This window comes from Pleurodeles waltl, chromosome 2_1 (assembly GCF_031143425.1).
Source record: "Pleurodeles waltl isolate 20211129_DDA chromosome 2_1, aPleWal1.hap1.20221129, whole genome shotgun sequence".
In the NCBI taxonomy this organism is placed as follows: domain Eukaryota; kingdom Metazoa; phylum Chordata; class Amphibia; order Caudata; family Salamandridae; genus Pleurodeles; species Pleurodeles waltl.
The window spans coordinates 446,945,232-447,089,410 of NC_090438.1; positions in this window are offsets into that span (position 1 = coordinate 446,945,232).

Consider the following 144,179-nt stretch of genomic DNA (forward strand, 5'->3'; position numbering starts at 1 on the left):
GTAAGGCAAAATTACGTTAATGCAGGAAAAATTACTCTAATCCAGTTTACAACATGTAAAGACTTCACAAAACGGATATGCACCATTTTTACCTGCAATAGCGTCAAAAACAGATGCCAACAGCGATAACAGTGCAAAGGAGAGCCAAAATGGAACCAGGAAGCCAGGAGAGACACCAGGGAGACCCCATTCAACCAGGAACCGGCCAGGAGGACACAGGCAAGACCCAGGGGAGGGAAAAGAAAAAGAGGAAGTGTTGTTTCAGCGGAGAGGAACACGAAATACTGGTGAGAGAGGTGAAGGAGCATCAACATCAACTCTTTGTCACCTCTAAACTGCCAATTGGAAGGAGAGCGGCAATCTGGCAGCAGATTGTGGATAAGGTCAACAGTGTTGCAGAGGTCAGGAGAACTGTAACTGAGTGAAAGAAACACTGGCATGACTGCAAGCGAAGGGCAAAGGAAAAAATGGTACAGAACAGGAAAGCAGCACTGCAAACTGGAGGTGGGAGTCCAGCACCACAAGACGACTCGACGAGATGGAGGAGATGGTTGCAGCTGTCATCGGAAATTGTCACAGGAATCACTGGGCAGTACAGCACAGACTACCAGGAAACACCACAAATGCAGGGTAAGTTGCATGGGGGAAATGCATGCTAAAATGTCAAGTGTAAGAAGGGGGTGGCACATATAACTCACATAATGCATGTCAATGGAGTGCTGAGGCACACAATGTACATTTATTTGTTCCATGCCGACGTAAGCTACACATGTACCTGCGCCTTGGTAGTGCCATGCACCATGACACATACACAAACTGGACATATTTTGAACACCAGACCTAAATACCTACATGTAAATATGCTGCACATGGGATGGATGGCTTGTAATTACTGTGCCACTGGTTGTGACATCACAGTATCCCTTGCATGTAGTCACATCAACACCACCAACATGACCAAGACCTCAGAGACCAGGTAGGTAGTCAGTCAACACCATTCCATAGTGGTGTACCTTGCAGTAACACCTTGCAACTGCCTTGCCTCATTGCCCAAATGCATGTGTGCTGCATCTCACAGCACACAAGTCATTCCAACTGTCCCGACAGTACTCAGGCATGTGCCGGTAGCACCACCACACCACACATAGACAACACATCTACATGAGGCAGCCATCCCTACATCATGCAGTCAGGGTGTCCCCTTGGTGTATGGAACAATGAACTGAACAGGTGCTGGGGAATAGCAGGCTGGACCTGTATCATTGGTAACATGCTACTACCCAGGCAAACTAAACTGAAGTAGTGTTGAATCACACATCTTGATGCTGAACTGCAATGTGCAACTACAGAAAATATGTACCACAGATAGCAAACAATAGGTCACAACAGTCACAGGCTGATCCCACAACTACTCTGACACAACCATGTCAGACCCATGGGAATGGGGAAATAAACACACACATACAACACATGGGGTATGACTGTGAACATAATGGCGGATAATTCCACATTGATGGGTGGGGGATGGTGCATTGGCAAGTCTGGTGTTGGTAAGACTGCCAGTGCAGTGTACCCTTTGTGCTTGGCTGTATGAGTCATACGTTGGGATGGCGGTTGGAAATCTGTCTGCTCATGGTAGCTCTATGGGGCACTTAGCAAACATTGTTGATGGATCAAATAGAGTCATTGCCAGTTTTGGGCTGCATTGGGTGTAACATGACATGCTGCAGTCAGCCCTGCAAACCAGGGAGTGGAAAGGGCAAAGGCCAGGGTATGGGACCTTCCGTAGTGCCCATGCCAAGTGCATGGACTGTGCAGGGGCATTCAGGGCCACACCACACCACATCACCAACAACCATTTCATGGGGGTTACACTGCCATGCAAAGGCTGGTGGAAATGTGGAAACAGACCTAAAGTGTAGTGTTGAAAGTAACACTGGTCTGGTGTCACAGGACAGATGCAATAGCCAGTCTGTAAGCTGCTGGAAACCTACCATGTCTAGGCCATTGGCCCATGGGGCATTCTACATTGACAACAGTTGCCACTACCACCTGTGCTGCTGGGGGCGGTCAAATACACAATGGCAGTCAGGTGCCCATTGGACTGATGCACTTGAAATGAGGGACCAGTATGACTACCTGCAGAATCACCTCTCACTTTCTTCAGGCCCTGACCTAAGTTTAACTCCTGTTAAACAGCTATGTTCATATACTAATTTACCATCAGGCACTGTCACATACAGAATGATGTTCGCAGCAGAAATGTCATACCCATACTGCCCATCCCTGGGTTCATCCCTGTGCTTGTGTCAAATGAGCTGCACTGTCACCATGCTGCATTCATGTATCATAGTGCAAGGAGGGCTGCATTGAGGGGGAGGACATAGGTGTTCAGTAAGGCAAACACACCTACACAGATAGGAGATTAAACTGAAAGCACACAAACAACAACATGAGGAGCCATTAATGGCAACAAGAACAAAGGGGGTCATTATGAACATGGTGGTCCTTTTTTACTAACAAAGGAAGACTGTCACAGGCGGCCCTCCGCCACCACCAGGCTACCGCTGACAGGCAGCCTGACGATGGCGGATTTCTCTATCCGACAGGGAAGCGCTGCTTCTGCATAAAGAATCTGTATTCCTCCAGCCTTTCCCTGGTGGTTTCCCCACCTGGGAAAGGCTGGCGGAAGTGGTGCTCCGGGGTTCCTCTGGGGGCCCCTGTACTGCCCATGCACTTGGCATGGGCAGTCCAGGGGACCCCGTGCACAGCCCCATCGTGCATGTCACTGCCCAGTTTATGGGCAGTGATATGCGCGACGGGTACTGCTGCACCCGCCGCACTACGGCATTGACAATGTCTCCATGTGGACGGCATTGAAAATGGCAATGTCCAGGCCCAGCATTCTGCTGGGCCGGCTAGCGGAAACACTGTTCCCACCTGCCGGCCCAGCAGAATGTTGGTAATACAGCCGGCATGGTCGGCAACGGGCAGGTGGTCTGTGTTCAGACCACCAGTATGAACACAGTAGGGATTTCCGTTGTGTTCATTGTGTGCCCCATGGTGTCCTGGCAATGCCATCCCTGGGGTGGTGCAAGGTCTCAGCACAGCATGGGTGTATGTGAAACATGTAAGACTGTGACAGGTGAAAATTGCCATGTGTGGTGCTATGGCATGAGCACAGCAATACCCATTGCAAGGCCTCACCATGCAAATAGATGCAAAGGGAGGGTAGAACATGAAGAGATGGTGTCAAGCCACAAAAAGGATAGATAACACACTTAGAAGATATGATGCAGCCAATTGTGCCAAATGGGCTTCCCTTCATGTGACATGCAGGTGGGGCATAGGGCTGTGGAAGGCAGCTATGATGTACAGGAACAATCCTTTCGAACTAAGGGGTGCATCATGGGTCCCTAGCGCCACAGAAGCGTCACTTTCAGTGACGATCCTGTGTCACTAAGTACTGCGCCGTATTGTCAAGGTGGCGTTAAGCCACTTTTTGTGGCTTAACGTCACCTTGTAAATACAGCCCCTTCACAATCATCACGGTACGTGGAAGGTGCGTGCAATGGGTGCTGCTGTGGGCATGCCACAGCAATACCCATTGCATTTTGATGCTGCCTCAGATAAATGGAATTTTGTCAAACTGAGGCAGTGCCAAAATCTTACGCCACCCTCAGGGGTGGTGTTAGCAGGGTGCAACGAGGAGGAATACATTCATACCTCCTCATTTTTTGTCTTTCCAATGTGTGCTGCATTCTGCAGCATGCATAGGATGAGCAAATTGCCAGAGATTATTGTTTATGTGCATGAAGGTGGCCCTTCCTGCACATAAACAATCATTTGTAAATGATGCTTTGGCTCTTCTGTGTGTGCTGCATTCTACAGCTCACACAGAAGTGCCAAATCACCATTAGTGATTGTTAATGTGCAGGAAGGAACACCTTCACACACATAAACAATCACACCCCTCAACACAAACATCCTTGCACAATATGCAAGGATGCCTATGTTGGCGCTGGCAGCTGAATTTTGCACCAGCGCAGGGGACAACACAAGGGTGTGCTGTATTCACTTACATACAGAGCATCCTTGTGTTACCAAAGTGACACAGCGCAGCACTGCCAATTTTTGCACAGTACTGCACTGCACCACTTTTACATAAATATGGCCCTAAGATGACAACGAGCATCAAATATCAAGTCAGTTCCGTGAAATGTCAACTGCCACAACACAGATAGACTGATTTTACACCATCTCATTCCAGAGGATGATAGCTCTCCTCCAGATCTGGCTGTGCTGGAGTACCCTGATGACCTGGATGATTAGCTGGCAACTATCAGCCAAGAAACCCTCCAAGAAGTCCTAGGAAACCTCCAGACACCACCTCCAGTCTCAAGGAGTATTGATGTAGCAGACATCCCACAGGCCCGACTTAGCACCCAAATAGTACGACCTGCCAGCATCGACACAGCAGAGGACTCCGAGGACACAGGGACCAGCTTTGAAAGAGCAGTGGTAGTAGCCCAGCGGGAGCTGGCCAAGGAGGTGTGGGTTGGGATGCAAACTATGGCATCCAGCCTTTAGGGGATGCAGACGTGCATGGTTACAGCTACAGAACAGACTGCAGCCAACCGACGCACACACTCCCCAAGGCGTGGAGTCCAGGAGTGTCTAGGGGACATAGCTGCTGCCATGAGGGAAAGGCCACACCAACTGCCCTCCCAAACTTGCGTCAGTGTGCTCGAGGACAAGATGGATGCCATGCACCAGGAAATGGTCTCACTCAGGGCAGACATGGCTGCCTACCACAGGGATGTTGTTGCTTTCCTTAAAAATCAGCAGCTCCTCCTTGCTGCAGTGATGCTATGTGTGGTACCACAGATGGCAGCTACTAGGAATTGGGATTCCACATCTGCAACCACTGAGGTGTGTGTTACCCCTCTACCTCCCCACTACCACCATCAAGGGTAGAGGAGGCACCACACACATCGGAGGATGAAGGTGTTGATCAGATCATCTTCACTCCTGGTAGCACCATCCCATGCCACATGGGCAGTGTTTTCCTTTGTTGTGTGCTTGACATCATGCCAGTGTTAGCACTGTTGCAGATATGCACTCTTCACCAACACACTGTTGACCTTTCTGCTATGGACTGCAATTGTCTCTAACTTTTCAATTGCCAATTTATGTTCCCCTGCACTGAAAGACACTTTACCAAAGCATGTCCCATGGCATGTCCCTCAACCCTGGACTTGTGTTGTGTTACAAATGGATGGATTCCATGAATGAGGTCACAGACCAGGACATTGTAAATATTGCATTATAACACTTGTTATTAAACACCACCTACAAACCAGTGTCTCTTTGTGTGCTGTAACACATCTACTACTCTTAGGGACTGTGATGTGTGTAGCATGTCTTAAGTCACAGAGTGTCAGTACAAGAGTGCATGAATATGTGGGCACATATCTATGCACATGGGACCTACATGATGAACTTCGATGCTGGTCTCATCCCCTACAAGCAATTCACTGAGTATGTAAAACATGTTGAGAACATGTATGCTATACCCACTACATGCGGCAGGCATGGCTGTAAAACAATTCTCTGGCAATAACGTCAGTTGGGAGTACCAGTAGAACACATTGGTGTGAAACAGAGGGGCTCAACCTCATCTGTAATTGCCACTGGTCAGTTTAGCAGGATGGGAATGAAATGTAGGCTGTTGTCAGATGTCCCACAGTGCCCAACATTCTGACACTAACCCATACAATGACAGCTGAATTACCACACCTACCTGTTCAATACATGGTCAAAATAATCATCTTGAGTAGTGGGTATACTGGATGGCAGATGCACAGACAAGTAGATGTGTTGTAGCTGCCAATGTGACAGCTCAGTTGTAAGAACGTGATGGACTCATTAGGAGAGGGATCTGGAGGCAGGACGGAATCCCTTGGACAGCACGCAATTTTCACTGTACACCCATTGGAAGACCCTGAGACCTAAGCATATGACACATGAAGTAGTGGAGTACCCAAAGTTTTTTAATTAGATTTTAACAAAACTAAAAAAGAAAAAAATAAGAAAACCTATCCTAACTTTACCTAACCTATCCTAACTATACATAACCAACAACAGACCCTAACTACTCCATGCTATACTTACCTAACACATTTAACAACACACTCTAAACATAGGCCCCTTCACCCCCTTATATCATAAGACACATGCAGGACAACATATACTAAACTACACATATACCATTTTTTGGTATATTTTATTTTTTGTTATTTGTTTTTATTTTTATAACACATAAAAGCCCCAACGTCACCCCCACCCACCCACATAGTAAAATGTAAAAAGTAGAAAGCCCCCAAACTCACGCATCCTAACTAAACCACTAACCTAAACTAACCTACAACTAACCCCCTAATACCCATTAAAAAAATGTAAAACAAATGAGGAGGGAGGGGACTGAACTGGGGATGAGAGACATTATGCCATTCACAGGTTGGCCCTCTTGAGTTGACTCTTTATGATTTTTGTGTTCTTCTCAACCGCCTTCTCAATGGAGTCCAACTTTTTGAGAAACTGTGTGACATCCCTCTGTAGGTCCCTGATGGCACTCATGTCCATGGCAGCAGGTGTGGTTGGCTGCGGCATGGATGTTGAGGGTGCAGCAGCTGTGGCAATTGTGATGGTGGCATCTGTGGCCCCCTGCACAGCTGTGGTGCTTGGTCCTCCCTGTGTCGGCAGTGTTGATCCCCTTGGGTGAATGCCCGCCACTCACCGGTAGATGGCTCCGTGTGACAACGGCGTGCCATCCTCCGAAAACCAGATTCCACTGCCAGTATGTGCCGATAACAGACTGCCCTCAGCTGAAAGGCACACAGGTGCATATTTATACCGCATTTGCACTGAATTTGCGTCATTTGTTTAATGCAAATTCTGCGCAAACTAACTCCATTGGAGTTTGCACAATTTTTTTGATTTGTGAACCTACCTTGCGTCAATGAGATGCAAGGTAGACGGTCCCATCTAAAAAATGGTGCTGACCCCATAGCCCCATATTTATACCCCGTGCTAAAATGATGCACGGGTGGGAGGAGGGGCTAAATAATGGTGCAAAGTTTGCTTTGCGCCATTATTTAACTCCTGGGTCAGACCAGGCATAAGGGGACCTCTTAACCCATTTCCATGGTTAAACACCATAGAATGGGTCTATAGGTGCCCTCCTAAAGCCTCCGGAACACCCCCACCCACACCAGAGGGACACAGGACGATGGGTGACCCCATCCCATGTAAATAGGGTAAGTATAGGTATGATTTTTTTTTTATTAAAGTGCCATTAGGGTCTAACTTGGGGCCCCCTACATGGAACACGGTGCAATGGCCTTGCCCAGGGAACACTGGTCCCCTGTGCTGGCCATTGGGGTGGTGGGCATGACTCCTCTATCTTTTAAGACAGGAGTCATTTGGTATGGATGGTTTTGCATCAGAAAATGACACTAGGCTAGTTAGAGTCATCTTTTTTTACTTTAACCAGCCTAACGTCATTTTCTGGTGCAAAACCTCCTTCTCCCATACCCCCAGCCCCACCCGCCTAAAGTCTTTTTTTTTTTACACTAGACCACCCTTTGCACCGGCTTGCACCATTTCATAAATGTGGCGCCCAGCTGGTGCTTAGGAATGGCACTAGCTTGTGTTAAACCTTTTGGTGCAAAACTGTGTTAGTGCAGTTTTGCACCAAAAAGTATAAATATGTCCACAGTTCCTAGTTATTCATGTTGGCAGCTGTTAAAATGAGGCAGGCAACCATCGGTGTCAGCATTGTGTGGAGTATGTACAGATTGTTAGCTTACACTCTACATCAAATTGCACATGCACTCCAACTCTCATTTCGGATAATACAATGGCTCAGATTGATGAAATGACAGTGCTGCCTTAACATCATTTCCTTAACACCATAGCAATGCACCTCAAGATTAGGAAACAAACAAAACTAGATGTGCATTGATTTTGTGCCATGTGTAACAATGCAAAGGCAGTTTCAACATAGATCAGGGCCACCATTCCTCATCATCTGTGCCAAATTTAAACCATACATCACAAGTAACTTGGATATGATATAGGCAGTATGGGATGTAGTTGGTAACCATAAGGGGTCAGTGTTGACAGGTACACATGCAAGCCTGATCAAAATGACTGTCACCTACAGTGTGAGCATCACATCTACCTTCAAATTTGTTGTTCCCACCCCCTGTGCCTCAGGGGGGATGGCTGTGCAATTCATCATCTCAACTGCTGAGGTGATCCACCAAGGCATGCCCACTCATACATGGAGTCAGGGAGTGGACCATATGTTAGGAGGGCTGTCAACTAGGAAGCTGGTATTCATAGGTCTATCACATTTAGGCTGATATTTATACTTTTTGACGCACAACTGCGCCAACGCAGTTGTGCGTCAAAAATGTTACCGCCGGCTAACGCCATTCCAAAGCGCCATGCGGGCGCCTTATTTATTGAATGACGTTAGCCGGCGCTGCGGACTGGTGTGCGTAAAAAAAAAATGACTCACACCAGGCAGCGCCGGCGTAGGGGAAAATGGAGGTTGGGCATCAAAAAATGGGGCAAGTCAGGTCTGAGGCAAAATTCAGGCCTCAACCCAATTTGCGCCATTTGTTTTGACACCCAACCTCCATTGACATGACTCCTGTCTTAGCAAAGACAGGAGTCATGCCCCCTTGCCCAATGGCCATGCCCAGGGGACTTATGTCCCCAGGGCTTGGTCATTGGGCATAGTGGCATGTAGGGGGGCCCAAATCAGGCCCCCCTATGCCACAAAAAAAAAATGAAAAAAATACTTACCCCAACTTACCTCAACTTCCCTGGGATGGGTCCCTCCATCTTTGGGTGTCCTCCTGGGGTGGGCAAGGGTGGCAGGGGGTGTCCCTGGGGGCATTGGAGGGCACCTCTGGGCTCCTTCTGAGCCCACAGGTCCCTTAACGCCTGCCCTGACCCAGGCGTTAAAAAACGGCGCCCATCAGGCTGGGCGCCGTTTTTTAAGGCCTGCCCCCTCCTGTGCGTCAAAATGACGTCAGAGTATAAATATGGGGCACAGGCCTTAAAGTCATTTTTTGGAAGGGAACGCCTACCTTTGGATATAATTAACGCAAGGCTGGTTCCCCCTTCCAAAAAATGACGCACATGGTGGAACTTTGACGCCCGCGGGGTCGGACGTCAAAGTATAAATATGTGGCAGGGTTTGCGCCGATTGTGTGTCAAAAATTTTGACGCACATTCGGCGCAAACAGAGTATAAATATGCCCCTTACATTCTTGTGCCCAGGTGTAGATACCCATCAATACCTGATCAGCCAATACCATTCCTCACACACCCATATCCATGTCAGCATACATTTGGATTTGACCTGCAAGGACATCTATTAAATTCCATATGTGTCACATAAGTGAAGTATAATATATGTGGCACCATGCTGGGGGACAATTGCCCACCCAGTCCTACGTATACATTACAATGCAAGGATACACCAATTTGTCTACAAAATGGTGCACACTGTGTTGTGAGAATTACGGTGTGTCCCAGTGCCAATATTTTCACAACGGTGCACATCTAAGTCACATATGGGCCTACATGTGGCTTGTCATCACCTTGTTTACACAATGCTCCCCATTGAGCACCACAAGCCTCAGAAGATATGACTCTCTCACGTGCATTGGGAACACTTAAATGTGACACAGTATCACCATCCAGCCTACTTTGATATCTGATCATTTGACAGCTCATCACTTCTAGCACTGGGTGCAACACACATGACTCACTCACACAGAAGCCTTAATCACTACACAGGACAGACATAAACATACTTACTGGATACATCTGGGTCCTCAAATCTAGCCACTTCACCCATGGTGTAGGGGACAAGTCCACCTGAAAGATATGGATGGAAAACCATGGTTAGTATCATATCACTGTTACTACTAATGTACAACATATTACAGTGTTTACTATTTCAGAAGAGTTAACCTAATTATCCAGGTTGAGGACAGTGCAACAGACACACCACTGCAAACTCATGATGAGACTGACACTGGACCTGGGACTCATGTAGAACTACACCCTTCTACAACCATATGTGGGCAATCTGTAGAAGATGGAACTCCATGGAATGAGGGGGATTTGGGTGACAGATACATGATACTACCCTGGTGCTCTACAAGACAACTAACTCAGGTATTCTGGCTTGTCCTGCAAGGTACACAGAGGCACTTTGTGAAGGTCAAGTGGCTCAACTTTTAGTCTGCAATTTTCAAGCATTGAGTAATCCATGACTGATGTGTCACAGTTGTCTGATGGTATCAAATGCTCCATTGCCAGTGCCCCCTAAGGTGGGTATGCCCCCTTTGCAAACATAATGGCAGGGATGGTGTATGTGAAATTATGACAATGTACTGCCATACATGGATACATGACACAATGCTGGGGCACAGATGATGCAATTACCTCTGAAATGTGTGACTTAGTGATAGTTGTGTATGAGTCACATAACATCTGACTTGCCTCTGTAAAATGGTAGGATATGTGAACCCCATGTCCATACTGGTTGCAACCAACCTGTCCACAAGCATTGCATACAGGACGCCAACACATCTGCTACTGTTATTCAAGGGCAGTGAACTGTAAATAGTTTGACAATGGGAGACTCACCAACAGACCCACTGACTACCATACCAAGATGGTCTAGCAGATCATGCTCCCTGGCCACCAGATCAGCACAGCGATGCTTCAGGTGGTGGAGCACCTTGCCCCACCGCAGCTGCCTCACCTCCATCCGGTAGCCCTGTATCACACAGCATCCCCATCTCTAACATTATTGGGAGGTAGTGGGCTAACAGCCACAAGAAGCCTCCCACCTCCTCCTCCACCATTATAGTCTGCCTCCCCCTACCAGACTTATCACTGGGGTGCAGGTTGACAAAAAATAATGATTGTAAAAAAAAATAAGCAATGGAAACTTAACACCAAAAAATAACTATCCCAAATGACCCAACTTAACAACTAACCCGGACAGACACCCCACAGAACAGGTACAAGGAAAAATACAAATAAGACATGATTTTGTCCATTGTCAATGGATGCACCCTGTACCAACATACAAATTGAATGGGCTGGACTGCAATGTGGCATTTTTGTGTATAGCCACATGTGGTAGTCCACACAACAATGTGACTTGGGTTTGATTGGTTTGTTACACCAATGTGTGTGTGTAACAGAATCAACAGCATGTAAATGTATTCACGTCATGCATATGTATTTATGTGTGACAACAGTGTATCCACATGTGTATGGCTGTTAGTACTATGCAAGGGTAATGGTATGTGATTGTGAATTGTGTTCACTTATGTGCTGTGTGTAGTTGTATTACAGAGCATCACATTTCAGATGATATATACAGCTCGGGCATTGTTGATGGTGGCTGATGATGCTATCTAGCAAATGTTGCCCCACAACTGTCTCCATATGTTGATCTTGAGTATATGGTGACTTGTGTGTGGACTACACATATGTCTGACATGTGTACATATTTGGTACATACTGTGATTAACACACTCTGCCTACAGTCCAACCATATCATGTATTGAACACAATAGGCAGTTCAAAGTCAAAACATTTAGCATTGCAATAATATTTTTTGTGTGGTGGACCTGCAGCCCTAGTTTCATATGTTCTCATCCATTCTGTTGTGCATTCCACAGACGTGTCCGTTCAAAGTGTGAGGTCATGTGTACCCTGTGACAGGATTGGGCCCCATGGCAGTGGCAGGAATGATGTCCATGGATGTACTGTGCAGGCTCAATTTCTCCCATTGCCCATCATACCTGGGCTAATCATGATGACCATTGTCCCTAATGATGTCCCCCTCTTGTCACGCATGCTCCATGCAGCCATTGCAACTCTCACACTGAGTTGTGTCAGTTGTCTGTTCAATCATTTTAGTCTCACCGTTATCTGACATCCACTGCCTAATGTGTGGGCCCCTTGTTTACCTCCTATTTGGACATGTTGTAGTTGTGTGTGATGAGCTATTCTTGTACAAGTTGTCAACATAGATGTAAATAATATGTTGTGGTCCATAGATTGTGTCCTTCAGTTGTCACATTCATGTGATGAGGCTATTTGTGAAATGAGTGATGGTAGCAGTTCAATCTTACGCATCACATGTGATGTAGCTACTGTACTCATCAGATTAGTGTTTGTAACATGCTCCCTGAGGTTAGACTCATAATCATGTGGTATATTTTGTGTAGATTGAAGACACCAAAGAAAGATTGTGTGAATAAGTGTGGTGTTTACTGACAAAATGTACAAGGTGAGTTACGTGACTATTAAGCGAAGAAGTTTTCAATGATGTGCAGTCTGCGGCATATCCAAGCAGCTGTGTTGTGCTGTTCCCCCTCATTTTCTTGTCCACCATCCTCTTCGTCCTCCTCAAGCAGGTCATCAACCTGCACATATGTTCATCTGCACACATATGTTGTGCAAGATGGCACATGTCAAGGTTATCTTGCAGATGATGTGTGGGGCATATAGGAGGCTGCCTCCTGTGATGTCCAGGCAACTCAATCTGGACTTCAGGATGCCAAATGTCCTCTCCACAATAGTCCGTGTCCTACGATGTCCCTCATTATATGCACGCTCTGCTGCTGTGCTTGGGTTGGAAAATGGGGTCATTATCCATGGATGCATGCCATAAGCCTGATCCACTGCAAAAGATTAAAGGAGTGCATTTTTGTCAGGGCTTGCAACAGGTATGTCATGTAGCATGGCAGTTGATATTTAGAGCTGGTCATGGCTCATATGTATTTGTTGTATGGTGTGAGTTCCTATCCTTGTGTAATGTTTCCACAGCACTAGATTGCTGGACATGGCAGTCTTGGGTTTGGCTCAACGACATGGGACATGTGATTTGGATTCCACATTGATGGTCATTATGTATGTCCCATGCGTTGTGTAGAGCACCTGTGTCTCAGTGTGCTATCACTAGAGGGGACATGACACATCCTCACAACACAATGGGGTCAGATGTGGAGCACATGGTAGCACTACAGAGCCTGGACATCCTATGCCTTTTAACATGTGTCATTGCAGACGATGTGTGACACTTAGGGCCTTTGAAATCGGTAAGTAAGAATGCACAACACATCTCCAAAATTGGCTGCACTGTCCTGTAACATTTTGACTATGCAAAAGAATGCCCATGTTTGATATGTTACTTGGCAATTCTTTGTTGTCCCCTGCGCCAGTTGCTTACATGCAGCCGTGCACCAACACTACCTACCCTGCACCAGGGTACTTGGCTAGCTGCCTTGTGGAGCTGGATGTATCTGTGCAGGAAGGTACACCGCCCTTTATATATGCTGCTTTGATGGCCAATTGTCTCTTTCTGTGTGTGCAGCAGTATGCAGCATGCATTGGTGCCACAATCATCTGAGTTCATAGCACAGTCTACTTCCTTATTGCAACCTGCATACAGCACCCCTAGGGTGGTGTTTGTTGTTGGCACCTCAGGATTTAGGTGACAGCTACATGTGAGTCAGCAACGTCATGCTATATATCTTGTGGTGACAGACCTGCAGCAACAGACATTGCACACCTCTTTCACACTACATTCATCATTGGAGGGTGGCCAATTTACAATGTGGCTTCAAGTCATTATGAAATGGTCATCTGCCAATTTCTACATACAATGCAGGCCATGACAATGGAATTATGGGTTATTACATAGGTCCCTTGGTGTTCCAGAGTGGCAGCTAATGTTTGTGGCAGCCATAAGGTGTCCAAGGGTGTGTATCCCATTGTCGCAGGATGATCAAAATAACTACCAGTGTCTCTCCTATGTTCCAAAACATTCATGTGCATTTATACTGTGGACACATGCACACTGCAGGCTATGGGATGGAACTCAGCTACTTAGAAATTGTGTCCCTTGGCACAGTGCATGTGAAGTCAGTGATGTCCTGTTTTCTCCTACAGGGTCCCACTATGACATCCATGATCTGCACTTTCTGACAGTGACTAAGACCCATGTTGGGCCATTTATTGTATCTGGCACAGACATGATGGTGTTGTGAATCATTGAGTGTTGCATGTGAGGTTGCACTACAGTAGGTGTGGTACCACTTCTCACACATCTGGTTCATGGTATGTGATGGGCATTAATCTTGTATTCCTATGTGTGTGAGCCAATGCGTCAGACAGATGTCTCTGCACACTACAGGTAAGTCAGGTATGTGTTGATGAGATGCAGTTGATATAGGCACAAGTTGTGTGGTGTTTAATATTTGTTCTGGCAGTGATTTGCATGGCATGACTTGAGGCATCTGCGCCTATTTGGAAATTACATGACATGGGCATGGTGTATGCCATTGACATGTTTGTGCTATTCTTTGTTTGGTGTACTGTGTGTGAAGTGTATATTTTAGGCAAGCTGTGGGCACTTATAGTGGTCTGTGTAGTTCTGCTGTTAGCAAAGGGTACATGTCTGCACCTGTCTTTCACGTGGTGTGCCTGTCAAGTTGTGGGTGTGTTACGTACAATTGTGTGTATGTATTAGTGTTGTGCACTGATTATGGTGTACTGCAGCATGGTGCATATGTGTTATCACCTGCACATGCGTGTTACCCTGGCCATATGTTACTGTTGTGGTGTTTGTCTTGTGTGTCCTACAGGGTTGTTGTGTTGTGTGTGTATTGCTAGATTTGTTGACTTATCCAGAAGTAGGCCATTTCCAAATTGTCCATCCTGGAATTGTTCATTGATCCTGCTGTACCGGAATATGTAGGCGTCATGGATACTTGGCCACAATGTTTATGAATAGTCCCCAGTGGTCCACTGTACCCTGAACATTAATGGAATGCGTGTGCTTGCAATTCCAGTAAAAGTGCTCTGTTGCTGCAGGTGTGGTACGAGCAGGACATGGGTGCAGTCAATTGCACCGAGCACATGCAGGAAGCCATGGATTTGATATAACCCCTGTTTGTTCTCCTGCTGCTTTTGCTGGGTGTTGGGGAAGCTGATGTGGCAGGGTGTCAGGTAGATGATAGTGTCTAACAGCTTTGGCTGGAATGCAGAGAATGATGGCTGTGAGACACCAGCAACCAGTGCACCCATTGTTTGGAAGGAACCACTTGCCAGCATATGCAGGAGACCAAGCAGCTTTGTCATAGGTGGTATGTTGTGTGGGGTCTGCAAGCTGGCTGTAATATGTGGCTCAATGTGGTGCAGCAGGTGTAGTATGGCTTGCTGTTATAGTCTGTAGGTCCTAATAATGTCCAGGTCCCTGAAGCCAAGGATGATTGTCCTGTTTCTGAAGACCCTCTCCTGCCTTCACCGTTGCCTTTGTGGGCCGCTTTGCTGGGGTGGAGAGTGCAGGAATTGTTGCTGTCCTCTGAGCCATCTAGCAAGCTGGATCATAATCACCTTCATATTCTCCTGTGGGTTGTACTGTTGCTTCTGTGTGTTCTCCTTAAGTAGTGGTGTGTCTGCCTCATTTTAATACCTGCCCTGACTGAGGCATTAAAGTTTGAGGCAAATCGGTGTTAATGTCATTTTTTGGGTCCACCTCCCACCTGTGCGTCTTTTTTGCACGGGTGGATAAATACGGTGCTAGGGTGTTTGAGTCATGTTTTGGACGGGAACGCCTACCTTGCATCTCATTGACATAAAGAGGTTTCATGCATCCAAAAAAAGACATTAACAAAAATATTTGGACGATAGACATGTTTAATGTCTAAATACAAATGTGGCGTAGAGTTTGCATTGAACTAGCATCAAAAAATTACGCTAATTCAGCGTAGAGTACAAATATGCCCCTAAATGCTTTTCTCGTGTCAGTAATACTGTACTGCAGTAAACTGAAATTTGACCTTGACATGATGTAATAAGTGCCCCCATGCATGCTTATTAAAATAACTGTGCTAAATAACTTATTGGGTCTCACTTATTTTCACTGCCATACCATAAACAGACATTGCAAATCAAGTATGTGAAAAGTAATTCAACTGTGCAATTGGGATTTGCAACTTAAAATGCATAGTTCACTGATAAATCTTTAACTGAATGTGTGTTCATAACCACCCCTGCTGCAGACCTTTGCATTAAAAAATAACACACACGCAGGCATTAAAGTGGGGTGCAGAATTACTGACTGAATTAGAGCACAAAAGCCCTAGAGACACTAGAGGCAAACCCCACCAGCTGGAAAACATGAAAAAAATGAATGAGCAAGAAAAATAAATGTGTCTTCTAAACAGCAGGGATTAGGAACATGCTATGTAATTTGTTGTATGCCCCAAGACTCCTCCTAAAAACATGACCAGTTTGAGTACAAGATTTTTTAGGTCATAGCTTGTCAATAGTTGACATCTGGCATGGCAGTCGGTTTAACTTAACGATCAGCAATCAGATGAATAGGCTTCTGCATGTTATATCCTACACCCTTTAGATTTATTAGTGGCCCTTCATCCAACAATTTGATGCATAGTGACCAGTATAACCTAAAAGTGGAATGCTACCAATAAGCATGTGAAAAAGGAAATCCTAACATTTGGAACAAATTGCGATCAATGCAATGTAGGTATGAGTGAAGTTGTCTCCCTTCCGACTTGCTAACACATAAAATCCCCAACCACAGAAACAAGCCACCTGCAGGGCTCTACCACAAAACTGCACAATAATATAGAGTATTGTTGGATTCAAATGGAAGCCTGGTGATGAAGACTGGGAACCCTATGTAAGGATGGCCCAAATATGTTGCTTTGAAGAAACCTGGGGGCACATGTATATACCATCTTTTCGGTCACAAAACATTTGAAACTGGTGCCAACCCTTTCTCTTTTGTGAATGGCAGCAAAAATATATTTTCAGAGTTGCCAGTGGTCCCACTGACCACTGCCTGCTCTGAAAAAAATGAAAAGAAAACTTCATTTTGTTTTTTTTAAATGCATCTTGTTTTCCTTTAAGGAAAATGGGCTGCATTTGAAAAAAAAACTGCTTTATTGAAAAGCAGTCACAGACCTAGTGATCTGCTGTCTCCAGCAGACCACCATCCCTGTGAGGGTAGCCAATACCAATGGGGTCGCAAATTGTGACCTACCTCATGAACATTCATGAGGTAGGTCATTTGCGACCCCATTGCGAATCGCCAACAGTGTAAAGTACACTGTTGTACATAAGGATTTGCGGCTCGCAATTTGTGACTCGCAAACAAGTCGCAAATTGCGAGTCGCAAAACTCGGGGTCGTACATCTGGCCACAGGTCCTTGGAAGAGGCAATGGGTGCGATCAACCCCTTCTGTCTTTCAGCCACTAAAATCTAGCAAGGGAAGATGAATCAGAAGCCCGACTCTATCATGGTAAAGTCAAACTTCAAAAAATCTGATAACCAGTTCTTGCAACATATGCTGTGCTTGGGTCCAGGGATGAAGATGGATGAATTAAGACTTGAAATGCAGCTCAATGATGGTGATACCAAGTTCAACTTAAGACTGTCCCCTACTTGTACAGAATTTGGACCAACCATGCTGATAAGATCTATCTAAATGCACTCAGGATGTTCAAACCTGTACGAGGTTAATGAAAATTGACTGACTGACCCACATCAAAAAAGTATTAGGAGCAGTAAGCGTAGAAGACAGATGAATCCTGGTTCGATGTCCAAATCCAGTACTACATCAACTAAAACAAGCATTTGCAATGCAATGGGTCTGGTATTAAGTTGAGTTAGAGCTATTAGAGTTGCAAACTCTTAACCGGACTATTCTTGAAATATTAAATGAAGAAAAAAAAAAACGCTTTCGATCGCGCTGTGAAATAAAGAGAAAAAGTACTCCAGAAACCATACAGAAAACATGAAGCCTGGTATGCTTCCAGTAGTTTACCAGTGTTTTTGAGGAGGGCTAAACACTGGAAAAGGAATAACGTATGTATGCCTTTCACCAATGAAAACAAGGGGATTTTAAAAGGCAAGCCCATGAACCAATGAAAGTGACTGACTTAACATGGGTGTGGTTGAAATCTCCCTAAAGAGAGATTAGAAGAGGGACGGAGCACTTTGCCCTCGCCCCTAAAAATAGCCAAAAGGCTGCATGTGACTCTGCACATGTTATAGATGTTCTTGCGTAGACCAGTTCCTTGTGCCTTCTCCTGTAGATTATCTCTGTCCAGTACTTGCATGAGTGCTTTAGAGGAAGTATTTTTCCCTGTGGATCAACCATATACCCAACACCTCTAAGGATATATTTAACAATGTTTTCTCTGTGAGAAAGGTGAGAACAAATGTGAGGGAATATCCACAAATATATATTCATATGTTATTTATACGTTTTGCAAGACGACACTTTCATACCCACTCTTAGGACTGAGAAAAATCTTCCCTGCTCAAAGACTTTCTTTGCTTCCATGTTGAGGGTGTAAACGTTAGCAGGTCCTGATCCTGGAAATTAGATATCTTCATATGTGCCCTCTTATTACTTTCTTGTGCACCTAACTTCAGTTTAGGTATGATGTGAGCAGTTACGTTGCTCATGTTACTCCTGACAATAGGTAGTAAACGTCTTAAAATACAGCACTTGCTTACAGATGCACAAAGCCTTTGTAAGTTCTAGGGCCCTGAACTTTGGAGAGGCACTGCCCCTTTCTTTGCTGCCATACATCCAAATACGAAAGGAGCACCAGGCATCAAAATATATTTGAATCAAGGTATCGAGTACTGTGTCAGGAAAATATCTGGCTATGTTTAGAAGTCAAGTCCCATTGGCTGTAAAAACAAGGGATTTGCGAAGATTAGCACTTTTAACCACTATAAATGTTGCTTGCACTAGATATTTTTTTCTACATTATATGTGGGATTTTGCGTTTTATTGTCAGTTTACTAACCCTAAGTTTTAATTGCCCAAGCAATTAAGTAATTTAAATGATTATTATTCAGTAACAGGCAATGGCATTAACGACGTTTGTAGCCAGTCAGGTAGGTGTGTGTGTGTGTTTTGTAGGATGTGATGTGACCCGCAAAGTAGAAAATAATAATAGTAATTACACGGAAAAAATTATGATATATTGCTTTGCGAGAATTGGACTTTGGGTTGAGGCAGCAGCTTATTTGTAGCCTTCAGCCTGATTGTTGGTGCGTTTCGATCTTCTGTGCTTCAGCAACAGGACATGGTGTTTGCAATACTTCCCTGCACAATGTTCACTGAGCACGAAGCAGATCCGCGGAGGTGTTCAGCCGCTGCTCACAGCGTAGGTGAGATAATGTGCAGTTAACACAAGATACGCAGATGTTTTTAATTCCCCTGCTTAGGGAAACCAAAGCAGTTAGTCGTGAACAGAGAGAGGGTGCATATTGCAAGCGATGGTTAACACTGATCGAAGGGGGTCCACTTGCTCTTAATAACTATTTAAACATGTAGAGGAGAAAGGCACATGGATGAGAACGCACAGTATGGCAAGGTTATATAGCACTTACTTCTGCTGCTCCTCGAGGTTGCATTTCGCCGAGTTACAGCTATTAGCAGTTGTAAACTCCCAACCGGAATTTTCTTGCCACATTGAATGGAAAAAAAACAGCACTAATACAGTTCACTTGCAATTAAACCTATCTGCAAAAGTGCAATTACCTACGTAACCGTCAAAAGTGCTATTAACTATGTAACAGGGTCTACGTTATGCAAAGCGCTCGACTTCTGCCAAGCGAGATCGCGCTGCGAACAAAAGATAATTATGCAAAGCGCTCGACTTCTGCCAAATGGGATTGTGGTGCAAACAAAAGATAAAAAGTAGTCCACAAATCTGACGGCAAACAGCGAGCCTCGCATGCTTTCAGTACTTGGTTGCTGCGCTCAAGGTGGGCTAACCACCGGAAAAGGCATGACGTATGCGTGTCTTCCACTAATGAAAGCAAGCAGATTTTAACAGGCAAGCCCACTAACCTATGAAAGACACTGATGTGACTGGACGGGGCTCTGTGCCCTTTTCTGACTCCTAAAGCGTCTCGCAAGTGAAACAACGCAGGCTCGAACCTAAAACGATTAGTAACATAACAAAGGAGGGTACATGTTGGTGTACTGTGGTACAACAGCACGTATTTGTTAACATGCAATATAGGTGCCACAATTCTGAAATGGGTGGGCACGGCTGAGCTCTGCTAAGGAGACTTTCAAAGGTTCGATCCTGTTCCAATAAAATGAACTTATTGCTGCAGTAAAGCCAGTGTTTTTGTTATTTTGGCTTAGTGTCTACCATGGTTCAAAAAGTAAATGCGGGGGGGGGGGGGAGGGGCGTCCAAGTCTTACTAAGATTAAGAATAAAAGCTCGCTTTATATAGAAGACAGCTACATACCTACAGTTGAACAATTTAAACAGGGCTGCAGGATAGAAAGTAAGATTATGTGACGATGGGGAAAGCTTCTGCCCAAGTAAGAACAGAGCTAGTATCACCGCTTTCTTGAAACACGCATGTCGAGAATAAGAGGTGTTAAAGATAACAGAATTTCAAAAGTCAACTGGCTTAAGGCATACAGTTATCTTTGAGTAAAAGAAAATATCGTAATGGCAGAAAGACCATAATGTTCGAAAACTGTTGCAGTTCCTAGTTTCCAATCCCTAGTAAACTATAGGAACAAGTGAATTAAGAAAGATTAGACAGATATCATGAAACATCTAACTCTAAGCTATTGGGATAGCTATTGTCTGTTGTGCCATTTAATACTGATGGGAGAACAACCTTCTTATGCCAAAGAAAACTATTTATAAATAACTAGTATTATCTGCTAATTGCTTCTTTAACAGCATTACAGAGAGCCCGTCCAGTTATTTTCTTCCTGAATGTCTTCCATTGTTTTGGCTGTAACATTAAATCGTTAGTGCATTATTTCCCCCTGTGGAATGCAATGTCATCCGAAAAGGATTTTAGTTCCATGTTCTCGTCCCCTACCCCCAAAGTCTAGCTCGGATTGCTACATGAAGACCCCGAGTCATGCTGCTAGCGGGAGCATTCTTTTTTCTCCTGTGTTCTCAAAATGAACTTTTGTTACTGTTTCTATCTATCGCATACTATGTTTTCCTGAAGTGTACCGGTTATGCTTTATCGACTGATCAATGAAACGTTCTCGAATATTCGATACAGCAACATGGATAAACAGGTTTATATCTAGCACCAAATAGACTTGAGATAAACAAAGGGTCAAATGTAGGTTTGTGTTCTTGGACATGTTTGATGAGCAAAGAGTACCACGTTTGGTAGGATAAAGATAGCGGTACAACACCGGTAGGGACCCTTCCTTATACTCTGAAAAAAACTTGAAATATTCAACAAACGGGAAAGACGCATTGAATATAGAGATGCTCGGCATCTCATTAGCGCGCAATATAAATGCAAGATGCACGAGTCTCTCACGCTATTTAAAAAACATTGACCCTGATTTAGACTTTTTGACTCTAAAATGCGAAAACCCAGTTTAGCATCAGAAAGTATAACACCAGCTAGCCCCATTCTAAGACACCCACCAGGTGTCTTGTTTATGGAATGTTGTAATCCGGTGAAAACGGTGGGCTAACATCATGGAGAATGGCGTTAGCTGGGTGGGGATGGAGGTATGGGAGTGTCGCGTAGGCTTTTATTATCCTAATGAGACTACTGGATTTTGGCGGCAGAATCAATTGAACTGTGGGGGACTGAGTCTGAACCAACTACAGGTGACATCTGTCAACCTAATCCAGGTTTTGTTCCGGCTAACTATCAGTGCCTCATCTCCACCCAAGAGCAGGAATGATTGAGCAACCGAACGCATGACACAATTGACTCCTCATGGAAATCGTAGTTACTCAGATCTCATCCGTTTCTCTCAGTTATATTAGTCTCACGTATGCAAGGACAATCAAAGGCAGAATATAGTTCAATAAGATTTTATTGAAGTACCTGCATCTTAGATAATAGAGCATGCATTGCAATAACTAAAACGATGAAGAATGACAGGATTAAAATTGTGACAAGGAGAGTGAAACATAAAAATAACACTACCATATTGTCACTACGATCGTTAAGGATAGCTCCTACCTAGGTTATGTTGGACACAGCATGTTAAGCTCTAATTCTGCCATTCAGGCTCCCCTGGGAAGACATCATCCCTCATACCTGAGCAAGACGCCTGTAGTCTACATAAGCAGCTGCAGAGAAGCACTCAGCAATCAGCATACAGTTGTGGTCATCTGGCTGGAATTTCCCTTTAGTGTACATGGGTCAAAGTAGTGTTTTTATAATAAAACAACTGATATTCCAAGAAAGGATCCCCATGTAAGAGTGTGTATGTTTCTGTGAACATTAGAGACAAAGCCTACCACATTTGCCGGCAACCTATCTTACTGCAGCCTTGTATCTTGTTTAAGAACGCAGTGCTGACTTAGGCAAAGGACAGCTAGATAGAGAAAATAAAATAAGACTGCAAATGTGGCTATTGCTAAAATAATAAGACAATGCTGAATAAAATATGTCTAGGTTAAAGTGCACAATGGCAGGTCTAGTTTGCTAAAATAACATGTATGAAGCTATAACTAAAATGGCTACACAACAGGAGAAGGGGGGTTTGCATCAAAAATGATATTAGGCTGGTTAGAGTAAAAAAAAGATGACTCTAACCAGCCTAGCGTCATTTCTTGACGCTAAACCTACCATACCACATGATTCCTGTCCTAGAAGAGACAGGAGTCATGCCCACCACCTGAATGGCCAGCACAGGGGACAAGGGTTCCCTGGGCATGCTCACTGCACCCACTGCCATGTACAGGGGCTCATTTCAGGGCCCCCAATGGCACTTTAAAAAAAGAAATATGTCCCTCTACTCACCTATACTTACCTGGGATGGGATCCCCTATCCTCTGCTGTCCCTCTGGTGTGGGTCAGGGTTTCCTTGGCGTCTGGGGAGGGTACTTGTGGAAATAGGCCCACAAGTCCCTCACGCCTGCCCTGACTCAGGCGTTAAATAATGGTGCTAAGCAAGCTTAGCATCATTATTTAGGTCCACCTCCCTCTTGTGCACTATTTTTGCATGAGAGGATAAATAAGGCGCATGGGATCATCCCATTGATGCAAGGTAGTTTTCCACAGGCAAAAAATGACTTTAACTCCAATATTTTGACGAAAGTCTGGTCTAGCGTCAAAATATAAATATAGAGTTAAGTTTGCGCTGAAATAGCTTTAAAAAAATGATGCTATTTCAGCACAAACAGAGTATAAATATGCCCCATTGTACCTACCCGTGTCTGTACACTACAGCACAGATAATTCCCATGCCCATTCTTTATTCACCGGTCAGACACATGAAAAACAATAGTCGCTCTTTTGCAGATTGTTTTAATGGGGTGGAAGTGCATGTGAGGATGCCTTGCATGCAGGCTAACAGGTGTGGAGACACATTATGTGCATTTTTACCGCATAGCAAAAGTGCTTAATAATCCAAGATTGCAGTCGCTTAGCAGCTCTTCAGAACGACCCCTCTGTAAACTCGAGACCACTAAAGAAAAGCTCAAAGGCTCAGTAATGTTAAGCACTTGCATCGAGAACCATTAAAGTAGTCAATCACAATTTTTAGTTTCCTGGGCCTTCCTCGAACTGAGTGTGAGTACTAAACAGTTAATGACAGGATATTTAGATGCACTAACATGCACAATGAAAAAAGCACACACACACTCCTCTGAACACTGTCAATTAAGTCCTGCTGGTGCAAAGACTGACAACAGTATGAAAATAAGTTCTGGAACAGGAATGTCCACCAAGTCACTGCCGTTTAAGATGCCAGATTCTGAATGCGTGTGGGTTTCCCGGTGGTGAGCATGACAACTGCACAGCATTAGAAGCAGTGATTAGGTAGTGCTTTGGTCATCAGGGACAGAAGACGGTCACTGAGTGGTGGAATGTAACTGCTACGGTTTTGCACCGCTGAAAACATACCTTAATGCAGGGTGGTTATAACAAGGGGCTGCTGGCAGCACATTCCATCAAGGAGGCATAATCAGACCAAAACAAGCATTTGCAATGCAATGGGTGTAGTGTTTGCTTGAGTTAGAGCTATTACTGTTGTAAACTAGAGGACGCGTGGCAATGCATATGTGTAGCGGCGGCCATCGCAAATCTCAACAGGAAGGGCGGGGAGGTGTGGATGGGGATGGGGAAATTTAAAAAAAATGAAAACCATGCACAATCGTGTAGTGTAAAACCCAAGCAAGATTGCGCTGAGTAGGAAATAAAAATAAAATGTAGTCCAGAAACCATGCAGAAAACATGGAGACTCGTAGGTTTTCAGTAGTTGGCCGGTGTGCTCAAGGAGGGCTAAACACCAGAACAAGCATGACATATGCATGCCTTTCGCAAATTAAATCAAGCACATTTTAAAAGGCAAGCCCACAAACCAATGAAAGTGACGGGCGTAACATGGATGTGGTTAAAAGTCCACAGAGAGATTATAACAGAGGCCAGAGCCTAAAAAGGAGCTCTTCCTCAGAAAACAAATAGGTCAACATATGCCCAAATATGCTGCTGTGTAATTTGCCTCTGTATTCATCCTATGGCTGTGAGAGATTTTTCTGTCTTTGAAAAATTCACTAAAAGCTGCCCAAGAGGCATTGGGGCAATATCAAAAACATATTAATCACTGAAAAAGGTAGACCAAAGAAAAAATTGAAATTTCAGGAGGTATTGGAGGTAACGCCAAGGAGAACTATAGCAGACAAAAAATGGGATAATCTGTTGCAGAATAAAATGGCTAATTATAAAACTGTAATATACAGAGAGCACCAATTAAAACTGATGTACAATTGGCACCTTATAGCACAAAGTTTGAAAGATATACCCTAACCTTAAAGGTGAATGCTGGTGATGTGGGGATCCAGAAAAATAAACTCTGCACACTTGGTGAACATTTCCTAATTTGTGACATTTTTTGAAGTACGTGTTTAGCAGGAACAAACAAATTATGGGCTTTCCCAATACAGGATACACCAGATTTTATCATGTTGGGCCAATAAAGAGGGAAAATAAATATTTATGAGTATGGAGCAGGCAATTTTATTGAGCATGCCCTCATATATGCCAAACAATTGATTGTCACTATTTGGAAAATGCCACATTTCATACAATGATACGATGGTACAGTAAACAATGGATGATTCTAGTTACGGAATAAATAATGTATTTCCTATCCCAGATATTCCATATGTTTTAAGCCCTGTGGTGAGAACTAATTGATCATCTTACAAATATTGAATGCTTATCTACCAGACCTAAAAGACAGAAAGTATTAACTACTATGTTAATCTGTATAATCGATTGTTGTAAAATGGAGGAGGAGACTGACTGACTTCTAGCGGTTTAACTACCTGGGAGAGGAGAGGAGGAGCGAGGAAAAGTTTTGGGTGTGGGGGCCAGAGGGGAAAATGTTTCTGAGATATAATGAACTGTGAACTTTTGGAGGAATCAAGTATTATATCTAAAATGCTGTCCCTGTGCCTGTTATCAATAAAACTGATTTCAAAGTAATTCAAAGGATTGGTCATTGTTGCTGGAAGAAAGAGGCAGGGTTGAAAATTTCACAGGTCAATACAAGTGTCCTCTTTATAAATAGAAATGAGGAAGTGAGTTCAGTGCACATCAGGAAACCCCTTTGAAGTTTCAGAGGAAACGGGGATCTCAATAGACAAGCACAGCAGAGTTGATCTGATCATATGGTTGACATTTACATCATCTTCAACTTCTCCGAACATGTTATGTAGTTGTATGATGAAGCAGATAACTGACCCCTGCTATATAGGATTTAGATGGAGAGATGATGTGGAAATATGAGGCTGGGAATAGGTCCCTCAAATTTAAAAATGATCTATCTTCCTCCAGAGAGAAAGAACAGAGAAAGAGGTAGAATATTCACAAAATTTTAGGAAGAAAGAGCAAGGCAATCTTTTCTATATGGTCCCTAAAGGAGAATCAATACCTCCTGGGCTGTATCTGACTCAGCTAAACTCTTCCCAGCTATGGTGTCCCCGTTATCCTGACTTTTCCATCAGACCAATGAAGAGTGGACTTGCTTTGCCATTGGCAGACCTGCTGGACTTACGCCGGATTTAGGGGGCACTCTGGGCTCCTCCTGCAAGGCACTGTTACTGGAGTGAATGTTCTGGGCTAGGGTAGCTGTAGAGTGTAGTCTTTGGAGTTCTGCTATGAAGCTGATGATGTCTCCTCATGTCAGGAAACCACAATCTTTGGAAAGGGGATCAGGTCTACAGTAAAACCGAAGGAGCTGCCGTTTGTTTGCAGAACAAAGAGCCACATCTGTGGAAGAGAAGGTGCCAGACTGTGCTCTTGCAGAGGAGCATCTTGCCTCAATAGGGAATTAATTGGCCCTACCAGGTGCCTTCTCTAAGTCAGAAAATGAATTATGACCTACCTTACCTATCTCTGAAAGTAAGCCAACAGAATAGACCTAGTACACCCTAATGTTATGGAAAAACAATGGAGAGGAAGGGAAGACAATAATTCACAATAAACGTTTTAAAACAAAACCATAAGAGAATCACGTAGCACACCATAATTCCTTATTCATACAAAATTGTATTGGAGACAAAATTATACATAAAAAAGATACAAAAACACATATACTTCACACAACACTCACCAAGGAATTGCTCTGCTATGTGAACTGCATCGGCCATTCAACTGTCAAACAACTCATATATTGGCACTCCCCCACATTTAACATGCTGTAGAAACCTCAGGCAGAAACAATATCAATTGCCATCCGAGTGGTCCCATAACCATTTTTATATCACCAAAACATAACAGATGTACTGATTGTGTTCAACTTACCTTATGTGGTGCATAATGCATCAACCATGAAAATACAACACTACCATCAATGAAAGATCATGTGAAGGAATTGGACACCTCACAGCACACCAACAATCATACCTATAAATTCCACATCTCCATACCATGATACATGGCTGACGGTGGCAAATAAACTACTGACAATGTACAGGGAGAGGGCAGAAATGCATATGAATGAGGATACATGGGACTTAGTGGGCTGGACTCCTGATGCAGGGCACTGCTAAAAAGCACAGCATACCCTGTCGTGTCCCACAGCTGTGTGAAAAATATTGCATGCATCACAATACATCCAGTACAACTGTGCCACAATGGACAGATGAACCACATGTACATACGTGTGCCAGCCAGAAAGAAATTGGCAACAACAAGATGTTGTGCAAGGGAGGTATTGCAAGGGCAAAGGGGTGGGATTCACATGCAACACATAGGGACCTACACCTGTTACATGGCACACAACATACAAAATAGGTACACATTTCCAAAACATCAATCTTCTGCAGGTCTAACGTGAAGGCACTAAGGGCCACATGTCAGAAAAGCGGTGCAGCATGTAAAGCAGTGCAACTTTACTTGCGCCCCTAAGAGCCCCCCAGCATGTGTGCAGTATTCAATAAATTGTGCACCATGGTGTAGAGTAGGTGCAATAGTGTCAACAGAATGGATGCCATAGATGGACTGTGTAGGATTATTGCCAAATGTATGGTGCAAGTCATGCACAGTACTTAGAGGACCATTTAAAGCAATGCTGTGCCCCCTACTTACGCCTGCTCTGTGCAGGCGGCAAAAGTACCATATAAAAAAGAAGCATTGGAATCTCTTATATTCTTCTCCACCATTTTTGCATTTGCCAAATCTGTGGAATAAACCCCATGCATACATGATGCTTAACACAGGCATAATGTGGTGCAAGGTGCCACTAAGTGTTGCACTGCATGGGTAGTGCCACTTTGTGACTATGGTGCTATGTTTCTGGCCATGTTGAGCCATGACAGTGTCAATAAAACGTAGGTTAATGTGCTGCAAGGAGGTGCTGAAGCCCTTGGGTACCTTCCGTGCCAACAGGGCCCTTGGTACCATGGATACCTTTTACAATAGACTTAACAGTGTGCCATGAGTGTGCCAATTGCAGGAACAAAGGTACAGATTTTGGGAAAGAACACTGTTGCTGGGCCCTGGTTAGCAGGATCCCAACACACTTTCATTCAAAGTTGGCATTAACATTAGGCAAAACGTGGGGGGGTTAACCATGCCAACAGTGCCACAACCAGAAATTCCTATTGTGCCACAATATGCCTGTGACATGCATTAAGTATGGTTGGGGGAATACAGCTGGTAGTGGGGTTACAAATGGTGCAGTGGAATTCTAGAATATCAACTGTCATATTTTGCTGCTACCATTAACACCTGCTTAGCACAGCTGTTTAAAAGGAGCCCACCGTTGGTATCAATGGGTCACTAAGTACAGTTCAGGGTTAGGCCCACATTTTTGGCTCTAACACTGAACAGTACATCAATTGCAATAAATACATTGATGCTGTTTCCCCCTAAACTGCGCCATGGTGTGCTGTCTTTTAAATATGGCACACACATCTTGGCGGTATGGCATTGCTCAGGGACAAAAGAAAAGTGGCCCTGCACTGGTTACAGTGCATCTTTTCTTGAATCTGCCTCATAATCAGAAACTTAAAACAAATTAAAATAATTCACTACCACATTGTGTGGGTGGAATGTAGGCATAGCCTGTAGAAAATAAATGTTACATTGTCACACACACATCACACAAGTGTGTTGATTTGACATATTCCGGTAGCAATCCTGGAAATGTACATAAAGACTACTGTACAGATGTATGGCCTATGTAGGAAAAGGCTAGTGATGACCTACAATGACAGGTTTGTGTCTACTACATAACCTAACAGTCTAAATGACAATATCACACGTGAGAACTGGGAACATACTTCTCAATGCCACTCCCATGTTTTAGCAAAAGAGTGACATACACGAACCAATACACATAAACGTCTAAGTGTATCAGACCCAATCATTTAGTAATGTGCATGCAAGTCAAGCAATGTACAAACAGGTCACAGACCTTTGGCAATTTGTATGTGTGAAGAGTGACACAGAAAGGTTGATTGTCATTTCTTCCACTCATAGCTGACATGAGTAATCACAGTACCAAAATATCATTGTGAATGTAACATAGGTTGTGGAATGGAAATGTGAGTATGTAGCCATGTTTAACAAATGATGTGAAGCTACAATAGAACAGTTGAGAGAGAAGTTGGAAGACTTGGAGGGCTGGTCCCACTGAAATAATGTATGGTACTAGGGGTGACTTAAAATACAAAGGGCCTGGCCTTGGACCTTCTCTGTGGAGTATCGCATCCTCAAACAGCTGTAACCATGTGGACAAAATCATTTAGGTAGAGTGAGCCTACCACATTCCAGGTGCACCATCAAAGCCTGGAGCACACCCTCGACCCCCATAGCAAGACCCTTCAGCTTCTGATACCGGGATGTGATTCTCCAACTAGTGCCCTTCCACTGCATATAGGTAATGCTCGGGTTACCTTCTTCCCAGATGTTGGACCTGGCCCTTTTTTGCTGGGTCATCCCCAAACATTTTGCCTCCTTTCTCCTATTTTTCCTGACCTGTTTTTGTTGGCTTTTGAACTCTGAGCACTTTACCAGTGCTAACCAGTGCTAAAGTGCATATGTTGCCTGTATAAATTGTACTGTTGATTGGTTTATCCATGATTGGCATATTTGATTTACTAGTAAGTCCCTAGTAAAGTGAACTAGAGGTGCCCAGGGCCTGTAAACCAAATGCTACTAGTGGCCCTGCAGCACTGGTTGTGCCACCCACATACGTAGCCCTGTAATCATGTCTCAGACCTGCCATTGCAGTGTCTGTGTGTGCAGTTTATAAACTGTAAATTCGACTTGGCAAGTGGCCCCACTTGCCAGGCCTAACCTTTCCCTTTTCCTACATATAAGACACCCCTAAGGTAGGCCCTGGGTAGACCTATGGGCATGGTGCAGTGTATGGTTAAGGTAGGACATATACTAATGTGTTTTATATGTCCTGACACTGAAATACTGCCAGATTTGGTTTTCACTGTTGCAAGGCCTATCTCTCCAAAGGGTAACATGGGGGCTGCCTTTAAACATGACTAAAGTGTAGATTCTCTTTGGAGCAGATAGACAAGTGGAGTATGGGACCTCTGAACTCACAATTTAGAAATACATCTTTTAGTAAAGTTGATTTTGAGATTGTGTGTTTGAAAATGCCACTTTTAGAAAGTGGGCATTTTCTTGCTTAAACCATTTTTGTGACTCTGTCTGTTTGTGGATTCTCTGTCTAGGTTATTTTGACAATTGGGTTGCTTGCACTTCTTTCCAGAAAGTGACACAAAGGGGGCTGAGGTGTAGCCTGCATATTCTGATGAGACATTTGTGTGAGGAAGGAGAGCAGGAGTGGTCACTCGTACCCGAAAGATTGGTGCCTGCCCTCACACAATGCAGTCTCCAGCCCACGGGTGTGTGTCTGAGGCCTTCCCTGGGCAATGCAGGAATTCATAAACAAGTGAGACTTTTCTTTGAAGTAGGCCTACTTCAATGGCCAAAATGGCTATACGAAGAGGAATCAAAACCATAGACTTTAGACATTTCTTAGGGTAGACACACTGCCTCACAGACTCTTCTGGATAAGAAACCTGCTGGTGAAGAATCCCTGAACCAGACCTGCCAAGAGGAACTGCCTGGCTGCCCAAGGGACTCACTGGGGCTGCTTTTCTGACAAGGACTGCTGCCTTGTTGCTGTCTGGCTGTGCTGAGAAGTGTTCTCCAAGGGCTTGGCTAGAGCTTGCCTCCTGTTCCCTGAAGTCTCAAGACCAAAAAGACTTCACTCCTGCAATTGGAGTCCTTGTGCGGCAAACATTTGACGCACAGTCTGCTAAAAACGACGCACAGCCTGCCCCGCGATGAGAAATTCACTGCACGTCGAACTGAAACCACGCAGCCTGACTTCGCAAGGAGAAGATCGACATAGCCCTGGGTTGCGACCGAACTTCAACGCACTGCCCACTGGATTGATGCAAAGCCGACCAGGCATGATGCGGCCCAACTTCCAGAGGGGAATTGATGCAGTGCCTGCCGTGCAGGAGAAATTTCCATGCAATGCCCACTGGATCAATGCAGCACTTGTGACTTCGCTCCACAAGCCCAGGATTCCACGCACCATCCCCGGGGCACCAGAAAACCCAGTAACCAAAAAAGGAACCAAGTCTGTGTGCAGGAAATCGACACAAAGCCTTCTCCTGCGTGGAAAATAATGACTCAAGTCGGTGTGTGAAGGGGTGAAAACCGACTCACACCACCCTGTTTTCCACGCATCGTCTCCCTTACGGTCCCTTGCGGAGATTTTGAACACAAACCATGTACTTTGTACTTGCAAGAGACTTTTATTGTTTTTAAAAGACTTAGGACACGTTATATCACTTTTCAGTGATATCTCAACATTTACTCATTGCATTCTAATCGTTTTGACCTGCATCATACCATTTAAATATTATATATTTTTCTAAACACTGTGGTGCATTTTTGTGGTGCTAAATGGTGTTATTGTGTGATTTATTGCACAAATACTTTACACATTGCCTTCTAAGTTAAGCCTGACTGCTCAGTGCCAAGCTACCATAGGGTGGGCACAGGATAAATTGGATTGTGCGTGACTTACTCTGACTAGAGTGAGGGTCCTTGCTTGGACAGGGGGTAACCTGACTGCCAACCAAAGACCCCATTTCTAACACCAGATTTCTGTCTTTGGGTCCAGAGGCTGCACTGTAGTTTCCTCTAGGTGAAGAAGGCTCTGAAGGAACGGGACCACAAGTATTCAATGATGTACACAGCACAGCTTTAATTAGTTGTTTGGGCAAAACTCACTTTTTATTAACCCCAGAAGCTGGTTGAGAATGATGAGATGGATGTCAGGTGACTGTAGGGTCAAGACACTGCGACTGCCCTAAGAGGCGCTGGGTGGCAGTCACTGCAAATGAGCATTGTGACACACTCGAAGTGGAGATGCAGGGCAAAAAGATCACCTAGCCTGGGATATCGTCCTGAACCCCAGAACGGGTCTTAGGACCCATGGGGAGATGACAGGGTCCTGTGGGATTTTAACTTTTGCACCTCAATAGTCCTAAATCAGTGATTGGGGACAGAATAAAGACTGTGAATATGAGAACCCAACTTGGTAAAGACCTTCAGTAAGGGGGCGAGTGGGAGCCAGAAGGTGGTAGTGACGATTCCTAATTAGCAGTATGTTTAGTTGGGGCAACAGGCGCTATGTGCAGTTGGGGAGGTGGGCAGTATGGATTCCACAGCACATTGTAGCAGGCAGGGGGGATTCATGATTGAAGAGGGTTTATTGGATTAGTGTTGTTGTTTATGTTCAGGCAAGATACATACGGCCAGTCAACATAGCTGAAGCTCACAGGACATTTACTCACAGTCTGAGCCCCACCCAGTGTTGTCCTGGCACTCCCCGGGTGTGGTCCGTTAACCATACAGTGGGATTCCCAAAGTTAGTATGTCAACCCTAAGGATACCATCTTGGAACATCAATGGCCTAGACGACAAAGGCAACCGGGACATGGTGCTCCAGTACAGCAAACATGACTCCCATGATATAGTTCTCCTACAAGAGACTCACCTCCTGGGTAATAGGTGTCACGTCCTGGACCCTTGGAGATAAAAAAGACTGCTCATATGGGCCTTACCACCTCCCCTAGAAGACTAGGAATCTTGGTGAGGAGAACGCTGCCACTGGTTATTCAGCAAATATGGCTGGATCAGATGCGTTGCTATGTGGTGCTCTCTGGGACTTGGGAGAGGAGCATCTTAAACATACTTTCAGTATATATTCCAATATGACTTTACAACTCAGCACCACAAGCCCTGGCTACACAATCTTCCATATGGGGAATTGACCACATGAGGGAACTTTAATACAATGCTGAGAGACTGCATTCACCAACACCCCCCTAGGACAGTAGACTCAGTTGGGTGACAATTTGTAGACTTCCCAGAGACTGGTAGATGTATGGTGTGCTCTTAATCCAGAAAACCAGCACTTTCTGCATTTACTGGGGGGTGAATGACAGTCTCTCCTGAATTGATCACTTTCTCATGCCAGCTCTCCAGCTGTTAAAAGTCAGGAAAACTACTAACTTAGCCAGGGGTATTTCTGACATTCCCTGTGGCGGGTGTTCTGTGATGTGTGTGGGGGGAGGGGGGCAATAATGTGATCTAACAAAGCCTGGAAATGGGAAAGTGTTAGAAATGTGGTCTTTGGTTGGCAGTCAGGTTACCCCTTGTCCAAGCAATAATCCTCACTCTAGTCAGGACAAAGGAAAAACAAACCTAGTTAGCCCCCACTTACCCCCTTGATAGCTTGGCACGGGCAGAAAGGCTTCACCCAGAAGCAATGTTTAAAGTAATTGTACCAAAATGCACAGTAATACAGTGAAGATACTACAAAATGGACACCACAGCAGTTTAGAAATATAGGCAATATTTATCTAAATCAAAAAAGACCAAAACAACAAAATGTCAACATAAACAAGTCAAGATGTGACTTTTCAAAAGAATAAGGCCCTCATTACGACCCTGGCGGTCGGTGATAAAGTGGCGGTAATACCACCAACAGGCTGGCGGTAAATACCGCCAAATTATGACCATGGCAGAAAGATCTCCGAAAGGCAGCCAATGTACCACACCGACCGCCAGGACGGAAACAACAGGTACCACAGTGGTAGCTGCCTGCAGCCAGGCGGAAGACAAAGTACCACCCACTGTATTTTGACCCTTCAATCCACCACCTTTTCCGGGGCAGGACCAAAGCCATCAAAAACCTGGCGGAAACACTGCACAGAAGTGAAACGACTCACCATGGGAGACACAGGGAAGAACCATGCCGCCGTGGAGCCAGAACTGCAAGTTTTACTGATGATATTCTACGTTATGCTCCACCACGAACACCAACACCGGCGGAGACGGTGAGTACAGCCGCCTAGCACACAAAGGAGGGGGGAGGAAAACAACAGTGACACACACACGCACAACACACACACCATATACACACAACATAAACACAACCAAATGCACAAGAAAACAATATATCCCCGTAAATCGTCTGAATAATGCAAGGACGACAGGGATTGTCTAAAGTGATTGTAATAAGATCAACACAATACTAATAATAATTTTGCCAATGCAACAGATATGTACAAATGTACAAAAAAGGGACACTGCCCAGTCCTCAGTTCACAGGGGCCACATGGCCACAGGACAAAGTCAAAGGACCCACTCGTTACCTGCATCAATACGGAGAGAACACTGCAGGGGCATCAGTTGGCAAATAAGCAGGCACCTCAGGGGAAGGGGGCACCTCAGCCGGATGCGGAAACAACACCACTGGTTCTGGAGGGGGCAACATGCCCTGTGCTTGGGCCTGGGGAGTGCAAGGCCACAGTCTCTTAGGTGGGTGTCTTTCCCACTGGTTCTGGAGGGGGCAACATACCCATTGCTCTTTGTCCTGGGTAGTGCAAGCCCATCGTCTCTCAGGTGGGTGACTACCTCACTGGTTCTGGAGTGGACAGGCTGCACAGCAGCCCATGGAGGCAAGATCACATTGCGTCTGCCGGCGGTGATGGCTGCACTGTGGTGGTGGTGGTAGTGGGAGGCTCCTGCTCAGCCCCTGCACCCTGCGATGGCTGCACTGTGGTGGTGGTGGTGCAGGCTCCTTCTCCTTTCTGCTGTCTAGTGCAGGCTCCTTCCCCTTCAGTATTTGTGGCCTGGAATCCTTTCCACCACAAGTAGGTGCTGATGGAACTGGGCCCATGGAATGTATAGCTGAAGTGCTTTGTGGGTTCTTGATACCTTGGCCATACATGCAGGACGGGGGGAGTGGTAGCGAAGAGGTCATTGGTGGAAAGGAAAAGCTTTTTAGGGACATTGGGGTGGGAAGAGGGAGAAGTAATGGGAGTGGAGGATGCAGGAGTGGTTGTTGGAGGTGTTTGTCTGCTGGTTTTGAGTGCAGGTGCATGGGCTGTATGCTGTTGTGAGGTGGATGGCTGTTGGGTGTATGAATGCTTGTGTTTGTGTAGCTTAGGAGGGGGAGGACAGACACAGTGGGAGAGGACACAGGGGACGTGTGCATGGATTTTGTGGAGGTGTCTGCCAGTGAGGTGTGTGTTCTGCTTGATGTGGAGATGATGCAGGTAGATGATGATCATGTAGTGCATGCACGTGTGAGTGTGGACGTAACTGGGTGGGAGGTGGAGGAGGAGGAAGAGGGGGAGATAGTGGAAAGAGTGGATGTTGGTGTGTCTGCAACTGGATGTTGTTTGTGTGAATTCCTGTGGGATGAAGTGTGGTGCATGTGTTTGCCTGTGACACTCTTGGGTGTTGTCCTGTGCACATTCCCATCTGGCTGTGTGCTTGGGATGGGTTGGGGTTGAGGAGAATGGGAATGGGAAGTAGAAGTTGGAGGGGGGGCAGTAGAAACAGGGACAAAGGCTGCCATCAGAAAGGAGGTCAGAGTATTCTGGGCTGCCAGCCCCTGGATGGCATTCACAAAAGTTGACTGCCCTATAGAGATGGATCTCAGGAGGTCAAAAGCCTCCTCACTCATGGCAGCAGGGGTCACTGGGGAAGGGCCTGAGGCGCCTGTCGCGAAGGAGATGCCCAACCTCCTGGTTGAGCGAGCAAGGGCAACTCACTGAGGGCGGTGCTGGTACAGGGGTGGTGGCTGTACCTGTAGCTGGGGTCGTCACAGAAGTGTCCACCACCACCAGGGAGCTCCCATCGGAGGACGTATAAGAGTCTGTATTGTCCCCTCCAATCTCCGCCATGGTGCTCCCTTCGCCCTCCGTCCCACTGGTGCCCTCAGCGTCAGTGGACTCTGCCTCCAGGGTCCTGTGGGATGCAGCTCCCTCCGTCGCCGGTGGCTCTGCTCCTTCAGCAGATGATGCTAATGCACATAATGACAGGATGACAAAACAATAAAGGGGGGAGAGACAAAGGATACACTGGGTCAATGACTGCACCAACACCACTGTTGGCGTACACAGCACCCTCAAACACAGGGAACAGGCCTACGCACTATGCATTGTACTACCAGTGATATTGCTAGCCACCAAGGCATGAGGAGAGGCACACCACAACTGCATCACACCTGGGACCCATGCAGCCCTGGCCAGTAGTGGATGCTAACAAGCTGGGTAGGCAGTATTTTCCCTTCAGACAACTAGCCATCAGAGGACCTTCACTGCTATGTCTGGCCTGGCCTAGGGGCACCAGGGACATACAACCACCACTGGATACCCCCCCACCAGGCATAATTGGTAATGATAACCACTGTACTCACCGCCTTGTAGCTGCTGTGTTGCTCTCCTCAAGTGGCCATCCAGCTCTGGATAGGCCACCACCAGTATGTGGGCCATCAGGCGGGTCAGGGTTCGACAGGAACCCCTTCCTCAATGGGAGGCCATCCCTAGCTGGGCCTCTGCCCTCTTCCATACCCAGCGTCTCAGGTCCCCACAACGTTTGCGACGGTGGGTCCACCGCCTGCCATAGACCCGCAGGGTCCGCACCTCCTTGGCGATGGCACGCCTTGATGGGTGCTGGCCTGCAGAGGCAATACACACTAGAAAACACCATTAGAAAAACATTCCAGCCAGTCACACATATGGCCCACCATACCTGTTTACAGCACTACTGAGACACACATAGCCCAGCACTCAAAGTGTACCCAGGCAGGAGGACATCCCTCACCACTTACACGGAGCCGTCACACACACCTCCAGACATGCATGCCACATACATCGTGCCCACAATGTACTCACCTGTTGGTCTGGAGGCCCATACAGCAGTCCGTATTGGGGTAGGACCCCATATACCAGTCTCTCCATCTCCTCCAAAGTGAAGGCTGTTGCCCTTTCCTCTGTTGCACGGGCTAGTAGGTTCCAGACACAGGTCACAGCAGCATATGCAGTGTAGGCCCTCTCCTACGGAAGGTCAGGTAACAAGTGCAGAATCATATAGAAAATGGTGGTCACGTCTGTGGCGGTGCATACCATCACCACCTAATATTAGCCAATGAGGAATGGCACAGCGGTTCCTGACCGCCTCCCACCACAGTGCACAATGTCAACAGAATTACCTCACTTCCACCTGTCCCTCCACACAGGACAGGCAGATGCCATTTCAGGGGGGGCAGCCCTATGGAATAATGCTGCATCATAGGAGAAATAGGCACATACTGGACACATCACACTGACCCATAACATGTTCACAGAATGCAAGCTACTGTTGTGGCTCCATTGTTCAGTTTTTGACAGGCTCCTCACTCTTTTGTCCCATAGATTCCTACCACTGCAGATGAATAGGAGATGGAGACATTTTTCCGTGTACAGACCTCTGGTGGACTTGGCTACACCACTGGAGGCCAGGCACATAATACTCACCTATAGACTTGAAAGGGCCACAATCACAGAGCTGTGTGCCCAATTGGAACCTGACCTGATATCTGCTATCTGTCACCCCACTGGGATCCCCCCTCTTGTGCAAGTGCTATCAGTACTCCATTTCCTGGCAACTTGTTCTTTCCAAGTGACAGTGGGCTTGGCAGCAGGAATGTCACAGCCAATGTTCTCAAAAGTGCTGACAAGAGTGTTGTCTGCCCTGATAAAACACATGTGCAGCTACACTGCTTTCCCCAAGGTTGAGGATTTGGCCACTGTGGAGGCCGAATTTCATGCAATGGGACATATCCCCAATATAATTGGGGTGATTGATGGAACACATATTGCATTTGTCCCCCCCGCAAGAATGAACAGCTGTTCAGGAATCGTAAGAATTTCCACTCCATGAATATGCAGATGGTGGACCTGGCGGACCAGTACATCTCCTACGTCAATGCTAAGTATCCTGGGTCAGTGCATGATGCCTTGGTCCTGAGGAATAGCAGAATCCCAAATGTGATGGCCCAACTACAGAGGCACAGAGTGTGGCTAATAGGTGAGTCCTGGTTCCCACCCTGTATATGTTGCTGTGTGGGTATGGTGCGGGCCATATCAGAGAGTGTGTGGCTAAATGTTGTCCCTCCATAATGGCAGGTGACTCTGGTTACCCAAACCTATCATGGCTGCTGAACCCTGTGAGGAATGCCAGGACAAGGGCAGAAGAACATTATAATGAGGCACATGGGTGAACCTGAAGGATAATTGAGAGAACCTTTGGCCTCCTGAAGGCCAGATTTCGGTGCCTCCATCTAACAGGTGGATCCATGGGCTACTCACCCAAGAAGGTCAGCCATATAGTAGTGGCATGCTTGTTGCACAACCTGGCCCTCAGACACCATGTCCCTTTTCTGCAGGAGGAGGAGACTGGCCTGTTGCAGCAGTTGACCCTGTAGACAGTGAGGATGAGGCGGCAGAGGATGGGGATATGGACAACAGAACATTAGTGATCTGTCAGTATTTCTACTGACACACAGGTAAGACAGTGTAACTTTACATTTCAAAGACTTTGGTTGTATTCTATGTGACATTGGCATGCTGGTCAATTCCAGTTCAATGCCCCCTTACTGTTCCCTCTGGCTATTCATTTTGCATATGTTGGTGATATGACAAATACTCCTGGTGTGATTCTGTGTACAGTTAAATTGCAATGGTTGTACCTGTTGCAATCAATGCATATTTAAAAAACATGACATACTCGAAATCGATTGATATCAAAGGGTGTTTATTGTAGTGCTAATATATAGAGGGGGAAGTGCAATGGGATGGGGTGATGATGAAGGAAAGTCCAGGGTATTGTTCCAGTCTGTTCGTAGCTCAGGTGTATTGTCCAAGGGGACATAGGAAAGGGAGCAATGGCTGTTCAAGGTTGACAGGGTAACTGAGTGGAACACAAGGGGGGCAATCAGGAGAGTCTCATTTTCTGGCGGGGGTCTTCGCAAGTGTCTCTGGCTTCTGCCTGAATCGCAGGGGACATTTACGGGGTGGTTCATCTTCTGCAGGGGAAGAGGTGCTGGTGGCCTGTGAGTCCTGTGGCGGGGCCTCCTGGCCACTAGTGGAAGGCTGTTCAGATGACTGGCTAGTGACAGGGGCCCGCTGGTGTGAGACTGCCTCCCTCAAAATGTTGACCATGTCTGCCAGCACCCCTGCTATGGAAATCAGGGTGGTGTTGATGGCCTGCAAGTCCTCCCTTATCCCCTGGTACAGTCACTCCTGCAGCTGCTGTTCTCCTGCACGTTGTCCAGGATCTGGCCCATCGTGTCCTGAGAATGTTGGTAGGCTCCCAGGATCTCGGAGCGTGCCTCCTGGAGAGTCGGTTTCTGTGCCTGTCATCCCCCTGACACACAGCAGTCTTCCCAGTGTCCCTGTTGGCCTGTGACTCTGTACCCTGAACCGTCTGTCCACTGCCACTGTCCCCAGGTCCATGATTGTCTTGGGTGTGATGTGTGGCCTGGGGTCCCTGTACAGGTGGGCACACTGCTGATTGACGTGTCCCAGGGACAGAGGTGTGGTATGCTAGGTGGGTGCTGTGGTGGTGTTTCCTGATGGGGGAGGCACTGAGGTGGTCTGTGACTGGGCTTGAATAACTGGCTGACAAGTGGTCCCTGATAGGCCAGGTAGATCATCCCGATCCTGAAGACCAGAGTTGCTGTCATCACTGTGAGCCTCTTCAGTTGGGGGACTGGATAGTGCTGGCACCTCCTCCTCAGTGACATTGGCTGGGGTACCTGCGGGGATGTAAATGATGTATTATGGTTCATGTGTATGACATATTGTACATCCCTGGCTTCCCATCTATGGTTGGTGTTGCCCTGCAAGCTTTTACTTGTGTATGTTGGTGTATGGTGGGATTGTTAGTTGTCTATGCTGTACATGCTTTAGTGAAGAGTGTCCATTCAGGGCTGGGAGGGGTGTCCATGCATTGGTACAGCATGCAGGGCTTATCATTGAGAGTAGTGAAATATGATGATGGAGTGTGTGGGATGTGAAAGTCAGGGTATGTGATCACATGCAGGTAATGGGGTATTAATAATAGAGAGTTGACTTACCAGAGTCCAGTCCTCCTCCGACTCCAGCCAAGCACTCAGGATGCATAATTGCCAAGACTTGCTCCTCCCATGCTGTGAGTTGTGGGGGAGGAGGTGGGGGTCCACCGCCAGTCCTCTGTATAGTGAGCTGGTGTCCTGCTACTATGGAATGCACCTTCCACCATAGGTCGTTCCACCTCTTCCTGATGTCATCCCTTGTTCTGGGGTGCTGTCCCTCGGCGTTGACCCTGTCCATGATTCTCTTCCAAAGCTCCATCTTCCTAGCTATAGATATTTGCTGTACCTGTGCTCCAGAAAGCTGTGGCTCTACCCTGACAATTTCCTCCACCATGACCCTTAACTCCTCCTGTGTTAAAAGAGGGTGTCTTTGTGGTGCCATGGGTGTTATGTGAGGTGTGTTGGTGAGGGTGTGTTGGGTAATGTTTTGGGGTGTGTGATGTGGAGTGTGTGAGGGGTGTATGGGTGTGAGTAGTGTATGGCTCTAGTTGGCTAGGTGGTCTTGGTGTCAGTCTTGTGCCAATGAATTGTAATTGTAAACGGTTGTGGGTACTGTGGGTGTGTGTTTTATAGGGGTGTGGGTATGTGGGTGTGGTGTGTGTATGTGTGTCAGTTTTGTGTTGTTTGAATTATCCAATGTGGTGTTGTTTTGTCTGTGGGTGTCCATTGTGAGCATGGTTTACTGCCATTGAAGGTCCGCCATGGTGATTCGTCGGTCATAATGTAGTGGGCGTTGTTCTGTTGGTGTGGGTTTTGATACTGCCAATTTGTCACTGACCTTTGGTCTGGCGGATTTGTGTCTGTGGCTGAATTCTCTCAGATTGGTGTCTGTGTGTCATAATATGGTGAACGGAAATCCGCCACAGTAAGTTGGTGGCCGTCAGCTGCATTTTCACCAATGTCATAATGAGAGCCTAAGGGGGTCATTCTGACCCCGGCGGTCTGAGACCGCCGGGGCCAGGGTCGGCGGGAGCACCACCGACAGACCGGCGGTGCCCCGCAGGGCATTCTGACCGCGGCGGTTCGGCCGCGGTCAGATGCGGGAAACCGGCGGTCTCCCGCCGGTTTCCCGCCTGTTTCCCGCCGCCCTGCAGAATCCCCCATGGCGGCGGAGCGCGCTCCGCCGCCATGGGGAATCTGACACCCCCTACCGCCATCCTGTTCCTGGCGGGTCTCCCGCCAGGAACAGGATGGCGGTAGGGGGTGCCGCGGGGCCCCTGGGGGCCCCTGCAGTGCCCATGCCCATGGCATGGGCACTGCAGGGGCCACCGTAAGAGGGCCCCACAAAGTATTTCAGTGTCTGCCATGCAGACACTGAAATACGCGACGGGTGCCACTGCACCCGTCACACCCCTGCAACTCCGCCGGCTCCATTCGGAGCCGGCATCCTCGTTGCAGGGGCATTTCCGCTGGGCCGGCAGGCGCTCTTTTGGAGAGCGCCCGCCGGCCCATCGGAAATGTAAGAATGGCCGCCGCGGTCTTTTGACCGCGGTGCGGTCATTTGTCGGCAGGACTTTGGCGGGCGGCCTCCGCCGCCCGCCATAGTCAGAATCAGGGCCTAAGTCTTTCTCCATAGAAAACAATGGAAACATTGGTTTTACACAAAGTACCTGTTTTGCGTCAAAAATAAACCCACCTGGGCGAGTGTGCATTGGAAAATTCAGCAATGCATTGATTCCTTACTCGCAAGTGAGGTTATGCATTGTTTCTTCTCCAGTCAGATTAGCAATGCATTGTTTTTCTCCCTCAAGAGAGCAATGTGTTGATTTCCAGATGGAGCACCTTGGATCCACGCTGGTTCACAATGACTTTTACGCCCAGCGATGATGCATGAGAAATCCAGTTGCACGGTGTTAGAAAACCACACTGTATGGGATTTGCAGGTGGAGCGAAAAACCTTGGCTAGTGATGAGACATGTCTAGCACAAACAAGCTGCCAGTACCCACCAAGCCTGACATCAAGAACCCCAAAGGTAATATAACATACATGGCCATGGGATACCAAATGTGCAGGTATATATCTGTAGGAGACTGCATCACAGTGCTGGTGATCCATCATGAGGATAGAAGATTACCACCCAACACCCCCTGATTCCCAGAGAAGGCTACATTGACTCTTTACACAATCAAGGGCCTGCTGATGGTGCACAGTGAACTAAGCTTAGGTGACCACAGTCAATCGGTGTCAATACATGCAACAATGGGCCTGTGTGGCCATTCAAAGTGCCACAGGAGCACTGATGACTAGGGTGGTATCATTGCATGAGAGCAGCCCTCCCATAAAGATTGTATACAATTTTAGAAATTTGGCAATAGCAACAAGGTTTGAGTCATTGAACATTCTAAATGTATGTTATCAATCAATCAATCAATCATTGTTTGTAAAGTACAGCTACTCACCCGTTATGGTCTCAAGGCGCTGGGGGGGGGGGTGTAGCCTGTACAGGTGAGGTGGATTAAAAGAGCCATTTCTTCAGTGCCTTTGCGAAACTGGGGAGGGAGTTGGTTTGTCTGATGTGGATGGGCATGGCATTCCAGGCGGTGGCTGCCTGGTAGGAGAAGGAGTGTCTTCCTGTTCTGAATTACCTGATGCAAGGTACTTCTGCGAGAGAGATCTGGGCTGACCCTAGGGCCCTGTGGGGTATGTGTAAGTTGAGTCGCTGGTTCAGGTATGCTGGTCCGGTGTTGTGGAGTGCTTTGTGTGCGTGGGTGAGGATCTTTTATGGGATTATTTTCTCTATGGGGAGCCAATGCAGTGTATGTAGGTGTTGCAAAATGTGGCAGTTTTGAGGTAGGTCGAGAATCAGTCTGGTGACGGCATTCTTGATGATTGCGATTTACGGGTATGTTTGTTTAATTCCAGCATGGAGTGCCTGCCATAGTTTAGTCTTTTGGCGATGAGGGCATGTGTGACGGTCTTCCATTTGAAGGTCTTGCACAGGAGGCGAAGGGTGCAGATGCAGGTGGAGGTGACTGAGTTGATTTGATGGTTCCTGCTGAGGTCTGGGTCCAGGATGATTCCGAGGTTGTGGGCTTGGCTGGCGGGGTGGGTGGGTGGGTGGTTGAGTTTCCGAGGGTGGGTGGCCACCAGGAGTCACTCCACGCATTGGGTTGAGGGCCCATGATGAGGACTTCTGTCTTGTTTTTGTTTAGCTGAAGGCAGCTGTCTCTCATCCAGTCGGCGACTGCTTTCATGCCTTCATGGAATTTGTGTCTGGCCTTGTCGGGTTTGTTGGAAAGGGAAAGGATGGGTTGGGTGTCGTCGGCATAGGAGATGATATTTATTCCATAGCTTCGACAAGGGTGGCTAACGGGGCCATGTTGATGTTGAACAGCATTGGGCTGAGGGAGGATCCCTGGGGCACTCCACAGGTGGTGGGAGTGGGATCTGCGAGGAAGGGGGTGAGTCTCACTCATTGCGTTCTGCAGGACAGGAAGGATAGGATCCAGTCGAGGGCCTTGTCTTTGATGCCAGCTTTGTGGAGTCTTCTTGTCAGGCTATGGTTGGAGACTGTGTCAAAAGCTGCAGAGAGGTTGAGTAGGATGAGTGGCGGAATCTCTCCCTTGTCCAGAAGGGAGTGGATGTTGTCTGTTGTGGCCAGGAGGGCAGTTTCGGTGCTGTGGTTTGACCTGAATCCGGATTGGGAGATGTTGAGGATGTTGTGGTCTTCTAGAAACATGATGAGTTGGCTGTTGATTGCTTTTTCAATGACTTTCGCAGGAAATGGAAATAGGGAGATGGGCCTGAAATTTTTGAGGTTGGTGGGGTCTGAAGATGGTTTCTTCAGGAGGGGGTTGATGTCGGCATGTTTTCAGTCATCGGGGAAGGTGGCAGAAGCTAGTGAGCAATTGATGATGATGCAGAGCTTGGCAGCTATGGTGTCTGCGGCTTTGTTGAAGATGTGATGGGGCATGGGTCCGTGGGGGCCCCCGAGTGTATGGACTCCATTGTTTCCAGCATATCTTCAGTGGAAAGGGGTGTCCAGGTGGAGATTGTAGGTTTGTTGGTGTCAGGGTTTGGAGGGGGGGTTATGTGCGTGGGTTGTCCTTGTTGAAACTGTCGTAGATGGTCATGATTTTGTGGTGGAAGTAGGTGTTGAGTCTGTCACATAGGTCCTGTGAGGGTGTGATGTCAGTTGTTATACTGTTGGGTTGGGCGAATTCCTTGATGATGCTGAAGAGTTCCTTGCTGTTGTGTGCTTGTGAGGAGATCCTGGTCCTCATCACAACATTGGCGGTAACTACCACCTATCGCCATGGTGACGGCCTCCAACATACCGCTGCCGTGGCTACCAGCCATCTATGTGTATCATGACTGCCGAAGGTGTTCCGCAGAATGCTGGCGGAACACTGCCGACGGTCATGGCGGCGGACATCGGTAAGGTGGCGCTGCTGAGAGCAGCACCACCATGCCAGCAAAACACCGCCGACCGTATCATGAGCAATGATAAGGCTGGCGGTGTTTTGCTGGCGGACACTGCTGCTGACAGCAGTGCTGCAGACCATCTCCAGCTGGAGGACCCCCTGCAAGCAGGTAAGTCGGGTTCTCCGACAGGAGAGGGGGTGGGGGGTGTTGTGTGTATGTGGCGGTGTGTGTGTATGTTTTGGAATGTGTGCATGTGGGTGTGAGTCATGTTGAATGCGTGCGTGAATGAGTGATTGTGAATGCTGTGTGTTGTGAATGCATGTGTGTGACAAGATATGTTGGTGTGTGTTGCGGTGTGTGGGTATGTATGTGTGCAAGCGTGGGTGGTAGTGGGTATGTGTGTGTGCATGTGTGTATATGGGTGCACGTGTGGGTGTGTATGTGTGCGGGGAGCAGGGGGGGATGGGGAGGGGGCAAAGGAGACCCCTATCAGTGCCAGGGAAGGGATTCCCTGGCACTGATATTGCCTACCACCATGGTTTTCGTGGCGGTAAGTTTGGCACGAAAACCATGGTGGTAGGCCGAGTCATAATCCTGAGGGTGGGATTGTGACGACTACCGGGCTGGAGACTGAAGTCTCCAGCCCAGCGGCCATTACCATCCTGGTGGTCGGTGTGTTAAAGTGGCTTACTTTGATGGCGGTTACCGCCAGGGTCAAAATCCCATTTTTTTTACCGCCGGTCTGTTGGGGGTAATAACGCTGCTTTAACACCGACCGCCAGGGTTGTAATGAGAGCCCCTCTCTTGGATAGCCTTCTTTCTGGTGTTTCTGATGAGTGGGTGGTGTGCAGTGGTGGTGGATCTGAAGTTGCAGTGGGCTTCTGGAGATTTGGTGTTTCTCCAGATCTTCTCGAGGCGGCAACAAGTGCGTCTTGATTCCCAGAGTTCAGGGGTGAACCAGCTGGCTCTCTTTGCATGGGTGTTGTTATTCTTTTGAGGGGGGCTATGGTGTTGGTGCAGTCAATGATCCATTTGTGGAAGGTGCATGCTGCGGCAATGGTGGGGGCAGCGATGGTGAGGCAGTGGTGAGATGATCATCGGTTATTCTTGTCCAGTTTCTATGTCATGGCTACAGTTGAGGTCTGGTGACGGTGAGTGTGTTGAAGCTGAAGTGGATGCATCAGTGATCTGTCCATGGGAGTTCCGTGGTGTGGCTGAAGGTAGAGGAGGATCCTGTAGTAAAGATGGGATCAAGGGTGTGTCCAGCTGAGTGTATTGGCTCTGTCGCGATCTGTCGGAGACCTATGGTATGCAGGTTATCTAGAAGGGATGCATTGTTGGGGTCTTGTAGATTCTCATAGCGGAAGTTATGGTCTCCCAGCCGGGTGTAGTTGGTGGCTGTGATGGCTTGTGAGGAGATGCAGTTCATGATGGCATCAGAGAAAGGTGTGCGAGGTCCTGGGGGTGGTAGATGATGGTTCCCCAGATGGTGGATGTTGGGCTGGTATGTAGCTTGAGGTGGAGGTGTTTCATCAGGTTTGTAGCTTCTTTGGAGTCTTCGGATTCTGTGTTCAGGTGGAGATTGGACCTGTGGACAATGGCGATTCCCCCCCCTCCAGGGTGGCTGAGGCAGTCTTTCCAGCGATCTTGTATCCTTGGGGGATGGCGATGTTGATGTCTGGGCCTGAGGTGTTGTTGGTCTAAGTCTCAGTGAGGAAAGTGATGTCCGGGTGGTGCTGTTGAGGATGTCCCAGATTTCGTTGGTGTGTTTGTGGAGGAAGCACTTCAGGGGCTTTAGGTTCGGAGGGTTGTTGCGGGGTGGGTTATGCTGGGTCCCGGGTCTTGTTGGTGGTGCAGGTTTGATGGCAGCGGAGGCAGCTGAAAGGACCGTGTGTGTTGCCTGGAGATGCTTGCTTGCAGTTGTTGTTGGGTCCTGGGTTGAGTGTCATGAGTTTTGCTGCTGTGAAGAGGTGGTGGGTGGCAGGACCAGGGGTCCTAGCACTGGTTGTGTTTGGGTCGCAGACGGGCGCAGACGGGCGCAGACGGGGGCAGACAGGCTTGCCTTAGACGCACCTTTGGCACACTAGTGGCGTGGCCACACAGCAGCTGCCATTAAGTAGGGGGAAGGAGAGGACAGCTGGGGTGGGAGCGGGAAATGGCATGAAAAAATGGGACAGGGGCAGGGGCAGCAGCTGCGGGGATAGAGCACAAGAGAGAGGAGGGGGAGTGGGGCCACAGAGGCATCAGCAGAGGGGGAGTGAGAGAGAGGGGGGGATGAGGAGAGAGAGAGCGGAGTGAGGGAAAAATATGGAAGAGAGAAATAGACGCAGAAAGCAAAGGACAAAATAAGAACAGCACACAGAGTGTGAAAAGAGGCAAAAGAAGAAATAAGAGAAAAGAGGCAGTGGGCAGCCAAGCAGAAGAGCAGAGCTCTCCCACTAGACCCCAGGGATGAGGTGCAGGCAGAAGCCTGCGGGTGGAGGAGGGCCTCGAACTCCGGACAGAGGTCAGAGTTTAGAGGAATGAATGGCTCTACTTGCCAGTGGATCTACGAGGAGATTGAGCAGTTCACTGACCAGGTCATTGATATTGCTCGTCTTACCACGCAGCAGCTGCCATTAGGTAGGGGGGAGGAGAGAACAGCTGGGAGGCGGGAGCAGGAAACAGTGCAAAAAAGGGGCGGGCCACGGGGGCAGCAGCGGCGGGGATAGAGTGCCAGAAAGAGGAGGGGGCAGGGCCACAGAGGCAGAAGCTGCAGGGGAACGAGAGAGGGGGGAGAGTGAGTTTGAGGAGAGAGAGAACAGAGTGAGGAGAGAAACCACAGAAGAGAGAAATAGACGCAGAAAGCAAAAGACACAATAGGAACAGCACACAGAGAGTGAAAAGAGGAAAAAGAGGAAATAAGAGAAAAGAGGCAGAGGGCAGCCTAGCACAAGAGAAGAGCTCTCCCACTAGACACCAGTAACGAGGCACAATCAGAAGCCTGCGGGTGGAGGAGGGCTTTTGAACGGAGGTCAGAGTTCAGAGGACCAAACGGCTCTACTTACCGGTGGAGCTAAGAGGAGGCAGAGCAGTTACACCAGCTAGGTGGACCAGGCTTTGTACCATCTATTTGCATATGGACAAAAGTGTACACTTTACATGAGTAAATGTGTGTCACATGATTACTCACAAAATATTATGACCTGTACAAATGTACCCACACTGTGAAACATATTTTACACAGCTTTGAGACAATGGCCTACATATAGCAATGCTGGAATCGAGAATTGGTTTGTGCCTAATCCCTATACACACCACTAAACACACCACTGTATCATGCATCACTTATCAGATATGATACATATATTTTTACACACAAACATGTCACATTAATACCTACAGTGACACGTCAGCACACCATCTCCAACATTTTGCATGTGTTGCTTGGCATCATTAAGTCTGGTCCTTATGCCAGAGTGCACACATACATACATTCACATTGTAATGGCTTGCAGGATCTTTTCCCAGCCTTAGTCAACAGCATCCCTCACTAAAGATTTGATAAGGGTATCATATGCATGAAAATATATTGCACATGGCCCTTCCTATCTTATGTTCTATGTTGAAACGTACAGTCGGAATTCGGACTTGACAATGTGGTAGATCCCCAATATGAGTAGCATCACTCAGCACAGGTGTGTAAACATGTATGTGGCCAATTCTTCATACATATGCAGATTTTCAAACTCCATCAGTCGTTGCATCCATAATACACACCTACAAACACATGGCAACACATTCCTACGTTACTGGGACACAGTGTAATGCACATCCACACACACGTAGCCATACCATACAAACTACATAGATGCATAGCCCCTGTAGCAAGATATGTGAATCTGGGTTAGCCTTTCCTCCAAAATCCATGCATGGCTGTTATGCGTAAAAAAAAATGATGCATACAGTACTTCTCCCTCCAACGCAAATCACTAAAATGATGCCTGGCACCATGCTTTTCTAATCTGTCTTGCCTTCTCAGCCTTTCCTCCAAAATCCACGCATGCCCGTCATGCGTCAAATTTGTACGCATACCATTGTCCTAACATTGCACGTACCAAAAATGCCTGGCCCCTGCACATCAATTCTAAATCGACAGGCCTTGTCAGCCTTCATAGAAAAATTCCACACATGGCTGTCATGCTTTAAAAAACAACGCATATCAGAAAATGTGATCCATATTCCCAGGAAGTGATGTAACAGGACTTCCATGCTGCACATATGGTAAAGTGAATTTACTTTCACTTTTACACTACAATTTTATAGTCTGTGGTTGAGGGAGTTAGTGTGTAGATTGTGCTGGTGTCAGAAATGGTGCTTTTTGAGTGGTTTGTGCTGTGTCCTGTCTGTGTCAAGTCCAAATCGTTATATTTGTAGTGTTTTTGTACTGGATTTTCTTTTGGTTGTATTAGTATTGATGTGTGTTTGTCTTGGGGTAGTGTAGTTTGTTGGGGTATTTGGGGGTTAGGTGGGGTATTGTTTAATATTTTGGGGGTTATTTTTGCAGTGGAGGGGAAACTGAAAAATTTAGGGGAAGGGAAGGGACCATCATTTGAGTGGTGATGACCTGGAAGGTTTCATCTGGTTAGTGTGCCCCTATCTCCCCAACATGTTGGCTATGGGTGGCTGGGTCTTCATGAGCTACCCAACAGAGGGGAGGAAGCTCTGGTGGGGCCAGGTGCTCCACCAGCTTTGCAAGATTTTTTTGGTGGAGCAGATGGACCAGTGTAGGAAAGTAGCCTCCTAGCATGGTTATCCCCACTTTTGGCCTGTTTGTGAGTGTGTGTCAGTGTTTTTACTGTGTCCCTGGGATCCTGCTAGCCAGGACCCTAGTTCTCATCGATAAAATCCTAAATATCAGTATGTTTTGCCTGTTTTACTGGGATCCTGCTAGCCAGATTATGGCCTAATCTGTATGCCTGTGTAGTGCCTAACTGTGTCACTGAGACTCTTCTAACCAGAACCTCAGTGCTTATACTCTCTTTGCTTTTAAATTTGTCACTGTAGGCCAGTGATTTCATTCACCGATTTCTATTGGCATACTGGACCTCCTTATAAGTCCCTAGTATATGGTACCTAGGTACCCAGGACATTGGGGTTCCAGGAGATCCATCTGGGCCTCAACATTTCTTTTGCAACCCGCAGGGAGCTAGACAAACCATTACACAGGACTGCCATTGCAGCCTGCGTGAAATAGTGCACACACTATTTCACAACCATTTTCAATGCACTTAAGTAACTTATAAGTCACCTATATGTCTAACCTTCACTTGCTGAAGGTTAGGTGCAAAGTTACTAAGCGTGAGGGCACCCTTGCACTAGCAAAGGTGCCACCACATAGTTCAGGGCCATTTCCCCAGACTTTGTGAGTGCGGGAACACTATTTCACACGTGCACTACCTACAGGTCAATACCTATATGTAGCTTCACAATGGTAACTCAGAATATGGCCATGTAACATGTCTAAGATCAGGGAATTGTCCCCCCATTCCAAATTTGGTATTGGGGAGCCAGTTCCATGCATTCTGAGGGCTCCACCATGGACTGCAGCTACAGATGCTGCTACCTCCCAAACAGGGTTCTGCCCTCCTGGGGTCTGGGCAGCCCAGTCCCAGGAAGGCAGAACAAAGCATTTCCTCTGAGAACAGGTTGTTACACCCTCTCCCTTTGGAAATAGGTGTTACAGGCTGGGGAGGGGTAGCCTCCCCAGCCTCTGGAAATGCGTTGAAGGGCACAGATGGTGTCCCTCTTGCATAAATCAGTCTACACCGGTTAAGGGAACACTTCTCCCCTGCTCTGGCGTGAAACTGGACAAAGGAAAGGGGAGTGACCACTCCCCTGTCCATCACCAACCCAGGGGTGGTGCCCAGAGCTCCTCCAGTGTGTCCCAGACTTCAGCCATCTTGCTTTGCAAGATGTGGGGCACTCTGGAGGGCTCTGAGTGGCCAGTGCCAGCAGGTGATGTCAGAGACCCCGTCTGATAGGTCCATACCTGATAAGGTAGCCAATCCCCCTATCAAGGCTATTTAGGGTCTCTCCTGTGGGTTCTCTTCAGATTCTGCTTGCAATTTTCCTTCAGGAATCCTCTGCAACAACTTCAGACTCTTCTGACCTCAGATCAACCACAGCCTGCTCCAAGAAATGCTGTAACTGCAACAAAGTGTCTACAAGAGACACTTTTCTTCAGCAACCTCAGCTCCAGGTCAGCAACTGCAACAGTTTCCATGGTATGCACATTCTGGGGACTCCCCGTCTTCATCCTGCACCAGAAGGACCGAAGAAATATCCCGTGGAGTGACTGGGTCACTTCCCTGCTCTAAGCAGGCACCTTCCAAGGTGACGAATGGTACCCTGGGACTCCTCTCATGGTGATGAGCATGCTCCTAAGGACACAGAGAGTAGACATCATCAAAAGAGACTGTCCTGAGGTCCTGCTGACACAATTTGGAGGATGTAAGACCTTGCCTTCCCCAAGAACAACGGTACCCCTTTGTATTGTGTTTTCTTCGCCTCATGAAGCCTCTGTGCATTCTTTGCAAAATTCCTTTGTGCACAGCCAGGCCCTGGACCCCAGCACTCCGCCCTGTAATGCTCAACTTGCTGAGTTGTTCTTCGGTGGCGTGGGACCTTCTTTTGTTTTGCTGCATCAACCACAGTTTGCACCTCTTTTGAACCCAGATTCTGTGGCTTCTGTGGGTGCTGGCTGGCAACCTGAGGGCTCTCTAAAGTGCTGAGAGCCCCCTCTTCCTCCTTACACAGAGTTGAGGCACCTAGGTCACTCCTGGGTCCATCCAATGCAATTTTGATGAAAAATGCATTTTTGTCATAGCCAAGGCTACTTGGCGCCTTCCAACACGAAATCTCATCTGCAATGATCTTCATGCCGTCGGCCATCTTTTGAATTATGCAGGAACCTGCTGTTATCTTCCTAGGGTGCATGTCTGCAGTCTTCTACTAACTTGGGGACTCTTCTTTTGCACCCTCTTCTGGGTTGGCAGGGGCTCCTGTCCTTACTGGAACTTCTTTCGACTTCTGGATTTGGTCCCCTTCCTTTGCAGGTCTTCAGGTCCAATAATCCAGCAGTTGTTCTTTGCAGACTTGGTTGGCTGCTGCAAAATACCAAAAGCGAGGTGTAGTATTTTCTAAGGAAACTTGCAGTACTTTACTCCTGCTTTTCTGGGCTCTGGGGTGGGGTAATTTACTTACCTTTAGTGTATTCTTACTCTCCCAGAAATTCTGCACACACTACACTTGTCTAGAGGGGAATTTGTGATTCACATTCCACTTTTTCAGTAACTGGTTTGTGTTGCCCCTAGACCTATTTTCTCCCATTGCATTCTATAGGTTTTCCTACTGTTTGCATTGTTCTATGACTATTTACTTGTCTAATTTTGATGTCTAGTGTATATATTGTGTATAATACTTACCTTCAGAAGGAGTATTGTCTCTAAGATATTTTTGGTACTGTGTCACCCAAAGAAATACCTTTATTTTTGGTAACACTGAGTATTGTCTTTACTTGTGTATACGTACTGTGTAACTATAAGTAGTATTGCATGAGCTTTGCATGTCTCCTAGTTCAGCCTAAGCTGCTCTGCTATAGCTACCTCTATCAGCCTAAGCTGCCACAACATGACTACTTCACTAATAAGGGATAACTGGACCTGGTATAAGGTGTAAGTACCCAAGGTACCCCCTACAAACCAGGCCAGCCTCCTACACTACCAGCTAAAACACCAGTGGCAGACTTCATTCAGTGAAGGAGATCTCCTGGATCACCTGGTGATTCGGGTTGGCAGACCTGATGGTAAGTACCCCTTTTACATTGTAACAACCTCATTTGCATGTGCATGACAGTAGGACAGAAGGATAACTGCAGCATGTAATGACAAGGGTCAGGACAGGCAGTGTTTTGTCTCAAATAGTCTGCATTTATGAGAGCTCAGCAATGCACCGGTTGCAGACAAATTGCATATTCCTCTGTGTATCTTGTGTACTGCCTATACATAATCAAGTGCTAAAAATGGTACACACATATGCAATGGTGCAAGGGTTCATGTTTCCGAGGCACAAATGTACATGTCCATCATGGGCTTTACAGCTGTGGTAATGTGCTAAGTAATGTTAAAGTGATGACAAACGTGACGCAGAGGTATTGTTAGTCATGGGTGGGTGTGCCTTGAGTCATGTATGTGCCGAGTGACATGACAAGGACAACAATGTAAGACGGAGTGATTATCTCATGATGCAGCATCTGTGTCTTAGTTTTTGAAGGTAATGTTGCTGATGGTGGCAAGAATTACTTAACCATATCAGAATTTTGCCAGTGCAAGAACTGTGGCAGTTTTAAAGCCTGGTACCACCTGATGGCGGCACCAGGACTGAATAATGCAAGGTGTGTATTCCTGCTGTAGGTGGCACACAATGGAAAAAAGAACCTTTAAATCAACTTGGTTACACTGTGCCTTTTTGGATTTTGGATTTGTGCCTATGACAGGTTGATTACATGACAATTCCATTGTTATCAAAATGCCTATTTTCATTTAGCAGGCTTAACCATGTATGGTGCAAAACCTGCTAAGAGCAACCATAATGTCATAATTTACAATGTCAGTGTCCTGACATCTGCCATGGTGTGGCATATGTTACATATGGGGCACACGATGGAGTAATGGGGTGGTAGTATGGGTTTGAAAAGAGTTAAGCATGTGAATGGTTGCTCCTTTTTCACATAGCTAACCTATGTGAAAAGAAGCAACCATTCACATGCTTGGCTCTTTTGAAAGTTGCAAGCTTCTGCCAATGGACAGTATCCTGTCCCCCCAAAAAATGAGAACATATGTATCTGAAATGTGTATATATGTCTGCATCCCATACCTGTATATGTTTTTGTGAGCTAACTATAAGCAAGATTTTAAGGAAACTGGCACAGTGCGGTGCCAACATCAGCAGAGCTGCTGTACCAGTTTTCAAATGCAATGCTGTGTCGTATTTACAAAAATACGGTGTAGCCCTGCATTTGCACCAGCATCTGCACCAAAGTAAGATGCCTACACCAACGCAGGCACCCTTGCACCACTGTGCAAGTGAGTCTGCTTTGTAGGAAGTGGTGGTTTATATGCAGGAAGTTATCCCTTCCTGCACATAAACAATCTACATGGCAAAATGCAGCACACACAGAAGTGCCATAGTGCCATTTATTAACAATTGTTTATGTGCAGGAAGTGACACCTTCAAGCACATAAGCAATCATCAATGGCATTTTGCTTCTTCTATGTGTGCTGCAGCATGTAGCAAACATATAAAAAACACGAAATTAGGAATAAATGCCACCCTTGGGTTGTTTTTGTTGCTGCCACTAATTCATGATATCCCATAAATGTGGGCAGTGTAAAAAGCTATGGGTGTTCTGATGGGACACCCATTGCAGCACCCATTGCATGTCACTCTGATGCAGAAAACTGTGTCCGTGTTCCATATTTACTGGAGGTGTTATGCCACAAAAAGTGCCATTACAGCTCCTGTACATATGGTGCAGAGAAAAGCGCCCTGGAGCGCCACGGAAAGTGATGCTCCCGTGGCGCTAGGGCATTTACATCTGGCCCATTGACTTTCTGACAGACATGTAATGGTTGGAAGTTGTTCATTCCTAATGCTAAATTGACTAGCTCACTCAACTAAACATTTTGAATGTGTAACAGTTGTCTATGCTTTTATTTGTTCAACAGTCTCAAAGCTATGTTTTCCTGTCATGTCTTGCAGGTGGACCCCCACCCTACACTGTTGGAGAGGTTTCCTGGTTTGAAGAACTTGATGCAGCCAGTAAGTGTCTGCCTGTATGTCACATTTGTAGATTCAGGGTTGTGTGTGAGAGGGTATGATGTGTGCAATGCCATTTGCATGTGTGACAATTAGGACACCATTGCCTATGCTTGGATAGAGTTGATTGATGCACAGGTTCCAACCTGCGCTGCAATAGTTTTGTGGTATTCAGGAAAAGCTAATTATGCCCAAAAACAGTGTTGTCAATCAAGATGTGTCAGAGGTGTTGGCTTTTAGAATTACATGGATTTTGCCAACTTATTTGTCGCAGCACATGTTGCTGCTCTGTGTGCCACATGTTGTATTAATTTACTCTGCATGTGGTACAATTTATGTACATGTGAAGTTTCTAAGGGACTTATCAATGAGACACTGGCACCACATGTGCTTCACTACTCTTCAGAAATGAAGTGAGGCACCAGCTGTTCAAGGAGCTTTTTGTGATTGGCAACAGTCAGTTGAGTGCACATAGAGATTTCAGCTCTTCTCCAGATAGATGTGGGACATGTCTACGAATTGTAGCAACAAGATGCATGCAGATTAACCTACATGATCTACCCATGATGATAATTGTGAGCGAGCATAATCACATCACATGTGTATGAGATGTGCATGGTGGGTGTTTACATGGTACCCAGGAGATGTAAGAAGCTTGTGCACAGAGAGGGTAAGATTTAAGAAAAGTGATGCTGCACCCAGTGCAGCACCACTTTTCCTGTGCCCCTTAGCACACCCCTACCACCACCATATGTGCGCCACATTAGAAAATCTACACACCATGCCACAGGGCAGGGGGCAATAGGGTCAAATGTATAGGCACTATTGATGTACTGTTAAGGCTTAGCGCAAAATTAATTGGAACTAATCCTGAACTGTACATAGGGGACCCTTGTATCCAGTGGTGTGCCCCCTGTAAAGCCTGCTCTGAGCAGGTGTTAAAATACGTTTAAAAAAATGACATTTTGGAATCTGTTAGAATCATCAGTGCCATTTTTCCAGCCCCCCCCTACCGGGGAGTCCTACCCTGCATACATGATGCCTGGCTAAGGCATAACATTGTGTAAGGGTTGACGCAATGGCAAAATGCACGCATTGTGTCACTTTGTTACGAAGACACAGGGATTTTGGCCTTGTTGGGCCACATCAGCATCACAATAATGATGGTACTAATATGGAACAAGGAGGTGCTAGTCCAAATTAAATATGCAACATTAGATAGCTGTTATCCCTGTGACATGACCATAATACCGTAGATGACAACATGTCATCTGAAGTTGCTGTATACATTGCATGGTCGTTCTTCCTCTACTCAAGGCAGTTTCTGATGTCCTATTCTCATCATGTTTTAGCAGCCACAATGACCCCAGCAAAGAAGCGTGCACTTGAGAGGAGAGCTGAGCATTTCCGCCACATATTGGAAGTGCATGCAGATTACACACAATGGCCAAGAGATATCACAAGGAGAAGTCATCGGGGTCATGGCTGGCATTCTCACATGGGGGACCACCTAAACAGGCTTCAACCACTTGCAAAAAAACAACAATCTCTATACCAAGGGTCAGGGGTTCCTCAGCAGGCCCCACTCCGTCCACATCCACAGCACAAACTATGTCAGCAGCCCAGCAACAGTCACTACCAGCTGCCACAGCCTCCACCTTTGAGGCTGATGTGAGAAGGGACATGGCAGATGTAAAGGCCAGGTTGGTAAAATTAGAGCAAGGCAATTCCCGTAATTTTAAACTTTTGAAATTAATTAAGAAAAAGCTAAAACAGCTATGAATCTGAAAATTGAATGATTCACAGTTCCTTCCCTTCCCCTCTGTTATATTGAAAGTAGTTTTAGGTGGGTAGTCATGGGCTAGGTATCATAGATTAGGTTAGTTGTGGGATTTATTTAGCATTGGGGGTGGGTTTTTGGTATTTTTTCTTTTGGAGGGGCTTGGGTGTTTTTTATGTATTAGGCTCTTTGTAACTATATTTGTTTAGGCAATAGGTTTATTTAGTCTACCTGTAGCTTTAGTTCATGTTGTCCTACTCATCTACTCTCTCTTAAGGGGGTTGGGGACTATGTTTATTGTGTGGTGTTACATATATGAGATACATTTAGATCAGGATACATAGCTGTAGCGATGAGTTAAGATAAGTTAGTATAGGCTAGCTTAGTGTAGGCTAGTGTTTAGTTTAGGTGTTTGATAGGTTGTGTTTTTAAGTAACAATAAATCCTGTTTGTTTTTTCCCAAATTATGATATTGGCGGTTTGGCTCAAGCCAAACCTGCAATTTACCACTCTGTCTGCCAGGGTGGTGACAGGCTCCAGCCGGGCGGCCGTCACAATTCCACCCTCGAGATTATGACCCCACCTACAGCCTACAAAAACCATGGCGGTAGGCACTATCAGTGCCAGGTAATTCCTTCTTTGGCACTGATAGGGGTCTCCACCACCCCTCCCCAGAGTCCTCCCCTACTTTTCCCCTCCCCCTCACGACCCCCGAGATCCACAAACCCACACACGCACACATACACACTCATAATACACACATGCATACCCATATCCACCCACGCACGCACACATACATACCCACACCCCACAACACACATTAACATACATTGTAGCACACACGCATTCACAACACACAACATACACATACACTCACATTCATTCATTCACGCCCGCATGTATGCATACAAAAACAGACACACGCCCCCCACACACACAACACCCCCTACACACACAGCCCCCCAAACCCCCTCTCCTGTCGGAGAACTCGACTTACCTGCTTGCAGGGGATCCTCTGGCAGGAGACGGGACGTGGCACTGCTGCCGGCAGCAACGTCCGACAGTAAAACACTGCCAGGCCGTATCATGGCTCATGATATGGTAGGTGGTATTTTTCTGGCATGGCGTTGCTACTGGCAGCAGCACAACCTTACCGATGTCTGCCTTCTGGCGGTATTCCATCTACGGCAATAATGCGGTTGGCGGCTGGTAGCCACGGCAACAGTATGTTGGTGGCCGTCGCCGTGGTGGTAGGCGGCATTTACCGTCAACGTCATATTGAGGCCCTATGTATTGTTCACTGACCCCATGAGAGATCCCAAGCCATTAAGGCCCTCATTACAACCCTGGCAGTCGGTGATAAAGCGTCGGTAATACCGCCAACAGGCCGGCGGTAACAAAAATGGAATTATTACTACGGTGGAAACCACTCAGACAGACAGCCACTTTAACACAGCGACTGCCACAGCGGTAGCAACAAGCACCATGGCGGTAACCGCCAACAGCCAGGCGGAAGACAATGTACCACCCACTGAATTATGACCAGACTATCAGCCAACTTTTCCGGAGTGGTACCAACGCCATCAAAAGCACGGCGGAAACAGAACACAGAAGTCAAAGGACTCACCTCTGGAGACACAGGGAACAACCACAACACTACGGAGCTCGAGTTGCACATATTTTTCAGGCTTGTCTAGCTTTTCCTGCATTACGAACACTAACGCCAGCGAAGACAACCACTATGAGTACTGCCGCCTAGCACACAAGGGAGAGGGGAGGAAAAAGGGAGTGACACACACACGCAACATGTAACACCCCCACCCCAACACCATACACTCAACCAGATGCAGTAACATTACATATCCACCCCGTAACCCTCAGGAATAATGCAAGGACAAAATGATTGGAAGAAAGTGAGTGTAATACGATTAAACAACATGAATAAGTGCATTAAATTACAAACGTATATACATATTTACAAATGGAGGGACACTGCCCAGTCCTCAATGTCTGTGGGCCACAGGTCCACAACAGATAGGCCAAGGCCCCACCTCACTCCTGCAACAACACAGAGAGAACACTGCAGGGGCATCAGGTCGAAAATACACAGGCATCTCAGGGGGACGGGGAATGGGGGGGCACCTCAGCCAGAAGATAGTACAACACCACTGGTCCTGGAGGGGGCTACATACCCAGTGCCATGTCCTGGGGAGTGCACGGCCACAATCTCTCAAGTGGGTGGTTTGTCCGCTGCTTGGTTCTGGGGAGTGCAAAGCCACAGTTTCTCAAGTGGGTGGTTTGCCCACTGCTTGGTCCTAGGGAGTGCAAGGCCACAGTCTCTCAAGTGCTTGGTTTGCCCACTGCGTGGTCCTGGGGAGTGCAAAGCCACAGTCTCTTAAGAGGGTGGTTTGCCCTTAGCTTGGTCCTGGGGAGTGCAAGGCCACAGTCTCTCAAGTGGGTGGTTTGCCCACTGCTTGGTCCTGGGGTGTGCAAAGCCACCGTCTCTCAAGTGGGTGGTTTGCCCACTGCTTGGTCCTGGGGAGTGCAAAGCCACAGTCTGTCTAGTGGATGGTTTGCCCACTGCTTGGTCCTGGGGAGTGCAAGGCCACAGTCCCTCAAGTAGGTGGTTTGACCACTGCTTGGTCCTGGGGAGTGCAAAGCCACTGTCTGTCTAGTGGATGGTTTGCCCACTGCTTGGTCCTGGGGAGTGCAAAGCCACAGTCTGTCTAGTGGATGGTTTGCCCACTGCTTGGTCCTGGGGAGTGCAAAGCCACAGTCTGTCTAGTGGATGGTTTGCCCACTGCTTGGTCCTGGGGAGTGCAAGGCCACAGTCCCTCAAGTAGGTGGTTTGACCAATGCTTGGTCCTGGGAAGTACAAAGCCACAGTTTCTCTAGTGGATGGCTTCTCCACTGGTTCTGGAGGGGGCATTGTGCCCAGTGTGTTTCCTCCTGGGAAGGATGGGGTGAGTGGATGGCTTCTCCACTGGTTCTGCAGGGGGCATTGTGTCCAGTGTGCTTTATCCTGGGAAGGATGCTGTTAGTGGATGGCTTCTTCCACTGGTTCTGGAGAGGGCATTGTGCCCTGTGATGTAGATCTTGAGGAGTGCAAGGTCACAGTCTCTCACCTGGGTGTCAGACCTACTTGGATTTGCAGGGGCCAGGATGCACAACAGCCCATGGAAGCAGGACTACACACTGTCTGCCGGCGGTGATGGCTGCTCAGTGGTGGCAGTGGCGGGGCTGGTGTCAGTGCTGGCAGTGGTGGGGGGAGGCTCCAGCCCTTCCCCTGCAGCCTTGGATTGCTGCCCACTGGGGCTACTGCTGCTGGAAGTGGCGCTGGTGGTGGTGCTGGCAGTGGTGGGGGGTGGATCCGACCCATCCCCTGCAGCCTCGGATGGCTGTCCACTGGGGCTGCTGCTGCTGGCGGTGGAGCTGGTGGCGGTGCTGGTGGCAGTGCTGCTGGCGATGCTGGCAGTGGTGGGGGGAGGCTCCAGCCCATCCCCTGCAGCCTCGGACAGCCGCACACTGGGGCTGCTGCTGCTGGCCTTGGTGCTGGTGGCAGTGCTGGCAGTGGTGGGGTGATGCTCCAGCCCATCCCCTGCAGCCTCGGATGGCTGCCTACTGGGGCTGCTGCTCCTGGCAGTTGTGCTGGTGGCAGTGCTGACAGTGGTGGGGGGAGGCTCCAGCTCATCCCCTGCAGCCTCGGATGGCTGCCTACTGGGGCTGCTGCTGCTGGCAGTGGTGCTGGTGACGGTGCTGACAGTGGTGGGGGGAGGCTCCAGCCCATCCCCTGCAACCTCGGACGGCTGCCCACTGGAGCTGCTGGCAGTGGTGCTGGTGGTGGTGGTGCTGGCGGTGGTGCTGGTGGCGGTGCTGGCAGTGGTGAGTGGAGGCTCCAGCCTATCCCCTGCAGCCTCGGAGGGCTGAACCACCATGGTTGGTGGTGGGGGCTCCGAATGAGTCCCAGAACCAGGCCTCCTGTCCTTCCTGTCTGCTGGTGCAGGCCCCTTGCCCTTCCTGTCAGCAGCCGGGGATTGCCCCTTGCGCTTCACACTTGCAGCTGGTGGTGCCTCCTTGCCCTTCCTTGATGCACCTGGTGCAGGCACCCTGTAATTGTTGCTGCCTGGTGCCCAGGATCCTCTCCCACCTGCAGTAGCTGTTGACACTACTGTGCCCCTGGACAGGGTGGCTGAGGTGCTTACCTATGTTTTCTTCAACCTGGCCTAAGGTGAAGGACGGGGGAGGAGAGGTAGGGAAGAGGTCAATGGTGGAGAGGAAAAGCTTCTTAGGGACATTGGGACAGGAAGAGGGTGAAGGTTTGGGAGTGAAGGAAAAGGAAGTGGTTGTAGGAGGTGTCTGTCTACTGTGTTTGGGTGCAGGTGCATGGGCTGGATGCTGTTGTGAGTTGGATGGCTGTTGGGTGTCTGAGTGCTTGCATTTGGGTACCTTGGGAGAAGGGGGCACAGACACAGTGGGAGAGGACACAGGGGACTTGTGCATGGAAGTGGAGGTGGTGACTGTCAGTGAGGGGTGTGTAGTGATAGGCGTGATGGTGGTAGTGGATGAGGATGTAGTGCATGCAGGTGTGAGTATAGATGATTCTGGGAGGGAGGTGGATGAGGAGGAGGAGGGGGACACAGTGGAGGCAGTGAATGTTGGTATGTCTGCATCTGGATGTTGTTTGTGTGAGTGCCTGTGTGATGATGTGTGGTGCTTGTGTTTGCCTGAACCACTCCTGTGTGTTGTATTGGGAGCATGCTGGTCTGCCTGTGTGCTTGGGATAGGTTGGGGTTGAGGGGAATGGGATTGGGCAGAGGAGGCTGGAATGAGGATGCTAGAAACAGGGACAATGGCTGTAATCAGGGAGGAGGGCAGAGCCTGGATTGATGTCTGTTGAGCTGCCATGCCAGAATGAATGCTCTCCACGTATGCTTTTGTTTGTTGCAAATGGGCTGCCAGCCCCTGGATGGGATTCACAATGGTTGACTGCCCAACAGAGATGGATCGCAGGAGGTCAATAGCCTCCTCACTCAGGGCAGCAGGGCTAACTGGGGCAGGGCCTGAGGTGCCCGGGGCGAAGGAGATGACCACCCTCCTGGGTGAGCGGGCACGGGAAACACACTGAGGGGCTGCTGGGAGGGCGGTGCTGGTACGGGGGTGGTGGCTGTACCTGTAGTTGGGGTGAGCTCAGAGGTGTCCACCACTACCAGGAAGCTTCCATCGGAGGAGGTATCACTGTCAGAACTCTCACCCTCCGTCCCACTGGTGCCCTCACTGTTGGTGGATTCTGCCTCCTGGGCCCTGTGGGATGCTGCTCTCCCCATCACCGGTGCCTCTGCTCCTCCACCAGATGATGGTAATTCACATAAGGACCGGGTGACAAAACAAGAAGGAGGGGACGAGACAAAGGATACTGTTAGAGGACGGTTCTGACCATCAGGTCTGCCCTGATTTTTCGATTTTTGACCACCTGGTTTTTGACTGTTTACTGTGAGGAAGCCTCCTATGAGGTGACTCCCGCACAATAAGCACATGGTAAAATGGACTGCGCGTCTTTATCGCTGGTGTCGCCGTGCTAAGGAAAGGCTGCTGTGGCGCAGCAAGGGAAGGAGGCCCGGGCAGGTTACATGTGATCATGTGTGCGCATGGATGTGCACCCATGTGAGGGCTGTGGGAGGAGGATTCCTAGTTTGCGCAGCCCAAGAACTGCGCTTAGGTAGTCCTGGTGTAGGAGGAACTATGCAGAGTGGGTGGTGACCTGGAGTAGGTCTCATGAGAGGGGTGTATACATGTGATGGAGAGTCAGGGTGCTTATTGTCTTTTTACTGTAGGGACACCCAGTTCAATGCCAATGTCAGGGTGCTTAAGATAATTGCATTGAGGGGATACTCCATTGAATGTCAATGGGAAAGGAGGGCCTAGGGTGCAACTCCAGTTCTCTGGGGTCCACCGAGACCAGAGTCACACCAATGTACACTGTAACCTGTAAGAAAAGAATGATGCAGTAGGTTACAAGAGCATAGTTGTACAACATATGGGTCATCCAGGGATGTCATCTTTCTCTGACTCAGCTCAAGATTAGGGCCAATTACTGCTCTGTCCAGTTGCTGGAGCAGGGCCTTGCATCAATCAGCCAGCTGTCATTCCGTGCCAGGAGCAGGCTGGAGAAGCCCTGCAAGGAATTTCAGGGAGGAGGGGCTGATACTTTCAGAGCACATGTGGCAACTAACTCCTGGAGGATGCCATCATGAGCTATCCCAAAAGACTGTGCAAGAAGGAGGGGACGGGGCAAGGAAGTGATGTGGCACATCTGGATAGGCCAGAGGTGCAGACCTGCTGGACACTCCCGCCCCCACTTAAAAGGTCCTGCACAGGGGAGAGCTCTCTCTCTTGGCTGTGCTTCACTGCTGGACACTGGGACTGCAGATGGGCGTCATGGACAACTGGAAGGAAGAACCTACTGACTGCCCTTGGGGCAGGGACTTTGCCCCTGAAGGATTCCAGGCCAGTGAGGCGAATGCCAGGGCCAGGCAAGCTGGCCCCCTTACCCCCCCCAGAGGACTAGTTATGGGAAGGACTGGGCTAGCGCAAGGAGAGTGCGCTGCCCAGAAGGAAAAGAGGGAACCCAGAGGAAAGTTTGGTGCAGGGAATCAGTGGACTGGCTCCCTGCGGATCTGGGACCCTTCCAGGCCAGGAGGCCTAAGGAGAGTGCTCCTGGTGGCAAGGGCTTGTCACCAGGAGCGGAACGAAACAAGAATGATGAAAATAGGCCCTTGGAGGCCTGAGATATCACAGGACAAAGGATGGCGACCTTTGACCTTTGGGAAAACAGCTACAAAGCGCGTGGAGCTCCGCAGCTGCTTGAGACTATGCCCCCAGGGTGGGCCAGGGCCTGGGGGCTGCCCAGGAGGAAGAGGAGCAAAGGGGAGTGCCGTCGCACTCCCCCTCTCAGCAGAGGAAGGGGCCCCAGACCCCGTCCTGGGGCCCTGTGAAGCCTTGTTCATTTTTTTGTTATCAGATGGGGGGGCGCCGTCGCGCACCCCCCAGCAGAAGGGAAGTTGGGGGGTGCCGTCGTGCTCCCCGTGAAGATGGCCAAATGGGGCCCCAGACCCCATCCCGGGGCCCCGTGAAGAGGCAGGAGTGGGGGTGCGCTGTCGCACACCCCCAGCCGAAGCAGAAGTCGGGGAGCGCTGTTGCACTCCCCGTGAAGGTGGCCAGCAGGGGCCCCAGACCCCATCCTGGGGCCCCGAGCAGAGGAGGGCCTCGGGGAGTGCCGTCGCGCTGCCCACCACGAGGAGGAGAGGCCACGGACCCCATCCTGGGGCCCCGAAGATGCAAGGAGGAAGGGGGAGTGCCGCTGCATTCCCCCGCGCAGCCTGTCCGGCCGCGAGCATCTCTGTGTCTGCCCGCTGGAGCGGGCAGACCCCAAAGCAGCAGGCCGGCTCCCGCGGCAGCACCCGGAGGTGCTGGCCGTGCGGGGAGCCAACGGGGGCAGCGAGGGGTGGGCTCCTTGGGCCGCCCCCCAATGAGGGATCCTCTGTGTGGTGCTCGGGTGTCCAGGTGGGACCGGCCCCCCCTAGGGAAAAGCACTAAGGAAATGGCACAGCAGCTCTCCCCAGCGCAGCAGGAGAGCCGCTCATCAGTTATGCAGCTGCCCCAGCATGCTTTGCGGGGCAGGGGGCTGCTATTTGAGCCCCCAAAATGCCTGTGATGGTCCCAGGGAGATGGGGCCACCACCAAAGGAGTACCAGGAGACAGGGGGAGCTGCAGGAGCAGCGCAGCCTCCCCCCAACATCGGTTGGTGTCCCCACCCTAGGTAGGGTGGGACACATGAGAGATAACCCCTCAAGGGTTGGACTGGTATATGAAGCACAAGCTTCAGTGAACTTTTGTTTCTGCTTGTCTAAGGGTGCCTACCATAGGTGTAGGTTGGTATGGCCCCATGTATTGTACTGTTATTTTATGGTCAATTAGGAGTAATCCAAAAGTAATCCTGATGGTTATAGTGCTAGAATCTGGTTTCATATGTTCTCTGATTATGCTAATTTGAATAATGATACTAACAGCCATTGTAGGAGGCTGGACTGGCTTGTAGTGAGTACCTAGGGGTACTTGCACCAGGCCCAGTTATCCCTTATTAGTGTATAGGGTGTCTAGCAGCATAGGCTGATAGACAATGGTAGCTTAGCAGAGCAGCTTAGGCTGAACTAGGAGACGAGTGAAGCTCCTACAGTACCACTAGTGTCATATGCACAATATCATAAGAAAACACAATACACAGATATACTAAAAATAAAGGTACTTTATTTTTATGACAATATGCCAAAAGTATCTCAGTGAGTACCCTCAGTATGAGGATAGCAAATATACACAAGATATATGTACACAATACCACAAATATGCAGTATAGTATTAGAAAACAGTGCAAACAATGTATAGTTACAATAGGATGCAGTGGGGGCACATAGGGATAGGGGCAACACAAACCATACACGCCAAAAGTGGAATGCGAACCACGAATGGACCCCAAACCTATGTGACCTTGTAGAGGGTCGCTGGGACTGTAAGAAAACAGTGAGGGTTAGAAAAATAGCCCACCCCAAGACCCTGAAAAGTGAGTGCAAAGTGCAATAAAGTTCCCCAAAGAGCACAGAAGTCGTGATAGGGGAATTCTGCAGGAAAGACACAAACCAGCAATGCAACAACGATGGATTTCCAGTCGAGGGTACCTGTGGAACAAGGGGACCAAGCCCAAAAGTCACAAGCAAGTCGGAGATGGGCAGATGCCCAGTAAATGCCAGCTGTGGATGCAAAGAAGCTGCTACTGGACAGTAGAAGCTGAAGGTTCTGCAGGAACGACAAGGGCTAGAGACTTCCCCTTTGGAGGATGGATTCCCCACAACGTGGAGAGTCGTGCAGAAGTGTTTTCCTGAAGAAAGACTGCCAACAAGCCTTGCTAGCTGCAAATTGTGCGGTTACGGTTTTTGGATGCTGCTGTGGCCCAGGAGGGACCAGGATGTCGCCAATTGTGTCTGGGGACAGAGGGGGCGTCGAGCAAGACAAGGAGCCCTCTCAGAAGCAGGCAGCACCCACAGAAGTTCCAGAACACGCACTACAAAGTGGAGAGAAATGGTGCCCACCCAAAGTTGCACAAAGGAGTCCCACGTCGCCGGAGGACAACTTAGAAGGTCGTGCAATGCAGGTTAGAGTGCCGTGGACCCAGGCTGGACTGTGCACAAAGGATTTCCGCCGGAAGTGCACGGAGGCCGGAGTAGCTGCAAAAGTTGCGGTTCCCAGCAATGCAGTCTGGCATGGGGAGGCAAGGACTTACCTCCACCAAACTTGGACTGAAGAGTCACTGGACTGTGGGAGTCACTTGGACAGAGTTGCTGGATTCAAGGGACCTCGCTCGTCGTGCTGAGAGGAGATCCAGGGTACCAGTGATGCAGTTCTTTGGTTGTAGCTTGAACTAAGAATGGAGCACACTTAAAAAAGTAAATGGAATTGCATTTTCTAATCAAGTCCATAAAATCCTAAATTATACTGAAAGGTTTGGTGCATAACCATGAGGTAATTAAGAAAAAAAGAAAACATATGTATATGGCAATGGTGTAGGTGTACGATGTATCAGAAACTATACTATTACAATTGTGCTTTTGATACAAAAAAATACAAATGTATTATACATATAAAACAAAAGAATTGTAAGGAACAAAACAACAGAAAAAACATATATACCCACAATTAACCCAAAACCTCTGGCCTAATCAAAGCCTAACGTTTTTCAGCAACTACAACGTCAAAGCATCATGATCCAATGAGCCCATAGAGCAAAATAAATAATGTCCAAATCGTTGACTTGTAGCACTGAAAGTTCTTATCATCCGATGTAGAAAATCAGTGTGTAGATTGATGATCCAATTAAACCCGATGTAGAAGATCAATTTGTAGATTAATGATCCAATTCAGCCGACACGTGTTTCGTCCCAAAAGGGACTTTATCAAGGCCGACAAAATAAATTATGTAAATCCTTAATATGACTTATTTTCCCATAAATACTTCAACCATTTTCCATCTTAACCCCAAAAAGTGAAATTTTGAAATCTGGTGTGGTGACAAACACCCAATGCGTGTAAAATCCTTCGAGCAACAGAAAGTGCAAATAGAGAAAACTCACTACACCAAAAACACCAGCCAACATGCCACTAAATCTTAATATGTTCGAAGTAATTCAAAACCTATCCAGTCTGTCTAAGCCAGTGGCTTCTATACTATTAGAAATCCCAGAAAGGAGACATTGTTTATCAAATAACCAAAGAGAAGAGTGATGTGCATGCTGTGTTCATGCAAGTTGATGTTAATTATTATACAAGGTGAACTGGAATTCGATGTGCCCGGTCCCCATAAATTAAAGGAGAAGGAAATACTCCATCCAACCATGAGTAGAAAGCTCTAGTTTAGAGCTTGGTGATATAGAAGAAATATTTTCGATTAAGTACCTTATTTTTCTGTAATCTTTAAGAATTAGTTCCCCTTTTCCAGGCTTAGGTTAGCCAAATTGTATGCAGCAGCACTGCAAAATTCCAATAGAGTGACGTCAATAGACCATGTCGAATAAAAATAGCGACAAGTGCTCCCTTGTGTCAATAACCCAAGATTAACACTGACCTGTACTTATTTATCTTTCGACTCCGATTGTACCGTTCCCAAGTGTGAAAAATTCACACAATGCACAGCCTGAAACATATTTAACAAACAGTAAACTTCGCTGATGTTTTCCCCGCAGAGACTTCTAGAAAGTAATCAAATAAAACCATGAACCTTACTACTCAGTAATTCTAAGCATCCAAGACATCCAAATAACTACATATGTATGCTGTTTTGTAAATATGCATACACAAGGTAAGTCCACATTCATAGACCACTCGAAGTCGGTCTCCTACCTTATTTGGATTTCATTCCGGCTATGTCGAGCGCCCTTCCGTGTGAGCATTATGAACCGGAAGATTTACTAACGGTAGGACTCCCCGCGGCCGCCATCTTAGAGTTTACAAATGGTATTTGTGTTAGACAAGGTCGGCGCGGTAAAACGGTCCTCAAAAGTATGTATCAGCCCTACTTCTAAGGGCCCCAAGAGGCATCCAAACATCTGTTTAAAGATTGAATGTGCCACTGATTCATTACCAGATTCCCTTTATAACACGAAACCACCACCGCCAGTTATATATAGAATTAGTATATTCCTGAGGGCGCCCTATTAAAAAAATGTGCAAAAAATACTGATATGTATTAAACCCCGAGCGTGCCTAAAGCCCCATTGTTCGATTGCATCTTCTATTATCCATATTCATAATCTCATAAGGCCAATTTATTATAAATACCACAAACACCAAAAAGATGCGACCACTATATATGTGGAGAGGTCAAATTAATTAGACACAGACGTAAAGCCATCCAATTGTCTCTATTGTTGATAGATGTTTATGGAGCCCAACATATCTAATGAGTATATGTATGTGACGCACAATTAGAAGAATTTTGATGGGCCTATCGTATATATCCTCAATACAGAAATGTTCTGTTGCCAGTACTACTAGTATATTCGTAAAGTATATTCAAAATGTGAATAGTTAGTAAAAGTGACCTTGTGCCATGCAAAGAATTGTTAGTCCATGTTTCAACCATATTATGATGCATGTTAGTCCTTCACAGTTTATATGCAATCCAATGCAAGAATGACAAAGCATATAATTAAAGAGCATAAACATCATAAGTAAGTACATATTTTCATTATAGCGTGTAAGATCATAAGAAATGGTACATTTCGTGATCCACGTTCATACCTAGTTGTATGCTCTTAAGCCTGAGTATCCATCTTGATTCGTTTCTTCTGAGTTCTAACTCCCGATTTCCCCCTCTGGGGTGTGCTCGTGTTTGACTGATACCCATATATTTAAACATAGGAGTCTCCACAAGGGAGTGTTCCTTAGTCACATGGCGTACTATTGGAGAGTGTATCATTGTTCCTCAAAGCCCGTACATGTTCTTGAATCCTCTCCTTGAGAGGTCGAATGGTACTCCCTACATATATCTTCATGCATTCACATACCAAGACATACACTACATGTCTTGTATTACAGTTTATGAAATCTTGGATCCTATATGCTTTGCTACCATTGAGGTTAAAGGTGTATGTCTTATGTAAAGCCAGATGACATATTTTGCATCTGCTACAGTTGGAGAAACCCTTAGGTTTTTCAGGTAGCCAAGTTAGTGGTTTCTCCTTAAGAGGTGGTAAAAAGCTCTTGCATATTAGATCCCTGATTGTGGTGCCTTTTTTATGAATCATGTGTGGCTTCCTAGATAATATGTGTTTTAGGGTATTGTCGGTATGAAGAACATTCCAATGTTTGAACAGAATCTTGTAAATATCCTGGCTGTTTTGACTGAACGAGGTACAAAACGATATCGACTTTTCTGATGTAGCATTCTTTTTTCTCTTATTCCTCAAAAGCACTGATCTTGGTATCTTGTTGAGTTTAGTTCTTGCACTATTCAAAATAGTTTTAGAGTAACCTCTCTGAGTAAATCTGTTGACCAATTTGTTCAGTTCTAATTCACAGTCTGTCATTGCTACAATTTCTCTTTACCCGAACCATTTCCCCAAAGGGGATCGCTTTAATTTGTGTAGTGGGATGGGCACTCATGGCATGTAACAATGCATTGCATGCAGTTGATTTACGATGTAAATTTGTATGTACAGAATTGTTCTCTGTATATATTTCCAAATCAAGGAAGTTGATTCGATCTCTGCTATATTCATACGTCATGTTGATGTTAAAGTCATTGTTGTTAATATGAAAAATAAGTTCGACAAACTGTGACTCATCACCAGTCCAGATCATGAGTACCTCATCGATATACCTTCCCCAGAAGAATATATGTTCAGTCAGATTGGGAGGGCCATTCAACCACAAATGTGTTTTCTCAAAAAGTCCCATATACAAGTTTGCATACGAGGGCGAAAAGCGTGCACCCATCGCCACTCCTTGTGCCTGTTTATACCATTTGCCTTAGTGAACGAAAACGTTATTCTCAAGTATAAACCGAATCATTTCCACTAGCATGTTGGTATGTTCCAAATAGGAACCAGATCTATTCGCTAAAAAATGACAAATGGCTTCCAGGCCTCTGTTCTTAGGTATACAAGTGTAGAGGGAACTAACATCTAAAGTTACCCACATCATTTCTGAAGACCAAGTGATGTCTTCTAATTTTGTCAGAACATCACGTGTGTCTTGTAAGTAAGAAGGAAGGTTTTTGACAAACGGTTGTAAAAAGCTATCAATATATTTAGACAAAGTTTCGGTGGGCGAGTCTAATCCCGATATAATGGGTCTACCTGGTGGTGCTATCCTATTTTTATGTATTTTGTATTATGTATTTTAGGAAGTATGTATATAAAAGGTGCATTTGGAAATACATTAAGGATATGTTTGAATTCAGCATCTGAGATTAAACATAGTTCTACCCAATTACGTAACAGTGTCTCTAGTTCCTGAACAATTCTAGACAAGGGATTATCCTTTAGTTCTACATATGTTGTATTGTCCATCAATTGTCGATTAATTTCAATAATATAGTCTGATCTGTTGAGAATGACTATATTGCCTCCCTTGTCCGCTTCCTTTATTACTATAGCCCGATTGTTGGTTAGATCTTCTAATGCCAGTCTTTCATTTCTACTGATGTTACATGAAATGTGTGATTTGCCCTCATCAATCTTTTTTTCAAGTTTATCCAAATCATCTACAACTAACTTATGGAACGTGTCAATGGCATTGTCACTAGCTAATACAGGCGTAAAGATAGATTTAGGTTTCAAACCACTACTTAGTGACAAGTCCTGTGTAATATTCAGATCATATAGAATTTGCTGAGTATCATTGGCCACAATCTCCGTATTACTGAGTGAGATTAGAGTTTGTATGTCCTCAATATCTTTTATAGTATGTGTACTGGGTGATATATCCGGTATTCCTGCAGTTCTTTGGTGCCTGCGGTTGCAGGGGGACGATTCCGTCGACCCACGGGAGATTTCCTCGGAGCTTTTAGTGCAGAGAAGAGGCAGACTACCCTCCTAGCATGCACCACCAGGAAAGCAGTTGAGAAGGCGGCAGGATCAGCGTTACAGAGTTGCAGTAGTCGTCTTTGCTACTTTGTTGCAGTTTTGCAGGCTTCCAGCGCGGTCAGCAGTCGATTCCTTGGCAGAAGGTGAAGAGAGAGATGCAGAGGAACTCGGATGAGCTCTTGCATTCGTTATCTAAGGAAATTCCCAAAGCAGAGACCCTAAATAGCCAGAAAAGAGGGTTTGGCTACTTAGGAGAGAAGATAGGCTAGCAACACCTGAAGGAGCCTATCAGAAGGAGTCTCTGACATCACCTGCTGGCACTGGCCACTCAGAGCAGTCCAGTGTGCCAGCAGCACCTCTGTTTCCAAGATGGCAGAGGTCTGGAGCACACTGGAGGAGCTCTGGGCACCTCCCAGGGGAAGTGCAGGTCAGGGGAGTGGTCACTCCCCTTTCCTTTGTCCAGTTTCGTGCCAGAGCAGGGCTGAGGGGTCCCTGAACAGGTGTAGACTGGCTTATGCAGAAATGGGCACCATCTGTGCCCATGAAATCATTTCCAGAGGCTGAGGGAGGCTACTCCTCCCCTGCCTTCACACTATTTTCCAAAGGGAGAGGGTGTAACACCCTCTCTCAGAGGAAGTCCTTTGTTCTGCCATCCTGGGTGAAGCCTGGCTGGACCCCAGGAGGGCAGAAGCCTATCTGAGGGGTTGGCAGCAGCAGCAGCTGCAGTGAAACCCCGGGAAAGGCAGTTTGGCAATACCCAGGTCTGAGCTACAGACCTGTGGGATCATGGGATTGTGCCAACTATGCCAGGATGGCATAGAGGGGGCAATTCCATGATCATAGACCTGTTACATGGCCATATTCGGAGTTACCATTGTGAAGCTACATATAGGTAGTGATCTATATGTAGTGCACGCGTGTAATGGTGTCCCCGCACTCACAAAGTCCGGGGAATTGGCCCTGAACAATGTGGGGGCACTTTGGCTAGTGCCAGGGTGCCCACACACTAAGTAACTTGGCACCCAACCTTTACCAGGTAAAGGTTAGACATATAGGTGACTTATAAGTTACTTAAGTGCAGTGTAAAATGGCTGTGAAATAACGTGGATGTTATTTCACTCAGGCTGCAGTGGCAGGCCTGTGTAAGAATTGTCAGAGCTCCCTATGGGTGGCAAAAGAAATGCTGCAGCCCATAGGGATCTCCTGGAACCCCAATACCCTGGGTACCTCAGTACCATATACTAGGGAATTATAAGGGTGTTCCAGTAAGCCAATGTAAATTGGTAAAATTGGTCACTAGCCTGTTAGTGACAATTTGAAAGAAATGAGAGAGCATAACCACTGAGGTTCTGGATAGCAGAGCCTCAGTGAGACAGTTAGTCATAACACAGGTAACACATTCAGGCACACTTATGAGCACTGGGGCCCTGACTAGCAGGATCCCAGTGACACATACAACTAAAACAACATATATACAGTGAAAAATGGGGGTAACATGCAGGCAAGATGGTACTTTCCTACACAACCCCCCCCCCAAACGAAGGACAATAAGACTAGCCATGACCTGATGAGTCTTCATTGTCTAAGTGGAAATATCTGGAGAGTCCATCTGCATTGGAGTGGCTACTCCCAGGTCTATGTTCCACTGTATAGTCCATTCCCTGTAGGGATATGCACCACCTCAATAATTTAGGATTTTCACCTTTCATTTGTTTTAGCCAAAGTAGAGGTTTGTGGTCTGTCTGAACAATGAAGTGAGTGCCAAACAGGTATGGCCTCAACTTCTTCAGTGCCCAGACCACAGCAAAGGCCTCCCTCTCAATGGCAGACCAACGCTTTTCTCTAGGGGTCAACCTTCTACTAATAAAAGCAACAGGTTGATCCTGGCCCTCAGAATTAAGTTGTGATAGGACTGCCCCTACTCCTAATTCAGATGCATCAGTTTGGACATATAATTTTTTAGAGTAACAAGGGCTTTTCAGGACAGGTGCAGAGCACATGGCCTGCTTCAGCTCCTCAAAAGCTTTCTGACAGCTAGCTGTCCATAATACCTTCTTAGGCATTTTCTTGGATGTGAGGTCATTAAGAGGGGCTGCAATGGAGCCATAGTTCTTAATGAACCTCTTGTAATACCCAGTGAGGCCTAAAAAGGCTCTCACCTGGGTCTGAGTGGTAGGGGGAACCCAATCTATAATAGCTTGGATTTTCCCCTGAAGTGGTGCAATCTGGTCTCCACCAACCAGGTGTCCCAGATAAACCACCTTCCCCTGCCCTATCTGGCACTTTGAAGCCTTGATAGTGAGGCCTGCCTTTTGCAGGGCCTCCAAAACTTTCCATAGGTGGACCAGGTGATCATCCCAACTGGAGCTAAAGACAGCTATATCGTCCAGATATACTGCACTAAAAGCTTCCAGCCCTTGCAGGACTGTATTCACCAACCTTTGAAAAGTGGCAGGTGCATTTTTCAATCCAAAAGGCATTACTGTGAATTGGTAATGGCCTCCAATGGTTGAAAATGCAGTTTTTGCTTTTGCATCTTCTGATAATTTGATCTGCCAATCCCCTGCAGTCAAGTCAAAAGTGCTTAGATACTTGGCAGATGCCAGTGTATCTATGAGCTCATCTGCCCTGGGTATAGGGTGAGCATCCATTTTGGTTACCTGGTTGAGACCTCTGTAGTCAACACAAAACCGCATTTCCTTCTTTCCATCCTTGGAATTAGGTTTTGGTACAAGTACCACAGGAGAAGCCCATGGACTTTCAGAGTGTTCAACCACTCCCAGTTCTAACATTTTCTGCACCTCTTGCTTTATGCAGTCTCTGACATGGGCAGGCTGTCTATAGATTTTACTTTTGACAGGCAAGCTGTCTCCAGTATCTATAGTGTGCTCACACCAAGAAGTGGTACCTGGCACAGTAGAGAAGAGTTCAGAAAACTGACCCAGGAGATTTATGCAATGGTCTCTCTGCTCAGCAATGAGACAATCAGCCAAAACTACACCTTCCACTAGAGCATCTTGCTCTGTGGAAGAGAAGAGATCAGGGAGAGGGTCACTCTCTTCTTCCTGTCCCTCATCAGTTGCCATGAGCAGGGTGAGATCAGCCCTGTCATAGTAGGGTTGCAGGCAATTGACATGGAGCACCCTAAGGGGACTCCTGGCAGTGCCTAAGTCATCTAAGTAGGTGACTTCACCCTTCTTTTCAACAATTATGTGGGGTCCACTCCATTTATCTTGGAGTGCTCTTGGGGCCACAGGCTCCAAGACCCACACTTTCTGCCCTGGTTGGTACTGAACCAAAACAGCCTTCTGGTCATGCCATTGCTTTTGGAGCTCTTGGCTGGCCTGAAGGTTTTTACTGGCCTTTTTCATGTACTCAGCCATCCTTGATCTGAGGCCAAGTACATAGTCCACTATGTCTTGCTTTGGAGCTTTTAAAGGTTGTTCCCAACCCTCCTTAACAAGTGTTAGAGGACCTCTTACTGGGTGTCCAAAGAGGAGTTCAAAGGGGCTGAAGCCCACTCCTTTCTGGGGTACCTCCCTGTAAGCAAAAAGGAGGCATGGTAAAAGGATATCCCATCTCCTGCTGAGTTTTTCAGAGAGTCCCATAATCATGCCTTTGAGAGTTTTGTTAAATCTCTCCACCAGTCCATTTGTTTGTGGATGATAGGGTGTAGTGAACTTGTATGTCACACCACACTCCTTCCACATGGCCTTTAAGTAAGCAGACATGAAATTGCTTCCCCTGTCTGATACCACCTCTTTTGGGAAGCCCACCCTGGAAAATATTCCCAGGAGGGCCTTTGCCACTGCAGGTGCTATAGTGGTCCTTAGAGGAATAGCTTCAGGATATCTTGTGGCATGGTCCACTACCACCAAGATAAACCTATTGCCTGAAGCAGTAGGAGGGTCAAGGGGGCCAACTATGTCAACCCCTATCCTTTCAAAGGGAACCCCAACCACATGCAGTGGAATAAGGGGTGCCTTTGGGGTGCCACCTGTCTTGCCACTGGCTTGACAGGTTTCACAGGACTTACAAAATTCTTTTGTGTCCTCAGACATTCTAGGCCAATGAAACAAGGGAACAAGCCTGTCCCAAGTTTTCATTTGCCCCAAATGTCCAGCTATGGGAGTGTCGTGGGCTAGAGTTAGGAGGAACTTTCTGTAATCCAGAGGAATCACTAACCTCCTGGCAGTTCCAGGTTTAGGATCCCTTGCTTCAGTGTACAAGAGGTTGTCCTCCGAGTAAACTCTGTGAGAGTCACTGACATCCCCATTAGCTTGTTTGACAGCTTGCTGTCTTAGACCCTCTAGTGTGGGACAGGTCTGCTGTGCCACACTCAGCTCCTCCCTGGCAGGCCCCCCTTCACCCAAAAGCTCAGCAGTGTCTGCTTCCAGCTCCTCTGGTGTAGGTTCTGCACTGGGTGGAAATTCTTCTTCCTCAGAAGTAGAATCCACTGTAGAGGGAGGGATAGTAGGTAGTGTTTTACTTCTACTAGCCCTAGCTTTAGGGAGCACTTGGTCCATTGTTCCAGGATCCAAGTCACCCTGTCCTTTTTGCTTTTTGGCCTGAGCCCTGGTTAAAGCAAAAATATGCCCTGGGATGCCCAGCATTGCTGCATGGGCCTCCAACTCCACATCTGACCAAGCTGATGTCTCCAAATAATTTCCTAGTAGACAGTCTACAGGTAAATCTGAGGCTACCACAACTTTCTTTGGACCAGTAACCCCCCCCAGTTGAGATTTACAACAGCCATGGGGTGGCTAAGTGTGTTGTTGTGAGCATCGGTTACTTGGTACTGGTGACCAAGTAGGTGTTGTTCATGGTGGACCAGTTTCTCTATTACCATAGTAACACTGGCACCAGTGTCCCTGTAGGCCTGAACCTCAACACCATTTATTAGGGGTAGTTGCTTGTACTTATCCATGTTAAGGGGACAAGCAACTAAGGTGGCTAAATCAATAGCCCCCTCAGAGACTAACACAGCCTCTGTGGTCTCCCTAACAAGACCAACCCCAACTAAGTTACCAAAAGTGAGCCCAGCTACTCCCTTGGATTGGCTATTAGTAGGTTTGCTCCCACCACCACTGCTATTAGTAGGGACACTAGGTGTAGCAGTAGGGGTTGTAGTGGTAGGAGGCTTGGTGCTTTTCTTTGGACAACTGGGATCTGTTGTCCAATGTCCTTTTATTTTACATAAATAGCACCATGGTTTCTTTTCTTTGTTTTGATTAGAAGAGGATTTGGGCCCACCACCCCCACCAGAGTGTTTTTGTGGGCCTGATGAAGACTCGTTTTTAGATTTGTCCCCACCCTTGTCAGAAGACTTACCATCCTTCTTCTTGTTGCCATCTTTGTCACCCCCTGTATGAACCTTTCTGTTCACCCTGGTTCTGACCCATTTGTCTGCCTTCTTTCCCAATTCTTGGGGAGAGGTCAGATCAGAGTCCACCAGGTACTGGTGCAACAAATCAGACACACAGTTATTAAGTATATGCTCTCTCAGGATCAAGTTATACAGGCTTTCATAATCAGTAACTTTACTGCCATGTAACCACCCCTCCAAGGCCTTCACTGAATGGTCAATAAAATCAACCCCGTCTTGTGAAGACTCCTTTTTGGTCTCTCTGAACTTCATCCTGTACTGTTCAGTGGTTAAGCCATAACCATCCAGGAGTGCATTCTTAAGAACTTTGAAATTATTGGCATCACTTTCTTTCACAGTAAGGAGCCTATCCCTACCCTTTCCACTAAATGATAGCCATAGGATAGCAGCCCACTGCCTTTGAGGGACATCCTGTACAACACAGGTCCTCTCAAGTGCAGCAAACCACTTGTTAATGTCATCCCCCTCCTTATAAGTGGGAACTATCTTATGCAGATTCCTAGAATCATGCTCTTTTGCAGGATGACTATTGGGAATACTGCTGCTGCCACCATGGGTTTCTAAACCCAATTTCTGTCTTTCCCTTTCTAATTCTAAGGATTGTCTATCCAAATCCAGCTGTTGCTTTTTAAGCTTCAGTCTGGTTTGTTCCACTCTCAATCTATTGAGCTCCCTTTCTAACACTCTGTCATCAGGGTGGGTGGGTGGGACATTCCTTGAAACAGAAGTATGGTGAGAATGTACAGAAGGAGAGCCATCCCTTACAGAGGGCATCCTAACAGCTTGGTTAACAGAAACATCACTTCTACTATGATGTGAAGGAATACTCTTGCTATGATGTGAGACAACACTATCAGTATGGTGTGACTCTACATCAGTACCAACTATGCTAGGCTGTCTTGTAATGGGCAGGCTAGGAAGTTTCTTTCCTGAATCTTTTTCTAGGGGAGTCCCTGGATCAGATTGGGAACCATTAGCTACTTTTTCAACAGATGGGGCACCTCTGGCCTTATCCTGTTCTATAAGCATGTTAACCAACAGTTCTCTGGGGGGATTCTTACCTACACTTAAACCTCTTTCTATGCAGAGACTCCTTGCTCCTTTCCAGCTAAGGTGATCATAAGCAAGTTTGGACAGATCAACAGTTTGGCCTGTGTCAGACATTTTAGAAAGTGTTTTAGTGACAGAAAAAGGAACAAACGTTTTGTCAGAACTTTTTAGAAAGACAGAAAAAAAACTTTTTTAACTTTTTGAGAACTTTTTGAAAGTTTAGAAGTACTTTTCAGCACTTTAGAAAAGAAGTGAGAAAATAAATGCAAAACTTTTTGGTTAGGTGTACATACACTGAACTTGTTTTGTATATTTTTCTCTTATGAAAAGTACAATGACAAAAGTGGTAAGTAGTTACAAAGCACTTATCCCACCACTGCACAACTAATGTAGGAGGCTGGACTGGCTTGTAGTGAATACCTAGGGGTACTTGCACCTTGCACCAGGCCCAGTTATCCCTTATTAGTGTATAGGGTGTCTAGCAGCATAGGCTGATAGATAATGGTAGCTTAGCAGAGCAGCTTAGGCTGAACTAGGAGACGAGTGAAGCTCCTACAGTACCACTAGTGTCATATGCACAATATCATAAGAAAACACAATACACAGATATACTAAAAATAAAGGTACTTTATTTTTATGACAATATGCCAAAAGTATCTCAGTGAGTACCCTCAGTATGAGGATAGCAAATATACACAAGATATATGTACACAATACCAAAAATATGCAGTATAGTATTAGAAAACAGTGCAAACAATGTATAGTTACAATAGGATGCAGTGGGGGCACATAGGGATAGGGACAACACAAACCATATACTCCAAAAGTGGAATGCGAACCATGAATGGACCCCAAACCTATGTGACCTTGTAGAGGGTCGCTGGGACTGTAAGAAAACACAGTGAGGGTTAGAAAAATAGCCCACCCCAAGACCCTGAAAAGTGAGTGCAAAGTGCACTAAAGTTCCCCAAAGAGCACAGAAGTCGTGATAGGGGAATTCTGCAGGAAAGACACAAACCAGCAATGCAACAATGATGGATTTCCAGTCGAGGGTACCTGTGGAACAAGGGGACCAAGTCCAAAAGTCACAAGCAAGTCGGAGATGGGCAGATGCCCAGGAAATGCCAGCTGTGGATGCAAAGAAGCTGCTACTGGACAGTAGAAGCTGAAGGTTCTGCAGGAACGACAAGGGCTAGAGACTTCCCATTTGGAGGATGGATTTCCCACGCCATGGAGAGTCGTGTAGAAGTATTTTCCTGAAGAAAGACCGCCAACAAGCCTTGCTAGCTGCACATCGTGCAGTTATGGTTTTTGGATGCTGCTGTGGCCCAAGAGGGACCAGGATGTCGCCAATTGCGTCTGGGGACAGAGGGGGTGTCGAGCAAGACAAGGAGCCCTCTCAAAAGCAGGCAGCACCCGCAGAAGTGCTGAAACAGGCACTACAAAGTGGAGTGAAATGGTGCTCACCCGAAGTTGCACAAAGGAGTCCCACGTCGCCGGAGGACAACTTAGAAGGTTGTGCAATGCAGGTTAGAGTGCCGTGGACCCAGGCTGGACTGTGCACAAAGGATTTCCGCCGGAAGTGCACGGAGGCCAGAGTAGCTGCAAAAGTCGCGGTTCCCAGCAATGCAGTCTGGCGTGGGGAGGCAAGGACTTACCTCCACCAAATTTGGACTGAAGAGTCACTGGACTGTGGGAGTCACTTGGACAGAGTTGCTGGATTCAAGGGACCTCGCTCGTTGTGCTGAGAGGAGACCCAGGGTACCGGTGATGCAGTTCTTTGGTGCCTGCGGTTGCAGGGGGACGATTCCCTCGACCCACGGGAGATTTCTTCGGAGCTTCTAGTACGGAGAGGAGGCAGACTACCCCCACAGCATGCACCACCAGGAAAGCAGTCGAGAAGGCGGCAGGAACAGCGTTACAGAGTTGCAGTAGTCGTCTTTGCTACTTTGTTGCAGTTTTGCAGGCTTCCAGCGCGGTCAGCAGTCGATTCCTTGGCAGAAGGTGAAGAGAGAGATGCAGAGGAACTCGGATGAGCTCTTGCATTCGTTATCTAAGGAAATCCCCAAAGCAGAGACCCTAAATAGCCAGAAAAGAGGGTTTGGCTACTTAGGAGAGAAGATAGGCTAGCAACACCTGAAGGAGCCTATCAGAAGGAGTCTCTGACGTCACCTGCTGGCACTGGCCACTCAGAGCAGTCCAGTGTGCCAGCAGCACCTCTGTTTCCAAGATGGCAGAGGTCTGGAGCACACTGGAGGAGCTCTGGGCACCTCCCAGGGGAGGTGCAGGTCAGGGGAGTGGTCACTCCCCTTTCCTTTGTCCAGTTTCGCGCCAGAGCAGGGCTGAGGGGTTCCTGAACCGGTGTAGACTGGCTTATGCAGAAATGGGCACCATCTGTGCCCATGAAAGCATTTCCAGAGGCTGGGGGAGGCTACTGCTCCCCTGCCTTCACACTATTTTCCAAAGGGAGAGGGTGTAACACCCTCTCTCAGAGGAAGTCCTTTGTTCTGCCATCCTGGGTCAAGCCTGGCTGGACCCCAGGAGGTCAATAGCCTGTCTGAGGGGTTGGCAGAAGCAGCAGCTGCATTGAAACCCCGGGAAAGGCAGTTTGGCAGTACCCAGGTCTGAGCTACAGACCTGTGGGATCATGGGATTGTGCCAGCTATGCCAGGATGGCATAGAGGGGGCAATTCCATGATCATAGACATGTTACATGGCCATATTCGGAGTTACCATTGTGAAGCTACATATAGGCAGTGACCTATATGTTGTGCACGCGTGTAATGGTGTCCCCGCACTCACAAAGTCTGGGGAATTGGCCCTGAACAATGTGGGGGCACCTTGGCTAATGCCAGGGTGCCCACACACTAAGTAACTTGGCACCCAACCTTTACCAGGTAAAGGTTAGACATATAGGTGACTTATAAGTTACTTAAGTGCAGTGTAAAATGGCTGTGAAATAACGTGGACGTTATTTCACTCAGGCTGCAGTGGCAGGCCTGTGTAAGAATTGTCAGAGCTCCCTATGGGTGGCAAAAGAAATGCTGCAGCCCATAGGGATCTCCTGGAACCCCAATACCCTGGGTACCTCAGTACCATATACTAGGGAATTATAAGGGTGTTCCAGTAAGCCAATGTAAATTGGTAAAATTGGTCACTAGCCTGTTAGTGACAATTTGAAAGAAAAGAGAGAGCATAACCACTGAGGTTCTGGATAGCAGAGCCTCAGTGAGACAGTTAGTCATAACACAGGTAACACATTCAGGCACACTTATGAGCACTGGGACCCTGACTAGCAGGGTCCCAGTGACACATACAACTAAAACAACATATATACAGTGAAAAATGGGGGTAACATGCCAGGCAAGATGGTACTTTCCTACAGCCATTTCTTGGCAAAATGGAAGTATTTAATCACAAATGTAGATGTCATCATTTCACTGTACTGTTAAATACTGTCGAAATGTTCAAATGTTGCAAGGGGGGCACTGGGATTGTTTTGCCATGTGGATTGTTGGATTATATTCTCCCTTGAGAAGACCTGAGAGATTACATAATGTTTTCCCAGAGTGATTCTATCACTTTGTATATATTTGTAGATTGTTGCATAGTATTGAGTAGTGTGTGTGAATAATAAATGTACTTTCACTTTCTTAAAAGAAAAAGCACAGACTGGACATTTATTTATTGAGAGTCATGCTTGTGTGCTCGTGAATGGGGATTACTAGCCCACACCATCTCCCTTGAGTAAGCCTTGGACTGCTCTGCAACGCTACCCTATGAAAGTCAAGCGTTGCAATGGGGTGTTTGGTTCCCAGTGGAGGTCGTGTACGGACTCGTTACTTGTGCAGGCCACACAACTAATGAACCACCTTCCAACAAATACCATTTGTCAATGGCTGCAACAACACCACCGTTGGCGTACACAACATACTCACACAAGGGAACAGCCCCATACACTAGGTAATGCACTACCAGTCACAATGCTAGTCACCAGCCATTGGACAGGGATACCTAACACCCATTGCAGGATACCTGAGACCCACAGACCCATGCCCAGTAGTGGAGGCCTACTAGCTTGTTTGGAGGAGGTTGACATCAGACCATACCCAACCTGGGCCATATCCTGCAGTTGCCGTCCTAGCCTAGGAGCACCCAGAGGCCCACATCCCCACCCGAATGCCACCCCACTACGTGCAAGTAGTATATTGGGGCACTGTACTCACCCCCTAGTGGCTGCTGTGATGCCCCCAGGCACCCATCCAGCTCCGGATAGGCCACCACCAGTATGCCGGCCATCAGGGGGGTTAGGGTTCGACGGGGACCCCTTCCTTGTTGGGAGGCCATCCCCAGCTGGGCCTGTGCCGTCTTACGTGGGTGCCCTGCCTGCCGTAGACCCCAAGGGTCCACACATCCCTGGCGATGGAACGCCATATACCCTTTTTTTGATGGGCGCTGACCTGCAGAGAAATACACATAGGAAAAGGTATCAGTGAGACCGTCCTGCCTGTTACACTCATGGCCCACCATAGCCCTCACATCCCCTTACGCACAGACATTGCCCACCATACATGCAGCACGCTGCCCAGGGCCCTTACCCCAACACCCCCCTACACAAGGCCCACACAAACAGCACTCCATGCATTCATGCCCCATTCATTGTGCTCACAGTGTATTCACCTGTTGGTCTGGAGGGCCCATACAGCATTCAGTACTGGGGTAGGACCCCATCCACCAGTCTCTCCAACTCTGAAGCGGCGAAGGCATTGGCCCTTTCCCCAGTGACACGAGCCATGGTGGATTCCAGACACATGTCACAGCAGCACTTACAGTGTAGGTCCTCTCCTGCTGAAGGTCAGGGAGCAAGTGGGTGAACAGATAGAAAATGGTGGTCACGTCCACGGCGGTGCGTATAGTCACCACCGGCGTACATCACCATTCGCCACTGTAACAAATAGGGCCCAATGGGATCCAACGAGGATTTGCACTGCACTTTTCAGCCGCCTCCCGCAACGGCGCATAATGTCAGCGAAATTGACTAATTTCCACCTGTCCCTCCATACAGGACAGGCGGATGCAATTTCAGGGGGGCACAGGCCATGGCACCTATCTATGTCACAATACACATAGGCATAAATTGGACCTATACAACAACAATATTGTGTTACAGTCACAACTTGCACTGCAGTGTAGTGTTTGGAAATATGGAATACTGACCAGCTACTCACCGTTTGCCCCCTAGATTGCAACCGCTGCGGATGAATAGGAGATGAAGATATCCCCCCATGTTCAGGCTCCTGATGGACTTGGCAACAATGGAGGACAGGAACATTATCCTCACCTATAGTCTGGACAGGGCCACAATTACAGAGCTGTGTGCCCAATTGGAACCTGAGCTGATATCTGCTATCCGTCGGCCCAACGAGATCCCCCCTCTTATGCAAGTCCTATCTGTGCTCCATTTCCTGGCAAGTGGCTCCTTCCAAGTAACATTGGGCTTGGCAGCAGGAATGTCTCAGCCAATGTTCTCATTAGTGCTGACCAGAGTATTGTCTACCAGGATCAAACACATACGCAGCTACATCGTGTTCCCCCAGGTGGAGGATTTGGCCACAGCGAAAGCTGATTTCTATGCAATGGGACATGTCCCCAACATTACTAGGGCTATTGATCGTACACATATTGCATTTGTCCCTCCCCACCTGCATAAATGAACAGGTGTTCACAAATTGAAAGAGCTTTCACTCCATGAGTATGCAGATAGTGTGCCTGGCGGACCAGTACATCTTCCATGTCAATGCAAAGTATCCTGGGTCTGTGTATGATGCCTTTATCCTGAGCAATAGCAGCCTCCCATATGTGATGGCTCAACTCTAGAGGCAGCGGTTGTGGCTAATAGGTGAGCCCTAGTTCCTACCCAGGGGTTGTTGGTGTATGGGTATATGGTGTGGGACCTAAGGGTAAGTGTGTGTCTAACAGTTGTCCCTCAATATTTTCAGGTGACTTGGGTTACCCCAACCTCTCACGGCTACTGACCCCTGTGAGGAATCCCAGGACAAGGGCAGAGGAACATTACAATGAGGCACATGGGCGAACAAGAAGAATAATAGAAAGGACATTCAGCCTCCTGAAGGCCAGGTTTTGTTGCCTCCTTCTAACAGGTGGATCCCTGTACTACTCACCCAAGAAGGTGTGCCAGATCATCATGGCATGCTGTATGTTGCACAATCTTGCCTTACGTCGCCAGGTGCCTTTTCTGCAGGAGGATGAGGCTGGAGATGGGCGTGTGGCACAAGTGGACTCTGTGGACAGTGAAGATGAGGAGGCAGAGGATGAGGATGAGCACAACAGAAGTGCAATAATCCGACAGTACTTCCAATGACACACAGATAAGACACTGTTTTTACACTTTACATTGACAGTTTTGTATTTGACATTGTCACTGTCAGGATGATTTTCCCACTTCTATGGCCACTTACTGTACCCTTTGGCATCTCTGTTTCAGATATTTGTGGTGCCCCACTATCGCCCCTGACTGCAGACAACTACAGGTCATTCCTATGTATACATTACTGTATAGTTATATTGCAGTGTTTAAAGCTTGTTAAACGAATACATGGTTAAATGATTTGACAGACTCAATACTTGTATTTATTCAAATGGTGTTTATTTCAGTGCCAATGATTAGAGGGGGATGTGCAATGAGCTGGTGTGATGATGGAGGAAAGTCCAGGATAGAGTCCAGTCTATTTGTGTCACAGGTGCATTGTCCAAGGGGTATAGGAAGGCGAGCAATGGAAGTTCAAGGTGGACAGGGTGAAAGAGTGGGACACAAGGGTGACATTCAGGAGCGTCTTACTTCCTGGCGGGGGTCTTGGCAATGTTCTCTGGCTTCTGCCTGGATCACAGGGACCGTTTGCGGGGTGGTTCTCCTTCTGCAGGTGGTGGGGTGCTGGTGGCCTGTTGTTCCTGTGGCGGAGCCTCCTGTCCACTAGCGGCAGCGGAGGTGAAAGACTAGTCATCGGTGTCAGGGGCCCAGTGGTGTGCCACTGTCTCCCTCATGGTGTTGGGCATGTCTGCCAGAACCCCTGCAATGGAGACCAGGGTGGTGTTCATGTCCTTCAAGTCCTCCCTGATCCCCAGATAATGTCCCTCCTGCAACCGTTGGGTCTCCTGTAACTTATCCAGTATCTGGCCCATCGTCTCCTGGGAATGGTGGTATGCTTCCAGGATGTTGGTGAGTGCCTCCTGGAGAGTTGGTTCCTTGGTCCTGTCCTCCCCCTGTCACACAGCAGTCCTCCCAGCTCCCCTGTTGTCCTGTGCCTCTGTCCCCTGAACCGTTTGCCCACTGCCACTGACCCCAGGTCCCTGATCGTCCTGTGTTTGTGGGATGGCCTGGGGTCCCTGTAGTGGTGGGCACACTGCTGATTGATGTGTCCTGGGAACAGAGGTATAGGCCCGCTGGGTGGCACTATGCTGGTGTTTCCTGGGGGAGGAGGCTCTGTGAGGTATGGGACTGTCCCTGGGTTACCAACTGTCCGGAGATCCCTGATGGGCCAGGTTGGTCATCCAGATCCAGGTGTCCAAAATGCTGTCATCACTGTGGGCCTCTTCTGGGGGTGGACTGGAAGTTGCTGGCACCTCCTCTCCGGTGACATTGTGTGGGGGACCTGTGCGGATGTAAATAAAGTATTATTGTTTCTGTGTGTGTCATCTTGTGCATGGGTGTGTTGTCCTGTATGGTTGTTATTGCCCTGGCAGCTTTGCCTTGTGTGAGTAGTGATTTTGTGGGCTAGATGATTCTCTTGAATGTGTATGCTTTAGTGATGGGTGTCCATGCAGATCTGTGAGGGGTGTCCATGCATTGGTGCTGCATGCAGGGCTTGGTATTGGGATAAGTGGGTTTTGATGGTGGTGTATTTGGAAGGTGGTGAAGTGGTGAGGGTATGGGTGGGAGTTTGTGATGGCATGCAGGGAGGGGGGTGATAGTAATAGAGATTTGACTTACCAGAGTCCAGTCCTCCTCCTACTCCTACCAGGCCCTCAGGATGCATGATTGCCAAGACTTGCTCCTCCCATGTTGTTAGTTGTAGGGGAGGAGGTGGATGTCCACCACCAGTCCTCTGTACAGCTATTTGGTGTCTTGCTGCTGTGGAACCTACCTTCCCCAGTAGGTCGTTCCACCGCTTCCTGATGACATCCCTTGTTCTGGGGTGCTGTCCCACGCCATTGACCCTGTCCACTATTCTCCGCCATAGATCCATCTTCCTAGCAATGGGCATCTCCTACACCCGTGATCTGAATAGCTGTGGCTCTACCCAGATGATTTCCTCCAGCATGACCCTTAGCTCCTCCTCAGAGAACCTGGGGTATCGTTGCCATGCCATGGGTGTATTGTGAGTGGTGTGGGTGAGGGTGTGTGGGGTGCTGTTTTGGAGTGTGTGATGTAGAGTATGTAGATGGTGTATAGGTGATGGTGGTGTGTGTCTGTAGTCTTGTCTGTGGTCTTGCTATCTCTCTTTTAGCACTTGTTTGTATTGGTAAAGGGATGTGGGTAATGTGGGTGTGTGTTTAATATTGGTGTGGGTGTGTGGGTGTGTGGGTGTGGTGTGTGTATATGTGTCAGGTATGTGTAGTTTGAATTGACCAATGTGGTGTAGTTTTGTTAGGTTGCGTGTATTGTGAGCGTGGCAGTATGTACTGCCGTATGTAGCGCCACTTTGTGTGGTATGTCCACCATCCTATACCACCCATTGTGAGATTCAACCACATTGTGTGTATGTGAGCAAACAGAATTTTCTCCCTTCCTCCAGGATAACACTCATCCGTCCACCTCAGGTTTCCTAGTTGCATAGCTGCAAGGATAGCTGCATTGCTGAACTGAGTTGTTTTGGTGGAAGGTAGGCATTCCTGTTTGCATACATACACACAAGAGGGCTCATTGTTATATTGTATGGTGCAGGATGCAGAACACATGACTCTAGGGGCCAGAGTTACGAAGCCCTATCGCCACCAGAGTGGCACTTTTTGCAACGCTCCAGTGGTGCCTTTCACTGCTCTATGTGTAATTCTACTTTCTGTCATGTAAATATGGGCCCCTCTGATGCAGTTCTCTGTGTCAGAGGGGTGTGCAATTGGTATTGCGGTGGCCGTTGGACCACAAACTCCATTGATTTTGATGCTGCCCAAGATTTACAGGAAATCGTAAATCTATGGCAGCAGCAATTACTAATGCCACTACACAGGTGGCATTAGTATGGCAAAATATTCTCATTATTTTTTGCTTTTTCTATGTGTGTGGTATTCTGCAGCACACAGAGAATAAGCAAAATGCCATAGATGATTGTTTATGTACATGCCATGGTGCAAGGATGGCTGCGCTGCGGGGGATTGTTTTTGGGCAACAAGGGACACCTTCCCGCACAAAAACAATCTTCTATAGCCATTTGAACTTTCTATGTGTGCTTCAGGATGCAGCACACATAGGAAGAGCAAAAACACAAGAAGGAATGAAAGCATTTCTCCTCGTTGAGCAATACTAATGCCATACCTGGGTCGGTGTTAGATTTTAGTGCAGCCTCAGGTTTACAAAAATGCCCACAGCAACACCAATTGTACGCCCCTTTCAGGCAAAGTGCTGCGTTTGAAGGGGCCATATTTACAAGGTGGTGCTAACCCCAAAAAAGTGGCTTAACACAGCCTTGTAAATATGGTGCCGTGCATAGTGGCACTGGAGCATCACTAAAAGTGACGCTCCGGTGGTGATACAGCCTTTTGATTTTGGTACTATGTGTCCCAATGGAACCCTTTTGCATGCATTCAGTGTGTCCTAGGTCCGTCCCCCTACTGTCATTTGTTAATTCCCAGATTGTCCCGCATTGCAATTTACCGTTCATATGTGGTAGGTCTTGGAAGTCTGTGCTGCCCGGACCAGAAATCCCAGTGACCAGCTCCTCCGGGATGACCGCTTTCATCATCTTCTCCAGGTCATCGAGGCCCTCCTGGGGTGCTGGACTTCCGCCTCCAGTGCTGCCTTTCGGTTCCTGGCAAGTTTCTCTTTAGTTCTGCACTTGCAACCATGCCAGCTCTTTTTACAATTGGTAACAGTCCTCTTCACCTCTGCCACACTATTGAATGTATCCACTATTCCTTGCCATATGGCCCCCTTCCTACACATTGACAATTTGGAGGTGATGAATAGCTGGCGTTGGTGCTCTGTCACCTCTCTGACCAATATGTCATTCTCCTCCTCACTGAAGCGAAACTTCCTCTTCCTTTGTTCCTTCTCCTGCCTTATACTGTGCTGATTGTGATCTCTCTGGGGTCTCTGGGCCTGCAGTCTCCATGTTGGCTCCTTGTTTTTCTGTTGTTGTTGCTTGCTGGCTTTTTTCATGCTAATAATGCAAATATGGCACTTACTCGATTAGCGTCAAACATGCCTCTAATCATGCTAATGCCACTTTTGCAGCATTAGTGTTGTTTTTCCTTACGACGTGTCGCAAAGGAGAGTGTCATTTTTTTTTTTTACGCTGACCTTTCTTTGTGCCATGGTGCGTCATTTTCTAAATACGATGCATGGATGCGCAAGGAAATGTTATTAGCCTGCCTTACATTTTTTGACGCACAACATTATGCATAATTTTTCTTAAATCTGGGCTCTGATTTTTCTCCTGCATGAACATGAACTGCAACTCCTAGTGACAGAAAATAGCCAGGTAGCCATTTCAGGTGTAAGGCAAAGCAAAGCATGACTTTCCCTTACTCACAATTCCCTCTCTTGTGACATAGGATGAGGTGTACTTTCGTCCTTCACGTGCTTTGTGGTTTGAGGGACCCTGCTGCCAGTAAGGTGTTTTTGCTTTATTATGATGATTGCAGCAGATATTATAGTACTGTGATATGGCAACTAAATCAGAAGAATTTCCTGTTACTTATCTGGATTCTACCACAGCTTATGCCAGCCACAATAGACACTTATTTTAGGCCAATTAGTATGGAGATTACTCTTCTGATTGTCATACAAAAATGCATTGAATGATTGGTGCATCTAATGTCTGTTTTCGCTTTCAAAAGCTCAGGCACAGAACTGAGCATCTAATGAACCTCAATGGTTCCTTTTTCTTTTTGCTATCTAGCGTTTTTTGTTTCATAGAATTCCTGCACCACATGCATATTTTCAAACACCTCAATGATATCCACTGAACCCAATCCACAAATGCATCCTTTTCAAACTCCTTATACACACCTTGTTGGACCAGGCCCTTTTTGCAGGGTCATTCACAAACCTTTTGACTCCTTCCTCCTATTTCTTCTGACCAGTTTTTGTTGACTTTAGAACTCTGGGCACTTTTCCACTACTAACCAGAGCTAAAGTGTATATGCTCTCTCTGTACATTGTATTGGTGATTGGTTTATCACTGATTGGCATACTTGATTTACTAGATAGTCCCTAGCAAAGTGCACTAGAGGTGCCCAGGGCCTATAAATCAAATGCTACTAGTGGACCTGCAGCAATGATTGTGCCATCCGCATGAGAAGCCCTGTAAACATGGCTCAGACCTGCCACTGCAGTGTCTGTGTGCATTTTTAAACCGCTAATTTGACCTGGCAAGTGTACCCACTTTCCAGGCCCACACCTTCCCCTTTCATACAGGTAAAGCACCCCTAAGGTAGACCCTTGGTAGGCTCATGTGCAGGGTGCAGTGTATGTTAAAGGAGGGACATGCACTGATGTGCTTGACATGTCCTAACATTGAAATACTGTCATATTCAGTTTTCACTGTTGCAATGCCTATCTCTCTTATAGCTTAACTTGGGGGAGCTACCTTTCAATAACTTAAGTTCAGTTTTCCTTCAGGAGCAGATAGAGATTTAAAAAGTTGGTGTCTCTGAACTCACAATTTAAATATACAATGTTTGCTAAAATGGGTTCTTAAATTGCCAATTTGAAAATGCCACTTTTAGAAAGTAGGCATTTTCTTTCTTAAACCATTCTGTGACTCTGCCTACTTGTGCGTTGTGTCAGACTGACAGCTGGGCTGTTTATGAATCTCCACTAGATAGTGACACCAAGGGAGCTGGGGTGTAACCTGCATATCCTGATCGGCTATCTGGACTAGAGTAAAGGGAGGAGTAGTCACTTACAACTGAATGGGCTGTGTCTGCCCTTACACAATCCAGTCCCTGACCACCGTGTGTATGTCTGGTGCCAGGCCTGGGCTAGGCATGATCTTGTGAATAACAGAGACTTTCCCTTGACGTTTGTCTACTTCAAAGGCAAAAATGGATATACGTAGTGGACACAAAACCTGAGATTTTCACATTACTTATGGAATCAAGAGGAACCTCTGCAAAGGAGAAGAGCTGAAGAGTTGGAGGAGGAGTACTGCCCCTTTGCCTGTGACTGTGTTTTGCTGGGTTGGCCTGTCGTTGCTGCTTCTGCCTGAAAAAGTACAAATACTCGAATTTGTGGTATATTCCTGCTTGTGAAGTGTCTCCAAGGGCTTGGATTGAGTTTACCTCCTATTTTGAAGTTGGACAGACTTCCTCTGCCAGAAGGTGGACTCTCTGCTGAGTCACCTGCCCTGCCAAGTGGTTCCCTATCCAGTCATGGGCCCTTCAAAGGTGGAGCTGGTAGAACAAGGACGGAAATCCACACATAGGAAGCCACGCAGGGAAAAGTTTGAACCACCACCTGTAATTCAGCTGTAAAAGCGATATGCCACACACCTCGTGGCTGATTTTGACGCACCTTTTTCATTGCAGCTGGGAAATCAGTGCATCACCTGCATTACAGCTGGAATACGCAAATCCCGCATGCAGCACAGTTTTTCACTACCGTGCGGCCGGATTTCTCACACATCATCAATGGGCTTCAAAATCCACGTGAACCTGTGCAGATCCGAGGTGCCTCATCTGTAAATCTTGATAGAATAACTATGCATCGCCTACACCACCGGAGAAGAAATGACAGACAGTCTCACTTGTTGTTGAAGAATCAATGCATCTCTGACTTTTCTGATGCACGCTCGCCTGTGCGGCTTTATTTTTTACACAAACCAGGTACTTTGTGTAACAACAACGTTTCCATTGTTTTTTTATGGAGTAAGATTCTGTTATTTTGAAAATTCATAACTTTACTTGTGTATGTTTCCATAGATATAGAAATAACATAACACCATAACATAGAACTCATCAGATACCCTTGTCACCTTGTTTGAGGACAATTATCACAATGTTTGTGGTTTCTGCTTGCTGTGTTAAAACTAACTCTCTCATTACTGGAGAAAAACATAAGTGAATCACAATAGACTTTACTCCGTAATGATAGTGATCCTTTACCTTCTTTTCATTTGAACCAAAATAGAATTCTGTCAAAAGGATGGCTGGATAATGATAGCAAAATGTTTCAAAATAGGTGTTTACGTATGCTTACATAGAATTTTCTCCTTACTTGCAGTAAGGTATATTGCCTTATGCCTTTGAGTGATTGCTGTCCTGCAAAATATTAATTGCCTCATTATGAGGTTGGCAGTCCAAGACCGTCAGCTCTGCTGTGGCAGTCGGACTGACACTTCACAAGATTGGCAGGTGGGCCCACCTAAAGGCCACAGTCCCCGCCAGGAACAAAGATCCACACGGGGTGACAATGGTTGGGCTTGTAACCAACTCAGCACCGCCTGGCTGATTACAACCCCTCTTTCCACCAGCCTTTTCATGGCAGAGAGAATGCAAGTGCCAGAGGGTAGCTCTGCACTGCCAATGCCCATGTTAGAATCTGTAGTGGCTTTCACCACACCTCCAGCCAAGCAGTCATAAGGTCAGACATGATCAAGTGCAAAAGAAATAAGAAGGGTAAAGGCTTGTTTCATCTGTACAGCTTGGATTGGGAATGCAATTACAGTTTCCATAAGGACCCTCTCATCCAACTATGCTGAACCCAGCTTTTATCTAGGAAAGAGTAGAAGACACATCTCTTTATAGAACATGACATTGTGACACATTAGAAGTCCATGTCTGCACTCAGAACATTGCTAGCCCTCAAATGATCTTTTAACCATATCTTTGCCCATGAGACTGTAACCAGATCTTCTACCTTTTGGCTATATACAGTTAAAACAGCGACTTGTAGACTACTATTTCCGTCCTGTTATTTTGTATATGATTGTGTGTCTTGGTGAGCCCACGTCAGTGTGCTACTGGTACTATGAGTGTCCGAATTAGGGATAACCAAAGCTATCATGAAGTTCCAATTTTTTTAATTTTTTGAGGTTAGAGGCTATGCTTGTAAATTACCTTTATTCAATGGAAGATTTTCTGCCATTGCCGGATAATTTTCACCGCAAGCTAGTTTAGATGGTAAATGGATTCAAATTTTTGCTAATTTCCTTTGTCAATAAGAAATATTCACAGAATTTGTTTGCAACATCAACCATCTCAATAGTCCTGTTTTCAAGTAAATATTCCCAAAATATAAATCAATGCTAATTTCTGAAGCCGTGACGTTTTCCATAGAACCTCATGAGAGAAAACAAATATTTGCAAAAAACCCTAATTCTATTAGCCCAATCCTTTGCCCCTAGGCTGGCGTTCTTGTGCTAGATTTCCAATGTGAAAATACCAGTATTAGAATAGCATTATGAGTGTCCTAGTGACAGCATTAAAATTTCAGAGAGCTCCATTTTATTGTGCCCAGGTGACTCACAAGTCAGTTTGACAATGTCAATTTCCCTATGTTTTTCTCCTTGTGTCAGGAACCCAATATCAGAATGCCAATGCCTATGTCTCTGTTTTAGTGTCCTAATGTCAGTGTTGCTCTGTTAATTATAGTGCCAGTGTTTTCATTCCAGTATTTTCATTCTGGTGTTCATGTGTAGTGTCCTGAGGTCAGTGTCTTAGTTTAAATATGTGCATACCTGTCTAAGCAACCAAGTGTTCATGTGACAGTGTTTGTTATAGACAGTTACATTGTAGCAGAAACAGACTGCTGCTTTTCAATTTCGATGTGGGAAAAATACATGTTAGAATAAGTTATATTTTTTGGCAATGGCCTCATACACTGTGTGAGAGTTATTTGACCTCCAAAACACCCATGACCAGAATATCCGAAATGACCCATGAGTGCCTTGCACATTCATTTGCACTAGATCTGACCTGTTTCAAAAAAATGCCATACTGCTGGGGTGTACTGTGGAACAACATTGCCATGTAATTCATGAACAGTTGGCCATTAGGAAACCCCACACCCACAGCGCCCAAACTTTCCCCTTTTGTACTAGTATGCACAAGAGGCAATTAATTCACCGGTGGGAAAATTGTACTGAATCTATAAGCAACAAAATTAGCAACTTTGCGCTTAACTGCCACTCATCATACATGCCAGCACATTTTTTGTCCCTCCTTAACTCTCCTAGCTTACTCATGCACTTCACACATCATTCTGATTGACCCCAAATCTCACTACCCGTAGTCCTTCACCTGTGAAAGGACATTTCTACATTGAGTTGGTACATGGCGGATTGGTGTCCTAGCTCTCATTTAACTGACTGGCATCTATCTCTTAGCAGGGAGATTACAGATTAATTTGAAGTAGATTACAGAAGCGTATCAAAGAGGGACTGAAGGTAGAGTGGAAAGACATTCCCTACAATAGCTGTCTCCAGGTAAAATGCAGAGACTTCATTACCTATTAAGACCTAGGATAATTTTCGTGATTTACAGAAAGTTCTAGTGCTACTCACCCCATCTATGAAATCCTAGATTTCTGTGGTTTAAAATCTAACAGTTAATAATCGAGGGACAAATGTAACTTTGGATTCTTTGTTCACCTGTAATGTATTTCAAAAGGTTAAGGAATATATTCCACTAAATCCATTAAACATATGTTTTAGACCCACTCAGACGTTTTCTATATTGCTGCCAAACAAGAAGTGACACCTAAACCCTGAGACTGCTAGCCCCTTATAATAAGGAGGCAGATTTAAGAGTCCCTAGTACCTCCTTGAGCCACATTAGCGTAATTTTTTTAATGCTAATGTGACTCAATGAGACCAAAATTGCTGCACCAAATTTACAAACTGAAGCAATGCATGCATTGCACCACTTTGTGTGCCTTTGCGCTACACGAAGCCTGCATCAGGCATAATGTATGCAAAAGCGGAGAAAAAAATGGCAGAAACAAATCTAGGAGATTTTTTGTGTGATTTTTCTCTGCACTGTTAATGCCTGTTAGGGGCCAAAATGGACTTTGCAGGATTAACATCAACATTTTTTACCCAAATCCTGCAAAGGTTTTAACTAGCATCAAAAATTCTGAGGCTAGATCCCTAACTATTGACATAGTGTGCCGTATATGGTGCACAGAAGGCGCCGTTAGAGGGATGCTAAGGGGCCCAAGAAAAGTGGCGCTGAACAGAGTGAGGCACCACTTTCTTAAATTTAGCCCAAGGTGTTTAGTATCTTTCATAAAGCCAACAATTTCCCCATTTTTCTCAGTTGTTCTGAAAGTTAATGTCAAGCAGAGTAGACCAACAGTGAAAATGTTTTATTGCCTTCCTTTTTCATCGCCTCTTTTTGGAAAGGAATAATCCTTTGGGGATCAACAAGTTGTGAAAAAATTAAAAAGAAGCACAGTTTTGTCTGAAAATATTTAGAGCTTTGCCATACACAGCCATTAGAATAAGTACCATAGGATTACTCAAAGATTTTATCTACCGAATATGTGGACATATTCCAGCCAACGAAAAAATGTGCATCTGACCATGACGGGTTTAGTAATACACATGTTCTGATATTTTGTGTGTTTATGATCGTTCTGTCATCTTCTGTCCCTGGGGTGACTAGTAGAAATCAGTCTCATTCCAACCTCCCTATCTGTCTACTTCCCTGGTCTGTTCCCTCCCCTCACTTACACATCTTCGTCTCACTCTATATTAACGTGATTACCTCTCCAGACATCCATGAAAATTGATCCTCTGCATTCTCCTTAGGCCATGTCTGGCCTCCAGCACTAAAAGTTAGCTTTTTATTATGAATTTTCAAGACTTTGCTTACGTTGAATTTGAGTTAAATTGGAATATGTAACTTAAATTAATATTTCTGAGAAGAGCACATCTGAAATAGTGCACTGGTAATCCAAATCAATGAGGATTGCATTTTAATTATATAAGACAATGGCAAAGATTTACCAAGACTTCGCACTGGTTGCAGCATGTCCACAAAAGCTAGTACAGATGTACTGATATTCATGTAAGGCAGGGCAGCAACCAAAGTTGTCTGCCTTGTGCCAAAGGGAGAGAGAAAATATGCACCATATGTACCAAGAAATTCAGCATACTTTTCTCTCTGCCTTCACTGGTGTACTTTTGGCTTCCATGCGCCAAACCACACACCTTTGCGCCATAGTGCAAGAGTGTATATATGCTCTAAAGAATAGGTTTTGTACTAAAAGGGGACCCTCCCATTAGAAAAACTATTTTTTCCTATTTTGTATGTGTGCTCTACAAATCAGCACAGAGGCAAAGTTGGAAAAATAAAGAGAAGTTCAAAGATTTCTAGGAATTACGTCTGTCTTACTTCAATTAACCGTTTCTTGCTTACATTATTATTTAAAATGTTTGCAAATTACAGGGTTTCTATAGAATACAGGAAACCGATGACGGTTCAGAAAGTTCGGTAAGAAGCGGTGTAATACCAACCAACTTTAAACAAGAACTAGCAAAGTAAACTGGTCTCAGATTTGAAAGGCAATCAACTGTCTCTGGCAATACTTCTTACCCCAGGGACCAAAATGTAAGTATGAAGACGGATGTGCAAACATAGCTGCTAATTCTGTTTTTTTCAATTGAAGGAAACATTCCAAAATGGCTCACACATGCACCTTGATGCATGCATGTGCTAGCATTGTGCCCCATGTGCACAAGACTTCATGTATGTCATGATCCATATAATGTGATGAGTGAGCCATGGTGGATGCATCACAACACCGGGTCATGACACTTTTGTTGTGATCGGTGTGTGCGCATGCTATGACGCATGCGGCCATTTTCAATTTACCACAATATGGTGAATGGGCAGATATCAGAATGGTAAATTAAAATTTCACAAAATAATACGAGTGGCATAGCTGCTTGTTACTTCATTACATTGATTAATTTGTACATAACAAAGTTTGAACAATATTTTTAAAAATGTCCACACTCACTAGCATTGTTATATGTATTAAATGTTGTGTAAAGATGATGTATTTGTCAGTTAAATTATCTGAAATTTTTAAATAAGTTTTAACATTTTTCTTATATTTTTTTATTTAACAGAGCTAATTAGCTTTTAAAAAAATAAAAAAAATAATTTTAGATAATTTTATAACATTAACACTATTTCCAACGGGGTGTTACTCAATTTCCCTGCCTCAACTATTTTGTCTGGAAAAGTCTTTCAGTCCCTGAGAGTAGCCATGTGTGGTGAATGACTTATTCCCAGACTCAGCGAAAGTACATTATGCCTGTTACACCTGTTTTAACACCTTTAGTAACTGTAGTAGGTTTCGAACTGTAGTTTGTGAATAGCAATCACCTTACCCTTTAGTGGGTGCATCAGCATGTCCCTTTCTAAACATCCCGAAAAATGTATTAAACCCTCTCATTTAGCACAAATGACCATATTTATGAAACGTTTGTGCCGTGTTTGCACTATTTTGTTTATTTTTTACGAAAAGGAGTGCTAACTTAGTGCCATATTTATAAAGTGCCACTAGACCAGTCTAGCTGCACTTTTCTGGAGTTAGTCATTTTTTAGGATCGTCAACAAACCTTGCGGCATTTAATCACAAGCATGTGCAAGGTAGGAGTTCCATCCTAAAAAAAAGACGCTAGTCCGCTAGCACCATACTTATGTCCAATCAGAAAAATGATACATACCTAAAATTGAATATCAACAATAACGCTATCTCTGGTTAGCGTAAAAATTTCACCCTTGGTCAGAACAGGCATTAAAATGACGCAAAGACATATGTATATCAGAAAAAGCCACAGAAGGAACTCTGGAAACAAACTGGACAACATGCACCTGTTACTGCTACAGCTCTGCACCCGAAGTCAAGAACAGAAACAACACTAAGTGCCACCTACACCACCATAACAACAGCCACAAAGGCAGGCCAGAAGGAGGGAGAGAATATTCCATCAGCATCCATCCTTGGTTTAAAGGAACAAGATGTTATCAGACTCTACCATCTCCAGCAGGAGTCCATTGTACACCTGCCCCACCGCATTGCTCCAGACATCACAATAACAGTGCGAAGTCCGACAACCATGCCTCCCATGATCAAGCTCCAAGCCGTTCACCTCATGCTGGACTCTCGCTCATTCCAGACCGCTGCAGCACAAGTGGGAGGGATCTACCACCCATCCTTTTCTGCCTTCCTCACTATTGTACTGGATGCCATCATGCGCCATACTCCCCACCACATGCTGTTCCCCAACTCCCAGCAATCCGCTTGCCGAACTGGAACATCTAAATACAGCGGGCGGAACACAGTTGGCTTGATGGTCTTTTCGGACCCACCATCAATGCGTTTCAACAGTGCAGCCACCAAGATGTAAATCAGGCCCTTTTTGCAATTCCATTTCTAGAAATATTAGTAAATGGGGATTTATGTGAACACCTATGTGTGGTTGCAAGGGAATGCCCATGTACAAGCCCTTGATGCAAATAACACAAAGTGGCACATAGCTACTTTGGGTTCTTTATTGGAAATTGCCTACACAAATCCAATTTGCTTTACATTATACGTCCCATCTGATCTCCTTGAACTGGATTTGTATCACTTTTGTGACTCAAACCCTGTGCAAAGTGTTTGGAAATATGAGGAAATAATTGCTATACTTGAAATAATACAATGTTATCTTGTGAGGATACATTATACACTTAATTTTTGACACAGTGAAATCACTAACTTTGACCAGGACCTTTGAATTAACCATTCTGACACTTTGAAATAAGTATTTGTAAAAAGTTGGCTATGTCGTGTTTCTGAAGCGCATTTAAGAACAAGTGCATAAATAATATATAAATATTAAGCAGCCCGTCACCTTTCCACATAAATGTCACAAACTCAATCAAAATTACATTTTTAAGGATGTATCTTTTTTCCCTTCTATTTACAAAAGTGGTTGCACCATTCATTCATGTGCATTCACCATAGATGTAGCCCACAAAAACACCATCTTAGGCAAACATGCCCTATCATATTTTTGGAGTCTGTATCATTCCCTTGTTTCTTTGTTATGTACACTGCACCTCCTGCTAGTATTGTTGATGAGTTTTGGCCCACCTTAGTTCACAGGCCCAGACAGAAACAGAGCAGGTGAGACAGATGTAAGTGGACAAACAATTAGTCTACATTTTGTCCAGCAAACTTGAGCATGCGGCTTCAGATTTTTGCTTTTTAAGGGACAATTCCCAAAGAAATAGATCTTCTAAGTAGCAAGAGCAAATATTACAGAATTGCAGTAAGATCAAAACATAAGCAGTCCAACAACTGGTGGGGAATAATTTGATCCTGATAAAGCCAGTCAACAAAGGCAGGGGTATTGTGATATTATACATCGGAAGTATGATCAGGAAATCTTACGACAGTTGGGTAATCAAGCACATTATCATCTGATTTAGGAGAATCCCATTACAGAGCTAGTGGACATAATTGAAGAACTGACACAGCAATTGAAGGGTGGATCTGTCAAAAATATTTAGAATTTCTAAATTGGAGGGATCCCCGATCTCCAGTTATGTATATCCTCCCAAAAATTCACAAAGACATTTTTTCAGTCTGTGGATCCTTGCTAGAGCCACTGGCTTAAAATGCAGACTCTTTTCTGAAACCTTTTGTAACTAGTTCGGAAGCCTGTATAAGGGACTATGGTGGTCATTACAACCCTGGCGGTCAGTGTTAAAGCGGCAGTAAGACCGCCAACAGCCAGGCGGTAAAAAATTAGCAATTATGACCGTGGCGGAAACCGCCAACAAAGACAGCCACTTTAACACTCCGACCGCCACGGCGGTACAAACAAGCAGCGCGGCGGTCACCGCCAACAGACAGGCGGGAGACAATGTACCACCCACACTATTATGACAGGCCAGTCCGCCACCTTTTCCAGGGCGGATTCACCGCGGATAAAAACACAGTGGAAACAGGAATCCCGAAGGAAAAATGCTCACCTCTACACACCCCACGAAGAACGAGGACGCCATGGATCCGGAACTCCAAATTCTACCTGCAATAGTCTTCCTGCTCCTCTACCAGGAGCATGAACGCCGGCGGCGAAGACCACAGTGAGTACTGCACCTACGACACAGGGGAGGGGAGAGGGAAAAAACAGGGACACACAACACGCAACACCCCCACCGTCACCCACCACAACACACACACTAATGCATATCAATACATCACAGTTACACCCCCCAAACCCCTCGGAAGAATGCAAAGACAATAGAAAATTAGTGTAACCATTGTAATATATTAAAACCAAGTAGGCAGAAACACATATATACACCATGTACAAAATATATACCAAGCATAGTAGTCCAGGCAGTGCTCTAATAAAGTCTGTGGAACACTGGGACCACACGGTATGGGCGAGGCCCACACAAGATTTCCGACCATGACGGAGAGAACACTGCAGGGGCATCAGAGAGCAACTAAACAGGCACCTCAGGGGGAGCGAAGGGGGGGCACCTCAGCCGCTTGAGTGCACGACGCCAAATCCACGAGGGGGCTACATGCCCACTGTTCAATCCTGGGGAGTGCAAAGCCACAGTCTCACACGTCTCTACAATGGGTGGTTTGCCCACTGTTCAATCCTGGGGAGTGCAAAGCCACAGTCTCACAAGTCTCTAAAGTGGGTGGGTTGCCCACTGTTCAATCCTGGGGAGTGCAAAGCCACAGTCTCACAAGTCTCTACAGTGGGTGGGTTGCCCACTGTTCAATCATGGGGAGTGCAAAGCCACAGTCTCTCAAGTGGATGACAGTCTCCACTGGTTCTGGAGGGGGCCTTGTGCCCAGAGTGCTTCATCCTGCCAAGGACTGAGGTAGTGGATGTGATATTCCACTGGTTCTGGAGGGGGCCTTGTGCCCAGAGTGCTTCATCCTGCTAAGGACAGAGGTAGTGGATGTGATACTCCACTGGTTCTGGAGGGGGCATTTTGCCCAGAGTGCTTCATCCTGCTAAGGACAGAGGTAGTGGATGACAGTCTCCACTGGTTCTGGAGGGGGCCTTGTGCCCAGAGTGCTTCATCCTGCTAAGGACAGAGGTAGTGGATGTGATACTCCACTGGTTCTGGAGGGGACCTTGTGCCCAGAGTGCTTCATCCTGCTAAGGACAGAGGTAGTGGATCACAGTCTCCACTGGTTCTGGAGGGGGCATGGTGCCCAGAGTGCTTCATATTGCCAAGGACAGAGGTAGTGGATGTGATACTCCACTGGTTCTGAAGGGGGCCTTGTGCCCAGAGTGATTCATCCTGCTAAGGACAGAGGTAGTGGATGACAGTCTTCATTGGTTCTGGAGGGCGCATGGTGCCCAGGGTGCTTCATACTGCCAGGGGCAGAGGTAGTGGATGTGATACTCCACTGGTTCTGGAGGGGGCCTTGTGCCCAGAGTGCTTCATCCTGCTAAGGACAGAGGTAGTGGATGACAGTCTCCACTGGTTCTGGAGGGGGCCTTGTGCCCAGAGTGCATCATTCACCCCGTGACGCACTCAGTTGCGTCAGTGCCCTTGCCACTCATGGGCCAGCGGTGCTTGAGATGGCGGTGCCTTGTTCAGCGCTGCTTGAGACGGCGGTGCCCTGTTCAGCGGTGCTTGAGATAGCAGCGCCCTGTTCAGCGGTGCTTGAGGCGGCGGTCTCCATTGCAGGGACTCAGCTGCTGGTGGTCCTTCATGGCCCAGCGGGGCTTTTGCTGGCGGTGGCCTCCTGGGCAGCTGGGCTTGTGCTGGCGGTGTCCTCCTGGGTAGAAGGGCTGGTGCTGGCTGTGGCCTCCTGAGCAGCTGGGCTGGGGCTGGTGCTGGCGGTGGACTCCTGGGCAGCTGGGCTTGTGCTGGCGGTCCTGTCCTGTGCAGCTGGGCTTGTGCTGGCGGTCCTGTCCTGTGCAGCTGGGCTTGTGCTGGCAGTCCTGTCCTGGGCAGCTGGGCTTGTGCTGGCGGTCCTGTCCTGGCGGTCCTGTCCTGGGCAGCTGGGCTTGTGCTGGCGGTCCTTTCCTGGGCAGCTGGGCTTGTGCTGGTGGTCCTGTCCTGGGCAGCTGGGCTTGTGCTGGTGGTCCTGTCCTGGGCAGCTGGGCTGGTGCTGGAGGTGGCCTCCTGGGCAGGGGGGATGATGGCGGTCTTCTCCGCCGTGCTGCTCTTCCCAGACTTTCCTGGTTTCTTGTGGCCCTTCCCCACCTTGGAGGGTGTCACAGCTGAGTCCACACTCCCACCGGGACCCCTGGGAGCGGCTTTGGTGGCTGGAGTCTTCCCCCTCTCCTGCCGGGCACAAGCCAACCTCTGATGCTTCACAGGTGGGGGACTGTCTGTGCTGTGGCTCCGTGCCACACTGGCTGGCCTGGTGGCCGGTGCACTCCAGATTCCGGTGACTTCAGGCACCACTGGTCCCAGAGATGTTGTGGCTGAGGTGCTAGTTCGGGACCTAGGAGACGGACGGGGTGGGGGTGGTGTGGGAAAGAGGTCAAGGTTGGACAGGAAAAGTTTCTTGGACACACTGGGACGGGTAGCTGGAGGGAGTTTGGGAGTGGAGGAAGAGGTTGTGGTTGTAGGAGGTGTTTGTTTGATGACTTGGGTGTAGGTGCATGCACTGGAGACTGTCGTGAGGTGGATGGCTGTTGGGTGAGTGTGTGCCTGCGTTTGTGTATCTTGGGAGGGGGCGTCACAGACACACTGGGAGAGGACACAGGGGACGTGTGAATGGTAGTGGGGATGGTGACTGCACATGAACGGGGTGTGTTGGTGGACATGCTGGAGAGGGATGTAGTGGCTGTAGAGGTAGTGCATGCAAGTGGGAGTGTAGACGAGACTGGGCGGGAGTAGGGAGACGAGGAGGAGGGGGACACAGTGGAGGCAGTGAATGTTGGTGTGTCTGCATGTGTGTGATGCTTGCGTGAGTGCCTGTGGGATGTGTGATGCTTATGTTTGCCTGAGCTTCCCTAGTGTGTTGAGGTGTGTGCATGCTGGTCTGTAGGTGTGCTTGGGATAGGCTGAGGTACAGGGGATTGGGTCGGGTGGAGAAAGTTGGAGGGGGGAGGCTAGACACAGGGACAATGGCTGCCATCAGTGCTAAGGCCAGAGCCTGAAAAGCTCGCTGAAGGGCCACCTGACCAGGAATGCATTTGTTTGTTGCAACTGCATTTCTACACCCTGGATGGCATTCAAAATGGTAAACTGCCAAACAGTGAGGGACCTGATGAGGTCAATGATCTCCTCACTGAGGGCAGCAGGGGTGACTGGGGCTGGGCCAGAGGTGCCTGGGGCGAAGGTGATGCCCACCCTCCCGGGTGAGTGGGCACGGGCGAAGGCTGAGGGTCTGCTGGGAGGGCGGTGCTGGAAGGGGGGTGGTGGCTGTACCTGTAGATGGGGGGGGCACAGATGTTGCCACCACCACAAGGGAGCTCCCATCAGAGGACGAGTCTGTGTCACTGGTCTCAGCTCCTGTCCCCGCCGTGGAGCTCCCCTCGCCCTCCGTCCCACTGGTGAAGTCCGAGTCCGTAGTGTGGCCCTCCATGGCCATGTGGGATGCAGCCCGCTGGTGCTCCGGTGCCACTGCTCCTCCGCCTGATGATGCTAATGCACACAAGAACAGGGAGACCACAAAAAGGGGGGGGGACCACAGAAGAAAGACATGTTGAGTGCATGCATTACCGCTACAGTTGGCGGACACGAGAGACACAGAAGCCCCCTGCACTATGCCGTGCTCTTGAGCTCCACTGTTCAGTTCCTGGAAAATGCCCTACAAGGCTATGGGCGACATCTGCACACATAGATGACACAGGGGCATGACTAGGTGTACTTGGCACTCTACAGAGGTGGGGTGAGGTGCCACATGCCCTGCCTTACGGAGGGACCTTGCCTACGGAACGCACCCTGGCCTAGGGAAACCCACAGCCCACCTCCCCCACAAAGACCCCTCCACTGCGCGCAAAGTCAGCAGAATGAGAGTGTACTCACCCCCTTGTGTCTGCTGTGATGCCCTCAAGTGCCCATCCAACTCCGGGTAGGCCACCACCAGGATCCTGAACATCAGGGGGGTCATGGTGCGACGGGCACCCCTCCCAAGTTGAGAGGCCATCCCCAGCTGAGCCTCCACTGTCTTCTTGCTCCACCGGCGAATGTCCTCCCATGTTTTCCGGCAGTGGGTGCTCCGTCGGTGGTAGACGTCCAGGGTCCGGACGTCCTTGGCGATGGCACGCCAAATATGTTTTTTCTGGTGGGCGTTGACCTACATGAAATGTACAGGGGGAAGAGTAAGTTATTACCAACTGCACCGTCAAAGTGATTGCCCCCATCCCTACCCTTGCCATGTGGCACATGCAATCATCATTGTTTCATGCATGCCGCACTCTCTCCCCTTCCTTCTTACATCCAGCCCTCTCCACACAGGCATAGCCCATACAGCATGCTCCCAGTTTACCATGTTACCTGTTTGTCTGGAGGACTGTAGAGTAGCATGTACTGGGGGAGGACCCCATCCACGAGTTTCTCCAACTCCTCCGATGTGAAGGCAGGAGCCCTTTCCCCAGACACTCAAGCCATTGTCTCTTCCATACCGTGGTCACAGCAGCACTTGCAGTGTAGGTCCTCTCCTGTCAAAGATCAGGTATCGAGTGATTGAACAGATAGAAAATGGCAGTCACGTCCGCGGCGGTGTGTACCGTCACCGCCGGCGTACATCGTCATTGGCTCCTGGGACCCATAGGGTCCAATGCTAACCAATGCAGCATTGCGCCGCGGTCTTCGACCGCCTACCGCGACGGTGTACAACGCCAGCGCAGTTACCTCACATCCCATTGTCCCACTTTAGAGGCCAGGCAGCTGCCATTTCAGGGGCCCACATGGATTAATTTTCAACTCCGTCACACATACCTAGGCCTAGACTCAACACACATACAGGCCACCTTTTGTGTATGAATGGTGTTCTGTGTCCTTCATAGGCACCGTCCGCTGGGACATGTGAGGATATGGCGGCATCCTCCGGTGTACCGACTGTTGGTGGACCCGTCGACAATGGAGGAGCGACATGTGATTATCACATACAGGCTTGACCGTGCCACAATCCAGGAATTGTGTACCCAGTTGGAGCCAGACCTGATGTCAGCAATCCACCATCCCACAGGAATCCCCCCTCAAGTGCAGGAGCTGTCAGCGCTCCATTTGCTTGCAAGTGGGTCATTTCAAACAACAGTGGCCATAGCATCAGGGATGTCCCAGCCTATGTTTTCCAACGTGTTGTCCAGAGTGTTGTCTGCCCTTGTGAAACACATGCAGAGCTACATCGTTTTCCCTCAGGTGGAGGATTTGCCTACAGTGAAAGGTGATTTCTATGCCCTGGGACACATCCCCAACATCATAGGTGCCATTGATGTGACCCATGTGGCTTTGGTCCCCTCCCCCACAGGAGTGAACAGGTGTACAGACACAGGAAGAGTTATCATTCAATGAATGTACAGATGGTATGTTTGGCCGACCAGTACATCTTCCATGTGAATGCCATGTTCCCTGGCTCAGTGCATGACGCCTACATCCTGCGGAATAGCAGCATCCCTTATGTGATGGGGCAACTCCAGAGGCACCATGTGTGGCTATTAGGTGAGCACCTGGAAGCAAGACAGTTGGAATGGTTGTCTGGGTCTGGGGTTACCATTCAGGTTAGTTTGTGTCTAATACTTGTCCCTCGCCATTTGCAGGTGACTCTGGTTACCCCAACCTGTCATGGCTACTGACCCCAGTGAGGAATCCCAGGACAAGGGCAGACGAACGCTACAATGAGGCCCATGGGCAAACTAGGAGGGTGATCGAGCAGACCTTCGGCCTCCTGAAGGCCAGGTTCAGGTGCCTCCATATGACAGGTGGATCCCTATTCTACTCACCAAAGAAGGTGTACCAGAACATCGTGGCCTGCTGTATGCTTCACAACTTAGCTTTGCGACAACAGGTGCCTTTTCTGCAGGAGGATGGTCCAGATGGCGGTGTTGTTGCAGCTGTGGAGCCTGTGGATAGTGAAGACGAGGAAGCAGAGGAAGAAGACATGAACAAAAGGGACTCAGTGATCCAGCAATATTTCCAGTGAGACACAGGTAAGAGTACAGACCTGCCTACTACAGGTACTTTAACACTACTACCTCTCTACTGTCTGTCCTTTTCACCCAGTGTGTTGGCACTGAGTTGTCACTTTCCCTTACGATTTCACAGATGTGGGTCCCATTGTGTGACATCTACTTAGATTCCTCATGGACTAGAGCTGTGTGACATAGGTATGTTGACATTACAATTGTAATAGCATTTTGTCACTGTAATTGCTAATACACTATTTCGAAATCACAGACAGACTCCAGATTGTTTTGTGCTTTAAGTGTGTTTATTTAAGTGCTCAATATTGGAGGGAGTAGTAAAATGGTGAGGGGTGATGGCGGAGGAATGTCCATGGCAGAGTCCAGTCTCGTAGTCTCACAGGTGCATTGCCCATATGGGCATAGGAAGTGGAGCTGGGGCAGTTTAAGTATGGACAGGGTGACAAAGTGGGACAGTAGGATGACAATCAGGGTGGTCTCATTTCTTGGCAGGGGTCTTGGCATCGTGCTCTGTCTTTGTCCTGGATCTCAGGGACCATTTGTGGGGTGGTTCTCCCTCTGCAGGGGGTGGGGTGCTGGTGTGGTGGTCCTGTGGCGGGGCGTCCTGTCCACTAGCGCCGGTGGAGTTGGTGGGCAGTTCATCATCCATGCTAGTGTCAGGGGCTCCTTGTAGTGCCACAGTGTCCCTCCTGGTGTTCACGAGTTCCTTCAACACCCCTACGATGGTGCCCAGGGTGGAGCTGATGGTTCTGAGTTCCTCCCTGAAGCCCATATACTGTTCCTCCTGCAGGCGTTGGGTCGCCTGAAACTTGGCCAGTACCGTTGCCATCGTCTCCTGGGAGTGGTGGTAGGCTCCCATGATGGAGGAGAGGGCCTCGTGGTGAGTGGGTTCCCTGGGTCTGTCCGCCCCCTGTCGCACAGCAGCCCTCCCATTTCCCCTGTGTTCCTGGGCCTCCGTCCCCCAGACCGTGTGCCCACTGCCACTGCCCTCAGGTCTCTGTTATTGTTGGGGTGGTGGGTTAGCCTGTGTTCCCTGTAGTGGTGGACACACTGCTGATTGACGTATCCTGGGGACGGAGGTATGGGCCCGCTGGGTGGGTGCTGTGCTGGTGTTTCCAGAGGGGGGAAGGTCTGTAGCGGCCTGTGACTGTGTCAGGGGAACCGACTGTCCAGTGGTCCCCGATGGGCCGGGCTGGTCATCTAGATCCAGTTGGACAGAGCTGCTGTCATCACTGTGGGCCTCTTCTGTTGGTGGTGTGGACATGTGTGGACCCTCCTGTCCGGTGACGTTGGGTAGGGGTCCTGCAGGGGTATGAAACAATGGTTATTACATCTGTGTGTGCCATGGTGTGCAATGGGTGGGTGACCGTGTACCCTAGTGCTTGCATTCCTGTGTGGGACCTTGTGTGATGATGGTTTAGGGGGTTATATGGGTATGTGCAGTGGCCATGCTTTGGTGATGGGTGTCCATGCTTTGTTGTTGCATGCAGGGCTTGGTGTTAGGATGTGTATTTTGTGATGTAGGGACATTTGGGAGGAGTTAGAGTGATGGGGGTGAGTGTGGGGGTATCTGCTGGCATGCAGGTAGGGTGGGGGATGTAATAGTTAAGATTTGACTTACCCGAGTCCATTCCTCCACCTACTCCTGCGAGGCCCTCAGGATGCAGAATCGCCAAGACCTGCTCCTCCCATGTTGTTAGTTGTGGGGAAGGAGGTGGGGGTCCGCCGCCAGTCCGCTGAACCGCCAGGTGGTGTCTTGAGACCACGGAAGGCACCTTCCCCCGTAGGAAGTTCCACCTCTTCCTGATGTCCGCCCAATTTCTTGGGTGCTGTCCCACTGCGTTTACCCTGTCCACGATTCTGCGCCATAGCTCCATCTTGCTAGCTATGGAGGTGTGCTGCACCTGTGATCCGAATACCTGTGGCTCTACCCGGACGATTTCCTCCACCATGACCCTGATCTCCTCCTCCGAGAACCTGGGGTGTCTTTGCCGTGCCATGGGGTGGTGTAGGTGATGTGTGGGGTGGAGTGTGTGGTGATAAGTGTGCTGATATGTAGTGGTGTGTTGTGTGAGGTGCATGGAAGTTCTGTGGGTGATGGTGTTGTGTGCCTTTGGATGCTGTTGTTCTTGCTGGTGGTGTCTCTCTCTGGCCTTCTTTCATAATTTTTGGTCGCAGGGGTTTGTGGGTGATGTTGGTGTGTGTTTTATATTGTATTGGGTGTGTGGGAGTGGTGTGTGTATGTGAATCAGGTGTGTGTATTTGGAATTGTCGAATGTGGCTGTGTTTTGTAAATGTATGTGTATTTTGAGCGCAGCAGTGTGGACTGCCAATGGAATACCACGGTTGAAAGACCGCCGCGTGGATTCGTGGGTCGTGATAGTGTGTGCGTATTTCTGTTGGCGTGACGGTGGAGGTTTTGTTCTCACCAGTTTATCACTGACCTTTTGTGTGGCGGACCTGTGTGGGTGTCTGAATTTTGGCGGATTCCGAACTGTGGGTCATAATAGCTGTGGAGGAATTCCGCGGCCGCGGCGGTGTGTTGGCGTTCTTCTGCACAGCGGTAAGCGGCTTTTACCGCCAATGTTGTAATGAGGGCCTATATTTCATATTATAGAGGAATTACCATATGGTAACAGCATAGAATGTTTAGTTCAACATAGAGGCACTTTACACAAACATTCCACAGGATGAGGCAACAAGTGTTGTTAGGGAAATAATTGAGTCAAGACTAGTGCTCCATAAGGTCCCTACTGTTTGTTTTGTTACCTTAGTTTCCACATGTCTTAACAACATTTTTTTTGCATTCAGAGATGATCTATATTTGAAAATTAAGGGAGTCACAATAGGGTGTAGCTTTGCCGCGAAGGTAGCAAACATTTTTGCATCATTGTTTTGAAAGGAGGTGGATCTTTGGTAATCAAAATCATTTTAAAATTAACATAAAACGTGGTTTTGCTGTATTGATGACATGCTCGCACACATCTAATGCAGTGGTATATTCTTGGTCTATCTACAGACAGGTTATTGTACTGAAAGTGTATGCCTTCAGTGCAAATCTTATGCCAGACAATGTACACTAACCTCTACAACACAGTGTAGGACTGTGTACTGCACATGTCAACCATGTTTGGCACTGGCAGTAGGGTAATCTTAGTAGATATGGCATTATGCTTTGTTTTTCCTATTGCACAATACAGCGCAGAAAATGTGGATGTCGGACTGTGTTGCATGAAAAATTTGTAAATTTGGGCCTTTATGTATTGCATTAACTTAGAAAATTGACTAATGTCTGAATGTTTTAATCATTCTCAGGATATCCATTCATGCAGACACAGTTAAAAGTTTAGAAAAGGGATTGTTTTACAATTTCAAATGTGATTAGTATGATGGCATGGTACGGAATGTACTAGACCAGTGCTTCCCAAACGTTTCAGAACCATGATCCACTTTTTAGTGCAACTTTCATGACCCATCTTTTTTTAATGGACATGATATCTTAATGTAGATAAAACATGTGATTGCGCATTGTTATTTGCAGCCAGAAAATGTTTCTTTTTAATGGACACTAAGAGGCAGACTTAAGAAAAGTGGCACTGCACTGGGTGCAGCGCCACTTTTCTTGCACCCCTTAGCGCCCCCCTTACCACCACCATGTATGCTCCTTATTTAAAATATGGTGCACCATGGCACAGGGTAGGGGGCAATAGCATAAACATTTTTGATGCTATTGATGTACTGTTAAGGCTTAGCACCATTCTTTGAAAAGAACATAGGGGCACATTGTAACCCATGGTGTGGCCCCTTTTAATGCCTGCTCTGAGCAGGCATCAAATGTAGCTGCAAAAAATGATGCAATGGAATCTCCTAGATTTCACTGCACCATTTTTGCAGTCCCCCTAATGGCGGAATGACCCCTTTGCATACATTATGCATGGCACATGCATATTGCGCACAAAGGGTTAGAAAGTGGTGCAATGCATGCATTGTGCCACTTTGTAAATATGGCACAACGTTTTCTTAGCCTAACACCACATTAGTATAAAGAAGGCTAATGTGGTGCTAGTGCTTCTTATATCTGGACCTAGGGATTTCATGCAATACCAGGGTTACAAAGCTTTGGAAACCTAGGACTGCATGCAATCTCTTTGCCTCCCAAATGATTGTGTAAGGAGGAGAAAAATCTATTTTTCTTCTAGTTAATTCCTCTCTCTATATATGCTGCAAACTGCAGCACACATAAAAAGAGCAAAACATCTTGAGAGATTGTTTTTGTGAAGAAAGGTACCCTTTCCTGCATAAAACAATTTTGCTTGCAACGCAGGCATCCCTTGCACCATGGTGCAAGGGTGGCTGCATTAGCACTAGGCTGCCTTAAGTGCTCCAGCTCAAGGAAAGAGAAGAAAAGCTTTCTATATATTTTTTAATATGGAGCATGTCTGATAGGTCCTTTTCACACAATGCAGTACAGCAACTTTGCCTCCTAACCTTCATTGTCTGAAAGTTTCTTAAACATGCCCCTGAATTTGCACATATATTCAATCGTAGAAATAGAGCTATATTGCATCTATTACCTGTGAGATTTTGATATTAGGTGGAAATCATGTTTTAATGAATCAAGTAAATGATTTATTCTAATCCTACTAAAATATTTGTTTTCATCTCACTTCAGAATTTCAAACAAAATGTATTTTATTTTGGTTTCCTAACTGGTGAATGTGTGCAGTTCTTTTACATATATTTACTTTTTGTTGAGTGTTAGGAAAAATGACATCGCCCAGCGCTGCTTTCACACTTTAAGTACCCCAGCAGCATTGTCACATAATTCACTTTACTTTTTTCTCTGACTGAAAACTGGGGGGATTTGATAGATCCCAGTCCTCTGTTAAAAAATATAAGCAACATATTTTACATCGGTCCTTGAAGTGCAGCAAATGTGACACATAAATACAGAATTTAAAGGCATCCTTATTTGTTGCCTGGATTTTGCCGACCCACCAAAAATCGACACGAGAACACCCAGTGGAAACCCTGAAGCAGACATTCATCACAGAATTGCCTGCGTAGTTGTTGAACACACTCAAATATTTACATAGTTGTTTTTAAACACACCAGAACTAATTTGTGTCAAGTCAGAATTTTGGAAATTGAATAGAATGTCATGATGCTTCCCAGAAGACTTGTGTTCTGAAACAAATAATCATAGGCGATTTGAATATAATGCTGTCTTGTCAATTAAGCAAAAGGGCAGCTAGCTTTACACAATGTGTCATTTGTAATTAGTCAAATTAACACGTTACACTTAAAATAGTAATTTAGACATTTTCAAATGCACAGCCTCTCAAGCTCATCACAACATGGAATACATCTGTACCACATTCCAGCCCTCCAGATACAAACCCATTGACAGTTTGTCATGATATTCATAGCACAGCGAAGCAAATTAAGTTAAATGCAATTATTTCGTGTTGGTTTCAACATAGGCCATTTGAGTTTGAATTTATTTCTCCATTTGTTAAAAATATCAACTGTTTTACATACTCGCTTGTAAACCTGCATGATATGTTTTAATTGTTCTTTGCTTTTATTACTTATTAGTCAGAATCAACAAAAAGTCGAAATAACCTTTACTTCAATTAACCGTTTATTTCTTACATTATTATTTAAAAAGTTTGCAAAATACAGGGTTTCTATAGAATACAGGAAACCGATGACGGTTCAGAAAGTTCGGTAAGAAGTGGTGCAATACCAACCAACTTTAAACAAAAACTGGCAAAGTAAATTGGTCTCAGCTTTGAAAGGAAATCAACTGTCTTTGACAATACTTCTTACACCAGGGACCTAAATGTAAGTATGAAGACGTATGTGCAAACATAGGTGATTATTCAGTTTTTTTCAATTAATGGAAACATTCCAAAATGGCTCGCATATGAACCTTGATGCATGCATATGCTAGCGTTGTGCCCCATGTGCACAAGACTTAGGCCCTCATTACAACCCTGGCGGTCGGTGTTAAAGCGACGGCAATACCGCAAACAGGCCGACAGAAAAATAAATGGGATTACGACTGTGGCGGAAACCGCCAACATAGTCAGCCACTTTAACACTACGACCGCCACAGTGGTAGAAACAAACACCGCGGCGGTAACCACCAACAGACAGGCGCAAGACAAAGTACCGCCCACCGTATTTCAAGACGCCTATCCGCCACCTTTTCCGGAACTGAACCAACGCTATCAAAAGCACGGCAGAAACAGTACACAGAAGGGAAACCACTCACCTCTCGACACCCAACGAGGAACCAGGACGCCATGGAGCCCGAACTTCAGGTGTTACCTATGTGGGTTTACCTCCTCTTCTACCAGGGGTATGAACGGCGGCGGCGGCGACTATGGTGAGTACTGCACCTACAACACAGGGGAGGGGGAGGAAAGAGAGTGACACACACACGCAACACCCCCACCCTCAACATCACACCCAACAACATACACAGAAATACATGCATCAACATTACAAATACACCCCCACCCCCTGGAAGAAAACAAGGACAAAAGGAAATGATTGTAACTATGGTAATCAGGAAAAATTCATTAGTCAAAAGTCAAAATTCAGTATATACAAATATGTACACCAACTACACAAGTCCGGATAGTGTACCAATCATTGTCTGTGGACCACTGGGCCCAAAATGCATGGGAGAAGCCCACACATGATTCCTGACTGGAAACGGAGAGAACACTGCTGGGCATCAGATCGAAAATACACAGGCACCTCAGGGGGAAGGGGTGGGGGGGCACCTCAGCCTGATGAACACACAATGCCACTGCTGCACGAGGGGGCTCCATGCCCATTGCTGTATCCTGGGGAGTGCAAAGCCACAGTCTCTCAAGTCTCTCCAGTGGGTGGTTTGCCCACTGCTCTATCCTGGGGAGTGCAAAGCCACAGTCCCTCAAGTCTCTCCAGTGGGTTTTTTGCCCACTGCTCTATCCTAGGGAGTACAAAGCCACAGCCTCTCAAGTCTCTCCAGTGGGTGGTTTGCCAACTGCTTTATCCTGGGGAGTGTAAACCACAGTCTCTCAAGTGGATAACAGTCTCCACTGGTTCTGGAGGGGGCCTGGTGCCCACAGTGCTTCATCCTGCCAAGGACTGAGGTAGTGGATGTGATACTCCACTGGTTCTGGAGGGGTCCTGGTGCCCAGAGTGCTTCATCCTGCCAAGGACTGAGGTAGTGGATGTACCTCTCCACTGGTTCTGTAGGGGGATTTGTGCCCAAAGTGCTTCATCCTGCTAAGGACTGGGTTAGTGGATGTGATACTCCACTGGTTCTGGAGGGGGCATGGTGCCCAGAGTGCTCCACGTGCAGTGTGGCCGGTACAATTCCCTCACCTGGGTGTGCGTGCCACAAGATTGGTGAGGTTCAGGTAGCATGAAAAGCCATGAAGGTAATGACATACCCCACACAGCTGCAACTTCGCATTCCACCTGCGGGTGCAAACAGTGATGGAAGTCATCCCTCATGGAAGCTGCCCAGGGTCCAGGACTCTCCTCCAGCCTCAGACGACTGAGGATGGTAGCCATGTCAGCGGTGGTGCCAATGTCCGAGGATGCCGCGGGGCCGGTGGTGGTGCTTCCGGCGGTGATGCTGGTGGCGGGGCATGGGTCAGCACCTGCTGAGGAACAAAGCAGGACGTCTTCTGCAGCCTCGGATGGCTGCCCACTGGGGAAGAGGCTGGGGACTGTCGCTGAGGCTGTAGATGTGCCGGGGGCGGTGCAGGTGGCAGTGCAGGTGGCGGTTGTGGTGGCAGGCCAGCTAGCGGTGTTTTCCGCCGTACAGGTTGGCATGGTCGTGGACAGAAGGTGTGACACTGGTCCCTCAGTCGGTGCCACCATGCCCTCTCCTGACCTGCTCTTCTGCTTTTGGCCCTTCCCCATCTTTGACGGTGCCACAGTGGTCTTGCCACTATCCCCTTTTGTGTTTGCTGAGCCCCTAGTGGCTTGTAGTTTCGGCTTCTCCCTCCGGGATGTGGGCACTTTTTTCACTTTGGCAGGTGGCGGAATGTCCTTGCCCTCGCTACGTGGCACACTGGCAGCCCTGATGGGTGGCGCACTCGATGACCCCGCAGTTGCTGGCACCACTGTGCCTGGGGATGTGGTAGCTGAAGTGCTGGGCTTGGACCTGGAAAGCCTGGCCCTAGGTGAAGGACGGGGGGAGGTGTAGGGAAGAGGTCAATGTTAGCCAGGAATAGTTTTTTAGACACACTGGGACGGGAAGATGGAGGGGGTTTGGGAGTGGAGGTAGAGGTAGTGGTTGTAGGAGGTGTAAGTCTGCTGAATTTGGGTGAAGGTGCATGAGCTGGATGGCTGTTGGGTGGGTGTGTGCCTGCGTTTGTGTACTTTGGGAGGAGTGCTCACTGACACACTGGGAGAGGAAACTGGGGATGTGTGAATGGCAGTGGGGGTGGTGACTGCACGTGAGCGGTGTGTGGAGATGGACGTGCTGGTGATGGAGATAGTGGCTGAGGATGTAGTGCATGCAGGTGTGAGTGTAGACGAGACAGGGAGGTAGGAGGAGGCTGTGGAGGAGGGGGACACAGTGGAGGCAGTGGATGTTGGTGTGTCAGCATGGGGATGGTGCTTGTGTGAGTGCCTGTGGGATGTGTGGTGCTTATGTTTGCCATGTCCACTCATGTGTGTTGATGTGTGTGCATGCTGGTCTGATGGTGTGCTTGGGATAGGATGAGGTACAGGGGATGGGTCTGGGTGGAGGAAGTTGGAGGGGGTAGGCTGGACACAGGGACAATGGCTGCCATCAGTGCTGAGGCCGAGCCTGAAATGCTCTCTGTTGGGCTGCCTGCCCAGAATGAATGCCCTCCAGGTATGCATTTGTTTGTTGCAAATGCCTCTGGATGGCATTCACAATGGTAGATTCCCCAACAGTGAGGGATCTCAGGAGGTCAATAGCCTCCTCACTGAGGGGAGCAGGGCTGACTGGTGCAGGGCTTGAGGTGCCTGGGGCGAAGGAGATGCCCACCCTCCTGGGTGAGCGGGCAAGGTACACACGCTGAGGGGCTGTTGGGAGGGCGGTGCTGTTGGGGGGGTCGCGGCTGTACCTGTTGATGTGTGCCCACCACCGCAATGGAGCTCCCATCAGAGGAGGAGTCTCTGTCACTGCTGTCTGCTCCTGTCCCCGCCATGGAGCTCCCTTCGCCCTCCATCCCACTGGTGGCTTCAGACTCCGTTGCTTCACCCTCCAGGGCCAAGTGGGTTGCAGCTTCCTCCTGCTTCGGTGCCAATGCTCCTCCGCCTGATGATGTTTTTGCACACAAGAACAGGGAGACCACAAAAAGGGGGGGAAAAGACAGAAGAAAGACATGTTCAGTGCATGCAACACCACTACCGTTGGCGGACACAGTACATATGGAGCAGCCCTCTGCACTACGCCATGCACTGACAGTTCCTAGAACTTTCAGCTGATCATGTGGTACAAGACCTAAGACCAATTGCTGCACATCTGGAAGTCACAGGAGCCTGACTAGGTGTAGATGGCTCTTACCACTGGTGGGGTTGGGGTGCCACATAGCCTGCCTCACAAGGGACCATGCCTACCAAGTTCTCCCTGGCCTAGGGGAACACACTGCCCACCTCCTCTACCCAGACACCCCGTAATGCGTGCAGAGTCAGCTGAAGGAGAGTGTACTCACCCCCTTGTGGCTGCTGTAATGCCCTCAAGCACCCATCCAACTCCGGATAGGCCACCGCCAGGATCTGGAACATCAGGGGGGTCATGGTGCGACGGGCACCCCTCCCACGTTGGGAGGCCATCCTCAGCCATCCTCAGCTGTGCCTCCGCCGACTTCTTGCTTGAGCAGCGCAGGTCCTCCCATCTTTTACGGCAGTGGGTGCTCCGTCTGTGGAAGACCCCCAGGGTCCGGACGTCCTTGGTGATGGCACGCCAAATACCATTCTTCTGGTGGGAGCTGACCTAGAGGAATGGAGGAGGGGAAAAGGAAATTACTTACCCATCCGGACCGTCATACTCATTGCCCACCAGTTCCCACCCATGCCCTGAAGCACATACACTCACCATCCGCACATGCAGGCCTCAGACCCCCATGTATCTTCCATCCACACCACTCAAAACAGGCATCGCCTATGCTCACACTGTGTACACACCTGTTTGTCTGGAGGACCGTACAGTTGTGTGTACTGGGGGAGGACCCCATCCACTAGTTTCTCCAACTCCTCCAAAGTGAAGGCAGGGGACCTTTCCCCAGGCACTGTAGCCATCGTCGCTTCCAGACACAGGACACACTAGCACTTGCAGTGTAGGTCCTCTCTTGTTGAAGGTCAGGTATCAAGTGAGGGAACAGACAGAAAATGGCAGTCACGGTCACGCCGGTGCGTACCGTCACTGCCGGTGTACATCGTCATTGGCTGCTGGGACCCATAGGGCCCAATGTTAACCAATGCAGAATTGCGCTGCGGTCTTCGACCGCCCACCGCAACGGTGTACAATGTCAGCGCAGTTACCTCATATCCCCTTGTCCCACCTTACAGGTCAGGCAGCCGCTATTTCAAGAGGCCACATGGGATGAATGTTAACTGTGTCACACCTATCTGGCCTGGCAATATAGACAGATACCGGCACATTGCGGATTAATAACGTTTCTGCAAACAACAAATTGTGATACCTCAGTGTTGGATGACTCTCTGCTCGCTGTTCTCCTCCACAGGGCATGTCTGCTGGGGCAGGTGATGAGATGGCGACATCCTCCGGTGTACAGACCCCTGGTGGACGTGTCGACAATGAAAGAGAGACACATCCCAGTCACATACAAACTTGATTGTGCAACAATCCAGAAACTGTGTGCCTAGTTGGAGCCAGACCTGATTTCATCTATCCGCCATCCCACAGGAATCCCCCCTCTTTTGCAGGTCCTGTCTGTAATCCATTTCCTGGCCAGTGGGTCTTTTCAAACAACAGTGGCCATGGCCTCAGGGATGTCCCAGCCAATGTTCTCTAATGTGTTTTCCAGAATGTTGTCTGCCCTGCTGAAACACAAGTGCAGCTACATCGTTTTCCCTCAGGTGGAGGATTTGCCCACAGTGAAAGATTACTTCTATGCCCTGGGACATATCCCCAACATCATTGGTGCCATTGATATGACACATGTGTCATTTTTACCCCCGCAGGAATGAACAGGTGTATAGAAACCGTAAGAGCTACCATTCGATGAATGTGCAAATGGTGTGGCAGACCTGTACATCTCCCATGTCAATGCCAAGTATCCTGGCTCTGTGCGTGACGCTTACATTTTGAGAAATAGCAGCATCCCTTATGTGATGGGGCAACTCCAGAGGCACCGTGTGTGGCTAGTAGGTGAGGGCAAGGTCCCAATACAGTTGACATAGGTGTATGGGTATGGGGCTGTCCCTAAGGATTCATGTGTGTCTAACAGATATCCATCGACATTTGCAGGTGACTCTGGTTACCCCAACCTGTCATGGCTACTGACACTAGTGAGGAATCCCAGGACAAGGGCAGAGGAATGCTACAATGAGGCACATGGGCGAACTAGGAGGGTGAACGAACGCACCTTCAGCATCCTGAATGCCATATTCCAGTGCCTCCATCTGACAGGTGGCTCCCTATTCTACTCACCGAAGAAGGTGTGCCAGATAGTTGTGGCCTGCTGTATGCTGCACAACCTGGCTTTGTGATGCCAGGTGCCTTTTCTGCAGGGGGATGGGCCAGATGGTGGTCTTGTGGCAGCTGTGGAGCCTGTGGAGAGTGAAGAAGAGGAGGCAGAAGAAGAGGATATCGACAACCGAAACAACATCATCAATACTTCCAGTGAGACACAGGTGAGAAGATGTAACTGCTTCCCACATCTCATACTGTTGTTTGAGCTAGTATAAGTCTGTCATTTTCACTCAGTGTATGGACCCTGAATTGTCACTTTGACTTTCCATTTCACAGATCTGGGTCCCACTTTCTTCCCTCTGCTCTGTTTACTCCTGGCCTACAGCTGTGTTACATTGGTATGTGAACAAGTACATTGGCATTGCTATATTTCATAGTTATTTCAATTACATATTTGTGAAAGCACAGACTGACTCCAGATTGTTTTCTGATTGAAGTGTGTTTATTCCTGTGCAAATAAGTAGAGGCGGTTGTAAAATGGGCCGGGGTGATGGTGGAGGAATGTCCATGGCATAGTCCAGCATAGTCCAGTCTATTTGGTTCACAGGTGCATTGTCTAAAGGGGCATAGGAAGTGGAGTAATGGCAGTTTAAGGATGGACAGGGTGACATAGTGGGACAGAAGGGTGACATTCAGGGGGGTCTCATTTCGTGGCGGGGGTCTTGGCAATATTCTCTGTCTTGTTCCTGGATCTCAGGGACTGTTTGCGGGTGGTTCTCCATCTGCAGGGGGTGGGGTGCTGGTGTCCTGTTGTTCCTGTTGTGGTGCCTCCTGTCCACTAGCGCCGGCGGAGTTGGAGGGCTGTTCATCGTCCAGGCTAGTGTCAGGGGCCCTTGTTGTACCACTGTGTCCCTCCTGGTGTTGGCCAGGTGTGCAAGCACCCCTGCAATGGTGACCAGGGTGTTGTTAATGGACTTCAAGTCCTCCCTGATCCCAAGGTAGTGTTCCTCCTGCAGCCGCTGGGTCTCCTGAAACTTAGCCAGTACTGTTGTCATGGTCTCCTGGGAATGATGGTAAGCTCACATGATGTTGGAGAGTGCCTCGTGGAGTGTCGGTTCCCTGGGCCTGTCCCCCCGTCACAAAGCAGTCCTCCCAGTTTCCCTGTTATCCTGTGCCTCTGTCCCCTGAACCGTGTGCCCACTGCCACTGCCCCCAGGTCCTTGATCCTCCTGTGTTAGTGGATTTGCCTGGGTTCCCTGTAGTGGTGGACACACTGCTGATTGACGTGTCCTGGGGACAGAGGGATGGGCCTGCTGGGTGGGTGATGTGGTGGTGTTTCCTGAGGGGGGAGGCTCTGTGGTGGCTTGTGACAGTGGCAGGGGAACCGACTGTCCCGTGGTCCCAGGTCCCAGATGGGTCGGGCTGGTCATCTTGATCCAGGCGTGCAGAGCTGTTGTCATCACTGTGGGCCTCTTCTGTGGGGGACTGGATAGGACTGGCACCTCCTGTCCGGTGACGTTGGGTAGGGGTCCTGTTGGAATGTAAATGCATAGTTATTGTATCTGTGTGTGCCATCGTGTGCAATGGGTGAGTGACCCTCTACTCCAGTGCTTGCATTATTGGCTTGGTCCTTGTGTGATTGGTGATTTTGGGGCATGAGTGAGTCTCTGTACTGGACATGCTTGGGTGATGGTTGTTCATGCATTGGTGTTACATGCAGGGCTTGCTTTTTGGATGTGTGGGTTGTGTTGGTGGGGTATCTGTGGGTTGTTGGGGTGATGGGTGTGAGAGTAAGGGTAGGAGTATGTGATGGCATGCAGGTGGGGTGGAGGGTATAAGGTAGTAAAGATTTGCCTTACCAGAGTCCAGTCGTCCTGCTACTCCTGCCCTCAGGATGCAGTATTGCCAAGACCTGTTCCTCCCATGTTGTTAGTTGTGGGGGAGGAGGTGGGGATCCACGTCCAGTCCTCTGTACAGCAATCTGGTGTCTGGCTACCACAGAACACACCTTCCCCCGTAGGTCATTCCACCTCTTCCTGATGTCATCCTTGTTCTTGGATGTTGTCCCACTGCGTTTACCCTGTTGAAAATTCTTCGCCATAGCTCCATCTTCCTTGCAATGGATGTCTGCTGCACCTGTGATCCGAATAGCCGTGGCTCTACCTGGATGATTTCCTCCACCATGACCCTGAGCTCCTTCTCAGAGAACCTGGGGTGTCTTTGAGGTGCCATGAGGTGGTATTTGTGATGTGTGAGGTGGTGTCTGTTGTGATGTGTGAAGGGATGTGTTAGTGTGTGTTGTTTGAGGTATGTGGCTGTTGTGTAAGTGATGGTGTTGTGTGTCTGTGGATGCTGGTGTTGTTTTTGGTAGTTTCTCTCTCTGGCCTGCTTTCAAATCTCTGGTAGCAAGGGTTTGTGGGTAATGTGGGTGTGTGTTTTATAGTGGTGTGAGTGTGTGGGTGTGGTGTGTGTATGTGTATCAGGTGTGTGTATTTTGAATTGTCCAATGTGGTTGTGTTTTGTAAATGTGTGTGTATTTTGAGTGCGGCAGTGTGTACCGCCAATAGTTTACCACGGTCGAAAGACCACCACGTTGATTGGTGGGTCGTGATAGTGTGGGCGTATTTTTGTTGGCGTGACGGTGACAGTTTTGTTATCGCCAGTTTATCACTGACCTTTGGTGTGGGGGACTTGTGTTGGTGTCTGTATTGTGGCAGATTCTGAGCTGTGGGTCGTAATACCTGTAGCAGAATTCCGCGGCCGCAGCGGTATGTTGGCGGTCTTCTGCACGGCGGTAAGCAGGATTTACCGCCAAGGTTGTAATGAGGGCCTTAATGTGTGTCATGATCCATGTAATGTGATGAGTGAGTCATGGTGCATGCATCACAACACAGGTGTCATGACACTTTTGTTGTGATTGGTGTGTGCACTTGCTATGACGCATGTGGCCATTTTCAATTTACCACAATATGGTGAATGGGCATATGTCAGAATGGTAAATTAAAATGTTACAAAAGAAAAAATACTTGCGAATCACAAAATAATATGATTAGCCTAGCTGCTTCTTACTTCTAATGTCCACCCTCACTAGCATTGTTATATGTATTAAAGGTTGTGTAAAGATTAAGTATTTGTCAGTTACATTTTCTGACATTTTTAAATAAGTTTTAACATTTTCCTTCAATTTTTTTTATTTAATGGAGCTTATTAGCTTTCTAAGAAATAAAAATAATAATTGTAGATAATTTTATGACATTAATACTATTCTCAATGGGGTGTTACTGAATTTCTCTGCCTCAACTATTCTGTCTGGAAAAGTCTTGCAGTCCCTGAGAGTAGCCATGTGTGGTGAATGACTCACTCCCAGACTCAGCTGAAGTACATTATGCCGGTTACACCTGTTTTAACACCTTTAGTAACTGTAGTAGGTTTCAAACTGCAGTTTGTGAAAAGCAATCACTTTACCCTTTAGTGGGTGTATCAGCATGTCCCTTTCTAAACACGCTCTTAAAATGTACTAAACCCTCCCATTTAGCACTAAGGACCATATTAATGAAAAGTTTGTGCTACGTTTGCACCATTTTTTTATTTTTACAAAAAGGAGTGCTAACTCAATGCCATATTTATAAAGTGCCGCTAGACCAGTCTAGCAGCACTTTTCTGGAGTTAGTCATTTTTTAGGATCGTCGACAAACCTTGCGGCATTTAATCACAATGATATGCAAGGTAGGAGTTCCATCTTAAAAACGTACGCTAGTTTGCTAGCACCATATTTATGTCCCATGAAAAAAATGCTGCACACCTAAAATTGCATATAAAAAATCCCGCTAACTCTGGTTAGTGTCAAAATTTCAACCCTTGGTCAGAACAGGCGTTAAGATGACACACAGACACATGAATACCAGAGAAAGCCACAGAAGAAACTCTGGCATCAAACTGGACAACATGGACCTGTACTACTACAGCTTGGCACCCGGAGACAACAACAGCAACAACACCAGGTGCCACCTGCACCACCATAACAGCAGCCACAAAGGCAGGCCAGAAGGAGGGAGAGAATATTCCATCCACGCATATCTATCCTTGGTCTCAGGGATCAAGATGTTATCAGACTCTACCATCTCAAGTAGGGGTCCATTGTACACCTGCCCCACCACATTGTTCCAGACATAACAATAAGAGTGCAAAGTCCGACAACCATACCACCCACGATCAAGCTCCTAGTCGTTCATCACATGCTGGAATCTGGCTCATTCCAGACCACTGCAGCACAAGTGGGTGGGATCTCCCAACCATCCTTTTCTGCCTTCCTTACTATTGTACTGGATGCCATAATGCGCCACACTCCCCGCCACACCCTTTTCCCCAAAACCCAGCACCTGCAGCAGGACACCAAAAAATAATTTTACCAAATTACTGGGTTCCCACATGTGCTTGGTGCAATGGACTGCACACATGTTCAACTTGTCCCTCCTGCTGCAACAGAACACCACTTCAGAAACAGAAAACACACACACTCAATTAATGTGCAGGCCATTGTGGACCATCACAGGATATTCACAAACATTCTTGAAAAATATCCAGGCAGCGTCCATGATGCATACATCTTCCAACAATCAATCAACCAACAGGATGGACTTTATTGCAATGGCCGACTTGTAGATATGCAAGCATACACAACATCATACATACAACATACAAAACATCAATTGTTAGAAATGAAGTCTTTGGTTGGCAGTCAGGTTACCCCATGTCCCAGCAAAGACCCTCACTTTATTTAGGGTAAAGTAGAATTAACCTCAGTTAACCCCTGATCACCCCCTTGGTAGCTTGGCACGAGCAGGCAGGCTTACCTTCAGAAGCAATGTGTAAAATATTTTTACCAACACACACAGTATCTCAGTGAAAACACTACAACATGATACAACACAAGTTTAGAAAAATAGGTAATATTTATCTAAACAAAACAATACCAAAACAACAAAAATCCCACATACACAAGTCAAGATATGAATCTTTAAAAGAACAAGAGTCTTAGGGCCAGATGTAGCAAGCGTTTTGCATGGTGCAAACAGCGAATTTCGCTGTTTACGCCATGCAAAACGCACATCGCAATGCTCATTCCCATTTTGCGAGTCGGTAACTTGGTTACCGAATCGCAAAATGGGAATGCAAATCGCAAATAGGAAGGGGCGTTCCCCTTCCTATTTGTGATTCGCATCACGATGTAGAATTGCTTTGTTAACCGAACGCGGTCGCAAAGCAATTTGCAGTTAGCACCCTAACCTATTTGCAAAAGGGAAGGGGTCCCCATGGTGAATGGCTCTGAAAACCTGTGGACCACTGCCTGCTCTGAAAAGATTAAACAAATACGTTTCATTTTTTTGTGTTTATTGCAACTCGTTTTCCTTTAAGGAAAACGGGCTGCAATGCAAAAAAAAAACTGCTTTATTAAAAAACTGTCACAGACATGGTGGTCTGCTGTCTCCAGCAGGCCGCCATCCCTGTGAGTGCAGCGAATCGGAAGGGGGTCGCAAATTGTGCCCCACCTCATTAATATTAATGAGATGGGTCTTTGCGACCCCCTTCTGATTCGCAGATGGTGTCAGGCACACCATCCTGCATCTGGGTTTGCAAACTGCAAATTGCGAGTCGCTCAGACTCGCAATTTGCAAGTCACAAACTCTGACTTACCTACATCTGGCCCTTAATCCTTAGAAAATAGTGAGAACACTGTTATTGCACAAAAGTGCCTGGGTAGCATCAAAATAAAGCTGCAAGGGTGAGTGTGCATCGAAAAAGGCCATTGATGTGTTGATTTCTCACTCGCAAGCGAAACCATGTGTCATTCCTCCTCTGGTTGGGTTGTCATGCATCGTTTCTTCTCTCCTGCAAGAGAGCGATCTGTTGATCCCAGACTTTGCATTGATTTTCTGTGGCCAGCGATGCTGCATTGAAATCCAGTCGCACGGTGTCAAGAAACCACACTGCGTGGGGCCTGGCAGGTGTTGCATGTCATTTCTCCAGCCATGTTGCGTCGATCCCCCAGCTGCAATGCAGGTGAAATGTCAATTTTAGCTGCGAGGCCAGCGAGTGCCATCTATCAGTGGTGGGGTGGGTGGTGCATCAAAGGTTTCCCTGCACAGAGTGGATTTCTGTCCTTTTCCACCAGCAGCTTCTTGCAAGGACCCAGAGACAGGTTAGGGCACCACTTGGCAGGCTAGACTCTCAGTACAAAGCCCAGGTGCTGGCAGAGAGAAGTCTTTGTTGTCCCTGGAACTTCGATACCAGGATGTAAGCTCAGTTCAAGCCCTTGGAGATTCTTCACCAGTGGGAAGTCACACCTAAGTCTGTTTTTGTCCTCTCTCAGGCAGAATCAGTTACTGCAGGCCACCCCAGCAAAGCACAGTCACAGGCAAAGGGGCAGTACTACTCCTCCAGCTTCTCCAGCTTTTCTCCCGGGAAGAGGCTCTTCTTGGTTCCAGAAGTACTTGATTTTCAGGGGTTTTAGGTCCTCTTCTTATACCCCTTTCTGCCTTTGAAGCAGGCATACTTCAAAGAGAAGTCTCTGTTGTTTTCAAGATCCTGCCTTGACCCGGCCAGTCCCCAGACACATATCAGGGGGTTGGAGACTGCATTGTGTGAGTGCAGGCACAGCCCTTTCAAATGTAAGTGACCACTCCTCCCCTCCAGCCTGGATGGCCCATCAGGATATGTAGGCCACACCCCAGCTCCCTGTGTGTCACTGTTTAGAGGAGAGGTGCAAACAGCCCAACTGTCAAACTGACCCAGACAGTGAATCCACAAACAAGCAGAGTCACAGGATGATTCAAGCAAGAAAATGCCTACTTTATAAAAGTGCCATTTTGAAACACACAATCTAAAAGCAACCTTCACCATAGAACTTATTTTTAAATTGTGAGTTCAGACACCCTAAACTCTACATTTCTATCTGCTCCCAAAGGGAATCTGCACCTTAATGATATTTAAAGGCATCCCACATGTTAACCTATGAGAGAGATAAGCCTTACAACAGTGAAAAAGGAATTTGGCAGTATTTCAGTTTTAGGACCTTGCCTATGGGGAAACCTAGGGCCTACCTTAGTGGTGCCTTACATGTATAAAAAGGTAAGGGGTGAGTGCACCTGCCAAGGTGAAATGGCAATTTAAACTGCACACACAGACACTGCACTGGCATGTCTGAGACATGTTTACAGGGCTACTAATGTGGTGGCACAACCAGTCCTGCAGGACCTGGGCACCTCTAGTGCACTTTAGTAGGGACTTACTAGTAAATCAAATATGCGAAGGAGGGATAAGCCAACTTACACACAGAATTTATTCAGGGAACATTCACACTTTAGCACTGGTTAGCAGTGGTAAAGTGTCCAGAGCAAACAAAACAGCAAATAAAGATTCCAACACACAGAAACAACCTGGGACGCAGAGGCAAAAAGTTAGGGGAGACCACACCAAAGGATTCCAAGTTTAACAACAGTGCATATACCACACTCCACACACATGGACAGGAAACCACAGATGACCCTTTACAAGCCTATATGCAACATGCAGCACTCTACACATTCAACACACATCACCCTCACATATTGCCACATGTACAAGTCCCTTGCACCACTAGACTATCACATTTAATGATGCTCTGGTGGCGCAATGTTGTCTCTGCATTTCAAAGATGGTGTCAAGAAATCACATGTGTCTTGAAGCTACATAAAAGAAATAGCCCTTTAACACCTATCACTTAGTGTGGAAGTGGTCAGCTATCGGTTTGGCATTGGGTATGCCACCTGTAAAACAAATGGCATATTGGCACAGCCACAAATTTACTTCAATCTTGAAACCTGAGGTAGCACCATCAAATAATGCCACCCCAGGGCAAAGATTAACCCCTTCTGTGTCGCGGACGTAATGGTTACGTCCTGCGGCACAGTGCTGCTGTGCCCAGGACGTAACCATTACGTCCCGGGCACACAGCCCAGAGGGACCGCTAGCGCTCCCTCTGAGGGGTTCCCCCCCACTCCCCAAGGCAGGGATTGAAGGGGAAGCCCTTCCCCTTCAACCCCCGACCCCCCCACCCCACCTGTGATGTTAGCACGCGATCGCTTGCTGTTTCTCACAGGGCCTCCTCCCATCGCGCTGGAAGCTCAGTTTCCAGTGCAAAAAAAGCATTTCTCTTCCGATCACGTGGGGGAGGCCGAGAGAGGCTTCAAAGGGAAGGAAAGTTATTTCCTTCCCTTTGAAGTCTCTCTCTGCGTTTTGGCAGCCGGATTGAAAGCAATCCGGCTGTCAAAACGCCCACTAGACACCAGGAATTTAATTTGAAAAAGGAAACTGGCATGAGGGAGCGACCCCTTGAGCAATGGTCGCTCCCAGGGGGAGCATTTTTTTAAGGCCTTTTCTGCCCCCCAGGGGGCAGATGGGTCTATTATTAGGCTGATCTGCCCCCAGGGGGGGCAGAAACCTCTAGGCACCAGGGATAATTTTTTGTTTTTGTTTTGTTTTTGTTTTGTTTTTTATTTTAGAGGTGGGGAGCGACCCCTTAGACAAGGGTCACTCCCATAGGGGGCAAATTATATTTAGGCCATTTCTGCCCCCCTAGGGGGCACATTGCACTATTTTTATAAGGCCAATCTGCCCCCAAGGGGGACAGAAACGACTAGACACCAGGGAGTTTTTTTTTCTTTTTTTTGTGAATTTCACGTAAGGGGAGCGACCCCTTAGGCAAGGGTTGTTCCCCTGGGGGGCAAATATATTTTAGGCCATTTCTGCCCTCCTGGGGGGCAGATCAGCCTATTTTAATTAGGCCGTCTGCCCCCAAGGGGGGCAGAAACCACTAGGCACCTTGGATTTTTGTTGTTGTTGTTGTTTTACAGATGGGGAGCGTCCCCTTAGGCAAGGGTTGCTCCTGTGGAGGGGCAAATTGTATTTAGGCCATTTCTGCCCGCTTAGGGGGCAATTCGGCCGATTTTAGGTCAAACCACTAGGCACCAGGGATCTTTCTTTTTGCGCTGTCACGCAATGGGAGGGACCCCATAGGCAAGGGTCGCTCCCCGGGGCGGTGGGAGGACAAATTTATTTTAGGCCATTTCTGCCCCCCCGGGGGCCGGCTGAGCTAGAGGGCCAAAATCCACAAGTAGGCACTTTGCAAAAAACACATCTGTTTTCTGTGAAAAAATGTGATGTTTCCACGTTGTGTTTTGGGGCATTTCCTGTAGCGGGCGCTAGGCCTACCCACACAAGTGAAGTTCCATTTTTATCGGGAGACTTGGGAGAATGCTGGGTGGAAGGACATTTGTGGCTCCTCACAGATTCCAGAACTTTCTGACACCGAAATGAGAGCAAAAAAGTGTTTTTGTGGCCAAATTTTGAGGTTTGCAAAGGATTCTGGGTAACAGAACCTGGTCAGAGCCCCACAAGTCACCCCATCTTGGATTCCCCTAGGAGTCTAGTTTTCAGAAATGTGCTGGGTTGCTAGGTTTCCCAAGGTGCCGGCTGAGCTAGAGGCCAAAATCTACAGGTAGGCACTGTTTTCTGTATAAAAATGTGATGTGTCCATGTTGTGTTTTGGCCCATTTCCTTTCGTGGGCGCTAGGCCTACCCACACAAGTGAGGTACCATTTTTATCGGAAGACTCGGGGAACGCTGGGTGGAAGAAAATTTGTGGCTCCACTCAGATTCCAGAACTTTCTGTCACCGAAATGTGAGGAAAATGTGATTTTTTAGCCAAATATTGAGGTTTGCAAAGGATTCTGGGTAACAGAACCTGGTCAGAGCCCCACAAGTCACCCCATCTTGGATTCCCCAAGGTCTCTAGTTTTCATAAATGCACAGGTTTGGTAGGTTTCCCTAGGTGCCGGCTGAGCTAGAGGCCACAATCTACAGGTAGGCACTTTTCAAAAAACACCTCTGTTTTCTGTCAAAAAATGGGATGTGTCCACGTTGTGTTTTGGGGCATTTCCTGTTGCGGGCACTAGGCCTACCCACACAAGTGAGGTGTCATTTTTATCGGGAGACTTGGGGGAACGCTGGGTGAAATGAAATTTGTGTCTCCTCTCAGATTCCAGAACTTTATGTCACCGAAATATAAGGTAAATGTGTTTTTTTAGTCAAATTTTGAGGTTTGCAAAGGATTCTGGGTAACAGAACCTGGTCAGAGCCCCACAAGTCACCCCATCCTGGATTCCCCTAGATCTATAGTTTCCAAAAATGCATTGGTTTGGTAGGTTTCCCTAGGTGCCGGCTGAGCTAGGGGCCAAAAGCTACAGGTAGGCACTTTGCAAGAAACACCTGTGTTTTCTGTCAAAAAATGGGATGTGTCCACGTTGTGTTTTGGGCCATTTCCTTTCGTGGGCGCTAGGCCTACCCACACAAGTGAGGTACCATTTTTAATGGGAGACTTAGGGGAATGCTGGGAGGGAGGACATTTGTGGCTCCTCTCAGATTCCAGAACTTTCTGTCACCGAAATGTGAGGAAAATGTGTATTTTTAGCCAAATTTTGAGGTTTGCAAAGGTTTCTGGGTAACAGAACCTGGTCAGAGCCCCACAGGTCACCCCATCTTGGATTCCCCAAGGTCTCTAGTTTTAAGAAATGCACAGGTTTGGTAGGTTTCCCTAAGTTCCAGCTGAGCTAGAGGCCAAAATCTACAGGGAGGCACTTTGCAAAAAACACCTATGTTTTCTGTCAAAAAATGGGATGTGTCCACGTTGTGTTTCGGGGCATTTACTGTCGCAGGCGCTAGGCCTACCCACACAAGTGAGGTATCATTTTTATCAGGAGACTTGGGGGAACATAGAATAGCAAAACAAGTGTTATTGCCCCTTGTCTTTCTCTACATATTGTGCTTCCAATTATAAGAGAGTGTGTAAAAAAGACATCTATTTGAGAAATGCCCTGTAATTCACATGCTAGTATGGGCACCCTGGAATTCAGAGATGTGCAAGTAACCACTGCTCCTCAACACCTTATCTTGTGCCCATTTTGGAAATACAAAGGTTTTCTTGATAGCTATTTTTTACTCTTTATATTTCAGCAAATGAATTGCTGTATACCCGGTATAGAATGAAAAACCAATGCAGGGTGCAGGTCATTTATTGGCTCTGGGTACCTAGAGTTCTTGATGAACCTACAAGCCCGATATATCCCCGCAACTAGAAGAGTCCAGCAGACGTAACGGTATATTGCTTTAAAAAATCTGACATTGCAGAAAAACGTTACAGAGTAAAACGTGGATAAAAAGTGCAGTTTTTTCACCTCAATTTCAATATTTCTTTTTTTCAGTTGTTATTTTCTGTAGGAAACCCTTGTAGGATCTACACAAATTACCCCTTGCTGAATTCAGAATTTTGTCTACCTTTTAGAAATGTTTTGGTTTCTGGGATCCGGCATTGGTTTCAAGCCCATTTCTGTCACTGACTCGAAGGAGGCTGAAAGCACAAAAAATATTAAAAATGGGGTATGTCCCGGTAAAATGCCCAAATTGTGTTGAAAAATTGGTTTTTCTGATTCAAGTCTGCCTGTTCCTGAAAGCTGGGAAGCTGGTGATTTTATCACAGCAAACCTTTGTTGATGCCATTTTCAGGGAAAAAACCACAAGCCTTCTTCTGCAGCCCCTTTTTCCCATTGTTTTGAAAAAAACGAAATTTTCACTGTATTTTGGCTAATTTCTTGGCCTCCTTCTGGGGAACCCACAAAGTCTGGGTACCTCTAGAATCCCTAGGATGTTGGAAAAAAATGACGCAAATTTGGCGTGGGTAGCTTATGTGAACAAAAAGTTATGAGGGCCTAAGCGCGAACTGCCCCAAAAAGCCAAAAAAAGGCTCGGCACAGGAGGGGGAAAAGACCTGGCAGCGAAGGGGTTAAAGAAATGTGGGCTTCATTACATAAAGCATTGTTCTTGTGCCCCATTGTGCCTCCCGTTAACGTCACCATGTGTGCACCGTATTTAACATACAGCATACCATGGTGTATGTTAGGAGTAATAGCGCCATCATTTCTGATGCTGATGTGGTACTTTGCAGGATTAGCACAAAGAATGTTGACACTAATCCTGCAAAGTACATAGAGGCTCATTATAAAATGGTGTGCCTCATGTTAACACTATGTGATGCTAAAAATGGCCTAACAGGGGAATGTCCCCCCTTGCATACATTATGACTGGTTCAGGCATAATTTGGCAGAAGAGTTTATAATGTGGTGCAATGTGTGCATTGCAACACTTTGTAAATATGGCGCAACATTTTTGCAAATTTAATGTCGCATTAACTTAAAAAAATGATGCTAATGTGGCACTAATTGTTGCTAGGCCCTTCTTAAATTCAAGCAGAGGGGTGGCCCCACCGTAGTCCCATCAAGTCACATAACTGATACTCTAATTTTGTGAACATTTACCATGTGTGGGGCATAGTACAGCACACATTCCAATTGGAACTTGCCATCATTGATTGCTAATGTCTAGGAAAAGACACATTAGTGCACAGAATATATGAAAAACATCCGTCTCCCTCCCATGTTTAAAGGGTGTTTTCAGTGGAATATGGTGGCTCAACTACTCCCAGTGCAGTGGTGGAGATAAACAATCCAACATATCATAGAGACAGAGCACATTGTTGAGCTTTACTGGTGATGCAGGGCAGTGCATGAAAACAGCTCATTTCCTGTCCTGTGCCACATGTGTATGTAAGCTTTTCACATACATGGCAAGACATCTCCAGTTACTGTGCCACACTTTGCATGATCTCCACATATGCATATACATGCTAGCCAGGAAATTGCCACAACACCTCTGTGTGTAAAGGAGGAGTACCATGTTCAAAGAAGTGGGAGCACATTCAACACACAGTGCACAACACACGCCTTATGGCAGACAACACACAAAATAGGTGCAAATGTATGCAACATTGATTTTTGCAGGTCTAAAGTCATGGGAAGAAGAGATAAAAAACTTTAACAGCACCCATACCCTGCATGGGTGAACTAACATGCCAGACAAATCTCACAATCACCATACTCCTGAGGCTCAACCCGTGACTGGAAAGTGCATCACCGTACAGCAATACAATGATGCATGCAAACAGAAACACACACAATGCCAGATGCAAGTTTGATTATCCACTCCACTGACAAATATGTTGGCAGGTCAGTTTGAAAAAAAAACATAAATGCAAGTCTGACACTCTATCTCCCTGTAGTGGGTTATTTTCACCATAAAAATGGATGACTGTAGGAAGTTGGCTCTGTATGCACTATTTCAAAGTAAGGAATAGTATGCACAGAGTCCAAGGGTTCCCCTTAGAGGTAAGATAGTGGCAAAAAGAGATAATACTAATGCTCTATTTTGTGGTAGTGTGGTCGAGCAGTAGGCTTATCAAAGGAGTAGTGTTAAGCATTTGTTGTACATACACACAGGCAATAAATGAGGAACACACACACAGAAACAATTTCAGGCCAATAGGTTTTTGTTATAGAAAAATATATTTTCTTAGTTTATTTTAAGAACCACAGGTTCAAATTCTACATGTAATATCTCATTTGAAAGGTATTGCAGGTAAGTACTTTAGGAACTTTGAATAATCACAATAACATATATACTTTTTACATAAAACACATTTAGCTGTTTTAAAAGTGGACACACTGCAATTTTCACAGTTCCTGGGGGAGGTAAAGTATTGTTAGGTTTTGTAGGTAAGTACACCACCTACGGGGCTAAGATTGGGGTCCAAGGTAGCCCACCGTTGGGGGTTCGGAGCAACTCCAGAGTCACCACACCAGCAGCTCAGGGCCGGTCAGGTGCAGAGTTCAAAGTGGTGCCCAAAACGCATAGGCTTCAATGGAGAGAAGGGGGTGCCCCGGTTCCGGTCTGCCAGCAGGTAAGTACCCGCGTCTTCGGAGGGCAGACCAGGGGGGTTTTGTAGGGCACCGGGGGGGACACAAGTCCACACAAAAAGTACACCCTCAGCAGCGCAGGGGCGGCCGGGTGCAGTGTGCAAACAAGCGTCGGGTTTCCAATGGGAGTCAATGGGAGACCAAGGGGTCTCTTCAGCGGTGCAGGCAGGCAAGGGGGGGGCTCTTCGGGGTAGGGTAGCCACCACCTGGGCAAGGGAGAGGGCCTCCTGGGGGTCACTCCTGCACTGGAGTTCCGATCCTTCAGGTGCTGGGGGCTGCGGGTGCAGGGTATTTTCCAGCCGTCGGGATTTTAGAGTCAGGCAGTCGCGGTCAGGGGGAGCCTCTGGATTCCCTCTGCAGGCGTCGCTGTGGGGGCTCAGGGGGGACAACTTTGGTTACTCACGGTCTCGGAGTCGCCGGAGGGTTCTCTCTGAGGTGTTGGTTCTCCACCAGTCGAGTCGGGGTCGCCGGGTGCAGTGTTGCAAGTCTCACACTTCTTGCGGGGATTGCAGGGGTCTTTAAATCTGCTCCTCTGAAACAAAGTTGCAGTCTTTTTGGAGCAGGGCCGCTGTCCTCTGGAGTTTCTTGTTCCTCTTGAAGCAGGGCAGTCCTCTGAGGATTCAGAGGTCGCTGGTCCTGGGGAAAGCGTCGCTGGAGCAGGTTTCTTTAGAAGGCAGGAGACAGGCCGGTAGGACTGGGGCCAAAGCAGTTGGTGTCTTCTTCCTTCTTCTGCAGGGTTTTTTTTCAGCTCAGCAGTCCTCTTCTTCTGTAAGTTGCAGGAATCTAAATTCTTAGGTTCAGGGGAGCCCTTAAATACTAAATTTAAGGGCGTGTTTAGGTCTGGGGGGTTAGTAGCCAATGGCTACTAGCCCTGAGGGTGGGTACACCCTCTTTGTGCCTCCTCCCATGGGGAGGGGGTCACAATCCTATCCCTATTGGGGGAATCCTCCATCTGCAAGATGGAGGATTTCTAAAAGTTAGAGTCACTTCAGCTCAGGACACCTTAGGGGCTGTCCTGACTGGCCAGTGACTCCTCCTTGTTATTCTCATTATTTCCTCCGGCCTTGCCGCCAGAAGTGGGGCCGTGACCGGAGGGGGCGGGCAACTCCGCTAGCTGGAGTGCCCTGCGGTGCTGGAACAAAGGGGGTGAGCCTTTGAGGCTCACCGCCAGGTGTTACAGCTCCTGCCTGGGGGAGGTGTTAGCATCTCCACCCAGTGCAGGCTTTGTTACTGGCCTCAGAGTGACAAAGGCACTCTCCCCATGGGGCCAGCAACATGTCTCGAGTGTGGCAGGCTGCTAGAACCAGTCAGCCTACACAGGTAGTTGGCTAAAGTTTCAGGGGGCACCTCTAAGGTGCCCTCTGGGGTGTATTTTACAATAAAATGTACACTGGCATCAGTGTGCATTTATTGTGCTGAGAAGTTTGATACCAAACTTCCCAGTTTTCAGTGTAGCCATTATGGTGCTGTGGAGTTCGTGTTTGACAGACTCCCAGACCATATACTCTTATGGCTACCCTGCACTTACAATGTCTAATGTTTTGCTTAGACACTGTAGGGGCACAGTGCTCATGCACTGGTGCCCTCACCTATGGTATAGTGCACCCTGCCTTAGGGCTGTAAGGCCTGCTAGAGGGGTGACTTATCTATACTGCATAGGCAGTGTGAGGTTGGCATGGCACCCTGAGGGGAGTGCCATGTCGACTTACTCGTTTTGTTCTCATCAGCACACACAAGCTGGCAAGCAGTGTGTCTGTGCTGAGTGAGGGGTCCCCAGGGTGGCATAAGATATGCTGCAGCCCTTAGAGACCTTCCCTGGCATCAGGGCCCTTGGTACCAGGGGTACCAGTTACAAGGGACTTACCTGGATGCCAGGGTGTGCCAATTGTGTAAAACAAAAGTACAGGTTAGGGAAATAACACTGGTGCTGGGGCCTGGTTAGCAGGCCTCAGCACACTTTCAAATCAAAACATAGCATCAGCAAAGGCAAAAAGTCAGGGGGTAACCATGCCAAGGAGGCATTTCCTTACACAACCCCCTCCAAACGAAAGAGGATGAGACTAACCTTTCCCAAGAGAGTCTTCATTTTCTAAGTGGAAGAACCTGGAAAGGCCATCTGCATTGGCATGGGCAGTCCCAGGTCTGTGTTCCACTATAAAGTCCATTCCCTGTAGGGAGATGGACCACCTCATCAGTTTTGGATTTTCACCTATCATTTGCATCAGCCATCTGAGAAGTCTGTGGTCAATTTGAACAACTAAGTGAGTACCAAAGAGGTATGGTCTCAGCTTCTTCAGGGACCAAACCACAGCAAAGGCCTCCCTCTCAATGGCACTCCAAAGCTGCTCCCTGGGGAGTAACCTCCTGCTAATGAAAGCAACAGGCTGGTCAAGGCCATCCTCATTTGTTTGGGACAAAACTGCCCCTATCCCATGTTCAGAGGCATCTGTCTGCACAATGAACTGCTTGGAGTAATCTGGAGCTTTTAGAACTGGTGCTGTGCACATAGCTTGTTTCAGGGTGTCAAAGGCCTGTTGGCATTCTACAGTCCAGTTTACCTTCTTAGGCATTTTCTTGGAGGTGAGTTCTGTGAGGGCTGTCACTATGGATCCATATCCCTTCACAAACCTCCTATAGTACCCAGTCAAGCCAAGGAATGCCCTGACTTGAGTCTGGGTTTTTGGAGCTGCCCAGTCCAGAATAGTCTGGATCTTAGGATGGAGTGGCTGAACTTGACCTCCACCTACAAGGTGTCCCAAGTAAACCACAGTTCCCTGCCCTATCTGGCATTTGGATGCCTTGATAGAGAGGCCTGCTGATTGCAGAGCCTTCAAAACCTTCTTCAGGTGGACCAGGTGATCCTGCCAGCTGGAGCTAAAGACAGCAATATCATCAAGATAAGCTGCACTAAAGGACTCCAAACCAGCAAGGACGTGATTCACCAACCTTTGGAAGGTGGCAGGGGCATTCTTTAAACCAAAGGGCATAACAGTGAACTGATAATGCCCATCAGGTGTGGAGAATGCTGTCTTTTCTTTTGCTCCAGGGGCCATTTTGATTTGCCAGTACCCTGCTGTTAAGTCAAAGGTACTTAAGAATTTGGCAGCCCCTAATTTATCAATCAGTTTATCAGCTCTAGGAATGGGATGGGCATCTGTCTTGGTGACAGAATTAAGTCCTCCGTAGTCCACACAAAACCTAATCTCTCTCTTTCCATCTTGGGTGTGAGATTTGGGGACTAAGACCACTGGGCTAGCCCAGGGGCTGTCAGAGTGCTCAATTACTCCCAATTCCAGCATCTTGTGGACTTCCACCTTGATGCTTTCCTTAACTTGGTCAGACTGTCTGAATATTTGGTTTTTGACAGGCATGCTGTCTCCTGTGTCCACATCATGGGTACACAGGTGTGTCTGGCCAGGGGTTAGGGAAAAGAGCTCAGCAAACTGTTGCAGGACCCTCCTACAATCAGATTGCTGTTGGCCAGAGAGGGTGTCTGAGTAGATCACTCCATCAACTGAGCCATCTTTAGGGTTTGATGAGAGAAGATCAGGGAGAGGTTCACTCTCAGCTTCCTGATCCTCATCTGTTACCATCAACAGATTCACATCAGCCCTGTCATGGAAGAGCTTAAGGTGGTTCACATGGATCACCCTCTTGGGGCTCCTGCTAGTGCCCAGGTCCACCAGGAAGGTGACCTGACTCTTCTTCTCTAGCACTGGGTAAGGGCCACTCCATCTGTCCTGGAGTGCCCTGGGAGCCACAGGCTCCAAAACCCAGACTTTCTGCCCTGGTTGAAATTCAACCAGTGCAGCCTTCTGGTCATACCAAGGCCCATATTTATACTTTTTGACGCAAAACTGCGCCATCGCAGTTTAGCGTCAAAAAAATTTGCGCCGTCTAACGCCATTTGGATGCGCCATTCGGGCGTCAAATTTATACTTTGACATACGGCGGCGCAACCAACAGGTGAGAGTCATTATTTCGTGACGCAAACAGCGTCGGTCTGTCGTAAGGCAAACCCACGTAAAAGTGACGCAAATCACTGTGGGTCGATTTACGACAGCGCTATCGTGAATACGCCGTTTTTTTTCACGCTATTGCGTGACATTTTTGCGCGAAAACTGCACTTACAGGAGAGGAGACCCAAAATGGATCCCAGATGCCCCAACAGACCCCAGGAGGATGAGAGCAGACCAGGACCCAGCCAGGAGGAAGCACACAGGAACCAGGACATGTTAAAGAAAAAAAGAAAGTGTCGCTTCAGTGCAGAGGAGCAGGAAATCCTGGTGAAAGAGGTGACGGAACACCAGCACCAACTTTTCATATCCTCAAAATTGCCACTCAGTAGGAGAGAGGCCATCTGGAAAGAAATTGTGGACAAGATAAACAGTGTGGCTGAAGAACGCCGGACAGTCACCGAGTGTAAGAAACGCTGGCATGACTGTAAACGTAGAACCAAAGAGAAAATGGCCAGGAACAGGAAGGCGGCAATGCAGACTGGAGGGGGGAGTCCAGCACAATAGGAGGCTCTGGACCACATGGAGGAGATGGTCGCAGCCGTCATCCCAGAGGAGATCGTCACAGGGATACAAGGACTGGACAGCGCAGACTACCACGACACTACGCACATGCAGGGTAAGTCGCATGGGGAATTACAATGCAATAATGGGGACTGTAAGCAGGGGGGGGATACCTACTACACAATGCATGTAACTTAGCACATATATGAAGTGGCATGGGGAAAGGGGAACGGCAGGGGGGAATGCCCAGTACTGACCATAGCCGGGGCACGACAAAATACTGCCACCACTACAGTCCCATGGGGACATCCTGTAATTACAACAAGAGAGCCAAGGGAAACCAGTGACAGGTGGGAAGGACACTACCCTGAATCCACATCCAGGCACTTGTTTTGCACAAACTATTCCCCATCAACTAGGTCCCTACCTGTAATGCAGTAGCAAATACAACAACTGCAACTTAACTGCCACCACAGTTGACAATAACACCTCTCATCTCTGGGCAGCTATAGTACCAAATGGCAGGAACCCCACCCTGGAACATACATTCCTAAATTAGGGGGTGAGGATGACATCTGCAACTACTCCTAGAAATAAGACAAAGCTACCAGTACACTTAAATGCCGAATGTCCATAACTGACACATACATAAGCCTAAGTAAACAGCAATAGGAGCCACACAGCACTAACGACACACACATGCTGCATACGTCAGGGTCCCTCACGTGCCTGCCTAACAATGCTACATCACAAATGTCATACTGCTCAGACAACAACATTGACGAGGGGACACAGGCAACTGGTCAATGAAACACATCTGCACAGTCTAACCAAAAAATAGGACATTCATACGATAAACAGGCCAATCCAGTAAGACACACATGAGACCCCATCAGATACAAACATCAACAATGTTTACATCCATACCACATCCTAACATTGACATACATAGGTCATGCCACCTAACATGTACAGATCATGCAATGTGAATAAAATGTGTATGGTGCAGGGCCTGTGAGGCAAGTGTGCTGGCAGGGCAGTCACAACACCCACAGTCAGTCAAAGTGTAGCGTGGCAAGTGAAACGTATACTTTGCGCAATAGCTTCAGGCTGGAGGCCTTTGTGCATCTTACCCTGAATGTACTTATACTCATTTGCTCACATCTAAGTGCCTCAGAGCACTTTGCACTAAATGAATCTCATTGCCCTTCCTATCAGTTAATGTAGCAAATAGTCAGTCCTAAGGTGTTGGCAATTAGTCAAATCACCCTGTTTTGCCTACTTCTGCACTGGAGTTTGCCAGAACATATTCACTCTGTGGCCCAGTCAAGGATACCGTCTGGTTCGTTGATGATAGATGTGGTAGGGGTTAAGGTTTGCCATTCCTGCGTAGGGAAACTTTGTCATCACAATGACATATGTCTTTTAAATTCACTTCCTCGTCCCAAGACACGCATGGGGGAGTTTACAAACAGAAAATCACATCTAGATGCTGCCTGCCTTGCTGCTGATGCACAACCAGATCCCAGCCCATTCCTCTGATATGAGGGATGATGTCTCCCCTGTGATTCAGACAGCCAAGCTCCAAACTTAACATGCAGTGCTATATATAGAACAAGCAGAGGGAGAGTAGAAACTGTTAGGCACCATGATAGCTGTGTACCAATGTATTACTCTCCTGCGGACTATTTCAGTTCTAACTGTGTGTATTGTTTTGGTTATTGGGGCTCACACCGAAATTCCTACAAGTCAGTTGTACAATGAAACTTCATATCCAACAAATACTGTCTGTGTCATTTGTGTATGGGAACATACCGGAAAAGATAGAAATGTGTAGGACCTGAGTGACCACCACTTCCCTGAGAAGTCCCAAAGATGTCATGGGCTTGGACTTCTAAACATTCCTCTGTTGTGGGAGACCAGAGGCACTGCTAGTCTGTCTGAGCTAAATACAATATCTGGGTGACAGAGTTATTTACAAGTGGGTCAAACTTAGTCCCCCACACCATTAGCTATCCTGCTGCCTAGAAAGCCAAGAATCACATGTAGGATAATGAGAGCCCACCCAAACAAATGTCCCTCCATAACAATAGTGAAACACCGAGGGAGGAGTAGGACAAAAAAATGCATATTCCAAAATAATTACAAATCAACACCTAGAGATGTCCTGGCAGGCATGTCTGATAGCTCCATATCATATATGTGACACACAGGTGGGCCATAGGCCTACAACAATGCCCTATGACAGACAGCAGATACCAAGACAAAATCAGAGTACAAAGTAAAGGCATCCAAAGGCTTGTATCTTAGTGCTAAATGATCTCAACACAGACACACTAATTGTACCCTGTTTCTTTGCAGAGGAACACGGATCTCCTGCCGATATGCCTGTCCATGAGTTCCCTGATGACATGGATGACGAGAACATCAACCTCACACAAGAGACCATTGACATGGTCCTCGAAAGCCTCCAAACCCCCCCTTCAGTAACAAGGAGGAGCCAAGATGAAGCAGCCACCACAGTAGAACCACCCTCCACCCCAATTGTAAGACCTGCCAGCTCCAACACAGCTGAGGACTCTGACGACACTGGCACCAGCTTCGAAAGAACAGTCGTTGGGGTCCAGCGGGAGCTGGCCAAGGAGGTGCGGGTGGGGATGCAAACTATGGCAGCCAGCCTTGAGGGGGTGCGTTCGTGCATGCTGTCAACTGCTGATCAGGCAGCTGCAATGCAAGCCAGAACATCGCTGTTGGAGGAACTTTTAGTAACACAGAAGGCAATCTGCACAGCTGTCATCCAGTTGACCAAACAACTCCAACAGCAAGCCAGTCAGCGTGTGCACGAATGCAACATCGAACCCCTCAGGGCAGACCTGGCTGCCTGCCATCGGGATGTGGCTGCCATTCTGAAAAACCAGCACGCTCTCCTTGCTGCAGTACTGCCCTTCATAACTGGACAGGGATCAGCCCCCGGGATGTCTGCCTCCATGTCTTCTGACACTGAGGTGTGTGTTGCCCCTTCAAAACCAACAACAACAAGGACACACCAGGCAACACACACATCAGAAGAAGAAGACATGGAACAGATAACATTCATACGCAAGAGTACCCGGAAGCCCTAGTCCCTGCACCATGCCCCACTCTGACCAAGGTCCTACGTTTTGACACATGCCAGCCTCACTCCAACTACCCTCAATGACTGTTCGGCAATCTACTGTTTAACTTGTCCACATTGGCTGTAAATGTTTCTTTCCTACCATTTGGCAATTCCTGTTCCTCTGCACCGTCTGTGACATCACCCCAGCATGTCAGGAGCATCATCCACACCCTGTAAATAGGATCACCATTTAAGAATGCACCAGAACGGACTCACCTAACATTGTTAATGGACTTTTTGCACTACTCCACCTAAAAATAAATATCACTTGCACACCAATTGTGTCTCTGTGTCATTTCACACTTCAACTGTGCAGTACATAACTCCAAAGTGGCTGTGTGGCAACCATGTTGATTCTCTAGACTACTGTCCTGATTTCATGTCTACTGAAACATCTGTGCAGTGGCCAGGATTGCATCATAGCTTTACTAGACTGAGGAAAATAACTGATGTAGGGACTAAGCACACACAATCATGCTGTGTTGGACAGAATGAGGCCCCATCCATAGCTATTCTAGACAACTAATGGTGGATGAGAAATGTAGGCACCTTGCGATACTAACACAATACATTATGCTGTAAAATGAAAGGAATGATAACCAAATTACACTGCATCAATCACCCTTACAGCGTATACTACCATGAAGGAAAGTCATGCTCAAGCAGTACACACATGATGTAGGTCAGCAATGACAGCAACAAGACAAGAGTGTGAACAAATACTCATCTACAAAGCTCTCCCTGAACTTCACAATGCTGTCCGACCTATCTATTTACCTACAAAATCAACTCTGGAAGCACTCTTTGTGAAGTAGGATACATACCAACCCCAAATCTTGATGATCTATGCACACTACCAATGGTGGCTCTCCCACACGGTGGATACTTACCAAGTTAGCACACGGGTAGCTGGCATGTTAAACCTCAATAGCCTGGGGATAGCGAGCATAGGACACAAATGTCATACTAAAACTTTCTGCTACACTGATGTCAAGGCCATGAAAAGGTAGCACCTAACGCATCTGGTAAAGGGTTAACACATTTTCTATTTCCAATAAGTAAGAAAAGAGGCAACTAAGGGAAAGATAAACCTACACTAATCTAACCTGACTACTACTAACCCACAACTGTCCCTAACTAACCTAAGCTAAACTTACTCTACACATGTAACGAAACGATCTAAACATCAACCCCCCACCCACCATTATGAGACAAGACACATGCAGGACAACACTTACTAACCTACACACATACTATACTATCCTAAACAAACATATATATATATATATATTTTTTTTTATCAAACAGGAATCCCAACATTGCCCCCCACCCACCCACCCACACAAAAATATTAGATAGAAAGTATAAGGACCCCCCACCCTCTTACCTAACACTAACTAAGCTAATTACCTATACTTATCCTACAACTAACCCCCCAAACCCAACTAACAGTATGAAAAGAGGAAAGAGGGGAGGGGTAAAAGTTCAGGAGGGCAAAATAACTAAGGATTTGCCCTCTGAAGTGTGCGCCGGATGGAGCGCACCTTCTTTTTAACCTCCGCCATGTCCTCCGTCAGGTTGTCAACCTTTTGAATTAACCTGTCCAGTTTCCTAGACAATGCCTGGAAGGCTGCAGGGTCAATTGGAGGGTCACTGCTGGTCTGCGTGCCGGTGGAGGTGGAGATTGTTGCTGGAGTGGAGTGGCCACGGGACAGCCCTGCTCCCAACACACGGCTGGGTCCAGGTCTTGAGGAAGATGGCTGGTCCGTCGCTGGGTCCCCTTGGGCAGACCTGGTGGTTGTAGGTGGCACCGTTGGTGGAGCCTGTGGTGTGGCATACCACGCCCCGGAGGCCCGTTCCGAATTGTATCTGCGGGCCATCCTCCGATACCCACACTGCACCTGCAGGATGTGCCTGTACCTCATTGCACGGCGCTCAAACTGGTTGCGAGCTGCGGCACTCAGGTTTGCAGCTGTGAAGGGAAAAGGCAAATATTGAGCATAGAATTTACAGTGGGTTGAATACCACAATGGGTAATTTGACCATTACTAGCAATGTATTGGTTGCAGCAATTGTTACAACATATGTCACGGGAAGGCTCAGAGGAAGTACATGTGAATCATGCATACTGAAGGGCATATCACATATAGCATATCCATGTCTCTACATGATGGATGACATCACCCTAAACTACTCCTACAATTCATACCTAAGCCATTATACATTATGGCACCAGCTCGTCCGCATACTGACTTCACTACATATGTCATTCTATGTGATAAGAATCACACTCCTCACTCAATGGCATTTCGAAATAGTTGTGTGCTAAGATTGAACCCCTGGCCATGAATCATATGTCGACACTATGGGCCAGATGTAGGAATTGATGGGAAATCAACTAGCAAATTGCAAAGCTGAACGGTGTCTCTGACACCGTCTGCGAGTCACTATGGGGTCCCTAAATCCCACCTCATGAACATCAATGATGTGGGTTCCAACTTGCACCACCTTAGCAACTATGGGCACTCACGGGGATGGAGGCCTGCTGGGAACAGCAGAACTCCATAGACGTGACTGCTTTTAAATGAAGCAAGTTATTTTTCACCAAGTGTAGGCCCTTTATCTGAAAGGAAAATGAGCTGCGATTTGTTTAAATTCACAACAATTGATTGTTCGTAATTTACACAATAATTATTGCTCCCCTAGACCACTGGCTGTTTTGTGCAGGAGTATTTTGGTCCACTCACAAAGGTGAAGGTTCACAATGAGGACCCCTTCCAGTCAGCAAGTTGGTTAGCAGCCACTTCAAGTGGATGATAACAGCTACTCACTTTGCAACCACGTACTCGTTAGCAAATGGGATTGCCTAACACTGTGATTTGCAAGTAGGGCTGGTAAACTCCTTTATTTTTTTACTTTAGAAAAGCATTTTGCGAATATGTACATGACCACCAAAAACATTTCGGATTAGGAAACAGACGTTTGCAACTCACTAACATCAAATTATGCTATTTGCAATGTGGAGACATTTTGCTACATCTGGACCTAGGTACAAACTCAAGTCACAAAAGGTGTTAAGTACGTGTAACATACTGGTTGCTACAGTCCTAGGTACCCTGTTTCACAGTAACATCCCAGTCTTTGTGGGTGGTGTGGGAAGAACAAACAACAATCCCATGATCAATGCACAACCAGGAGTGTACAGAAAGTGCAACAAGCATGTGCCTTCACACACAACACCTATGAAGGGCTAGCAACACGTTGGAGTCAGCCCAACCTTGTCACATCCCAGGTCCACACATGTCAAAATGATATGACTTAGCCAAACATAACATACTATTAGTGAGGCATGTTTTACAACACACACAGAGGAGGTAGAACACCCATTCACATGATTCAACAGAACACCTAGGCCATTGCACTCAAGTCACACACACTTCGAGGTCACCTTGTGGAAGTACATGCCCCCGGAAGATCCGACCTACAGTGTACACAGTCCATCCTCAACTAGGAAGAAGCACTTGTCATCGAAGCCATGTGCCTAAGCTATCTGGGAGACTGTCAGTCTGATATGCTGACTCAGTTAATGGCAAGTTCCTGACCAAGTCTAACATTGACCAGTGTGTTCAAAATGAGTCATGCTATTCCCAATAGTCGCACTAATTGAATGACCTACTGCCCCTCAATCTGAGAGATGACTAGGGATTGCTTTACCGAAACATTATTCCAATTTGATATCACACCAAAACAACAAAGCCAATGAACGGCCAGCACATCATATCATGAATTGTCCTGAACACACAGTAATCCATCATGCTTCATTTCCAAACAATGTAAATAGCACTTAGGCAACACTCACTGTAGGTATCGGGGTCGTCAAAATGGGCTACCTCACCAACGGTGTACGGGGCTGGTCCACCTGTAAAGCATGAAAGGAAGATTATACTCAGACTGGGTGAACAGACAAATAATTTCTGTTACAATGACAGTGTGTGAATATTACATGGTAATGATACACTTTCACACATGCTCATCCTGCCTGGCTGACTTTGTATTCTAGATTATCATTGGATGAGTCTCCTGCTCCAGTGACACACCCTACTACACTCATGCAGTGGCCAGGACAGTCATGTGTCGTCCAAGTTACTCCTCCATTAGTAGGCCCGAACAATCATGTGATCCATACATCTCAGCATGTGCATCCCAGAGAGAAACATTTCACAACTGGTTCCATGAGGACTGCATGACCACTCACAATCAAACAGGCTATGGGGACAGGTTCAACACACAGCAACCAGACACACATGTGACATATGTGTGGACAACATGACTAACTTCATGTGACGTGAAGGCAACACACAGGTGTTGCATCATCATGTGTTTGCAATTTTCGGTCTAGCTATGGCGTCTACATATGTAGGTATGTTGTTTCTACATGACGTACTCACTGGCCATTATGACCAGTAGAGTACAAATTGAGCAGTTCACGTGTTGCTTTTCAGACACAAATGCAACACTACATTCCATGCAGCTACAGCCATCTGGTATGTGTTGCAAAGATAAGGCATCGGCCTGGTAGCATAGGTCTTCATACACACCCGGCAACAAATACACATTTGGACACATATGTATACCTTTGTAGCGCAGCATTTGCATCATTTTGTGACGCAGAGAGGGGGCTACTTAGCAAAATACAAATAGATGTTGCATTTTACTGCTGTTATTGGGTGTACATGTGTAGCAAAAATGGGGATTTATGTGTATGCCCATGGGCCTAGGTTTCCCTAGTATAACACGCAGTCAGCTACTTATTTTGCAGATTGGCTACCAATCATCACATGTTCACGCACACATTCCTATTATTCCCATGTACTTGATTATTACTCACCAACATAGCCACCAATCCGGAGTCCCAGGTGGTCCAGCAGGTCCTGTTCCCTGCTGATCAGATCTGCCCAGCGGTGCTTGAGTTGATGGACATTCCTCATACTCCCGTAGACCCGGACCAGGTGATGGCGCACCTTCTCCCAACGTATTTTCCTCGCCTCCGTGTGATACCCCTGTATCACACGGCCCCCAGCCTCCAGCATCAGTGGGAGGAAATGGCTTACGAGCCATATGAAGCCCCCCAATTCGTCCTCACCCATCCTGGACAGGCGAGGCCTACCTGACATGATGCGAGGTGTAAAAAAGTACCAAAGAAAAATGAAAGAAAAAGTGGGAAATGGGGAAAGGTAGAGGTGTGAAAGAAAAAGAAGAAGGAGAAAAATAGCCCAACTAACACCCCAAACTATGCTACCCACAACAGACTCCCACAGCCAATACAAACTATCACAGGTATAGACAAAACAACACTAAACAGACTGAGACAATGTTTGACAACAATAAAAGATTGACACAAAGACAAAATACAAGGCACACAGGACACTAAAGCAGTAAAACACAGGACAACACCTTTCACACAACCACACAGTCTAGATAACTCTGAGACTGCAAAGTGAAAGTGAAAGTCAACTCCCAGTACAGATTTGGTAAACAGGATATCCTATTACATCACTTCCTGCATAAAATGGCCGCCGTTTTTATTTTCGCGTAATGCGTCATATTTTCACGCATACACAGATGTGCGTCATATTTTTTTGACGCATTACAGTGCACATGATGCGGAGTGTAAAAATATGCTATGAATATTAATATTTCAAATTGTACATGAGATGACCAACATATTGTGCATGTAGCGTCAATTACACCACGCATACATCATGGGCGTCGTTTTTTTTACACCTACAGTGGTGCACATGATGCGGAGTCAAAAAATATGATATGAATATTAATAATTGATAATGTACATGAGATGACCAACATATTGTCCATGTAGCGTCATTTTGACCACGCATACATCATGTGCGTGGTTTTTATTACACGTACAGTGGTGCACATGATGCGGAGTCAAAAAATATGATATGAATATTAATAATTGATAATGTACATGAGATGACCAACATATTGTGCATATAGCGTCATTTTGACCACGCATACATCATGTGCGTGGTTTTTATTACACGTACAGTGGTGCACATGATGCGGAGTCAAAAAAAATGCTATTAATATTAATAATTAATACTGTACATGAAATGAGCAATATATTGTGCATATAGCGTCATTTTGACCACGCATACATCATGTGCGTGGTTTTTATTACACGTACAGTGGTGCACATGATGCGGAGTCAAAAAAAAGGCTATTAATATTAATAATTAATACTGTACATGAAATGAGCAATATATTGTGCATATAGCGTCATTTTGACCACGCATACATCATGTGCGTGGTTTTTATTACACGTACAGTGGTGCACATGATGCGGAGTCAAAAAAAATGCTATTAATATTAATAATTAATACTGTACATGAAATGAGCAATATATTGTGCATATAGCGTCATTTTGACCACGCATACATCATGTGCGTGGTTTTTATTACACGTACAGTAGTGCACATGATGCAGAGTCAAAAATATTGTGGATGTAAATAATAATTTGAAGGTGAAATATCAAGACACTTTTGGATACATTTGTATCTGACTCTGCATTGTGTGCACTCATGTACATGAACAAATTATGACGGCCATGCTGTATGCGTAGAATATGGAGCAAATTGATCCAAATGTCTTCATGTGTTTAGCTTTGGAAAGGTGATTTGTCATGGTAAAACGGTGCGATGTGAGACACATTTGTGTTTGTATCTGACAAATGTCCGTACTTTTATGTATAGACGGCCTTCACACTGTGATGTTTGGGATACGTTAACTAATGTATTGACCATATTTGACAACATATTTGGTGTAATTGCTGATGGCTATTTTGAAATGAGGTTTTTGATACCATTATGTATTCCGTCTCCAAAATGTCCCCACCTTCATGATGGGGATGCTTTTATCTGTAGTCCTAACAGGGAGTGGGAGAG